Genomic DNA, 138,654 nt, shown 5'->3' on the forward strand with positions numbered 1-138,654 from the left:
GACAGGTTCATTAGCCCAGATTGAGTATATGTGGGAGAGGCAGAGGATCAAACACCCAGGGCATGCAGGGCAAGGAGGAAAGCATCTCCTGACTTCCACCTGCAGACAAGGTTAGTGCTCAGGGCCTGCCAGGACTAGGCAGGGTGGCTGAGCTCTCCAACACGTCTGTATGGGCACTGCCCAGAGGCCACTTACAGATACGACCACTGCAGAGTGCTCTTCAGGATTTCTCCCTCGGGAAAGAACTCCTGCCCTTAGCACTAGTGGCACCCAACCCACACAGGACACAGGCAAGGTTGTTGTCCAAGGTTTATTGATGATATTACAGCACAGCAGAAAGATTCAAACGGCTCCACGTGGTGTTTTGAAATTCATCCCGACTGTAGGCTGAGTGACCTGCAGGTTGGACAGGCTGCCAAAGTCCTGGAAAAACAGAACAGGTTCAGTGTGGCTATACCGGTAAGATCTATGTTGAATGTTGTATGAGCACCGCCAGGCCATGCCGGTCACCCTCCACTAGCTTGGGGTCAGGTTGGTGGGACCCCGCAGAATCCCAACAGGGGCCTTCTCCCTGCCCCAGAGCAATTAACTCACAAGGGAGCCTACCTGAGATCTGAAGGTACATGCACCCCAACACCCAGACATAAGGGTGCGGTCCTGTACCCTGTAGGATTTCTAACAGCATCCTGGCCTCTATCCAGTAATGTCTGCTCGCATTTCCCAGCTCTGACTACCAAACATGTTCAGACATTACCAAATGCCCTGAAGGTCAAAATCATTTGCTTTGAGAATCACTGCTCTAGGCCACTTTCCATGTCCTTTCCTCTCCAGGCTGGACACAAGTAGGAAACATCACTAATGCAACTGTTAAGAGCCGGCCACATACCTGGAACTTAATATCCCTCCCAGTTTATCCTCAAAAACCAGTTTCACGGTTGACAGTAATGCTGCATTGAGGACAGTGATTATTTCTGGAGAAAATGCCCCACAGCAGACTCCAGCTATACTGCAGGTCATTTTGTCCACTCCCTTTCTGAGCGTCTTAAACATTTCATGATCATAAAGAAAAAACGAAGCTGCTTCAAGTCACACTGTACTGTGTGACAGGCTACCGTCACCAAGCTGTGCAGAGCCAGAGAGGCCCCATGAAGACAGCTCAAGCATCTGGGAAGCAGAGAAAGCAGGGCTCAGGTCTCTGGAGGGGTCAGCACACACGCACGGAGTGACGACCGGGACGGACAGCACGAAGAAGGAGAGGACAGCCACAGAGGCCGGAAGCAAACAGAAGGGAGAGCGTCCTGGAAGTCACGGGGGAACAGCCACCAGCTTTGGGGACTCTCTTCCTGTGGAGGGCCATCTCCCCCTTCCGTAACCAGCTGACCCCGTTATGGAGGCAGCTGTCCAGTGGTTAGCAGTGTAGACGGAATCCCCAACCCTGCCGCTCCCTCATCTTTGAGTCACCACCACCTCCTCGGGGAGGAAAGGCAGGTAAGACGATGTGCCTCCCTGGATGGGGACGACGGAGGAGACGGAGGACGACGGCAGCTCCTCGTGTGGCTGCAAGAGGAGAAAGCTAGCGATGTCCTCCACCAGGGACAAAGCCCTCCTGCAGGAACCCGCCAGCACTTACCAAGAGTTTCAACATTTCCTTAGTGTCAGGATCCACTTCAATGATCTCCTGATCCAGGGCCGAGACCTATAAAGAACAGGGCAGGCCCCCAAAGATCAGAGGATCGTCTCTCCCTGTCCAAGACTGTTCAACCAGAGATGGAAGGGGGATGCCCAGCAGCCCCCACGGTGAGCAGCCTGCTGAAGGGCTCCAGGTCCCGGGCTGCCCTCTCCCGCTGCCCCCTGTAAGGCCCTCGCTGGCGCCCAGTCTGCAGAAGACCTCAGGCGGCGGCCAGCGGCCCGGGAGTGCTAGGCTCCGGCAAACCACGACAGGCGCAGCACCAGGGGCTCTGCGGCAAGAGCGCCGGCGGGGCCGAGCGGGGCTATCCCACGGGCAGCGGATTCTGGGGCACCCACACTGGCGGCGGGGGGACGGCGGGTAGGGGACCCCCCCAGAATGGCCGGAGGCGGACCCCGCGAGCTCACCTCGGGCACGTAGTTGTCCCTCCGTTCTCGCTCCTCCTCCTGCAGCTTGATGGAGATGCCCCTCACCGGGCCCCTCTGAATGCGCTTCATCAGGTGCGTGACGTAGCTGCGGGACACACGCCCGGCAGCCGCGTGAGCCGCGGCCGCCGCACGGACGAGGGCCGGCGCCCCGGACAGCACGCGCAAACCTCCGAGCCACACGACCGCCCGCAAGGAAGCCCGCCGCGCGCCCCTCTCCGCCGGGCCCGCCGGCTCACCCTGCGATCTTGTTGCGGAGCTTCTTGCTGGGGATGATGGCGATCTCCTCGCACACGCGCTTGTTGGTGTGGAAGTCGTTGCCCAGGCGCGTGTAGTACTTCTCGATGATGACCCGGGCCGCCTTCTTCACGGTTTTGGTGCGGACGCGGCCCTGCGGGTGGGAGAGCACAGCGTCACCCGCAAGCCAGGACAGCCCTCCGACGGCGGCGGCGGGGTCCGCGGGCTGGGGCTGAGCCCGGGACGGGAGGAGGGCCGGCCGGGCATCGCCGGAACGCGGGGCTCAGCGCGGAGACCAGCGACCCGCGGAAGCTGAGGGCTGGCGAGGCCCCGCGCCCCTCCTCGAGGGCTGGGGGCCGCGGAAAGCAGCGGATGGAGGACGATTGTAGCGGACCGGGGCCTCGGGCCAAGATACCTACCATGATGGCGGGTATAGTAAAAGAGGCAACAGGAAGCACAAGCGAGGCCTATAAAGCGCGGCCAGAAAGGCGCTTCCGGCTAACCCGGGACACTCAGAGCTGTCTCGGGTGCTCCACAGCGACCCCCGGCTCAGCGGGGCGGAAGTGCAGGCGGCCCGCAGCAATCTGGTGGGCGGGGCAAGCTCCTGGCCCGCCGCCCCGTGGGCGCGGCTGCCGCTCACTCCGTTCCTAAGGCTCTGTCCGCCCGCGTCTTCTGCTCCTTGGTTCTCCAACAGGATCGTTTTATGTTCCGTAGACTAGAAGGTGTGCAGATCTTCTGCACACGCCTGAGACGGAGGGAGGCTTTAGCGTCCCTGGGACGGCGATGCGGGAGCGTGTAAAGGTAAGGAGGTAGGGATGGTGCCCCGCCCAGGACCCTCAGCCTCAGGGACTTGCCCTTTCTAGTCTGCGAGAGGGGTGCCACTTTGAGAGGCTGATCCCGTTTCTTCCAAGTCTTTGCTCAAGCGTCACATTATCAGAGGGGCTTCTCCTCCTTTGGTCCTTTTTTAGCATCATCATCCTTTTTAAGCTGCTTGTCATGGTGACTTGTCTTTGTTTCTCCACTGAGGGTGAGCTCCAAGACGGGAAGGGCCGTTTTGCTTAGTGAGTCCCCAGGGCCCCCCATAAAGCAAGATCTCAAACGTGGATGCAGAGGACCAGGTTCGCCTGCAGCGCTCCCAACCACGGAGGCACTCCCGGTGAGCACGGTCTTCAGGCTGTTGCTGACGCTCCCATCCCCAAGCCAGGCCCTTCTGAAGCCCACCGGAGCAGACCACCCCTGGCATACCCTGCCCCCGCCCTCCAGCTCTGCTCCGGCCCCCCTTCCCAAATCTGCTGAAGCAAGTCCCAGCCCCCCTGCTGACTTCAGGAAAGGCTGGCTGGCCAGGTTGCTGGAGTTAAGGGCCACGGGGCTGAGCCTCCCTCATCCCTCAACTCACTCCTGGTCACCTTGGCTAGTGCCGTCTGACTTTGAACTGATTGGGAATGGAAGGCCGGAGAACAGGAAGCCCTCTACCTGAAAGTGGCTCTGGACAAGACGGGGACAGAGGGGAGGAAAGATGTCACTGTAGGAAAAGGAGAAAAAGCAGAGACCAAAAGGGACGATCACAGTCCTCTGAGGGAGCTGCAGGAACTGACTTTACCAACAAACTTCTGTCAAGCAGCTACCAGTCAGGCCCCGAGGGAAAGAGGAGGGCTCTCTTTCTTGGCTGGAGGACTCCCCCACGCCCTCCAACAGTGAGTTCTTGTACCTCTCACCAGAATGATGATTCGTTGTGCTAGGTTCCCTCTAACTCGGACTAAACTGGCATCCAAATGATCAGTGCAGGCGCTGGGCCCAGGCACAGCCTACCTGGAAAGATCATCAGCAGACCCGCTCACAGATCCTGGGAGCCTATGACAGAGTCCAGAGTAACAGGGCTCTCTGAAGAATACCAGCAAGTGCATTTCTCCTTCTCAGAGAGGAACTGGGTCAGCACAGGGGAGTCCAAGATGATGGAAAGCCTTCCCAGAAGGCTTGGGAGAGCTTGAGAACAAGTGGCCTGAGGAGCTGTGCCTCCAGTTTCTCCAAGCTGGGTCTGGGGCTTTGAGAAGTCTAAGCATAAGGGCTTTTTATGCTTGGATCAAAGCTACCCACCCACCAGAGAGGCGTCTCCGAGATGCATTTGACCACGGAAGTGACCAAGAAGTACTTGCAGGGGCAGGTCTCCCCATGGCCCCACCATCAACCTGGGCTGGAATCCCATCACAGAAAATCCAAAGAAACACAAATTTTTTCTCTGCAGTCTTATGACCCCGGCCCCCTGGCTCCCGCACCGCAGACACAGAGACTGAACGAGAACTCTGCTGCAACGTGTTTATTATGTGCCAAAAAAACTACACCACAGCTTACTCCACACATCTGTAGGAGAGTGCAGTCTTGCCTGCATATGCTACAATGAGGTAGAGACTTCACACACAGCTTCACGAAACCCACAGAGTAGCTGGGATATGCAACAATGCAACGGCAGCTCAGCAGGAGGGAGGGGGGTTATGACACTGGTTCTTTGGCACACAGCTTCCCAAAGAGGGGCAAGTAGGTTTTTTGTTTTGTTTTGTTTTGTTTTTTTAAAGAAGAAAGAAAAAGTCAAGTTTTCAAATTCCAGTAGCATTTCAGTGACTGCAACTGTTGCTTCATACACTTCTCAAATGAAAGAAATAAGGGAAGGGTACTTGTCCCCTCTGAGAGAAAGGGCTCCTGTGAGCCTTCATCTGCCCCCACCGAAAAGCAGCCCTTTTTTTTTTTAGCTCAGTTACAAAAGAAAAAAGTCCTGTGACTTTGTGATTAAAAACTTCTATCAACCCTCCCCCCCACGTAAGTGCAACTTAAGAAGGTGCCATAAACCATTTAAAACTATACACAGCAGCCGCTCAAATACCGCTTATCCGGTCCAGTTTCAAATCCGAAAAAAAAATTTTATTCTTGGTTGCAAATGCCTTGATTTGCAACTGTGAGAAACAGTGACCAGCAGTCCCCCAGACACAAATTTGCTATAATGTTAAAAGCTGCCAGGAAAGAAAAAAAAAATCTCTTGTTCCAAACGACTTAAAAACTGTTTTAAGGAGTGTAAAAAGGAACCGGTAAAAACCCTCGAGCGTAAAATATGAAATATGATTTTGGTTTAAATGAAGAGCAAAGTCTCCTTGTTGTTTACAGTAAAAAACACCAGCTGAACACTCAGTTTATGCCGTTCAGGTGGGGGTTAAATAAATGGAAAGGCACTGTATGGCAACTGCAAGAATGAAACCGAGACCTGCGTATCACCACCATCAGTATTGCAAGGAATGTAAAAAAGCGCTTTTAATAAATAAACCTAGATGTAGGCATCGTGTCAATACCTTCCGGACACGTAGTTCTTTTTTGCTTTTCATCGGCAAAATGAGGAACTAAAATCTGGGAAAACTACAGAGTCGCTTGGAGGGTGAGCCAGAGGTCCTTGCCCTAGCGCACCCCCTGAAAACAAAACCCGACAGAACTCATTGTGCGTTAATTAGTGCAGAAACAAAGACAGATTCAGCAAGTGCAAAGGTGACTATGATTTTCCCTTGTCCTTGGGAAGCCAGCTCCCTGGTCGCCAGGGGCAGGATGGTGCAGGCAGCTGCCTGACCTGCCAGCCTTGGGCGCCACAGGCCACCGGGCACGGCCAGCCCCTCTAGCTGGCATCTCGGTTCTTCTGGTTCCGCATCAGGGGGCTGTGGTGGCGCAGGCCCTCCATGCTGTGCCGCCAGTGCCAGCAGCTCCGGCAGAAGTACTTGAAGCACACCTGGTTGGGGGAGAAGGAGGAGAGAAGCTGCGCTGTCAGCACCAGCGGTGGGTGGGGGAGGCTGCAGGAGCTGCCCACCTGCTCTGCTAGAGAGGGAGCAGGGATTCCTGGCGGCCTCCATGCAGTTAGAAGGTATGGTCTCGGGGAACATTCTCCCCACCTTCCCCCGACCCGACAGAGGCCTGACTAACCGCAGCAAACCCACTAAGTGCCCACCTCAAGCAAACGTGCTGGGCTCCTACCATGTACAGAGATGGGGCCGGCTCCCCGCACTCCCTCCTACCACCGGGCTGCTTGTCAGGGCCCCTGCCCTGATCACCTCCTACAGAGCAGCTACATCATATGGCTGCTAATTTGGGAGAACATTCAAAGACAGCTGCTCCCGTCCCAATGCTAGGCATGCTGCACTGAGAAGAGGAAGTGGGGTGTGCACCACAGTCCCGGTCCTACCTCCAGCTAGCCGTGCCACCTCAGCCAACCCACCAGCCTTTGAACCATTACCCAAGCATGGGGTCATCTGTGAACAACAGGGACATGCAGGAGTCTGCTAGAAGAGGCTCATCAGAGAGATCCGTGTTCTGGGCTTTACCTAATAACCTGAATTTTCTCACACCCCCCCATGGAGCCTCCAGTTTAACTCTTCCCTGCCTGAGCCTCTGGCCCTCCGCAGTCAGCAACACTGCAGAAAAACCAAGCATGGCTGACCACTAGCGGCTGAATAGGCCCTCCCCAAACCTCCCTGAACCCTCGTCCCAGTATGGGACAGGCCAGCCGCATGGACACCCCTTGGAAACACTGCCCAAACACACCCAGAGCCCTCCTCCCTGCCCTCCAGGAACATTCAACAGAAAGCTCCCCACTTCTGACAATTGTGGAGAGAAACCAGGTGCAAATATCTGGAGTCTGGAGGCTCACAAGTGAAGAAGGGGTCCTCAAGGAGGGGATGACCAGTGGAGAAAGGCCCGATTCGAACTACTGTGCCCAGGGACACCTGGGTGTGATCCCAGAGCCCTGGGATCGAGTCCTGAGTGTGGCTCCTTGCTCGGTGGGGAGCCTGCTTCCCCCTCTGCCCTGCTGCTCCCCCTGCTTGTGTGTTCTCTCTCTCTCTCTCTCTGACAAATAAATAAATAAACCTTTAAAAAAAAACAAAACTACTGTGCCTGGCTCACAGGTGCTACTAACCATACCCACCCAGGTTCCTTTCATCTGCAAAGACATCATGCCACCAGCAAGGGGAAGGGCAGTGTATCAAGACTCAACAAAGTTTCCCAAGGACTTGTTTCCCTGGTCTGACCATCAGGGAACATGACTGCTGCCTCCTTCATGCTTTCGTAGACAACCCCAAGAGCACCAACCTTCTAGGGACAAACGCGGCATGACAATTTTTAATTGAGGGCAGGGACTTCCTAGACATTTCAAGTATCCTGGGGACTCACCTGATCTCGACAGAAGAAAGGACCAGGCTGAGAACTGCAGATATGACACAGAGAATCCTCTAGGTAGGGGTCAATCTGAACCTACGCAATGCGAAAACAAGAGAATGAGCACTCTTCTCGCCAGGAGGCCAGATAGGCCAGGAGAGAGGGGACGTTACTGGGGTATACACGGGAGTGCAGGAGGTCTCATTTTAAAGGGGAGAATTATGGGCAGAGTACAAACAGAGTCCATCGAGGACAGATGCGCACACACAAGGCCAGGCTGGCAGGCTCCAACACCCATCACCGCGTTCTGCACGGGTTTCTGGACACATCAGTGCCAGCAATCCATCCCCCGGCAAAAGGTGTGTTCAGAGGATACACGTCAGGTTGGAGAATGGGAAGCAAGGCTGCCCAAGCAACACCAGTCAAACCGCCAGTGAGCGGAGACCCCTCCCAAGCTGAAGAGGCTTCACGGTCCCAGCTCCCCTCCCCCGTGGAGCCTGCCACCGCCTGGCCACGCCCAACCCCGGCCTCACGTGGCCCACTCCCTGCACACCCCCAGCAGGGACCGGCTCCAGGCCCAGGCCTGCCCTGGGTAGTGAAGACCCAGAGTAAGGGTAGAGACCAGCATACTCGCCTTCTTGGTGAACTTGGTGGTTTTGATCTCCACAAAAGCAGCACTGACTGCTTTCAGGTAACTGCGTTGGTTATTGAAAGTCACACGGCCAGACCCTAAGAACAAGAGAACAAACCTACCTTCTAGCCAAATTCTCCCAAATGCTACTTGTCAACACTCAGGAAACCCTGGCTCTAGGGCTGTCAGACAGACATATATAAGACACTTATGTAATTTTATGTCTTCGAGTAGCCACACTGAAGCGAAAAGAAAGTGGTGGAATTAATTTTTATAATATAATTAATTACACCAAATATATCCCAAATATTATCATTTGAACGTGTGGCACTAGGCATATTTCAAGCATTCAGCAACCCCATTTATTAAACGGTGTAGTTCCGTGGACCGCGGGGGCACAGACCACTCAGGAACCAGGAAGGATCTGCTGACGGAGATGGGGGCAGGCAGAGACTCGTGGGGTGCACACAGATGCACAGGCAGGGTCCACACTGGGAACCAAGACGCAGAGAGAACACCCTTCCGAAGGGCCGGCAGCAGGCAAACCCCTCCTGGCCTGGAGGCCCTCCGGAGATGCAGCAGAGAAGCCAGAAGAAGACTCCTCCTGCCCAACGCTGCCTCTGCCCTGAAGCCTCTCCGGTCCCTGTTCCCAGCCTGCAGTGCAGCCCTGACGAGCACACCGAACTCCTTCCCTACCAGACTCAGGGTGGGCAGGCAGAGTAAGCACCTGGGGAGACGGGTTAGCCCTGCCTTGATCACACAGTTCAGGCCCTGCTCTACCTCCAAACCCCACCACCAAGATTATTCTGCTATGGCTGAGGAATGAACCTCCTTTCTCAGGGGGCTGACCAAACACCCAGCAGTGAGGGCCACAGACTTCCTTCCCTCAGTGAGGACAGCATAGGCCATGAGTACACTCTGCTGCCCGAGTCACCCGGCGTTGTCCTTCAACCTGATCTGGTCTCTGACCCTAGAGACAAGACCACTTTTCAAGAACTCTTAATTTGAAAAACAGGCACTTTCAGGGAGGTCCCGGCCTTTTAATGAATTGTTGTTGCTGATGCAAACTGGTTTGGCTATGAACTCTGAGCTTCCAAACAAAGTTCCGGTCTCCTTGTCACCTCCTGTGATCTCCTACCACTTTCTCCCCTTTCGTGGGCGGCGGTGGGAGAGTGGAGGGTGCAAGGAGCAGTACCGACGGCTTATCTAGAAAATGCTGCTGCGCTGCTGGTGGATGCTGACCTGCAGACCTGGGTCCGGCCTCCCTCTCCGCTCCCGTGGGAAGTTATTACAATCTCGGTCTAGCAAGGTCCCAGGGGCCACCAAGCTTTCCCACAGAAGTGGGACACTTACCAATGGGATACTTGTGCTTATCTGTGTCAATCCCAGCGTACACCACTCCACCAAATAGGTCGTTCAGGATGGCTGCCAGGGCCTCGGCATTGAGCATCCCATGCAGAGCACCGACAAACACCGTCCTGCTGGGGTCGAGTCTCTGAGACGGGCTCCGGACAAAGTTGCTGTCAGCCAAGACCCAGGGGATCACCTGCACCTGGAAACCACCCAGAGGTGTGTGAGCCCTGGCAGGGAGCCAGAGAGAGACAGGCTGTAGTGCCGCGAGGGACGTGCCCGGCAGCGGGGGTGCGGGTATACTGCCCAGTCCCAGGTACACAGGTGCTCAGCAGCCACCTCACCCCAACCACAGCTGGGTTTCACGCAGTCTATGTGTCCCAAGTGGGGAAAACAAGTGGAACAGCAGCCGCTCATCCTGGAGAGCAAGCACTGGGCTGTGGTTCCAGCAGAGGACCACTGAGCCACTGAGAGCACGACGTCCTTGGCGCAGGAAAGACTCAGAGACTGAAGGAGACGAGCTGGAAGGACAGAGGGTGGGGACGCTCAAGGCCCCACTAGGTGACGGTCACTGGCCCAATGTGTGCGCGAGCAGGCCTGTGCCAGGGGCAGTGGGAGTGACTGGAGACAGGCCAGGTGGACAGCTCACAGGGCAGCGTCACGGTACAGCAGGAGCTGTGTCCTTTGCCCCATGAGTCCCCTGAGCCTAGAACAAAATCTGGCACGGCAGGCAGAGTACCCCATGAGGAAATGCGCTGACAGATGACTGGTGTTTTTGGAAAGTTGGTTTGTGAAGATCCAACAATGACAACACCAGAAAGTCTCAAAACGGGAAGAGATCGGAGACAGAAGCTACAGCTGGGAGGACCTGAAGGTCCAGGGGACACTGGGCACAGAACAGGCCAAGACCAAGAAGATTCTTTGACAGAGGAGGCCGCACAAGTCGGACCACCTCCCTGGTGGGAGACTGAAGAGTTGGGGCTGAGGGAGTCCAGGCCGAGAAGACCCTGGGAAGAGCCACCTGACGCCAGTTACCAGGGAAAGCTCATTTCAGGGGAAGATGAAAAATCCCATGTTGCTTTTTCCACCCTCATGGGGAGAAGTATCACGTCTTGGCCTACATCCCAAGGGCCAGCAAGCTTTCCAAGCATTCTCTTACACTGGGTGCAAGAATCTAGGATTACAGGACATCCCCAAGAAGGACCCCACAGGAAGGTGGGGCTCAAGGAGGACATAGGCTGGAGAAGAGAGTGGAGCAGAGCCACAGGAGTGAGTGACTGAAGTGACAGGGAAAGAAGAGAAGAGAGTCCAGTACTGACTGCCCTGGTGGCGGGGAGGGGACACAGGAGAGGAAAGTCTGAGAGGGAGAAGAACCCGGACAGCCTCGAGTTAACACATCATAGACCAACTGCAAGGTGAAGAGGTGGGGACAAGAGATAGGGAGGGGCCAGCAGGGGCACTGAGCCAGGCCAGGGGCCTGTAGGACGGCCATGGCAGCCCCTCACCATGAAAGCAGGGGACAGGGATGATGGAGCAGGTTAACCAAGTCCTGGAGTGTAACAAGGTTGGGGAGCTGCACGAGCCCCACACAGCAAGAAACGGCAGCCCCCAAGACCAGCTTACTGTGCCACTAAGAGTGTGAATTAACATGAGGAAACAGCTATAAAGAGCCAGGCTTGTTACTTGGATTATTGTATTTTAAATCCAACGTGACCAGCTCAACAGTGTTTTTCCCCCTTCACCCTACAAATTTTAACTGACTTTACTTCCTAGAGCAGTTTCCCATCCACAGAGAAAGTGAGCTGGGAGCAGAGCACCCACATTGCCCCTGCTCCGATGCACACACAGCTCCCCCGCTCTGAACAGCCTGCCCCATGGTCAGGGAACCTGCGCCAATACGGCATCAGCCCTGAAGTCCATGCTTTACCTTAGGGCTTAATCTCGGTGCCTGCTGCACATTCTGGGAGATCTGACAAAAGTGTGATGACAGGATCCCTCCACTGGTGTGTCAGCCAGAGTGGTCCCAGGGAGCTATAAACCCCCAGTGCTCCACCTATGCCTTCCTCCCTCCCTCCTCCAGCAACCCTGGCAACTGCTCGTTTTTTTACTACAATAGCCATTGCATGTCCCATTTTATAAATGAGGAAATGAAGGTTCAGATATATTAGATATCTAGTCCAGTATCACAGAAGTGATGTTTTCTGGAACCAGTTTTTTAAAACGACAACACTGATCTGAGCACAAAACTTCTTTTGACCATTGGCCGAGAGGTTCTCCATGGATAATGTGGGCTAAGAAGTTCACCCACCACGGACTGGGAGGTCAGGAGGCACAGCCTGAGGGCAGGACTAGGGAGAAACAGCTATAGATTAGCAGTTAATTCCAAGTACAGAAAGCTGCTATTTTCTATTTCATTTTATTTGGGACAGAGATGTTGGCTGCAAAAAGGGCTGGGACATCGTCTGATCACTACAGGCAGGAGCACACACATGTCGGCCAGTAAGGCCCAGAGGTTGGTTGCTTTTCTACTATAACAGAGTATTTTGTTGTCCTTACTGTAGCACGGGAGGAATGCTCTCCCACAGTCCGTGTGGTCGCCTGCCCCATGAAATCCACTGCCTCACACGCCAAGCACCCAGCCCAGAGAGGACATCGTGCCGACTCACCTCCTTGCAGCGCATCCTTCGGCTGGACATCTTAAAATAATATTCGCTCAGACCGTCTGGGCTCAGGGGGTCATGAGAGCAAGCCTGAAGCAAGGCCCGGACGGACTTCTCTAGTTCGAAGACCAGATACACATACCCTATTTCCAATGAAAGGAGGAACAGCATTAACAACCCTGGGGTGGTTACTCCTCAGCCTTGGTTTTGTAGGAGGGGGTTTCTTACAAAAGAATTGGCCTCGTGTGTAAGATACATGTCTGTCCTACTCCCGGAATGTCTTTCTGAATAGAAGCACTTGCCAGGTCGGGTGGCTGGGCCAAGGGAGGGAGAAGCACACTGTCTCCCACCCAAGGGAGGGAAAGGACAAGGTGGGACACAGGATCTCATCATAACGATATGGCTCTTCATCCCAGAACACACAACACGTTCCAGTTAGCAGAGCCAGGCTGGCCTGGGGCAGGAAGGATGACAGGTCTGTGGCCAGTCTGCCGGGGCAAAGAAGTATTGCTTTAAAAGCCTAGTTAGAGCACTGGTTCGGTTCATCTGAACACTTTCGGTGGAGACGGGGCAGAGTGAAAATAGCACCTTTCTACAGGGAGGGGATCTCGTTTCAGACCAGTAAGGAATCAGATGCTTGGTCCTCATTCTTGCCAACTCCAAAGGGATCTCAGAATTAGGTCAGGCAACAATGTAACTGGGGAAGAAAGGCAGGCACAGGAAAGCTCTTCGGACGCCTCAGTCAGAGAGGAAAGTAGCTGCTGGGGTTCAGGTTTGGAGGGATGTGCACCAGGAAGTTGCCCACAGCAAGACGCACAGGCAGCCCCCACTACAGTGTAAGTAAGTGTGGACAGATGGGACGTGAGCTCAAGGAAGCAGAGGGCGTGTGCTGGGTTGGAGAGGAGTGCCAACAGCTGAACGTTCTGTGCCCTGGAGTGCCCAAACCATGTTACCAGCATGCAGCTGGGCCAGCCCAGCATCCCTCAGTGCAACTGCGTACTAGGGAGGGAAAAAAAAAAGCTCCTACCATGTCTGTATTACCTTTAGGCATATTACCTTTGGGAGGACACCGGGGGTGCTTGCCATCCTTACCAGGCCACTCCACACTCAGAGAGCCAAAAACACGGAAGGTGTTAACCAATCCAGCTGCAAGAAGATGGAAAAGAATGGCAGAAACTGATACCCCCCCCACCCTGGGACAGCGCAGCACAGGACCACCAGTGCTCTTCTCTCAGACTTGTCTCCCTTACAAACAACTCAGAATTGACCCTGGGTCTCCAGTGACAAGTGTAAGCACCAGACACAGAAGCAATACATGGTCTACAAAATGCACCCCTTCCCTCACTTACTGCTGATACCCTGAGCTCGGGCCCCACTTCAGCCCTGGCCTCAAGTCCAAATTTAATGTTCTTGAGACAAGGCCCACCTTCAATGCTCAAAGCAGCGGGTTTCAGAGGCGGCTCACCTTCCGTAATATCCCAAGGAACCCCTCCTAGGAACACCTTGCAAGAGTAGATGGGGTTCTTGTAGTTCCGGGGAGGAAGCTGGCCACTCCAGGTACAGGTGGCTTCATTCACAGCTTTGATGACAACAAAGAGAGAAATGGGTCAGAGGATCAACAAAGTCACTGCTCTTTCCTGGGATGAACTTATCCAGGAAGAACAAGACAGGCCACGGTCCCAGCCTGGCTGCCTGGGAGGACATCCATGAGTATTCTGAAAGGCAAGAAACCTTAAAACTCATCAAACCAGTCAGCCTGGTATGACAACTCTAAATCACTAATTCTGTTGCCACTAGAACACAGAGGAAGAGCAAAGCAGATGTGTAGGGCGAAAATGATCACAACCCAAGCGATTTTCAAACACGTGACTGATTAAGCTAACCACAAAGCTGTTTAATCTAGTCATGGCTTACAATACTAGTTTCTAATTACTCTAAAGTCAACAAAGCAATTCTGTTTACAATGTCCTATATGCTTACTGATCCAAACTGGCCTTCTCCCCGGATGTTTGAATGAAGAACATACGCTACTGTTTCCCAGTCTTCACTCTGAACTCAGTCACAGAAGTCAGGACACAGCCAGTAAAAACTGGCAGGAGCAGCCCAACAAGATGAGAATATCTCCATTGTTCCCCACCTCAGAACCATGTCCTATCACTGCCAGAGCGAGCTTCACGGCACCTGAACAGACACTGGGCCGTCCTTGATGCCAATGCTGTGAGATAATAGATTTTTTCCCCCAAACACCCCACTTCCTATTTATACCAAATGCAAGTCTGTCTAAACCCACTGTGACATTTCTCTGTCTCAAACAGCTCGTTAAGGAACCCTTCTTGCTGTACAGAGTAGAAACCATCTTCTGGTTGGCCTGTTCTGAAAACTTCTAGAGGCCTCTCTGTTCTTGGCGACCAGCTTGGCCTTTAGCCCGTCTCAGTCTGTTCCTTTCCAGATCAGTAGGGACTGGCTAGCCCTTGCCCATTTTAGTCCCTCAGCCCTAGGGCAGACAGCCAACGAAGCCAACCATCACGTCCATCCAGGACAATGACATGGAAGCTCATTCCTTAAAAGGCACAGGCCCGATGTGTTGCTACGCCAAGAACTTGGGTACCATCAGCAATATTTTGCAAACAAAAACATAAATCAATATAATGGTCTCATCCAAAAGCAAGGTAATGTCATTTCATAGGCAAACAATGGCACTAGTACAAACATGGGTTGCCAAAACCATTAAGCGAACAGGGTGGCAGAAACAGCAAGGGAGAACGAGATCAGGTCCGGCTCTGTGATGGGAAAAATGGACAAACTGAAGCCTACAGAAACAAACGGATGGACACACTGAATATTCACTCGGACTTCAACTCCAGAACCTTAGGAGAGTGGTCCGTGCATCTCCCTAAAGCTTTGGTAAACAACTTACCAAGACTCCTTAACTTCCAAGTACTGGTAATAAGATGAGAGACAGATTCCATACGTGTTTAAGAGAATGTAGTGATAAAACCTAAATGTTCCCGAGAAACCAGGACATCCCTTACCTTAGAGGCTGACCCAAGGACCACCTACCCCACAGTACATCCCTGAGGAGACCAGTCAGAAAGCCTCAGGGAAGAAAGCTCCAGCATGGGTTGTGTCTGACCCATCTCTGAATTAGAAAGAGGAGAGATAGACACAATCCTGGACATCGCTTCCAGGGTTTCTCCTGAATGCACCCACCCGTGAAAGAACCAAAGCAACACCGGTACACAGCCAGTCTCCATGGGAGAGCACAACAGAGAGGTGGGTCCAACCCCATATGGGCACAGCCTCTTTCCTCTCTGCTCGGCCTCAGAGAAGTTCTGGAGTTGGTCCCATTAGCGCTTACTCCACGGAATGGACCAGAGACAGTTCAGCAGTCTGTGAACTAAGGTCACTTACTCGGTGTGCCCAGAATGAGGCCCCAGGCATGGCCAGGGCCACACTCACCTGCTGCTTGCCGGTGCAGCCTGGCCTCTCTCTCGATGCTGAAGGGGTCTTTGGGAGCTTCCAGGAGGTCCCAGGATGGCCACACAGAAGCCCCTGGCCATCTCTTGGATGCACTGGTTGGGGACGGGCTGACGGCAGCGAGAGCAGCTTGCTCTTGGTCCATCCGGGACGCAACCCCCATCTTTAAAGGGTCTCTGGGACCACCACCCGTCAGAGACAGGAAGGGCAGGGGAGGGGAAATACGAAGACTTGACTAGGGGAGGAAAAAGGAAGATACAAGTTTTTAAAGGACAGTTTTGTTATAAAAGTAATAATCTATATAGAAATTATACCATTTAGCTCTGGTATTTTCTCTTATGCATTTTCTTCCTATGCATTTTTTATTAGTTGTCCTTATACTAAAATTTAAACAAATCCTTTTTTCCACTTTTTTTTCATATTCCCAGGCAGTCTTCACAATCATTGTTAATTAATTTATGATCATCTATTTAGGGAACAAGCTACATTTCACTAACCTATTCCCCTACTGTTTAAATTTAGATGCATTCCAAGTTTTCAGGATTATAAATACAAATTTTAAGGTATAGTTTCTTGCTTTGTGTAGCTTTTTTTGGGTCCAATTCCTAGAGGCAAAATGACAAAATGCTTTCTAGGAGGTTCTGCTTTCTGTCAGAAATGTATGAGATTGTGGGTTCCACTATAAGCTTGTGTCAGGGCTCTACATTTTACTAACTTAAGTGGGTAAAAATGATACATTATAAAAAAAAAAAACACAAACTAATTGCTCAGAATGTTTCCTAGAAATTCAAATACTGCCTGTATTTCCCTCTGCCGTGTGCTGTCTGCCCACAACCCTTCATCAAATAACCCTTGGGGTTGGGTATCTGAGAGAGTTCTTTCAACAAAATCCCCAAATATTGAAGGTAGTTACGTGGTAAATTTCCAAGACTGAGCCCCATCTGAATCAGCACAGGCAGAACCAGAAGCATCTAACCCCATTTTACAGGGGAGTCAACTACAGCCCAGACAATCAAAGGGACCTGCTTCTGGTTGCTGTTCTGGAAACATGGCCTAAATGGATAAAACCAACAGGCACTGGAACACCAATGCCAGCTTTCGTATTCTAGGACAGGCTGACAGGGGACCAGGCAGGTGCTCAAAGGTCACAGGATGGATGGGAAAGTAACTACGTCCAGCGCTACCAGTCCTGGAAGCAGAGAAGAGGGTAGGAAGAGCAGCCATCGTATGCACTAGGAGTGAGCTGGTGAGGGGGAGTGGCAGCAGAGGAAGTCGGGTGCAGAAGGCACCTGAAATTGTATTTGATTTGAGGATGATGTCTCCCTGCCATTCCCATGTATGTACTTCCCCCACCCCCATCCCTTGTCTATTCTAACCCACCCGCCAGTTCTCCTCAGCGCAGGTGCTGCTCCCGTCACACACAGCTGCGGACAAGGGGCTGAATTAACCCTGAAGCAACAGTTCACAGATTCGTCACGGCCTCACCCGGAGAGGTGACACGGGTCAGCGAGAACAGAGGAGCTCCAGTAAGTCTGATCTGGATTAAAATCCTGGCTCTGATAATTACTAACGTGTGATTTGTAAAATCTTCACTTAGAAATCGGAGAGAATACACGTCAAGGTATGTAAACATACTGTTTCCAGGCTAAAGAAAACCACCAAGCCGGTCAAGAAAGACAACAGTGCAGGACTCCCGTATCCACTTTTGAAATGAACTATTTCTCAAAACTATTTCTCCTCTTGTAGGAGGAGAGTCCACTGCTTGGGTCCTGAAATGTACCGCTCAGTGAGTGTACACGGCATCGTCTCCTCCGTGGAGGAGGAAGGTTCTCAGCACGTTCCCCGGGGCCTCCTCGGATTCCGTCATTCCGCCTCCCGCCGGCACTCTGGTAGACGCGCTTCCCACACAGGCTCACTGGCCCTGCCCCCCTCACTCCCTGACAAGCTACGTACAATCAAATCTGAGAGATGATCTGATCCAGAACTGAAGCCACTGGTGTCTGAGTCAGAGGGACTGCTAGAACGGGAGTCCAAGATGGGCCGGGTGTCCAGGCGGGATCCTCTAACTGACGGTGCTGGGAACTTGTCCACCAAGTCAGATCCAAGGGGGTCCAGAGGCAGGAAGCTCAAGGGGGGTTTCCCCAGGACGTTGCCGAGTGGGTTATGGAGCATGCTCAGTACTAGGAAGACAAAAAATAAAGACATCTCGTGACCTCTTAGTTTTCCTCCCAAACAGCAGTCCTTCCCTTTTTCCCCACAGCCGCCTGAGAAGATACACAAAGGCACCACCGCAGAAGCACGACAGACCCACGGGAGAGTGCGATGAGCAGAATGACGTCCCAACACCGGCCATGGCCCCGTCAGAGGCAGCTCCAGGACGGCTTTCTGAAGACCAGAGTTCTTGCTGCAGCAGCAGCAGACGTGCTCCCCGCCACCCAGGCTTAAGGGTCAGTGCCAGTATTTGGGAAACTGTGCTGGCAGGAACCCTGGTCACAGCTGCTATTAATGCTGGATACACACGTCTTGCTGCCGTAGGAGACCCCCTCAGCACAGCTAGGAAACCCAAACCACACTCCTTCCTTACTGCCTGCCAATGTGTTTATTCGAAGAATTCCCACCTTTCTAACAGTATCTAGCTACATTACAGAATTTCATGTCACGCCCCACAAGTCTGGTTCAACAGGAGCACACCATCTCTTCTGCAAAGCTCCCTCGTGCAAAGTTCTCGCCTGTACACTCTCTCCCCTATTCACCCCCGAATTTCAGACACCGAGGATGGGAGCAGAAGGACAGTGAGTGTAAGCCCAGTCTGGCTTAAGACAAACCAGGGCTGGAACCCTAGGTCCAACACTGCCTCTCCGTGGCTGTGTGCTCGGTGAAGCTCATGGAGTCCCCATTTTCTCAGAACATCCTGAGTGGAATATCAACTATTTCATAGCTTTGTCAGGAGGGTTCAACAATTAAGATAGCAGATGGGAAGTGCTCAGCAGAGCAGTGCCCAGCACACAATAAATACTTAACTACCAAACATCAAGAAAGAGTGAACCAAAGCAAGAAGAGGTGAGGGAGGTAAAGTGGAAGAAGGGGACACATCTTTCCACCCTCGGTCTTGAAGACATAAGGAATCCAAAGGAAAACATGTCTTTTACCCACGAGAATAAAGAATAAAAGGGCTTTGCCATGGAGCATGGTGGTATGAAGCTGAGGAAGAAGCGTTCATCTGATACTGTTTCCATCTAAAGACAGAGGAAAATGTCCACCTCAAAACGGCTGTGAGGTGAAACCAAAGTCATGTGTGTCTGTGTCTGCGTGCACGTCTGTGTGTGTGAGGGGTAAGCATGTGTGCACCACTGTGTGTGTCTATGTGTGTGTGTGGGTGGGTGGGTTGTGCGCACACACACATCTGTGTGGGTAGGTGCATGCTTCAGTGTGTATGCGCACATCTGTGTCCGTGTGCAGAGTCCGTGTGTGTGTTTATGTGCATCTGTGTCTGTATGTGCAAGTGCACGTGTGTGTGTGTGTTTGCAGAGGCTTATTAATTGGTGGCCGTGCCCAGCTCCCCACCCCAGGTCACCGAGTGACACACAGGTGGCCAGAGTTGAATGCCAGATGCGGGCTGTGCTGCATCCCAGGCGACAGGCAGAAGCCTCTTCTGAGACACAGGCCAAGTGAAAGCACACTTTCAGGGCCGCATGCACACACGCCATTCACGACAGAATGCGTGTGCCAGGGGAGACCAGCCCACTCTCCTGCAGCCCGAAAATGGAGATAAGGTGGGCGGATCTTCAACTTTCCAAGCACAGGGGATACTGTGGATGTGTGTGTGTGTGTGTGTGTGTGTGTGTGTGAGATGCTGGTAAATATATCCTGGATTCACCAGAAAACAGCCCAGTCCCAAGCAGAGGTGCCACTCTCCATTCCTACCACATGGAAGAGCATTTCAGTCCCTCCACATGGCAGCCACCACGGAATGCACTCGGCCAACCTCATTCTGCCGATCAGACACGTGGCGGGGCGTGGGGGGCGGGAACTGCACCAGCTACAGCAAGGAGTCTGTTAGTTAAAAGAAAGTTTTCTTAAAAAACAAAGTGATAGGGGCGCCTGGGTGGCTCAGTGGGTTGAGGCCTCTGCCTTCAGCTCAGGTCATGATCTCAGGGTCCTGGGATCGAGCCCCATATCGGGCTCTCTGCTCGGCAGGGAGCCTGCTTCCTCCTCTCTCTCTGCCTGCCTCTCTGCCTGCTTGTGATTTCTATCTGACAAATAAATAAATAAAATCTTTAAAAAAAAAAAAAAACACCAAAGTGATAAACTAAGGCCTTTGAAAGCCATTCCTAAGCACAGCCCATAGCTGTTTAACGTGTCTCTCAACGCTGGATTCTGACATCCACCAGAAATAACCCTTGTCAAACTTCTCAAACACTCCTGACAAGGACCTGCGTCCCTGAAGCGCAAAATCCAACCCCCCGAGCTCATGCCCTGAGAAGGCAGTGGGTTGCCAACTTACTGGAGCTCCTTCCTGGTGCTGCAAAGCCTGCCATAAAAGATTTGGGAGAACAGCAGCTCGTCCCCACCGGCCTGAACCTGGTCCCAGCGCCCCGGAGGCCACATATCCCCCACATGCTACAGAAGTAAGTGTAGGCGTTGAGTAACAAGGGAGCAACCACATCTTACACAGCTTCGAAAACCAAGTTTGGGCACACAGACTTCACGGGGACGGTACGAGGGGAGGAGCAGAGGTGGCTGACAGGACAGCCCCCTGCACCCGGGACGCAGCTGAGAGACTGTGTCTACGCTCGACGGGCCACTCTCTCCACACAGGACATACAGGGCTGTGAAGGAGGAACTGGGACAAGAGCTGCAGGGGAGGCGAAGGACGGGTCACACGGTGCAGGTGAAGGACAGACGCAGGTCAGCACAGTGGATGCAGACGCAAGCCAGCCATTTCAGTGTGCTGACAGCTGCAAGAGGGATGAAGGGGCAGACAGAAGAAACGGGAGGGGCTGGGATGGTGAACACTGAGCTTTGAGGATGGCAAGATGAAGGACAATGACCAGCCATGGGCTGACATGGAATGTGTGGAGCCTGAGAAGCTGGACAGCTCATCCAAAAGGATATTAAAGGGATCCATGGTGATAACTGGGCCTGGGGTTAAAACAAACAAGCAAACGAACCCTGAAACCCTCAAAGAAGGAAAGAACGGGGAGACTGGAAGGAACAACAAAAGGAATGGCTGAAGTAAGTGGTCGATGAGGCCCGGAAGAACGCTCTCTCTCACTTGACAAAGCAGCACTGGGGAGGAGAAGCCCCCAGCAAATGCACAAGTCGGAGGGAGCATTCCCCAGGGAAAGACAAGACAGGACTGTGTATCAATCCTAGAAAAAGGTACAGTACTGTAGGGAGCCCCAGGAGTTGTCAAGGGAAACAGCATAAAGCAGCAGAAAAAAGCTCAAGAGAAGGTGGCTGGCCCAAAGGGTTTGTGTCTGGGGACGTCAAGGACGATAAAGATGGGCTATAGTAACTGTCTTCACCCAAGGTTTCTTAAAAACATGTTATTTGGAAGAGTCAAAAAGCAAAATGGGTGCCCCTGCGACCACTCTTCTCATTCACCTCAGCTTCTGTTCACTACCATGTTGGTATTTCTGTTCTCCAGCCACAAATCCATCCACCTCAGCTAACACGCATTTTTTTTTTTTTTTTTTTTTTTACCATGCCTGCAAAGATAACTTGAGACTCTGTCAAATTCCTGTGTCAAAGCTAAGAATTATGTCTACGGCACTCCTCTCAATGTGATAATAGGCCTGTCTAAAAAGAAAATGGCATGACAACCCATGCTGGCCACTAATGAACTCACTTCCTTAAGCGTCCATGGTTCACGGTCAATCATCTGTTCTACAATTTGGACCAGGTTTAACCAAGCTCCTACCATCCACTAATAGCAACTTCCACTTCCTGCACACAGAGCATGTGCCAGATGCTCTGTCAGAAGCACTTTAGGAAAGTAATCTTCACTAAATCCGAAGCAGTGAGTACTAGTACCCCGTCTGAACAAAAGAGAACCCAAGGCTCAAAGGTCAACTGTTGGGCGAAGTAACAGCTGGTGAGTGACAGGACGGGCCCCAGCTCCTTCTGATTCTGAGCTCGATCTTTAGTAATGCACCATTCACCAGCTACCTTTTTTTGTTTAATACCCAGGACTTTACATCTTTTTGTCTTCATGTTCTCGACACCTTTTATCCAAATTCCTTTAAGACCATCAACTACTGACAAAGCTCTCGCACCTACCAAAGGTCAGTGCCTTGGGATCTAAATCATCCAGGCCTTGAAACTTCTCTAGGGCCTTGCCACTTTAGGAACTCACTAAAAATGCATCGTGGGCCCCACTCCAGACCTACTAATTCAGAACCTGCATTTTGAACAAGATCCCCAGGAGGATTGCGTGCATATTAAAGTTTGAGAAGCACTAATCTAGAAAAACCTGAGGCTTGCTCCATCAAGCTTCTCATCAGTACCCCTCACCACACCCCAAAAGCATTTCATGTCATTTCCCTTGACTTAAAGACTATAGGTTAAACACAGCTCTTACAGCATAATGGCAACTAATACCTAAACTAACAAAAGCATGGTGGCTATATAGGACATTTCCCAAAGAATCTGGTCTCTGAAAACATTAGTGGGGTGTGCAGTGGGGAGTAGGGAGGAGAGAGGGAGTTGACAATAACCGGGAGCAAAGAATACACAAGACTGATACAGACTGTGGTAACAGTTTCGGGAAAAATGTTGACTAGAGCAAGCTGAATGTCGTGAAAAATATTTGGGACAGCTGGAAGACTTTGTAAGCTCATGCTGGGCAAAAACAAAGGGAGCTAGAGCCTACTGCTTGAAGCAGACACCGGTTAAGAGACAAGGAGAAGTGCCAGGAAGGACACTACCGGGTCACATGACAAAACCGGACTACGAACAACAGCTTAATGAAAGTGTTGTAGCAACTTTGCATTGACCGGAATTGAGAACGTCTCTGTTATATAAGAACATCTCTGTTCTTAATGGGTCAGGAAGAACTTATATAGAGACAGAGAAAGAGAACACGCAAGTGATAAAGGTAAATGCCAACAACAAGAGAATCCGGATAAAAGAAATACAAGTATTCCTTGTGTAACTTTAAGACTTTAGTAAATCTGAAATTATTCCCGAAGTTTTTTTTTTTAATGACATGAAGGAAAACTAGTCAATTCCCATTGGACTTTCTCTGCCTCTTGCAAGGTAACTGGATCTAGCCCAAAAAGGAGAATCAAGCACAAGAAATAGGGCCTAGATTCCCCAGTGGGGGCGGTGTGGGGGGGTGATAATTAAGTACCTTTCAAGCCTTAGCCTATAAGAAGAAATAATCTTCTTTTAAACAAGCTTTTTTTTTTAATATTTTATTTATTTATTTGACAGACAGAGATCACAAGTAGGCAGAGAGGCAGGCAGAGAGAGAGGGAGAAGCAGGCTCCCTGCTGAGCAGAGAGCCCGATGCGGGGCTCGATCCCAGGACCCTGAGATCATGACCCGAGCCGAAGGCAGAGGCTTAACCCACTGAGCCACCCAGGCACCCCTTAAACAAGCTTTTTAAAACCTCAGGAACGTGTATGAATATTTGCAGGCACATGCGGACAAAGTTCTGCCTTCTCAACCAGCATGCCCACCCCCCAAGGGTAATTAGCTCACACCTGGCAGAGAGCAGGTGACCCGCATCTGCTCAAGAGTCCGGGAAGGCTGGAGACCTCCCTCCCTTAGAGCTGGTGTGCTCGGTCTACACCCTTTCTAGAAAAGTTATTCAGCTTAAGGACACAATATTGACATGGAGGCAACACAGAAGTAGGGAAAAAAATTTTAGTTCATCCCAGCCCATCACCAAAACAGAGGCTGACAGAAGCAGTTACTTGCCACAGCCAATCTGTGACAGTACTCCTTCCAGTGGTTTCAAATACTTTCTTCCAAGAGAAGTAAACATATACAGGTACGGGTAGAAGACAGTTACTCTACTCGAGGAAGGCAGGACAGCAAAGGCACCTCCCTGCCCTCTGCTGGGACCCTCGCAGCCACTGGTAGACACTTCCATATGCCAGTCTGGAAGAACAGAACAGAGTGCTTCACTGACCACGGTCCCAACCGCACACAAGAACAAGGGCGAGGGGCTTAAACTGATAGCTCCAGAGATGACAAGGCCATCCGGCAACCTAAGATCAGAAGGCCCCAAGATTAACACAGCTGGGTCACATCAGCCCCTCCGTGCAGTTTCTTGCAAATATTACAGTGGAAGGGGCTAAGGATGTGGAGTCTGACTAGAAGATGCAGGGAAGACAAGACAATCTTGTACGAACAGGCACAGGATCTTCCAGATGTTCTGGCATTTCCTTCAACCCACGGAAGGAGCCAGGTTTCTGGAAACCGTCACCGGTGGTCAGACGCCCTGGAGGGACCTGTCCTGTAGTCAGCTCGCACAGGGCCTGGCCAGGCAGTTCTGTCAATAACCACAGGTCAAAGGAAAAGCTTCTGGGGAAGAAGGCACCTCATTTCAAGAGATGGAACCGGACTCGCTCCCAGCTCAGGCCAGGAGACCGACCTTCCCTCGGTGCAAGGCTGCTGGGCGGCCAGCGTTGATTTTTACCAGCTGAGAATCAGGAGGGAAGGAGCCAAACAGCCGATGACTGACAGGCTCCCCTCTTTCTCACTTGACACAGGAAGCACATTTTTTGGAAAGACACGCTCTTTAAGCTACACAACTTAAATCCAGTGGAAGTGACAGGTCACTCAGGTCGCAGGCCAGGAACTTATCTCGAAGTCCACTTCCCATCACAGGCCACAGAGCTTCACCAAGGCCAGAGGTCGAGTATTAACCCAGATGGCTTGGGGGATGGAAAGTATGGGAGAATTCCATAGCCACCCTTCAGCGGGGGCCAAGGCCCTGACCTCTGTGCTCTATTCCTCAACTCCACAACTTGGGGACTGGAGAAGTCTGAGCTTCTGGTGGCCGAGTGTATGTAACTTGGGTCTTCCAAAAGTGACTAAGAAAAGCAGTGTTCGCTTTCTGGAGCAGAGGCACTCATCCCCACTCACACGCTGGAAAGAATCGGCATCAGCGACAGACAGCTCAGCTCTCAGGGAAGTCACGGGGAGGAGAGGACCTGGCAGAGGGTTCCAGCTCATTAAAGCTACCTCCGAGGGTACAGGAGACCAAATCAGCAGTAATATTTTTAGACCGATTGTTAACTTTCTCCACTTTCACCCTTCTATGCCAGTTCCTGTGGGTTTTACAGCTGAGTCACTGTTCGAATTTTCTGAAGCCTTCCCCAAGAGTACAAAGTCACCCCAAGTCTGGTGGTGGCAACAATAATGGCAGCAAGAGCTTGGCACTGGATATGGGTATCGTAAGACAGTGTCTGAGTTTGAGCTCAGCCTGGGGAGAGACCAGGCCCAAGACATCATAGTCAGATGCCTGCTATCTACTGGGAGTCGTCATGGAAAAAAAAACCAGACCAGGGGCCATTATTTCTAGCCTGAGATTTAGGGCCACATACCGAGAATACCTCTTTTCGGATCCTAACCCTTGGCTCTAGGCTGCTTGCTCAAAATCCATCTGAAGGCACAGAGTAAGGAAGCAGAAGGCAGCAGTCAGTCATTCCAGGCATAACAACAGACTATTCTTTGCCTGTAACTCCCAACGCTGTAACTCCATACCAAACCTCAACCCCACACCACACCTCAACTCAGGTGACAGTCTTCTAAGTGTCAACTCCCTCCGCTGACTGTGGAGGTGGAGGTCAGCACACATGCTCTCCTACACAACTTCTTTTTCATCCAGGAGGCACCGCACTGTTTACTGCTTCGCAGGCCCTCCCTCTTTTCTGCACCGAAAGCTCTCCCCTCAGTAGACTGCCTGACTCCATGACAGAGTTCACATCCTAGTGAACGACAAAATCTTCTGTAAATATGTGTCTCCATGCTTTAGAAGCTATGGAGGTTCAGAAATACTAATCTTTGAAGAAATTTATCCATCCAGCTGATCAAAACAAGTAGGAGGCAGAAGAATGGAAGAGACCTTGACCAATCTACAGTTCAAAAGTACCCAGGATTAACAACAAGCACAGTGGCTTGGCATTCATTATTCATTCAAAAGACCCTTATAAAAAGCCAGGAGCCAGGCACTGTGCTGCATGCTGGGGACAGAACAGTGACAAAGTGGATAAGTAAATTAGATTTGTAGAACTTGGTCAGGCCCGGGAGGACCATGTTCTATGGACGAGAAGCCCAATTCTGTCACCTCGGAAAGGCTGAATGTCACCTCAGAAAGGCTTCTTGGAAGGACAGCAGCAGCAGAAGCAAAATGCCAAGAGTGCCCCTCTCATCCCACGCTGACCCAGCCTGCACACCCAACAGGGAGCCTGCAAGTAACAGTACGAGGAACCACCATTCATAACCTGACCGGTTAGCAGTCAGGGTAGAAATCAGAGAAGGCTGACAGGTTAATAATCCCTGAGGGACTTCTAAAGGACAGGCGCCTTTAGAGATGCCTCTGGCATCCTCAGACTGAACATCTGGTCTACCTGCTGGGCTTCGGTACAAGGCACACAAGGACTCCCTGGCTTCCAGCTCCCCCCACCCAAAGTAGATTCTCAGCCATCCCCCTTCCTGCTGAGTAATACTATGCATGCAAGGGTCCCCAGGTGGGATCAGGAAGACCAACCCATCAGCTGGTGCTGCTGATGGGCGGAGACCCAGGTGGAGGGCAGTCAGAACTGTCCGCTGCACACCCTAGCCTTGAGTGGCCTCAGCAAGGGAACACAGCCCCTCTGGCCGGACGGCCCCAGGGCTGATACGGAGATACTCCAACACATGTTCTCATCCCACATATTCGAGCTCTGCTTACAGGAAGGCAGGTCTAACAGAAAGCACGAGTTTTAGAACCAAAGAGACCTGGGTAGAATTCCGGCAGCTGTGTGATTTCTGGCACTTCACAACCTCTGTGAGCCTACCTCCTCATCTTTACAACAAAAGTAATGCCTGTACCCACTTCGCAGGACTGTGGAGGCATTAAAGTTACGTGATAGACTGTGTGTGGGAAGCAGTCAGTAACTAGTGGTTTTCAGGCATTCCATCCCCCATCCTGAGCTCCTGGGGATAGCTTTCAGAGCCCTGCTCCTCCACTACAGGACTTAAGACACTGCCAAGGAAGACAAAGGAAGAGCCGGACACATGCCCTGGGGTCTAAGGGAAACACCCACTCCTAACATTAAAAGGGCTTCCTTCCCAGCAACAGGTGAGGCCTCAGGGTAGGCATAGTCTAGAGAGAGGGACCCCAAAAAGTGCCATATCCAAACCAATACTGACACAAATCTCAAAACCAGATTCCACCTCCAGTGGAACCAAGCAGGCCTTTGAGGCCAATGGAACCCATGTAACAGAAGGACCCTAGTCCCCTGAGAAAGGTCTCCATGTACCAGCCTCATGCTGAGAACCCAATGAAGGGTTGTCCCTATGCAAAAAAAAGAAACCTAGCTATCTCTCTGTACACATCTGTATCTCCTAGGGGAGAAAATGAGAGTGCCCGTCGTGCTTGATGAAAGCGATATGAAGCCACTACCATGCGGCATTTAGTACACCTTCTCACCGGTTTTCCCTGGGCAGTCATGGGGGTTTTATTCACTGACGAATAACCTAGTACGTGGCAGACAGCCAGGACTCCATGCTTGTTGAATAATGTGAGCCAAGATACTCAGTCAAGAGCCCTGCTAGCTCTACCCATGCACCCAAAACTGCTAAATACTTAACAGCAGCAGAAGATGGTTAAAGGTAAAGCCATGGGTGCCTGGGGCAAGAGATCACCAAGCAGAGCCCAAGGACTCAGCCTGGACCTTGTGCACCACACGGACAGCCAGTGCCACGCTGTCTGCAAGGGTGACTCCCGGACTGTCCAGAGCTGAAATACCTCCTCCCCCCTGAAGAAAATGAGCTAGTTGGTCTTCAGATGGGAAGGCAGTGTAGGCACTGGACTGTGGGCTGCGTGTTCCCGCATTGCTGGCAAGGGTGCCCGATCTGGCACTGCAGCTGGCTGGTGGGAGGGCTACATCCTACTCCAGGAGGCAGTACCCTCATGTGAGCTCTCCGTGAAGGGCCTGAGCTCAGAGAAAGAAGAGGGATGGCTATCACCAAAGTTCCAAAATTCAAAGACATCATGGATATTAGGGATGAGTGTGTCCTTAACCCTCAGAAAGAAAGACAGAGCCACACCAACCCTGCCCATAGCCAGATCATACCACCATGGCAGCCCTCTGGTCCCTGTGAATGCTAGGGCCACAGACTGCAGTCCCTCCTTGATCCACAGAATCATGCAGTGTTTGTCACTAACACCTGAGATGAAAGGCGGAGAAATAAATCCATCCCCACTTTGGAGACAAACAGCTGTAAGACAAGACATTCAAGTAGTATGGAAGCCAGAGAAATTTTGGCTGGGTCCAAGCTATTTTTTAATAGCCAATTTCACAGTAACTTTCAAGCCATGTTCTCCAAGACCCAAGTTGGGTCCTCCTGCACTTCTATGTGCTGTAATACCTTTCCAGAGGACCCTTGTAGCTAAGACAGACCAGAACCAAAGAAAGGCCACGCCCCGACCCGGTGTCAGTGAAAGATCATGCCTTAGTCAAACATGGAGCACACAGACGGGTGCCCACCTCCTCTGTGAGCTCTTCCGTCTTTTCCTGAGACACCGTGGGAGTGAGGACAAGGTCAGATTTAAAGGCCATGCGGGTCGACCTCAGAGGACCACATAAAAGAAGTGACCATGGCCTCTTAGCCAAGATCCCCAGGCACAGGATATCATACTTGCTTACGTGGGGGAACAGGGCACCTACCAACCTTTCTGGAAAAACCTGAGTCAGCTGAAGGCCAGTACTTCAAGAAATTCTATCTTAATCCAGAGGTAGTTACTTATGGCAAAGTTCTTTCCTATCCTCAATCAAATTAAAAAAAAAAAAAAAATCCAATCCCCTAACCCCAGTCAAATGGGATTTTGCTGAAATAACTGGCCATTAAAATGCCAACAAACACAACAGTCCCAGGCTCTGCAAAGCATTCTAAAAAAAGACCTGCGCCAAACAGGGTGGAGGCCAGAGAAATCAACAAGACAGTACCTTGCTGCCTTGACTGCCAGTTTCTGGAGCGGGGGAGGCAAGGAAAGGATGGCAGGCTCGTGAACCCCACAGGCGGCAGCAACAGCAAATGGCCGCCCCACCCCCACCACCTTTCCATCCCCCCGAAGTGTCTGCTGCCGACACTCTTTTTAATAAGACACAATTCACACAGAGCAAAATACGTGGATCTTAAGTTACCTATCCTATTTCCTCAGTTCCCAATCTTCCTGAATACTCCAAGCCTTGGGTCTGGCCAACCCTCCCCCCCGTGTACCACAAGAAGGAAATAAAGGGGCACTGGGAAGGTCTCACCAGAAGCAGCTCAAGGGGTTGCCAAGAAGCCCCTTCAATTTGTCCCCATCAAATCCTCCCAAGGCAACAAGGGGCCCTAAAGGGGAGTGGCTCTTCTCTGTCCATTTGGTTACCCTTCACACAAAGAAAAACAAAGCCTCCGCAGCTTAGAGTTACTCCACCCCACTGACCCTGCCTACCCCTAGCCAGGGTCAATGCTCTTACCCATATGTTAAGCCAATTTCAATATCCTAGTGCCACCCAGCCTCACCTGAGGTTAAAATTATTCCCCTGCCATGATTCTGGGACCACCCATCCTCATATACAGGCCCCTAGCTTTCAAAGCCACTGAGAAACAGAATCTGGACCTCCAGTGATCAGCCCCTGAGGTCCCCCTCCCCCACCTAAAAGTGTTTTGCTTCATCATCTCCAAGACAGGCCTGGGCACTAGGGGGTTAGCTGGATCTGTTCTGCATAAGACTGTCACCTTGGGGACCCTTCTCAGGGCCACCCCAGGTGCAGACTAACAACTCCAGGGAATTTATCGGGGTAAGTGGAAAAGCCATGCCTGCCTTTACGAGCCACCATCTGTCCTGCCACACTCACAGCCAGCATTTCCATCTCTTGCAAAACAGCTCCATGTTGTATGGGGGGGTGATGCAAAGGGGAAGAGAACAACTGTTGCTGTGGACATCTTCGCTCGCCACCCCATGCGTCCCCCTCCCCCAGCCAACTCATTTTCTGGCACTCACCCGAGTGTGTGCTGCTCTGGGCTGAGGCATCCGAATCCTGGGTGCTCCAGGGTCGGTCCCAGCCTGTGAGACTGAGGGACTGCAGGCCAAGGCACAAGTCATTTGCATCTGGGAGGCCCCGGGAAGAATCTTGCGCAGAGGTGGGGAAAAGCATCCTGCTTGCAACTGTTTCTTCAGAGTCCTGGAAGTCTGCTTTGGACAGGAGGACAGCAGAAACCCCAGAGTTAAGGGCTGTTTTCCCCAGTATCATCAACAATAAGTCTTATTAATAGTAGTTTTCCCAAGCCCGAGGAGCAGACATCCAGGCTGGCTGGACGCTGTGGCCGCTGCCTCTGCACTTTTGGGGGCGTTAGAGCAAGAGCAGTTGCCATACGGCCCCCTCCCCACATACACACCCCTATCCCGTCTGCATTACAGACGGGGCCAGCATGTGATCAGGCTGCTGATGCTTCCCGCTGCCAGTGACATCAGCCGGCTGAGCCGTGCAACAGAGAGCGGCATCATCCCTCACAGAATGGGGGAGGAGCAGGAGGGGACGACAGGGAGGAGACTTGCCTCCCCGGGAAAAGATAGCACAACAGCTACTTGGAACAGTCCGGGTGCAGTGCCGGTAAGTCCGGGTTCCGAGGCAGCGCCCTCCGGTCTCCAGCAATGGTGGCCAAGCGGCCCTCAGGCACGACTGAAGTCCTCTCCGCTGACAGCAAAGCCAAAGCAGCCGACTGCCTGCCTGTGTAGCTCTGCCCTCCTGCCCCTCCCTTCCCCTCCCTCTGCTCTCCACCCCCAAACCCAAAAACACTCTAGTCCTGGACTCTCTCCAGCTGCTTGCTCAAGCCCTGGTTTTGCAGCCCAATGCAAAGCTTCACAATCCTGCTAGCAAAAATCTATGTGCTCCAAGCGGCCCCCTGAGCAGCACCCTGACACAGCACTGTTTACCACGGAACAGGATCACCTTCGGAAAAACGCAGCACTCTGGGACCCTGGGGGACAGCCCCTGGTGCTCCAGGCTTGTGTGGAGCAGTTTATCCCAGAGAAAGAGGGTCAGCTGTGGCAGAGGGAGGGAACCACCGGGCTGCTCAGGTGTCCCACAGCCCACACGCCCAGGCAGGTACTGCCCTCAGCAGGACGATCCCTGACCCCAGCGTTCCCTCACCGCGCAGCAGGATGGGCCCGAGTCCAAGCAGGTCAGCCAGGTCCAGCTCCCCCACCCTCCAGCAACCACAGGGACAGACTAAAACAGGGGCGACACCGCTAAAACAGGAGAGACAGAAGGAGAAACGGTCCCAACCAGATTCTGCCTCATCAGACATCCAGTGTTCAGGAGCTCCCCCCACCCGGCTCTGCGGATACTCTTTCTCTGGCCTTCCAGGAGCACTCAGAGCTACGCCGGCCAGCTGGGAGGCTCACGGATGCCTCACTCAGGGGTGCTGCCCAGGACCCAGGCCCTACTCCTGTGACCACTCACAGCTCCAGCAACAAAGTCCAGCTCTGCCCGGAGATGGTGGAACTTCCGCCATTTTTCTCTTTGCCACCGTGCTCTCTCCCCCATCAGTCCTTTTCCATCATGACCTGTAGTCACAAGGCTTCCCCCTCAGAGAAGGTAGAGCCAAGTCCCAGCCTCGGCAGGCAGGCCGCTCCCACCTAGACCAGGTGGGAAGCTCTCCACCTCTCTTGTTCCTGTGTTCCACAAGGAGTAACCAGATACAGGAAGCCGGCCCACCTGGGACCGCCCGTGACAGGGTCCCAGGTGGGCAGAGGCAGGGGTAATGCTGTTAGCCGCAGGAGACGCCAGCCACAGCTCCCTGCACTGTACACCCTCACGTCCTGGGGCACTCAGGCATAGCCGAGAGGGGAGAAATGACCGGTCCGTGGGAGGGACTCCTCCCCTTGGTGGTTTTTTCCTTTGTCTTTTCTTGTCTTTTCTTTCCTTTTCCTTCCTCTTCCTTTCTTTCTTTTTTTTTTTTTAGAGATTTGCTGCTGTGTCATCCATCCACGTTATTCCTGTCTGCCTGTAGACACTGCTTGCTCCTGGTCTGTGTTTGTTAAAGCCCCATTCACCACTGCACCAGGCCGGTGTTGCCCTCACCCCAGAACACTCCCTCCTGCTGCTCGATGCTCACACTTTGCACAAGCTAAAAGTATACTTTAAAAATAATCTGTACGTATTAATTACAAAAATGTAAAGCTACCTTTAAAAACATCGATATTTAAATACCCAATCCCCCCTAACCCTGCTATCCATATAGTCCCTTCCACCCCACAACGAGGTCAACTGTGCCCAGAAGCCCCTATCCCCACCCCAATCTCTAAAGTGAGGGTTTTGGATTCCTGACTACCCCCATGCCCCTGGCAAAGGGAACCTGATCACCGACTATATTCTTGCTGCCCACAGTCTAGTGTGGCCCGCCAGCAGCACCAGCATCGTGGGGGCTTGTTACAAATACAGAATCTCAATGCACCCCACGGCCCAGACTCACAGAAAGGATCTACATTTTAACAAGATTCCCAGTTGACATGTATGCACGTGAAAGTTTGAGCGATACAATCTATGCCACTTCCACAACCTTCCCACTCAACCTACGCTGACAGACCCAGGCCCAAGCAGCAGTTTGAGGACATGGATGCGTAAGCGCATCTGGGCACTCCAGGATCGAAATACAACCTGACCTTCACTGCCAGCGTGCCCACTGTAGGCATCACCTCCAGCCTCATCCAGACATTCTCCATTCCATGGTTTCTTCCAGAAAAAGGTTTTCACCACCACTGCAGGATTCCTTCACTAGATCCTAAAAGTGGAGCCCATACCCATTAAATGCTTAACGCAACAGGCTGGGAAAAGTTAAATAGCTTTACATGTCTGATGGATCCTGCTTTTGCTCACGAGGTCTGCCACTGTGCGATCTTGGCCAAGTTACTGAGCCCTTCTGAGCCTCTTCTTATCTGCAACTGCAGCTCCCTTTCAGGATCGCATGAAGTGTCTGGTACGCTGCCTGACACAAAGCGTTTTATCAGTATTCTATTTTCGGTAGGGTGACTGTATAATTTATCATCCGAACCAAGGCATTTTTGAGAGAGAAAGGGGGCAAATTTTAATAACCATACCAGAACAAACATCCAATTTTAAAGTCAGTTACAGAGGGGCGCCTGGGTGGCTCAGTGGGTTAAAGCCTCTGCCTTTGGCTCAGGTCATGATCACAGGGTCCTGGGATCGAGCCCCGCATCGGGCTCTCTGCTCCGTGGGGAGCCTGCTTCCTCCTCTCCCTCTGCCTGCCTCTCTGCCTACTTGAGATCTGTCAAATAAATAAGTAAAATCTTTAAAAAAATAAAAAAAAAATAAAGTCAATTAGAGAGACGAGAAGTACAGTATCAGGTAAACAGTTAACAATACCGTAGGTGACGTATGGGGACAGACGGCACCGCTGCTTACCGTGGCGAGCAGTGAGTATCATAGAGAACTGTCCAATCACTAGGCTGTACACCAGAAACTAACACCACACTCTAGGTTAGTGCTACTTCAGTTAAAACAAACTCCTACCAGGACAGCAGGCTTAAACAGAGACGGTGGGTGAACTGGCGCGCACGATCACTCCATCTGCAGCCAGCTGTGTTCAGAAACATTTTACTCAAGAAAAAGACTTTTTTTTTTTTTTTTTTTTTTAAGTAATCCTTATACCCAGCGTGGAGCTCAAACTCATGACCCCAAGATCAAGAGTCACACTCTGTACTGACTGTACCAGCCAGGGGCCCCTCCAGAAACCTTTTAGTCCTTTCCAATGGCTGCCTGATCCCATCTCTCCAACTTCCCATTCTGCTCCACCTCTTCCCTCTGTACTGAAAGGGAGTTGGAGAAGTACACTCCCAACCACGCTAACTCTAGGGAAGAGGTCGCAAAGGCTCATTTCACTGAGCAAAAGCTTTTCTTTGCTTCTCAAACTCATGGCAGATGCTGGACAGGAACCTGCCTCTTTTTACTGGATGCTAGTCTTCATAATCTCTTGCCAAGCACCAGCTGGGCACTCTGATGTACTAAAGGCTGGTAACCAGCACAAGATGAAGTGAAAATTCTCACTCTAAGGCAACCTTTTGAACAATCTCTCTTAAATGCTTTTTCCTACAAGTTTTCTTTATCCATACCTATACAAAGCTTCTGATTTAAGTTTCTTAATTTGGTTCAAAAATTTAAAGTCCTTTCTGGCCAGTAGGGGAGAGAGACGAGAGCAGTGCCAGGTCCTCATTTGTGATACCATGAAGGCACGAGCCATCGCCCAAAGGCTGATGGTGATTGCAAAAAGCTGGCTGAGGCCCATGGGATGCCTGAGTTGGGTTCAGAGCAGATATCACAAGCTGATCCTAGGGAAAAGGAGACCTAATTTTGAGGAGGCAAGAGGGAAGAAGGTAAGCAAGGTAAACATGTTTGCATGAGTCGAGCCACGGGAGAACGGAGGCTGGAATGTCAAAATGCTGCTCAGCCAAGCAATGAGGAATGCCTGGGAACTCAAACAGGAAATAATGTGCGAAAGGGCCCAAGAGGAGCCAGACGTCAGAGCTAGGGAGGCCGGGGATGAGAGGGAGGAGGAGGAGGAGGGAGAACCGCTGGAGAGGAAGAAGATACAGCAATGGCATAAACAGACCACAAAGCTGCATGTACACCGTGGCTAGAACGTGACAATTCTGCGCACTGATGGAACTTTCGGTAAAGGAACACAGAGAAACACCAGCAGTGAACATGTGAGGTCAGCAGGCTGCCAGTAACTGCACAATCACAACAATGCAAAAGTAAGATCTGTCCCCTCTTTTCTTTTCCCTCTTTTGGCCTTAAAGCAGCACAGTTTGTTCAGCAACCACACTTGAGCTCTTTTACAAAAATCTCAACTTCATCCCCAGATTTCAGTCCCTGGAACAGGAGAGAAGGACACTGGATCGTTTGCCCCCATTAGATTCTTTCAAATGACTAACTTTATAGTCAGCCGAGTCTACTTAAGTCAATGATCTATGGTTCTTAAGGTTTTAACAAGCCTATAAAGTAGCATTTCTAAGAATGTATTTCTAAAAAGACTGAAAGACAATTTTCTCACCCAAACATCCAGAAAGCCAAAATGATGATTTTGAAAATCCATTTTGGCAACTTAAAGAGAAAGAACAAACGTGCAAGGAGTCAGACATCTCAAGATCATTTCAACTCCTCTGTTTGCTCTACGTCCCTTAACCCTCGTAAGTCAGGGAGACTGCGGGCTTCTCCAGACCAGGACTCCTCAAACTTTAAGGGGCACACGAATGACAAGGCATCTTTCTGAAACAGATGCAGTGGGTCTGGGTCAAGCCCAAAACTTGGCAGTCCTAACACACTCCCAAATGATGTCAACACTCCCGGTATGCTGGCCACACTCCGAGGAGCACAAGTTTAAAAGGGTTTTTCTGCCCCCAGATTGTCTCTTCCAGGTAACTCACCCCATTCTTACTCAATACCACTTTTTTCACGGTGTTCGCTCCACTAAACAAGTACCTTCAATGGCTCCCTGTGGCCTCTCAGATCAAAGGCAACCTTCAGGCCTCGGCTTACTTATTAACTTTCTCTTACACTATTCACCGAACATTAAAGGTTAAGCTTGAGTTAATCAGAACTCCCCGGAAGTTCACACTAGAGAGAATAATTTAATGCCAACCTGCGCGCTCGTAAGTGAAACAAGTTTAGATGAGAGAGCATACAGGACAGCTAAGACATTCAGTGAACGCTTACAAAGGACTGTAGTTATACGTCCTATCACATTACAGATTAAGGTATTAAGGTAGGAGAGACGACAACTGACTTTAGATACCCAACCATAAAAATGGGATCCTTGGCTTATTTTAGTCTTGAGTAATCTTCAATTAAAGTCCACAAATTATTTCCATGAAAATAAAAAGTGGTTTTTATAATATTTCTTAAAATGAGTATTAACAATGTTTAGATTCTAAAGTGTTATGTACCATGTTCATATACTGAAAGATTAAATATTGTTAGAAAGCGACTTCTCACCCAATTGATCCACGTGGTCAATGCGAGCCCAGCAATATACCTGGCCTTTGAGCAGTTCAGTGGGGACCGACCCTTCAACACATGGTACTGGAGCCACCACATACCCACATGGGAAAGAAATGAACTTTGACCCCCCACCTCACATCATATATGAACATTAATTCAATGTGGATCAAAGAGACCTAAAAAAGTTAAAACTAAAGCTTCTCTAAGGAAACACAGACTCTCTGTGACTTGGGGTGGGGGTATGGACAGAACCAAAGGTTTCTTACAGAGGACACAGAAAGCAATGATCATTAGAAAAAACTTCAGGGGTACCTGGGTGGCTCAGTCATTAAGCATCTGCCTTCAGCTCAGGTCATGATCTCAGGGTCCTAGGATCGAGCCCCAGGACACGGGCTCCCTGCTTGGTGGAGAGCTTCTCCCTCCCCGCCCCCCCGCCCCACCCCCTCTAGAGTTTGCTTCTTCCTCTGCCCCTCCCCCCACTCGCACTAAAAAAAATCTTTAAAAAATACTGAAGAAAAAACGTTTGATAAACTGAACTTATCAAAGTTAAAAACTTCTGTTCATCAAGACACCATTGAGAAAATAATCGGGCAAGCTACGAAATGGGAGGAAATATCCACAGATAAGATCTGATAAGTAGCTTGTATGTAAAGTGTATAAAACCTTAACTCAAAAATAAAAGAAAAAAATATTTTTCAAAAGGGCAAATATTGAAAAGGGGCAAAATATTGAAAAGGTATTTCACAAAGATATGCAACTGGTCAGCAAGCACTTGAAAAAGTACTCAACATCATTAGTCAAAGAAATGCAAACTGGACCACAAGAACTACTACACACCCACCAGATGACTGAAATGAGAAAGACTGGTTCCACATTCTGCCAGCATTCAGGGAGGCGGATCAAAACTTCCATGCATTATTATATGCGGTGCAATCGCTTTTGAAAAAGGTCTCGAATTTCTTACACAACTAAACAGAAGACGATTCTATGACCCAGCAATTCCACTCCTAGTTCTCCCAACCAAGAGGAATGAAAGTATGGGTTTACAAGCAGGTCTGTATTGAACAGCTGCAGTAGCCTTATTCCTAACCACCAAAACCTGGACACAAGTGACCATCAACAGAGGAATAAAATGTGGCACATGTATTGACGGGAGTAGGACCCAGGGGTCAAAAGGAACAAGCTGATAGATACAACATGGAGGAATCTTAATCACCGAAAGAAGCTTTCCATAAATGGAATCCTGTCTAGGTACTCTTGTCTGAAGTTCTAGGACAGGCAAAACTAGCACATGGTGAAAAGAAATCTGGTGGTTGCCTCTGCGGGAGACCAGGTGGAGAGTGAGGGAGCTTACGGGAAGTGGAAGGAGGAACCTTTGTGAGGGGATGGTAATAGGTGCATTGTGCTGGGAATGGGGCCGGCTGTGTGCGTCTGTAGGGATGCGTCTAGTGATCTATACAGGATCTGTGCATTTCACCCCATAGACATTTTACCTCAAAAAACTGTAAACGAATATTGAACATTACTTAATGACGTGCATACTGACTATTTAGGGGTGCATTATATCCATATCTGCAACTTACTTTGAAGCATCTTATGGAAGTACGATGAACTGATAAATGGTTAAAGGGATAGCTAAGTGGGTACATGGTAAAGCAAACTGACAAAATGTTGACTGCGCGCAGGATGGGGTTCACTTCATAGCTCATTCAGCTTTTCTGTATGTCAGAAAAACTTCATAATAAAATGTCGGGGGAAAATTAAGTCAGACTTTTTCTGACAAAAGGCAAGTCTGATTGAACTAATTGGTTTGACAGTAAAAACTGACTTCTTTAGATTTTATGGTTGACATTTTCCGTAAGCACAAGTTAGAATCTATAGACCAAAGGTTTTGACAGTACATACTTAAAGCAAGTGGTAAGATAAAAAGTATTTTAAGATACTTTCTTGGCAAAGATGTATTTTTAAATTTTCTACAAGATTTTATTTATTTGACAGAGAGAAAGGAGGGGGGCACAAGCAGGGGGACTGGGAGAGGGAGAAGCAGGTTCTCCGCCAAGCAGGGAGCCCGATGAGGAGTTCAAACCCATGACACTGGGATCATGACCTGAGCCAAGGCAGACACTTAAATGACTGAGCTACTCAGGCACCCCTTAAGGTAACAGGAATTTTCCCAATGTTTTTGGCAAACAAGGTCTTTAAGTTAAAGAACGATAGACACAGGAGTTATCTAAAACCCGTATAAAGTACTCTCGGTACACTTTCAAAAAACTGAGAAATTCAGTAACTGATAACTTAGGTAACAAATCTTTTCACAAATTAGATGGTTTCCAGTTCCTTCTTTGTCACAAATATGAAGGAGTGAATGGAACTGTCAGCAAGTACAAGACTAAAAATAATAACAGATGTCTGATTTTTTGCATAGAACTTGAGGAGTTCAAACAACTGAGAGACGCTGCTCTAATAACTCCTTCATTTCCCATCTATTTATTTATGTGAATAAGTTTACTCAGAGCACAGATCTATAAAAACAAAAAACAGGAATATATTTGGTGTTGAAAACCCTGAGTCATTCCAGCAATAAGTGAGTCATCCAAAATTACAAGGGTTTTGAAAATATCTCATCTATCTCATTGAGAAGCACTTCCAACAAACAATTATTAAAGAAAATTTTATGAAAATTTGTAACACTGAGATTGTCTTAATCAATTGTCCGAGCAAAGACCAGAGCAATCCAGAACACTTACAGCCATTTAGTCACAGAAAATAATTTAAAACTTCAATTTATGTACTGTTTTTTTTTTTGCAGAGAAGTACAGCCTATGATCAACAAAAGACCCGTAAGTATAAAATATCACATTAGGATAAAATTCCATAGGAGAAGTAGACTAGAGATAGGAGGAAAGGAGAAGAGGAACCGTGAAAAATATCCTACCATTAAAGAATGGGCTTATATATTTTTCAGATAGATAATAGGTATCAAATAGGTCTATTCCACGAGACACACTTTCACTTAGGACATCAAATTACATATATGCAAGAAATACATTGTATTTTTTTTAAATTGTTTTATGGTAAACTATACAAGAAATTTTACCATTCTAGCCATTTTTAAATATATAAGTCATTTTTTTAAAAAGATTTTATTTATTTGACAAGAGAGATCACAAGTAGGCAGAGAGGCAGGCAGAGAGAGAGGGAAGAAGCAGGCTCCCTGCGGAGAAGAGAGCCCGATGTGGGGCTCGATCCCAGGACCCTGAGATCATGACCTGAGCCGAAGGCAGAGGCTTTAACCCACTGAGCCACCCAGGCGCCCCTATACAATTCATTTTTTTTTTTAAAGATTTTATTTATTTATTTGACAGAGAGAGATCACAAGTAGACAGAGAGGCAGGCAGAGAGAGAGAAAGAGAGAGAGAGAGAAGCAGGCTCCCTGCGGAGCAGAGAGCCCGACGCGGGACTCGATCCCAGGACCCTGAGATCATGACCTGAGCTGAAGGCAGCGGCTTAACCCACTGAGCCACCCAGGCGCCCATCATTTTTAAATATACAATTCAAATTGCATTTTTGTGTAACCTGTCAACACTATGTATTGCCAGAAAGCTTTCATCTCAAATTGAAACTCAGTGCCTATTAAACTCTAACTCCCCACAAGCCCCATCTCCAGTCCCTGGTAACCACTTTCTGTCTCTATGAATTCACCTACTTCAGGAACCTCCAAGAAGTAGACTCAGATATTATCTGTCCTTTGTGTCCGACTTAGTTCACTCTGTAGGATCTCCCAGGTTCATTCACATTGTAGCCTGTATTAGGATGTCCTTCCTTAGGCTGAATAATATCCCACTGTATGTAGACACCTTCTGTTTACCCACTCAACTGTCAGACATTTGCATTAGTTCTACCTTTTGGCTACTGTGAATAGTACTGCTGTGAACACTGAATGTACAAAAATGGGTTCAATTCCTTCGCATATATACCTAGAAGTGGAACTGATGGCAATTCTACGTTTCAATTTTATTTTTGGGAAACCCACACTACTTTCCACTCCGGCAACACCATTTTACATTCAGCAGTGCACATGTGTTCTAAATCCCCCACATCCTCACCCCCACTCCTCTCTTGTTTTGACAATGACCATCCTAATGCGTGTGCATTGGTATCTCATTGGGGAGTATACTGGTGGTGGTTGGTTGTTTGTTTTAGATCAATGGGATGTATACAAACCCACATTTCAAGACTGCTGCTGCCCCATTCCTGAATCTCCTAGGCCATGTTTTTAAAAATCTCCCCCACACCAGGATTTTGTTTGAACTGTTTTTCTTCTTATGGCATCCAAGTGGTCCCTTTAGACAAAAGCCATCTTCCCGCAGGATTCTGCCTCACTGATCACAGTGATGGTCCACAGATGAACATGGGAGCCAACCTGGGCCAGAATAACCCATTCCTAGAACTACAGAGGCCAGTCCAGGTATGGACACAAATCACACCAAGCTAACTGGGAGCACTTTCCGAGATTTTTCTAATTAGATACAGTGGAGGAAGAACCATTTCCTAGCTTCAGGATGCTAGAGAATGTGAACATATCCCTTTCCTCAGGTAAGAGGGCAATTGTGCAAAAGGAGAAAATGAAACCCACACTTGGGGAGAGGCTGCAAAGAGACAAGATCTTGTCAAAATTGAAGGCCCTGGATTTAGCATCCTTGCTTAGTTTTCTGACCACTTCTTCCTCTCTGTGAGGTATATACCAAGAGCCTTCCAACACATCTCACGCTTTGCTAAGGCTGGTTCTAATCGGGTGTTTGATCATTTGCCAATAGGAGCGTTCTGCATAGTTCAGGCCCTGTAGCCAGAACTGACCAAACAAGTAATTACTTCCACTGGGATGAGACTCTCTGGGACAGAAGTCCTTAATGCCCCGCCACCAGATGAGGGTCAGCCACAAAGAAAAGCAGGAAAGGGTCTAAAAGACCACTTGGTTCAATCTTTTCCACTAGAGAGTGAACAAGGCCCAGAGAAGACCAAAGTGACAAAGCTACTAAGTGGCAGAGGTGGGATCCAAATCCAGGGACCAAGCTGTTCCGCCTCCCTCCGACCCTGGGGCACTTTCTTAGGCCAGGTCTGCACTCATCCATGTCCCAACTCAGGCTTGTTTCATCCATAAATTATTAGTGGATTCTCTTTTTTCCACTTAAGTAAACCCATCCCATCCTATCAAGGGTTCAATTCTTAACACTCGCTTCTCTCCCCTCTTATTATCGTCCCCCCAAGCTCCCACTTTTTCAGCGAAATGTCAAGTTCACATTCTGGTGTTTTCAAGACTCCAATGCCATGTGCATGCGGCATTTCTGAAAGCGACCACTTAACTTCCTCCCCGGAGAAAGCAAGAGAGGACTGCTGATTCAAGTCCAGCTCCACCTCGTCTATGGCTCCTGGCGGGGCAGCATCTGAAACAGAAGGTCTTGAAGACTCTGGTCCAGGGTCCTGGCCTACAGTATGCTGTCGGAGGCTGTGCCTGAGCTGTATGGAAAACTAGTGTGATCTAAACACAATCAAGTATGAGGTTCTCCTGTTCAGATTTGGGGTTTGCACAAGTTCCTTAAACAGGATGCCAAGTTGCAGACCCCTTACAGTGCCAAACCACAGCAGATCTAGAGAACATAACAGCTATTTTTAAAAGGACTGGGTGCTTTCATATACTATGGAGAGACTAATCTGGTAAGTTTCCGAAAAGTGATCTGACAAGTCCACTTAAAGCTCTGAAAGATACTTATTAGATAAAGGATTTTACTTCCAGAGATTTATTCTATATCCAAATAACCACAGATGTACCCAAAAGTTTTAACTTTAGGTACTCTCTACTAGTGTTTAAAACAGACACCTGTGTATGCAAATGATTTCCAATAATTTGAAATTCTTAACTTTTTAAACCATGAACAATTTAGTAGTCTGCTAAAGCCTATTGCTACCTTCTAAGAATAATGTTGTTAAATATGTAAAATAGTGATAATCTGGGTTTTTTTTTTTTTAAGATTTTATTTATTTGATGGGGCGCCTGGGTGGCTCAGTGGGTTAAAGCCTCTGCCTTTGGCTCGGGTTATGATCTCAGGGTCCTGGGATCGAGCCCCGCATCGGGCTCTCTGTGCAGCAGGGAGCCTGCTTCCCTCTCTCTCTTTGCCTGCCTCTCTGCCTACTTGTGATCTCTGTCGAATAAATACATAAAAATCTTTAAAAAAATAAAAAATAAAAAAATAATTTAAAAGATTTTATTTATTTGAGAGAGAACGTGCAACTGGGGGGTGGTGCAGAGAGAGAGGGAAAAGTAGACTCTCTGCTGAGCAGGGAGCCTGACACAGGACTCTATCCCAGGACCCCAGGATCATGACCTGAGCTGAAGGCAGACGTTTAATGGACTGAGTCACTGAGGTGTCCCAGTTGTTTTTTTGTGTTTTTTTTCAAACATTTTACTTACTTGAGGGGGAAACAAGGGGGTTCGGAGCAGAGGGAAAAGGACAAGCAGACTCCACACTGAGCTCAGTCCTGTCATCGAGCCAGATGCAAGGCTCGATCTAATAACCCTGAAATCATTACCTGAGCTGAAACCAAGAGTTGGACACTTAACCGACTGCCAGAGTATTAGGCCCTGCTATTTTGTGATTTGCTGCCAATGTTTACAATAGAAAGAAATGCTACATTTCAGGTAAACATTGGTGAAAATAAAGATCTATTCACCTAGATCCGAGTTCCTATATTCCCTGAATTCTATCCCCAGATCTGGGTTAAGAATTCCATATTATGTGTATTTACACAGTAAAATGCTATGTAACTTTGACAGAGACATATAAAATCAATGACTCTAAAAGATAAGAGAAAGATCCAAATCACTACGTAGTGTGTTCACAAAGCTTTCACTTTAATAAATATGTGTGTGTGTGTGTGTGTGTGTGTGTTAGAAAAATACTGGATATGCTAAAATGTTATCCCTCAGCAGTGGGACTACATAGGACTGCTTCCCCTTTGTCTGTTTTACAATGAGCATATTGAATAAGAAAAACATTGGTTATAAAACAGGGTAATGTAACTAGGACTTAATATCCCCTAAATAAACTCAAAAAAATTTCTAAAAATTTTTACAAAGAAAAACCCATATTAGAAGATTTTAAATTTGACACTAGGAGTTTAATAACAATACAAAATTAGGATTATAATTTAAATACAATAAACCACAGAATATTAAAATTAGAAGGGGCTTTGGAGCCCACTTAGTCCAGGCCCTTCACTTCACAGCAGAAACACCCTCCCTGCTGTGGATTCCGGCTTTAACCCCTGACCTCTGCACAGTTCCCTCTCCCCCCATAATTGTACTCACTTCTTCTTCAGTCAAGAAGAAATAAGAAGACCTGCATTCAGAAGCTGCCATGCACACACCACAGTGGGAGTTTTCCTCCCTGTGATCAAAACCATCAAGGCTTAGTTCTGAGGGGCAAAGCTCTGACATTCCAGCAGATGGGGATGGTACCACACAGACCAAGGATTTTAGAAATTAAACATCATATTCGCTACTTCATAAAGTGAGAAAAAGAGCAGAGTGCATGGACAGGCTCTAGAATAATCTGATAAGGTGCATTTCCTTCCACGGACTGGAGTCTCAGGATTGGTTCCCCCTCCCACTTTCTACCACAGCTCCTCTACATGGTACTCTTCTCAAGTCCAAGCTCACCCGGAGCTGGGCTGAGAAAATCAGAGCATGAGGTCGGCAGAATTGGACACAGTGAGGGACAGACACAAAGATGCCGGCATCGAGCTCCTGCTTACTCTCATCCACTCCACATCTGTGATCCCGCCCTACAACAGGCCCTGAAGACAAGAGCAAGCCCAGACCCACCTCGGGGGGCCGCCGGCTCCCCTGCAGGCCTGACCCTCGCAGTCAGATGTGTCTCACTTCCTAGAGCGCCCTGTGAGCCCTGACTGTCCACGCACACCAGTACTTCAAGAGGCCTGCTCGGTAACGTTTGTGTGATCCTTCACCTCCCTGCCCCCACCGGTGATGTAATCTAAGTCCTATAATATCTAAGTTCCTCTAATAAATCCTTAGTCCATAATGACCATTGTGGTTCTGCTTTCTGGTCAAACTCAGAGACTATCTCCTAAGAGGCCAGTGTATGGAGCAACAAAGTCATCCCCACAGTAAACAGGACAGCAAGAAATTTCACTTCGAGAGCCAAGAACATAAGCAAATTTGGACTGGCTGCCAGGCTCAAGAATCCGAAGGTGAAGCCAAGAGGATGGCTGGCACCCCCTGGCCTGCCAGTCTGTCCCACATGCTTCCGGGACTGCTGTGTCACATTCAGAACACACTAGCCACATGGGGCTACTGAGCTCTTAAAAAGTGGCTGTTCCAACTAGGGAAGTGAATTAGCATTTAAATGAAAAAACTGGCAACTTGGGTCTCTTATTAGAACACTTTCAGTATGGCTCAGCACTTAAAGATATTAATCTACATTTTCAACTTTTATTTTATAAGACTTAAATACATAAACTATTTCAGATGAAAATTTGCAGTTCAAATCAAGATAGGCTGTCAGTGTGAAACATAATGCAGATCATCAGAATAAACTGCATATACTCTTGCAATAAATTCATGTATCAAATGATGTTATAGACCTAATACTAACACAATATGTCAAGTGTATCTCAATGAAAAACTTTAAACTATATATTCACTGCATTTTGAATCATAAAACACCTCCTGATGTTTATATAAATCACATGTTGAATATTTTGGACTAAAATTATTAAAATGAAAAAGATAAGAACACATGGAAAAGGCATTAAATCCATTTTGTAAGTGTTGACACGGAAGCCCAAGCAAGGCGAAGCCAGGTGGCCGGGCGGGCTCCCCGAGGCCGACGTGACACCTCAGCACTCAGGGTGGACAGACTCTTCACGGGTCGGACAGACCCTCCACGTTACGGACAGAAAAGGCAGTATCTCAAGACAATAGACAAGCACAGGGTAGAAAGTAAAAGCTCACTCTCATTCCTGCAGCACTGTTCATCCTCACTTCTAATCTCCTCTGATTAGTGGTTTAAAATAGATTTCTCTTATATCATTTTCTATGCATTTGTGAACACCTGTACCAACACTGCTGTTATCCAACGCCAAGTTGTGCCAATGTGTTAGGTTTAAAATAAGTACTTAAGTGAGATTCTCATGTGTCAGGCACCAGCTAGTATGATGAGGGAGGAAAAACAGCTACGGCTCTTGCCTTTATAGATTTGCAAGTCAGTGACTCTAGTGCGGAGCGATCCGCAGAATCACGGCCACAGCGAGCTGCCATGGGAGTGAAGAGACATAATGAGACAACAGTACACAAAGGAGATTCTGGGTCCTGGGGCTCCTGACTGACTCAGCCAGTAGGGCATGCCGCTCCCAATGCTCCTGACCTCAAGGTTGTGAGTTTAAGCCCCAAGTTGGGTGTAAAGACTACTTAAAAATAAACGTTTAAAAAAAAAAAAGAGGTTCCTGGCCCCATGGGGGAAGGTAGGTTAGGATTTCCCTGAGGAAGTATACTTTCCAAATATCATGTCTGATTTACAACATCTTTGATTATTAGATAGTTGAAGCACCTTTTTTCCTAATAGAAGAATTAAAAACAGCCAGTAGCTATCAATTTTCAGTTCGTAACCCCTGCCTACTTTCTCTGAGGATGAGATCTAGTCAGGTAGCCTTTCCTTTACATTAATAAGCTGGTATTATTTTCTTCTTCAAGGTTAAAATAATAAAACAAAACTCTAAAAAAAATTCTGACTACATTTTCCCAAGTACTCAGTTAAGGTTTAAAAGCACTTTAAACTGTAGCACTGTTTGCAGAGACCCTTACTTTTAAATTGCCTTAAAAAAAAAAAAGGGCACATTAAATTTGTTCTCTCTCTTACTCTCTGAATTTTGGTCAGAACAAAAAGTTACATAAGTTATATTTTGTCTGAAACAGACCGACTGCTGGTAAAAAACAGGAACTCAACTGATGTGCCTAAGAATGAACACTTAGAAGTTAGCCAGTATTCCGTATTCACTGGGGAAGAATCGAAGGACAGAGGCTCAAGGTGGAGTCAAATACAAAACCGGACTCGCACACACACTCCTTCCTCCACAGGGACGGGGAGCTACACAGTGTGACTTGGGACAGTCACTATTCTGGGCCATCATTAACATCCTGAAGAGTCAAAACTGCCCGTGAGGAGCGTCTGCCCGTCTAAGCCCATTTTAACACATTCTCCTCACGGGATTTTATTCACAGGAACTAGGTAACAATGAATTAAAAAGCTACATGTTTTCTTTTAACGTCACAACAAAGGAAGGAATCACAATGGTCCTTCAGGCAGTTTGGTTTTTCCAGAGTTTCTGGTAGCGTTTGCACTCAAAGAGAAAAAGGTCAGTAGGAAATTCAACAAGAGAAAAGATAAAAGACTAACACGGTTTTAAAAAAAAAGAAAAAAAAGTTCCATTTTAAAACAAATGGGAATTCAACTAAAAAGTCTGCTTACTGAGTGAAATAAGTCAAGCAGAGACAGTCAATTATCATATGGTTTCACCTACTTTTGGAGCATAAGGAATAACACGGAGGACATGGGGAGATGGAGAGAACGGAGTTGGGGAAATCGGAGGGGGAGATGAACCATGAGTGACTGTGGACTCTGAGAAACAAACTGAGGGTTTTGGAGGGGAGGGGGTTGGGAGGTTGGAGGAGTCCGGTGGTGGGAATTGTGGAGGGCACATATTGCACGGAGCACTGTGTGTGGTGCAGAAACAATGAATTCTGGAACACTGAAAAGAAATTAAATAAATATTTTTAAAAGAAGAATGGCTGCTTCTAAAGATTGGAGTTGAAATCCCGTTTTATTCCTGTATTATTTCTAATGGCTATTGGAAGTTTCTCTAGAAGCAGTGAGAGAATTATAATGTAACTGCAATTCTAATATTGTGGTCAGAATTTGGCCTTTCTTTATGCCATGTCCATATCTGCCTAATGGTAGAATAACCAAATAAAAAATGCAAGGTACATTCTTAATTTATTCTGCACATTTTTGTTCATAGTATCAGGAAGCAAGAGATATGCTGTAAATTTCTGCCTAGAAAGATATAGATTAAAGAATTTTCCAATAAAAAAAAAAAAGTCTACTTACCAAACCAGAAAAGTTAAAGGTATAATATGCAGTGCTGAGGAGTCATTTTGATAATTTTCTTCTCTGCATAATACATAAGACAAGCATTCTCAAATTGCTGGAGGGACCATAAAAGGATAGCATTTCCATAAATCATAAGGAGCTTAAAAAATTAAAACTGCTCAACTTAGTAATTGTATTGCTAAGAATCTCTAAGTAAATACTCATAAAGGCAGAGAAATGCCCACCTATAGAGAGGTTTATCACAAAGCTATTAATGTTGAGAAGCTGAAAATAACTATTTCGCTCATTAAGAGGTAGGAACTTAGCCATTAATATTCCTGTCTCCACACATGATGGAGTAGAATGCTTAAGTAGCTGGGGAAGGAGAATCAGCTACAGAAAGCAGAATTAGAACTGCATGCAAATGTCCAGAAGCACACAGAAAGGGATGAACAGTCTTCCAAACAACCCAAGTAGACCACAGGCAGGAGGACAAATAAACTGTCGCTGAATTTTCCAAATCATCTATACCAGACATAAGTCCCAATAAAAATTCAGAAAATGGTCTTAAGAATTTAAAATCTGGGTAAGCTCTCTCACAAAGGAATTCATGATATATTGAGTTTTATTTGAGAGCGTGCACACGCACACACACATGCACGGGGCGGAGAGAGAGAGGGAGAGAGAGAATCTTAAGCAGCCTCCACGCCCAGTGCAAAGCCCGACATGGGGCTCAATCTCATGACCCTGAGATCGTAACGTGAGCTGAAATCAAAAGTCGATGCTCAACCAACTGAGCCACCCAGGCACCCTGGAACTCATGACATATTAAAAAACAAAACAAAACAGTGTTTTCAAATAAAAACGAGCTGTCTTTTAAGAAAAGAACTTGGTAAACCTTCTGGGATGCTCTTGGTCATACGTATCAAGAGTCTTTGGGGGCTTATCTCCTGTACAGATGTTAGCGGTCTAGTACTTCTAGATTCTATCCCGCGAATGAGACATGCTCAGAGGCTGTCCAACAGGGAAGTTCACTGCCACGTTCAGGGTTAAAGTCAGTAGCGTGCGCAACTTCACCTGATCTTGGCCAAAAGACCAAGAAGCAATGTGAGCAACTTCAAATAGGAAAGGAAAATATAACGCGAGAATTCTCTCCTTCCTCAAGTTCCCCACCTTGGAGGTACCTTTAGAAGATTCTTTCATGTGCACAAAGCACGTAACTGCATAGCTTTTAAAAAGTATACACAAAGAGCCAAATGTACTATTTTACATCTTTCTTCAAATCCTGTATTTTGGAGCCACTTTTTTGTGGCAGGATGGCAGTCCAGCCCATGAGCTTTTGCCACGTCTCCACTGATGGACATGCAGGTCTTTCCTAGTAGTTAGTTCTTCTTCTACAAACAGTAAGGCAATATACATCCCTCTACATTTATTTTTACTTTCTTAGGCAAATATGCTTGACAAGGGCATTATTCCTCATGATCCACTACGTTTAAAACTGATGGGTGTTGGCCAAAATTGCCCCAAGAGTAATTCCAGTCTGAATTCCCAACTATACGTGGACTATTTCTCCACTCCCTTAACAAACTTTACTTTTTATGAATCTAATCAGTACAAAATAGAACCCCAGGGGCACCTGGGTGGCTTAGTGGGTTAGGGCCTCTGCCTTTGGCTTGGGTCATGATCCCAGGGTCCTGGGATTGAGCCCCGTGTCAGGCTCTCTGCTTGGCAAGGGAGCCTGCTTCTCCCCCCTCTCTCTCTGCCTGCCTCTCCGCCTACTTGTGATCTCTGTCAAATAAATAAATAAAATCTTTAAAACAAACACAATCCCATTGTTTAAATTTGTCATTAAAATTCTCAAACTGAGTGACAAGGGTCTACTCTCTCTTTTTAACTTTTGTAAGATTTATCATTCCTTCATTGGTTAATTGCCCCTTTTCCCTCCTAATATTCATCTCGGAAAATGGATCCACCTAAGTTTGCCAGACAAATTTGATCCTACTCTCTCTTATCTGCCACAATCAGCAAGTCCTACTAAACCTAATCCTGAAATTCACACTAAATCTGTCCACTTGCCCTTGTCTCCATTGTTACCATACTAGTCTAAGCCAACACATTCCCCACCTGGACTACTGCAATCACTTCCTTTTAACTCTGCTTCACACTTAACACACTTCCCACCCCACTAAGAGCCTTTCTACCCCTCAACCATACTAACTTCGACCCATCCCACCTACTGCAGGACACTCCCATTTGCTCTGCCCTGGTTTTAGTCACTTCCTCTATATGGCTGGCTCCTCTTCATTGAGGTCCTAAGCATAAATGTCACTTCTTCAGAGAGACGATCTCCCTTACCGGGATGTGGGGAAACGATTCATGCAAGCACCAACCCCTCCCACGCTGCCATTCTCTAGCATATCCCCTCAGTTCAGGTGCTTTCGTGGAACTTAGCATAACCTGAACTGTGTGTCCCTGGTTCCCACTAGACTCCTATAGTCACATGCATACAGTTCACAGCTCTTCTCTACAGAGGCACATCTGTATTTCCAGCACTGAGAGCAGTTTATTGTATGAGGACTAAAAGAATGGTCTCTTCATGTGTGTTCTGACCATTTTTAAAAGAGGGTTTAGTCTAATTCATAAGAACACTCTGTAATTTAGTAAAGTTAAGCCTCTGTTACATACTGCAAATATTCCTTTCTCCTTAGTCACACATTCACCCACTAAAAACAAGCAATTCAGTGTTGTTGTGTTTTTAATTTCCACAGAGTTGGGCAATCACGATCACAACCAATTTTAGAATATTCCATCACTGCGAGAAGAAATGAGTACCCTTTGGCACTCAACCCCCACTTCCCTCCAACTTAACCCAGTTCAAGGAAATCTAATATTTGGGTCGCGGGTGGCTCAGTCAGTTTGGTGTCCAACTCTTGGTTTTGGCTCTTGCCACCATCTCAGGGTCATGGGACAGAGGTCTGTATCAGGCTCTGTGCTCAGCAGGGAGTCTGCTTAAGATTCTCTCTCCCCCTCTCTCCCTTTGCCCCTGCCCACAACACATTCTCTCCCTAAAATAAATATTTTTTAAAAGATTTTACGTACTTATTTGACAGAGAGAGCCACAGCAAGAGAGGGAACGGGAGAGGGAGAAACAGGCATCCAGCCAAGCAGAGAGCCCGATGTGGGGCTCAATCCCAGGACCCTGGGACCACAACCCGAGCCGAAGGTAGATGCCCAACAACTAAGCCACCCAGGTGCCCCTAAATAATTCAATCTTAAAGGAAAAAAAAAAAAAAAGGAAGCCCAATAATCCACTTTCTAGACCTACATTATTTGCTCATTCTGGGCATTTCATAGAAATGAAATGATGTATCACGTGGTCTTCAGCTTTGCTCACTTTAGCATATTGTTTTCAAAGTTCATCCATATTTTAGCATGAATTAGACCTTCATCCTTGTCTATTGCCAAATCACATTTTATTGTATGAACATATCACACCAGTTCGTTCATGTACTCATCAGTTGACAGATACCTGTTTCCATGTTTGGGATATTATGAATAGTAAGTTATAAACATTCATATGCAAGTTTTTGTGTGGATATGTTTCCATTTCTCTTAGGTCCACACCCAGGAGTGCATTTCTGAGTCATATAGTAAACTATGTTTGTCCTTCAAAACTGCTAAACTGCTTACAAATCAGCTGTAATATTTTGCAATAACAACATCCGAGGGCTCTAGTTTTTCTACAACTCTTATTACCCATTTTTTTTTTTTTAGTCACCCACTGTTCAAAGACTGGGCAATCTGAACAAAAAGGGGTAACTGCAGTGGATCGAGACCCATCAAACACAGGACATCCGTGAGCTCACAGTCCTACTGGAGAAGAATTTACTGGTCAGCTTCGGAGAATGCTGGAGACTCAGTTCAATATTATGGAAGAAAGTAAATGAAGAAAAATAATCAAGTACTTATGTAGCTTTACTAAGTGTTTCATTCTTCATGTAACCAAATACCTGATAAGTGAAGTTTACTTTTATAGAAGTCTATCTTAATAAAGGCATGAGAATTAGGGAAGCTGTCTTTGGCAACCCCAATCATTACTGCATCCCTGTGGTAACCGTCAGTGGCTGCACAGCCGGATTACAGCAATGCTCACTGTCACCTGTGAAGGACTCTCCCACCCTGAGGGCAGGCTGGAGGCTGCTGCACACCTGCTTTCAGGCAATCTCAAATGCAGAGTCCCTTTTAAAATACAAGTTACAACCAATACTGACCAAATATTTTCATAAGACCAACAGAATCATGAGGCAGCAAGCATAACATGAAATCTACACCTGAGGAAATAAAGGCTAATAAAGGCAAGAACAAGTAATTTTGAAATAAATATGCCCAGAAACTAGAAGATCCTCAGGAGATCTTAAAAGTTAAAATTTGATTATGTAAGTAAAACTGGTGAATGCTGAGTTTGGTATAATAGAGCTAAAACACTTAACTGGAAAGACAAAGTACTTTTCCAAAAATTATATTAAGCAGGAGGACAAAAAAAAAAGTTGAAAAATGAAAGAAAACTGGAAAAATTATTCACTACCATGCAACGGATGTGCGCTAAGCTCTTTACATAGGCCATCTCTTACATATTTCTTTACAGCAACCATTCACAACAGGTACCAGCACTAGAGAAGAATTAATACAAAGGTTAAGTCAAAATTGAAAACCATTCAAGTTTCACTTCCACTTATGGCTGATGAGGTTATTCAGACTAACCTTCCAGAAAATAAAATGTGCTGATTAAGACAGACATTATCTGAGAAACATCTGAGATCATAGAAGACAGAGAACTACAAGTTTGGTTCTGAAAGAAAGTAGGAACCTAGAAGAGAAAGTAAAACACCAGAGGACCCAAGTCACGGATCCTCTGACGGTATCTGTACTGCTCAGTGACACTGGGGTTTCAGTCTAAGACCTGAAGGAACAAAGGGAAAGAGGTTAAGATGGTCCTACCCAGCAGGGAGTCTAACAGGACACCCTGTCCACTAGGCTGGGACCCCCCCCCCAAATGCACCTCTCAGGGTAAAAATGAACCAGAATGAAGCCAGGGACCAAAACCTCTCATCAAAATACCAGAAATTGGAAACCAGAGCTTAACAGCAAATGAGGCACAGTACAGGACAAGAAGTGACTAGAACACAGTGCCAAAATGTCCAAAACAAAGGGGAGAGACAAAAAAAAAAAAAAAAAGAAAATACTAGAGAGAGGATGAGAGACCAAGAATCGAATGAGTCAATGTTTAATTGCAGTCACAGGGAAAGAGAAAAATGAAGCAGAGGACATACGTGAAGACATGATTGTGAATTGAGAAGGGAAAATACCTATCCATATATATAAGAAGCCTAAGAACCCACAAGCGAGAAAAATAAAAGATATCGTATGCAGACTCAAGAGTGAAACAGCAGAGAAAACACCAGGACAAGATAAAAAATCACAAGATAAAAAAGAGATTGCAAAAAAGAGCAACGGATTTCTCAATTAAAGCCTACAGATAATGAACACCCATGGAGTGGAATGACAAATGCCAACCAAGAATTTTATAACCAGTAAGGTATGTCCTTAGAAATGAAAGTGAAATAAAGACACTATTAGGGAAAAATTTTTAAAACTGATTGCCAGTAGACTCACACTGAAGAGAACACGGACGATGTTCCTCTGGCACCTGGAAAGTGAACCCACATATATTCAGAAAAGAATAAAGGAAGAATTTATGTGAGTTAAATTAAATAAATTATAGTTATTTAAATTCCTTCTAGAGTTTAAAAATGCATATACCTGTCATTAAAATGCATAGTAACAATACCACAAAAACTGTGGGGACAGGGCAATCAGAGTTCTACAAATTTCCTGCATTTTCCAGAAAGGGATGAAAAAACTAGGGTAGAACAGTGAAAGAATGTTTAATCAAAGAGCAGAGAAGGGCAGTCTGAATAAAGAATACCTGATTAACCTAAAAGACAGTCACAGAGGACATGAAGGACATGAAGGAATGCACGTAAAGCCAAAGGAGAAGATCCAATAAAGTTGACAGGTTTAAGCATAAGTATGTTAATAGATGTTTAAAAACTCCCAAACTGCAATTAAGACACTCATTGGTAGAATTATTTTAAAAAAAAATCAGAATTTCTACTAGCTGCTGCTTAACAGTCTGTTCTTAGAAATATAAAGTCAACGACAGGTCGAAATACATAGTAAAAGGCAGGCCACGCCAAAGCTAATTAAAGAAAGGCGCAACTAAACAACTATAAAAGTCGACTTTTTAAAAAGATTTTATTTTATTTATCTGAGAGAAAGAGAGGGAGAGAGCATGAGCAGGAAGGAGGGGCAGAGAGATAAACAGTCCCCCTCCCCCACCCCATCAGCTGAGCAGGAGGCCTGACACAGAGCTCCATCCCAGAACCCTGAGACCATCACTTGAGCCAAAGGCAGTCACTTAACAGACTGAGTCACCCAGGTGCCCCTCAAAGTAACTTTAAGGCAAAACTAAGATAAAAGCAGGACATTTCATAAGTATAAAGGGATCAATCCACAAGTAGGCTACAATTCTAAAATTTTATCTCTAAAAATCCATAAAGCAACACCAAAAAAATACTGTTCTTTTAGTAACTGGTCAGATAAGCAGACCAAAAATTTTAAAAATACAGAATATGTGAAATGTAAAATCAAAAAATCAGACCTTCCAGACATAAGAACAGGGCATGAACATGTCTTTCTTTACAAATGCACACTTTCTTTACACTTCCTTTAAAAATGTACAGAGAACATTTAACAAACTAGAGTATATGCTAGACCATAAAGAAAGCCTCAACATATTTCAAGACTGAAATCTTATGGAAGGTTTTCATCTTCATTCCACTATGATTATAGAATAACTCCATTACAAAAAGACAAGAAGTCCCAAATATTTTGAAGATAAATCACGCACTTCTTCAAGGGTTAACAAGACATCTTAATGGAAATCAGAAAAGATTTTAAAATAAGTGATAACTAAAAAGACATCACAAGTCCTAGAATGCACTTAAAGCCATACTTAGAAGGAAACTTATAGCCTTTGATGAACATATTGGAAATATTAAAAAAAAAAAAAAAGATCGGGATGATGTCAGGTAAATGGCCAAGTAAGTACCTCCAAAAATTCTTTCTTCTATAAAAGCAGTGAAAACATGGCAAAAACGGTTAGAATCAACTTTTTCAGAACTCTGGAAATTAAACAAAAGCTTACAGTAGTTGGGGAACATCAGCTGGAATCTGATAAAAACATTATGTTTTGTAGCCTTTTGATTTGCAATATTCCATCTTCTCCTCTCTAGTTCTGCAGTCACCCTGAAAGTAAACAGCCCACAATCACAATGAAAATCAGCAGCCTGCCAGCTGCTAAGAGGAGTAGAACAAGGTCAGAGCTCAAATCCCATCCTTAGAGACTGTCATTACTTGACCTTTCTGGTGGTTCCCTGAAGGTTCCTGTTTTCATTAAGGCTAGCTCTGCTTTACCGCCTCTGGATCTCACCCAATGTTAACAGCCTTACTCCAGGGGAAGTTTGTTCAACAATCAAAGGCAACTGTTAAGCATCTGGTGCGTCAAGTGGTAAACAATGATGTGAGCACACAGCAGACCGCCAGAACACGCTCACAAGGAAATACTAGGGAATGAGATATCTATAGCGGGATTTTAAAAGTTCAACATAGTTCTGGGCATTTAGAGGGCCACATGCATGCTAAGACCTAAGAAGGCCCTGAGAACTTGCTTCTGGTCAAGGTTAAGGCTCTGCACAAGCAGCGAAGTGAAGGCTACTACAGGGTCATAAGCTATATGGCTCAGCCTGGAAGATATGCTGAGCCCCTTACCAAAGGCTGGAGACTTACTGGTTCCAAGCATGTAAGGAAATCTCATTGCTGCCATAAGTTGACCAACAGGATAACTAAGTAGAGATTCTACAGAAGTAGTTGAGGAGAGACGCCTGGGTGGCTCAGTTGGTCAAGCAGCTGCCTTCAGCTTAGGTCATGATCCCAGTATCCTGGGATCGAGTCCCACATCGGGCTCCTTGCTTGGCAGGGAGCCTGCTTCTCCCTCTGCCTGCCACTCTGTCTGCCTGTGCTCGCTCTAGCTCCTCTCTCTCTGACAAATAAATAAATAAAATCTTAAAAAAAAAAAAAAAGTAGTTGAGGAATACTACTGAACAACAACAGAAAGAACAAGCAGCCCTGGGAAAGAAGGATAATCCGATTTCTAGACTTGTCATATTAAGTATCCACTTTTCAACAAAATGTTTACAAGATTTACAAAATCTGCAAAGAAGCAAGATAATATGGTCCATTCACAGGGGAAGAAAGGAAATCAAAAGAATTACCTGAGAAAGACTAGACATTCCAAGCACTAGAGAAAGACATTGGTCAGCGGTTTTAAATATGTTTACATAAATAAAAAGAACATCTAAGAGATTAAAATATGAGAACCATCTCTCCCCAAACAATAAAAGAGTTAATATTATAAAAAGGAACCAGCTGAAAATTCTGTGGCTGAAGGGTACAATAACAAATGAAAAATTCAGTACAGCATCTCAGGATTTAAATAGAAGAAAGAATGAGCAAACCAAGAGACTGGTACAGTAAGATTATCCAGTTTGAGGAAGAGAAAGAAAAAATAATGAAGTAAAGTGAAAGGAGTCTTGGATACCCATGGGATATAATCAAGCATACTGGTACACATACATTAAAAGTCCCAGAAGGAGAGAAAAAAGGGGAAGACAGACTAAAGAAAAATGACAAAAAACTTCCCAAAGCTAATTAAAAACATCAACCTACACCTCCAAGAAACTCAGTAATTAAGTCTAAATAGAATAAATACAAAGAAAGTCTCACTGAGACATCAGAATCGAACGGTCAAAGCCAGAAGTTACGGAGAATCCTGGAATACACAAGACAAAAGCAACTCCTCACAAACCATATACAAGGGATCCTCACTAAGATTAGGGCAGTGCTATTTCTCATCAGCAACCCCATGGAAACCAGAAAGCAAGGAGATGAAACATTCAGGGTTTCATCTGGGTTGAAAGAAATAATTCAACCAAGAATTCTATGGCCAACAAAACAATCCTTCAAAAATGGAAGAATTTAAAACATCCTCAAATTAAACAAAAACTGTGCCATCTGTCATTAGCAGACCTGCCCTGCATAAACACAGAACTCAGTCCTTCAGGCTAAAATGAAAGGATGCTGGACAGTTACTTTAATCCAGACAAAGTAACAAACACACCACAGAAATTACACAGGTAAATAAAAAAAGACTACAAATGTATCTGTTTACATTTCTTTCCTATCTTATCAAAAGATCACTGAGTAAAAGCAGTAATTATATATCTGCGTTAATGATCATACAATGTATGAAGACGTAACCTGTATGACACTATCAGTACAAAAGAGGGAGGGAATGCTGCAATACTAGAGTCAAGTTTTGTATATATTGAAATGAAATTGGTATTAATCTGAACTAGACTGTTATAAATTAAATTGCTTTTTGTAATCTCTAGGGCAACCATCAACAAACTCAAAAAATATAGTAAAAGAAGACAAGGAAATTAAAATAGTACACTAAAGAATATCCACTTGACACAAAAGAAGGCAACTAATGAAAAGAAAAAGGACATAAGAGGGTGGGAGGTTGGGGGAGCCAGGTGGTGGGTATTATGGAGGGCACGTATAGCATGGAGCACTGGGTGTGGTGCATAAACAATGAATTCTGTTATGGAAATTAATTTAAAAAGGACATAAGAAATATTGTAAAATAATAAAGTGACATATATTCTACCTTACCAGCAATTACATTATATGTAAATAATGTAAATATACTAAACTCTCCAACTTAAAAACCAGAGAGTGGCAAAATGGATTTTTAAAACCCATAATATACACCATATAAAAGATATACCTGAGATTCAAAGACCCAAAAAGGTTGAAAAAGATATAAGAAGATATACCCTGAAAACAGTAATCAAAAGAGAGATGGAGAGGCTATACTAACATCAGACAGTATAAATCTTTTTTTTTTTTAAAGATTTTATTTATTTGATAGAGATCACAAGTAGGCAGAGAGGCAGGCAGAGAGAGAAGAGGAAGCGGGTTTCCCGCTGAGCAGAGAGCCCAATGCAGGGCTCGATCCCAGGACCCTAAAACCATGACCTGAGCCAAAGGCAGAGGCTTCAACCCACTGAGCCACCCAGGCGCCCCAACAGTATAAATCTTAAAACACAAATTGTCCCTGGTGAGGCACCTGGGGGCCTCAGGTGGTTCAGTAACCACCTCTTGATTTTGGCTCAGATCATGATCTCAGAGGTTTGTGAGATCAAGCCCCATGTTGGGCACACCCAAGGCAGAGCCTGCTTAAGAGTCTCTTCCCCTTTTCTCTCTGCCCCTCCTCCCTCTAAAAAAATGTCCCTAGATACAAAGGGAGTTTTATAATGAAAAAAGATTAATCCATGAAACAGATGTAACGATTGTAAACATAGTGAACCTAGGAATAGAGTACCAAAATATATGAAGTTAAATGACAACTGATGAGATAAAACCTATTTTAACAATAGTTGGAAACAAATACTTCACTTTCGAACAAGAAGACAGAAGATCAACAAAACAGAAGACTTGAACACTATAAGCCAACAAGAACTAAAGATATCTATATAACACTCTGTCCAACAAACACAGAATACACAATCCTTTTTTTTTAAGATTTTATTTATTTATTTGTCAGAGAGAGTGAGCACAGGCAGACAGAGTGGCAGGCAGAAGCAGAGGAGAAGCAGGCTCCCTGTTGAACAAGGAGCCTGATGTGGGACTCGATCGGATGCTGGGATCATGACCTGTGCTGAAGGCAGCTACTCAACCAACTGAGCCACCCAGGCATCCCCAGAATACACAATCTTGAGTGCATACTGTATATTCTACAAGCCAGACCATATGTAATGCCACAAAATACGTCTAAATAAATTTGAAAAGAATGAAAACAAACTGTGTTCTCTGACCATGACGCAATTAGCAATTAATACAGAAGGAAAACTGGAAAATTCACAAATATGTGGAAATGAAGCAACATAATCAATGGATCAAAGAAGAAATCACACAAGAATCCGAAAATACCTTGCAATGAATGAAAGTATCACATACTAAAAGCTATAGCATGTAGTGAAGGCAGTACTTGGAAGGCAAGTTACAGCTGTATTAAAAAAAGACAACCTTAGGGGTGCCTGGGTGGCTCAGTGGGTTAAGCCTCTGCCTTTGGCTTGGGTCGTGATCTCAGGGTCCTGGGATAGGGCCCCACATCGGGCTCTCTGCACAGCGGGGAGCCTGCTTCCCCCTTCTCTCCGCCTGCCTCTCTGCCTACTTGTGATCTGTTGAATAAATAAATAAAAAAGACAACCTTAAATCAATAACCCAAGCATTCTGCCTTAAGGAACCAGAATAAAAGTAAAAACAAAAAGTAGGAAAAGTAAAAAAAAGATTAAAGGAGAAATAAATGAAATGAAGACTAGAAAAACTATAAAGAAAATTCAACAATGGGGCCCCAGAGTGGTACAGTTGGTTGAGCATCCAGCTCTTAGTTTCAGCTCAGGTCATGGTCTTAGGGTTCTGGGATCCAGCCCCACATGGGGCTCCCTGCTCAGTGGGGAGCTTGCTTGGGATTCTCTTTCCCTCTCTGCCCCTCCTGCTTGTGCTTTCTTTCAAATAAATAAATCTTAAAAAAAAAAAAAAATCAATACCCAAAGCTGGTTCTTTGAAAACATCTGCAAAACTAACAGATCTTGAGCCAGACTGACCATGAAAAAGATCAAACACTCAAATTACTAAAATCAGAAATCAAAGTGTGGGCATCACTACTACCAACCTTACAGAAATAAAAAGGGGAAAACTGTATGCCTACCAGTTAGAAAACTTAAGAGAAGTGAATAAATTCCTACAAAAACAAACTGCCAAAACGGACACAAAAAGAAACAATCTGAGTAGACCTATAATGAGGAAAGAACCTGAACTACTGATCAAAAACTTCCCACAAAGAAAGTCCATGACCATACGGCTTCATTGGTGAACTCTACCAAAGGCTTAAAAAAAGAAATTATACCAATTCGTTGGAAAGTCTTACCAAAAAAATGCCCAAGAGACAACACCTTAAAACTCAGTAATAAGGCCAATACTGCCCTGATACCAAAAGCAAACAAAGACATCACAAGAAAATCATATTGACCTTATCAATATAAATAAAAATCCTCAACAAATTACTAGCAAACCAAATGCAACAGTGTATGAAAAGAATTGTACACACCATGACCAAGTGAGACTTTTTCCAAGAATGCAAGGTTGGTTTAACATAAAACTCAAATCAGTGAAATATACCATATTAAAAACAAAAATTACATGATTATCTTGACACAAAAATTATTTGACAAAATTGAACATCTTTTCATGATCAAAATAAAATTCATTAAACTACCAACAGAAGGGAATAACCTCAACCTGATGAAGAGCTTCTACAAAACTCCATAGCTAACATCATACTTAATGGTCAAAGACTGAACGCTTCCCTATAAGGCTGGAATAAGACAAGAATGTCTACTCCTGTCACTTTTATTCAAAACTGTACAAAGGTTCTAGCCAGGGAAACTAGGCAGGAAAAAGAAATAGAAAACATCAGATTGAAAAGAAAAAGTTTAATGTTATTCAAAGACAACATGATCTTGGACATAAAAAAAAATCCTAAGGAATCCAAACACAAAACAATTAGGGCTAAAGGATTTCAGTCAAGTGGCAGGGTACAAGATCAACAAACAAAAGTCAATGATATTTTTATATACTAGCAATGAATAATCTGAAAATGAAATTAACAATTTACAACAGAATTAAAAAAGAATAAACATATTTACAAATACAGGGAAAGACTTGTACAAAGAAAACTATAAAACATTCTTGAAAGAAACTAACAGACACCTCGTGTTCATGGATTGAAAGACTTAATATTAAGATGTCGATACCTTCTAAACTGATCTACAGATTCAAAGGCCCAACTGTCTTCCTTGCATAAACTGACAAGCCAATCTTAAAATGCAGATGGAATTGCAAGTAACCATGAATACCCAGTACAATTTGAGTCGGAAGACTCACCCTCCTTGATTTCAAAGCTTACTACACAAAGCTACAAAATGAAGACTGTGTGATACGGGCTAAAGGATGGACACAGATCAATGGAACAGAACTGAGAGTTCAGAAATAAATCCTTACATTTATGATCAACTGATTCTCTCTAAGGATGCTAAAGCCCATTCAAGGAGGATAGAATACTCTTTTCATCAAATAGTTCTTGGACAAGTGAGTATCTACATGCCAAAAAATGAATTTAAACCAATTCTTCACACCATAGGCAAAAATCAACTCAAAATGAAACTTTTCGGGGTGCCTGGGTGGCTCAGTGGGTTAAAGCCTCTGCCTTCAGCTCAGGTCATGATCCCAGGGTCCTGGGATCCAGCCCCGCATCGGGCTCTCTGCTCAGCGGGAAGCCTGCTTCCTCCTCTCTCTCTGCCTGCTTCTCTGTGATTCCATATGTCAAATAAATAAATAAAATCTTAAAAAAAAAAAGAATCTTTTCATTCTAAATGTAATAACTGAAGCAAGAAAACCCTGTGCTAGAGGGAAGACACTATCAAGAAAGCTAAAAGACAACTCACAGAATGTACAAAATATCTGCAAACCATATTTGATAAGGATCGAACATGTAGAATACATAAAGAACTCTTTTAAGTTCAACAGTAAAAAAAAAATTATCTAATTTTTAAATGAACAAAAAGGATTTAAAGAGATATTTGTCCAAAGAAAATATACATGGTTAAATAGATTATCATTACAGAAATTAAAACCATAATGAAATACCACTTTACCACCCACAAGTTTGGCTATAGTATAAAAAATTAAAAGTACTGATAAGAATATGGGAAAAAAAATCACCCTCAGGACGACTGGGTGGCTCAGTGGGTTGGGCCTCTGCCTTCGGCTCAGGTCATGATCTCAGGGTCCTGGAATCGAGGCCCTCATCAGGCTCTCTGCTCAGTGGGGAGCCTGCTTCCCCCCATCTCTCTGTCTGCCTCTCTGACTACTTGTGATTTCTCTCCCTGTCAAATAAATAAATAAAATCTTAAAAAAAAATCACCCTCATACATTGCTGGTGGCAATGTAAAATGGTTGCAGCTGCTTTGGAAAACAGTTAAGCAATTTCTCAAAAAGTTAAACACTGAGATACCATATGATCCAAAAATTAATTCCTAGGTATATAACTTCCATAGTAAATATTCTTAAGAGTATTATTCATAATAGCCAAAAAAATGTAAACAAGCCAAATATCCACCAGCTGATGAATGGATAAAGAAAACATGACATATCTATATAATGGAATATTACTCAGCCAGAAAAAGGAGTTATGTACTGATTCATGGTAAATACAGATGCATGTTGAAAATACTATGCCAAGTGAGGAAAGCCAAACATAAACATAAACGACTGCATATTACATCATTCCATTTACATGAAATATCTAAGGTAGGCAAAAATCCATGGGACCAAAAGACTAGTAACTGCCAGAGGACGGGGAAATAGTAAAGGAGAGTCATGACTAAGGGTTGTTTTCTTTTTGGGAAATGAAAAGATTCTAGAATTAGTGGTGATGATTTCACAATTTTATGAATATACTGAAACCACTAAATTACTAAAGTTTTAAATATGGACATATTATATACAAACTTTATCTCCAAAAATACTACCAAAACACTTCTATTTTGAGAAGTTAGAAAAAGAACTGTAAATTAAACTAAAACTATCAGGAAGAAAAAAAAATGATGACATAAAAGCAAAGTATTAGAGAGTGGGGTGGAATAATCAAAGTCACAAGTTCATCTTTTTAAAAAAATTAATAAACCTGAAAAAGAAACAAGAAGCACAAATTACCAATGTCAAGAAATGTCAAGAATTCTATCATCAACAAAATGAAAAGGAAAACTACTAAGTGGGAGAAAATATTTAAAAATCATGTATCTGTAAGGAGTTAATATCCAAAATATGTAAGAACTCATATAACTCAACAGCAAAAAACTAAATAATCCAATTAAAACAGGCAGAGGAGGGGTGCCTGGGTGGCTCAGTGGATTAAGCCTCTGCCTTCAGCTCAGGTCATGAACTCAGGGTCGTGGGATCGAGTCCCGCATTGGGCTCTCTGCTTGGAGGGGAGCCTGCTTCCTCCTCCCTCTCTGCCTGCCTCTCTGCCTACTTGTGATCTCTGTCAAATAAATAAATAAAAAATCTTAAAACAAACAAACAAACAAACAAAAAGACGGCCAACAGATCATGAAAAGATACTCAACTACTACGAAGTCATTGAGAAAACACAAATCAAAAACCACAATCAGATTATCTAACCCCATTCTAACCCCACAGCAGTTAGAATGGCTATTATAAAAACAAAAACAAAAAAAAACCCCAAGATGTAACAATAACTAATGAGGATGTGAAGAAAAGGGAACACTTGTACTGTTGGTGGGAATGCAAACTCATATAGTCACTATGGAAAATGGTATGAAAGTTCCTCAAAAAATTAAAAACAGAAATACCATATGACCCAGCAATTCCACTTATGGATATTTATCTGAAGAAAAGGAAAACTAACTCAAAACTAACTCAAAAAGATATATGCAGTCCGATGTTCACTACAGCACTATTTACAATAGCCAAGAAATGGAAACAATCTAAGTGTCCATCAAAGAAGGGATAAAGAAAAGAGGCTACACAAATGTAACAGAGTATCATTAAGCCATATCTGAAATCTTGCTATTTTGCAATAACCTGGATGGAATGTGAGGGCATTATGCCAAGTAAATCAGACAGAGAAAGACAAATACGTGTGATCTCACTTTTATATGAAATCTATGAAACAAAAACAAAAACAAAATAAATTCAGAGAACAGAGCAGTGGTTGCCAGTGGCAGCAGGAGGGGTTAAATGGAGGAAGGGAGTCCAAAGGTACCAACTTCCAGGTATAAAATAAATAAGTCATGGGGATATAATATACAGCATGGGGACGACATTAATACTATACTGCATATTTGAAAGTTGCTGAGTAAATCTTAAAAATTCTCTTCACTAGAAAAAAATTTGTTATGTATGGTAATGGAGATTAACTAGACTTAAATGATCTAGTGTACATTTTGCAGTATGTTCAAACACAAAACCAAACCATTATGTTGTATGCCTGAAATTAGTATGCTGTACATCAACTGCATCTCAATAAAAAAAGAAAAAATACCGATAATTCTAAAACAGTAAAAGGCTACTATACATAAATTTATGCCAATGAATTTCAATTTTTCAATGGAATTGGGAGAAATTCTTAGAAAAATTCAGAAGAAGAAACAAAGTATGAATAATTCTGTCTCTATTAAAGAAAACTGAATCCATAATTTCGACCCTTTCCTCAAAAAACAATACAAACACTCCAGGCTCAGGTGGATTAACCACTAAATTATGCCAAAATTTAAGCAAGCACGCTATAAATTTTATACAAGCTCTTCCAAAGAAAAGGAAAAAAAAAATTCCCAGTTTGTTTCAAAAGGCTAGCATAACCTTGTTACCAAGGATATTTTAAGGAAAGAAAACTACAACCTAATCTGTTACCTGCATGGATACAAAAATCATAAAGGAAACATTTGCAAACCAAATTCAGCAATATACTAAATAAAATATATTATGACCAAATTGGGTTTATTCTGGGAATGTCAAGTTGGTTTTATTTTGGTATTCTTTCCTGAATGTTCTCATGTTTGTATAATAAGTGAAAAAAGTCAAATAAATACCAATGAAAACTAAATTTAAGACTCATTCATGGGGGCATCTGGGTGGCTCAGTGGGTTAAGCATCTGCCTTTGGCTCAGGTCATGATTTCAGGGTCCTGGGATCAAGCCCAACATCAGACTCTCTGCTCAGCGGGGAGCCTGCTTCCCCTTCTCTCTCTGCCTGCCTATCTGCCTACTTGTGATCTGTCAAATAAATAAAATCTTCAAAAAAAAAAAAAAAAAGACCCATTCATGATTTAAAACACACACATTCCACCAACTCTGAAAAGAAATTTCCTTAATCAGATAAAAGAAAATCTCCAAAATTTCAGCTAAAACAATTAATGAAATGCTAAAGATTTCCATTCCTGTAACCCCTTCCACAAAACTAGCAATAACACACATAGGCTTATTATTATCATTTCTATTCAATGCTCTTTTGTGTAATCTAAACCACTGAAGTAAGTTACTGGGGAAAAAAAGTAGAAGGACTGGAAAGAAAGAACAAAACATTCATAATTTGCAGACAACTGTGTATGTAGAAAATCCACATGACTCTAAAACTACCAGTATTTTTAAGTAAATTCAGCAAGGCCACTGAATACATTATCAATATACAAAAAGCTATTCTTTCTAGGTGCTAGCAAACAATTAAGTAAAAAATTTATAATTGTTTGATAGTGTCTAAAAAAAAAAAAAATCAACCAAGACAGCTCCTCAAAGAGAACACAAAAAATACCATTTCCTCAAAAAAGATTTCTTAAATAAACATCATTAAAATGCTGGCAGTAAAGAAAAAGCTCAATAAATTGGAACTATCTTAAAATGAAAAAAGAAGAGCTCATGTTCATCTTAAAAAGAAGAGCTCATGTTCATCAAAAGACAACACTAGAAGACTAAAAAGCCAGTAGGTTGGAGATATTAGCAGTGCATAGATCTGACAAAGGACTCCACTCCACAATAAAGAATGCCCTACAAGTCTGATTCTCCCAACTGAAAAAAGGCACAAAAACCCACACAAACTTGTTGCAGAATATTCAAAATTACCAATAAAGACCTAAAAATGCTGAACTGCAGTGAAATCAGAAAAATACAAAAGTTAAAACAAAAGTTAAAAGGTATTACACTGCATAAGAACAGCTCCATGGAAGAGTGACATGTCAACAGTTGGTTAGGGTGTGAGGCCTCTGACGCAGATATATTTTCTGCTGGTGGGGAAATAAACTGGTACAACCTCTTTGGGAAAGGCTAAGGATTGCGTATTGATTTTGAAGATACTCATTCCTAGATGTTAGAGAATTTGTGTACCAGGACTCACTCACAAGAATGTTCATGACACCACTGTTTAACAGCCAAAAACTAGCAAGAGCCCAAAAGTTAAACATTAGAATCAATAAGTTATGAAATATTTTATAATGCTAACTATATCCATCAATTTTAACTATAGTTGCATGCAACACAGATCAGTTTCAAAAACAAAGCAGTCATAAAAGAATACAGTATGGAATAAAGTTCAAAATGTGAATACTTTTTAGGGATATATGCATGGGGATGAAATACTAGAGAAAAACCACAGGAAGACGATGGTTCTATCTGAAGATGGAGATACGATTAAAGAAATATGGGGAACTTCCAGAGCACTGATGAGGTTCTATTTTTTAAAAAAGTTATTTATTTTAGAGAGAGATAGAAAGCACTCAAGCAAGCAAGGGAAGAGGCAGAGGGAGAGTCCTCAAGAAGAACAGACTTCTGGGTGCCTGGGTGGCTCAGTGGGTTAAGCCTCTGCCTTTGGCTCAAGTCATGATCCCAGGGTCCTGGAATCGAGACACACATCAAGCTCCCTGCTCAGCAGGGAGCCTGCTTCTCCCTCTGTATGTTATCTGTCAAATAAATACATAAAATCTTTTAAAAAAAAAGAAAAAAGAAAAAAGAGGGGTGCCTAGGTGGCTCAATGGATTAAGTCTCTGCCTTCAGCTCAGGTCAAGATCTCAGGGTCCTGGGTTGGAGCCCTGCATCAGGCTCCCTGCGCAGGGAGCCTGCTTCCCCCTCTCTCCCTGCCTGCCTCTCTGCCTACTTGTGATCTCTCTCTCTCTCCATCAAATAAATAAATAACATCTTAAAAAAAAAAAAGAAAGAATGAAAAAAAAAAGAGAATCTTAAAAGCAGCAGGGAGAAGCCAATCACCATATTCAAGGATGCTCAGTAAGACAGTCAACAGAGTCTCATCAAAAATTTTTGAGGCCAGAAAACTATGGGCCCATATGTTCAAAGTACTAAAAAGAAAAAAAAAATACTAAAAATCCTATACCCACAAACGCTGTCCTTCAAATGTGAGGAAGAAATTAAGACCTACAAACAAAAGCTGAGAAAGTTCGTGATCATTAGGTAGACCTGCAAACAGGCTCCAGGATGTTCTGCATAATGAAATGAAAGGACACTCAACTGTAACCTGGAGATACATGGAGAAATGAACATCTCCACAAGAGTAATCACGTGGGCAATTACAAAAGCAGGTGTCATTGCAATGGAATACTACTCAGCCATAAAAAAGAATGAAATCTTGTCATTTGCAATGACATGGATGGAACTAGAGGATATAATGCTTAGCAAAAGAAGTCAGAGAAAGACAAATGCTCTATGATTCCACTCATATGTGGAATTTAAGAAACAATGAAAACAAAAACCAACAAGAAAACAGACATTTCAACACAGAATATACTGTGGTTGCCCAATGGGAGGTAGGTGGGAAAATGGAATAGATAAAAGTGGATGAAATAATGGACATTGGGAAGGGTATGTGCTATGGTGAGCACTATGAATTGTGTAAGACTGATGAATCACAGACCTGTACTCCTGAAACAAATAATACATTATGTTACTTTTTTAAAAAGTAAAAAAAATGGATTAACATCACACTTATCATGAGCTCTGAGTAATGTATGGAAGTGTTAAATTACTATATTGTACACCTGAAACTACTATAATACTGTAAGTTAACGATACTGAAATTTTTAAAAAGCAGGTATCATTGTAATAATGGTTTATAACTTGTTTCCATGTGCTTTCAAAGACTACTGCATTTAAAGAAACAGAATAATTACTGTGAAAATTAGTATGACTATAACTTTGGTTTGTAATTTGATATCTTGTTTTCTACATTAAGATTAATCTTGTCACAACAACTGAAAGGGGTGAGTAGAGACTTGTAAAAGAGCAAAGGTTTTGTATGTTATTGAAATTAAGCTAGTATAAATCCAAATTAGAGTGTTATAAATTTATGATATCAAATGTAACCATGGCATAGTAACCACAAAGAAAAAACTGTAGGATACACAAAAAGGAAAAAGGAAAGGGATTCAAAGGCCTCACTAAAAAAAAAAAAAAAAAAAAAAATCAACATAAAAGAAGACATTAATATAAGAAATGAGAAGCAAAAAAAAGTTATAAGACATAGAGAAAACAACACAATGACAGAAGTACCTCCTTATAAGTAGTTAAATGTAAATGGATTAAACTCTCCAATCAAAAGAGATTAGAAGTGCCTGGGTGGCTCAGTCAGCTAGGTGTCCAACTCTTGATCTCAGCTCAGGTCTTGATAGTAGGGTTGTGAGTTCAAGGCCTGTGCTGGGCTTCACATTGGACATGGAGCCTACTTAAAAGAGAGAGAGAGAGAGAGAGAGAGAGGCTGGCAGAATGGATAAAAACACATGACCCACCCACATGATGTCTACAAAAGACTCAAGACACAAAGACACAAAGACAGGTTGAAAGTGAACGGACAGAAAGATGTATTCTATGCAAATAAAAACCAAAAGAGAGCAGAGTAGATATACTAACACCAGACAAATAGATTTAAACCAAAAAAGGTTACAAGAGACTAAGAAGAATGTTCAATTTAAGGTTCAATACATCAAAATACAAAAATTATGAATATTTACATACTTAGTGACAGACCCATCCAAATGTATGAAGCAAATACAGACAGAATTGAGGAGGAAAACGTCTACAAGAGTTCAACACTTCAATATCCCATCCACAATAATGGATAGAAAAACTAAAAAGGAGATATTTAAAGAAGGAACTACAAGACTTAACACAATCAACCAGCCAGATCTGACATACACAGAACATTCTTTTTTTTTTTTTTTAAAGAATTTATTTTTTTATTTGACAGACAGAGGTCACAAGTAGGCAGAGAGGCAGGCAGAGAGAGAGGGAGGAGGAAGCAGGCTCCCTGCTGAGCAGAGAGCCTGATGTGGGGCTCAATCCCAGGACCCTGGGATCATGACCTGAGCCGAAGGCAGAGGCTTTAACCCACTGAGCCACCCAGGCGCCCCTACACAGAACATTCTACCCAACAACAATGAATACACATTCTCCTCAGGCACACATAGGACATTTTCTTGGATAGACTGTATGTTAGACCACAAATCAAGCCTCGATAGATTAAAAAAGATATATATCATATAAAGTATCTTCTCTGACTACCACAGATGGAGCTAGAAGTCAATAATAAAAGTAAAACTGGAAAATCCACAAAACTGTAGAAATCAAACATTTTTTTAAACAACATATTTTAAACAACCAATGGACCAAAGTAGAAAGAAAGCACAAAGGAAGATAGGAAATAGAGACAAATGAAAATGAAAGAACAATATACCCAAACTGTAGAACACAACAAAAGTGGTGGTAAGAAGGAAATTTATGGCTATAAATGCTTTCATCAAAACACAAATCTCAAATCAACAACCTAACTTTACAAGGTAATAAGCTAAAAGAGCAACAAACTAAGCCCAAAGCTAGAAGGGAAATAAGAGCAGAGATAAACAACATAAGAGACCAAAAAAAAAAAAAAAAAAAAAAAAAAACCAATAAAACCAGAAGTTGGTTCTTTGAAAAGATCAACAAAATGGACAAATCTTTGGTAAATGAACTATAAGAGAGAAGATCCAATTATTAAAATCAATGACAAATGTGGGGAAAGTACTACCTACCCTACAGAAACAAAAAGGATTGTGAAACAGTACTATGAACTATACATCAAAAAAATTGAAAAATCTAGATGAAACAGGTGAATTCCTAGAAACACAAAACTTACCAAGACTAAATCACAAAGAAATAGACAATCTGAATAAACAACTAAAAATCTTCCAATAAAGAAAAGCCCTGGACCTGATGGCTTCACGGGTGGACTCTATCAGACATTTAAAGAAGAGCTAACACCAACCCTTCTCAAACTTTCCCCAAAAACTAAAGAGCAGGGAACAATTCTCAACTCATTCTATGAAAGCAGCATAATCCTGATACCAAAGACACTACAAGCAAACTGCAGACCAACGTCCTTTATGAACATTGATCAAAAAATAAAAACTGAACAAAAACATTCAACAAAATAATAGCAAACACAACTCCACATTGCACTGAAAGGATTACACACTGTGGCCAAACAGCATTTGTTCCTGAAATGTAAGAATGGCTCAATGTACAAAAAATCTATATGCCACATCAACAAAATGAAAGAAAGAAAAAAAAAAAAAACCCCACATGACCACATGACGATTTCACTTGATGTGGAGAAGTATCTGACAACATACTTTCATGATAAAAATCACTCAGCAAAATAGAAATAAAAGGAAATATACCTTCACATAATAAAAGCTTTATATAAAAAAAAACATAGCAAACATAATACTCAATGGTGGGACACTAAAAGCTTTTCCTTTAAGATAAGGAAAAGAAAAGTAAGAATGCCCTCTTTCACCACTTTGATTCAACATAATGGAAGTTCTAGCAAGAATAGTCAAGGAAAAGAAATAAAAGGCATCCAAATTGGAAAAGAAAAAGTACAATTATCTCTGTTTGTAAATGATAGGATTATATGTTGAAACCCCAAAGAGTCCACAAAAAACTTCCCTTAGAATAAATAAATTCAGCTAAGTATCAGGATACAAAGTCAACATAAAATAATCAGTTGCACAATGAACACTCTAAAAAGATATTACAAAAACTATTCCATCTAGAAAAGCATCAGAAAGAATACTTAGGAACTAACTGAACCAAAGAAATGAAAGACTTGTGCAATGAAAACTAAGAAAATAAGAAAACAAAGTAAGTTAAAGACAACATAAATAAATGGTAATACATCTCATGTACATTACATGGATTGGAGGACTTAATACTGTTAAAATGTCAATACAACCCAAAGCAAACTGCAGATTCAGTGCAATACATATCAAAATCCCAATGACAGTGTTGCAGAAATAGAAAAACCCAACACCAAAAGCAAAGGCAACAAATGCTAAAATACACACATGGGAATACATTACCAAAAACATTTTAACTATCAACAAGATGAAAAAGTTACCTACCAAATGGGAGAATATTTGAAAATCATGTCTGATAAGGGATTAATATCCAAAATACATAAAGAAAAACCCATCCTAAAATTCATATGCAATCTCAAGTGACCCTGAATAACCAAAGCATCTTGAAGGAAAAAAAAAAAAAAAAGAACAAAGCTGGTAGACTCACACTTCCTGATTTCAAAACCCAATCTAAAGCTATAGTAACCTAAACAGTGGGGTATTGGCATAAAGACAGATATATGAACTAATGAAGCCGGATAGAAACCCCAGAAATAAATTCTTTGTACACAATCAAATGCCAAGACTATTCAGTGGGGAAAGGGCAGTCTTTTCAATAAATGGTGCTGGGAAACTGGACACACACATGCAAATATAGTTGGATATTTAACTAAAACCATAGAGAAAAATTAACTAAAAAATGGATCAAGGACCTAAATGTAAGACCTTAGAAGAAAACACAGGACAAAAGCTTCATGACACTGGGTTTGACAATGTTTTCTTGGCTACAGCACCAAAGGCACAAGTAACAAACAAAGAAAATAGGCAAATCAGATTTTTAAAAAATTTTTAAGTTTTGTATATCAAAAGGCACTCTCCAGAGAAAAAAGGCATCCCACAGAACAGGAGAAAGTATTCATAAATCACATATCAGATGAGGGATTAACATCTAGAATTTACAGAGAACTCCTAAAATTCAGCAATATTCACAAAAAACAATCTGATTCAAAAATGTACAAAGGAATTTGAGTAGATGTTTCTCCAAAGAAGATACACAACTAGGCCATAAGCACATGAAAAGGTGCTCAACATCTCAAATCACGAGGGAAATGGAAATCAAAACTAAGATAACACTCCATGCCCATTAGGATAGCACTATAAAAAAAAACAAGTGTTTGTGAGGTTGTGGAGGAACTGGAACACTTGTGCACTCTTGGTGGGAATGTAAATGGTACAGCTACTGTGGAAAACAATACAGTGATTCCTCAAAAAATTAAAAACAGAACTACCATGTGATCCAGCAATTACCTCTCTTGGTATATACCTGAAAGAACTGAGAGCACAAACATGAAGAGATTTGTACACTCGTGTTTATGGCACTGCTAAAACGTGGAAGCAACCAAGTCTCCAATCATCCAATCAATGTATGAATGGATAAGAAATATGGGATATGTATGATAACAGATTATTATTCAGACTTAAAAAGGAAGGAAATTCTGACAAATGCTACAACATGGATGAACCTTGAGGACATAATGCAAAAGGGAGGGACATACGCCAGTCCCAAATGACAAATACTGTATGGTTCCACTGAGGTACTTAGAATAGTCAAAATCATGAAGACCTAAGGCGTAATGGCGGGTGCCAGGGGGTGGCCGGGAGGTAAGAATAAGGAGTAACTGTTCAACATGTACAGAGTTTCAGCTTTACAGGAAGAAGAATTATAGGGATGAATGGTGGTAATGGTTGCTCAACAATGTACATGTATTTAATGTCACTGAACTGTGCAATTAAAAATGGTTAAGATGGGGGCGCCTAAGTGGCTCAGTGGGTTAAGCCTCTGCCTTCGGCTCTGGTCATGATCTCAGGGTCCTGGGATCAAGCCCCGCATCGAGCCCTGCATTGGGCTCCCTGCCCAGTGGGAAGCCTGCTTCTCCCTCTCCCACTCCCCTGCTTGTGTTCCCTCTCTCGCTGTGTCTGTCAAATAAATAAAACCTTTTAAAAAAAAAAGTTAAGATGGGAAATTTATTTTACCACAACAAAAAAGAAAAATCTAGACTTTAATCAATATAGAATGTGGGGAGAGTAGAACTAATTTGAACATAAAATTAGGGCCTCTTTCAGCTTCAGTACCCAGTTTGTGAGAATATATACATCAAGCAATTGTATAAGGACACCCGCCCTATTGCACAGTACTCAGCAGGGAACCCATGCGTGTTTAACACCTGGTCCTTGACGGTCTAAACCAGAAACCAGGAATCCAACTTTTCAACATCATGACCCTAAAGCATGTTCTCTCACAACTGCTCTCTCTATATACCCAGACTGTCACCATCAGTACCACCACATGGTGTGTAAGTGCCATTACGGGCATTAGTCTACAAATTCAACATGCTTATTCAAGCCCCCCCCAATCCTAGAGCAGGGTACAGCTATTGCTCCCATGCTACAGTTCAGCAAACATAATCTCAGAGGGATAGCCAAGATCAGAGCAAGTGAGCACTCGGCCCGGGTCTGTTCTCAAGTGCATCTGCAGCCAGGGCTTGCACCTTCATGCAGGTTTATTATGAAACAGGCAAACTGAGTACACTTCTTCAAAACCACACCTTATCTTCCCTGTTTTGAGACTGCGTACGTTTACATTTAGAACACCACACAGTGGGGTCAATGAACAATTTGAAATAGCCAAGAATGATCTCGTTACATCTAACAGAGGCAAGGGAATGTGAGAAGTTCTCAGAGGTGAGAACTGAACCACACTTCAGAAAGAGAAGGATTTTTCTAGGCAGAGAATATTCAATTTTTGAATATTCTCTGAGAATATTCCATTTTCTAGGCAGAGAATATTCCGCTTAACAGTTCAGCTATGTAGCCGAACAGCATTTCCTGCATGACTTCATCTAAGCCAGTGATTTTCAATTATATACAATGGAATCTCAAGAAACAGCCCAGGATAAAGGAAAAGAACCCGGAAGCTGAGGTCTAGAGATCTTTCCTGGGTGATGCCAGATCATAAATGCTACCTGTATTCTTTAACTGTAGAAAATATTTCACAATATAGACAAAAACAAAATTAAGTAGGCTTTACACCTAAGACTGACCGAAATTTTGGATTATGACAACAATTAGGGTCTACAAAGATGTAGGAAAAAACTCTCATGAAATCCTGGCAGGACTGTAAACTGATTAATTCACTTTGAGAAAGAATTCAGCAACATAACGGTTTGAAGACAGTATATACCCAATCACTCTGCAATTCACTTCTAGGTGCACAGGCTCAGGAAGTGCTTGTTACATGCACAGGAGATAGATAATACAAGGATGTTCACCAAAACACTGTTTACAATAGCAAAAATCATTTACCAATAGAGGATCAGATAAATATTGTATTCATGTAAAATATTACTATTATACAGTGATTAAAATACACTGATCTGACTTAAAAGTATCAATACGAAGACCCTGTAAATATAATACATGGAAAAAGGCAATACAGGCATATCTTGTTTTACTGCATTTTACAGATACTGCATTTTTTATAAATTGAAGATTTATGGCAACCCCATCTAGCAAGTCTATCAGTGTCATTTTTCCAACAGCATTTGCTCACTTCTTGTCTGAGTCACGTGGTGGTAATTCTTACAATATTTCAAACCTTTTCATTATTATTGTATTTGTTATGATGATCTGTGATCTTTTATGTTACTACTGTATTTGCTTTGGGGTGCCACAAACCATGCCCACACAAGACTGCAAACTTAATTGCTAAATGTTATGTGTGTGCTGATTGTTCCACCAACTAGCTATTCCCCTTTGGTTCCCCCCTCTCCTTGGGCCTCCCCATTCCCTGAGATACAATATTGAAATTAGGCCAGTTAATAACCTGACAATGACCTTTAAGTATTGAAATGCTAAAGTGAAAGGAAGAGCCGCACATCTCTCGCTTTAAATCAAAAGCTAGAAATGATTAGGCTCCGTGAGAGAAAGGTGTGTTTAAAGGCTAGATAAGCCAAAAGCTGGGCTGCCTGCCCCAAACAGACAAGTTGTGAATGCAAAGGAGTAGTTCTGGAAGGACCTTACAAGTGCTACTCCAGTGAACACACGAATGATGAGGAAATGAACCCGCCTTACTGCTGGTAAGGACAAAGTCTCAGTGATCTGGACGGAAGATCTGACAGCCACAACATTCCCTTAAGCCAAAGCCTAAACCGGAGCAAGGCCCTCACGCTCTTCAACTCTGGGAAGGCAGAGAGAGAGGACGAAGCTGCAGAAGGCAAGTCTGAACCTAGCAGGGTTGGTTCGTGAGGTTTAAGGACGGACCCGGTCCCGGTACATCAAACTGCAAGGTCAAGCAGCAAGGGCTGATGGAGAAGCTGCAGCGAGTTCTCCAGAAGATCTAGCGGAGATCATTCATGAAGGCGGCTCCACAGTCCTACACCACGGATCTGCAGTGTGGACGAATCAGCCTTCTCGCAGAGGAAGATGCCATCTAGGACTTTCACAGCTAGAGAGGGAAGGGCAGGGCCTGGCTTCAAAGCTTCAAACGACTGGCTGGCCGTCTTGTCAGGGGCTCATGCAGCTGCTGACTTTAAGCTGAAGCCTGTGCTCGCTGAAAATCCTAGCGACCTGCAGAATTACACTAAACCCACTCTGCCTGTGCTCTACCCACAGATGACAAAGCCCAGACAGTACATATGTTTACAACATGGTGTAATAAATATTTCAAGCTGGCTGTTGAGGCCTACTGCTCAGAAGATTCCCGTCAAAACATTACTGCTCACTGACCATGCACCTGATCCCCCACGAGCTCTGACAGAGCTGTACAAGGAGACTGCTGTGGTTTGCACACCTGCTGATATGCATCCATTCTGCAGCCCATGCATCTAGAAGTAGTTTCAAGTCTTACTATTTACAAAACACATTTTGTAAGACTAGGGCTGCCATAGACAGTAATTCCTCTGGTGCATCTGGACAGAGTAAACTGAAAACCCTCTGGAAAGGATTCACCATTCTGGATGCCTTAAGAACATTCGATTCATGGGAAGAATTCAGAATATCAACATGAAGAGGACTCTGGAAGAAGCGGATTCCAAACCTCACTGATGACTCTGAGGGGGTCATGATTCCCATGGAGAAGTCACTGCAGATGTGGTAGAAACAGCAAGAGAACTAGAACTAGAAGTGGAGCCTGAAGATGGGACTGAACTGCTGTGATTTTGTGACCAAACTTTAATGACGAGGAGTTGCGTCTTGTGGATGAGCAAAGATGCTTGAGTTGGGATTGACTCCCAGTGAAGAGGCTGTGAAGATTGTTGCAAAGACAACAAAGGATTGAGAATATTACATATACTTAGTTGTTATAAGGCGGAGGCAGGGTTTGAGAGAAAGGACTCCCCATTTTTTCCACTGTAAATATTTATATTTTTATATTAATTTTATGTCTCAAAATTGAGAATCTGTGTATGTATGTATTAGTATTTGATCTTAATTTCATGTTATATTACAAAGATTTTTACATAACTGAACACGTAGAAAGCCATTATTCTCAAAAGGTATTATTCTAATAACTACATAATACTCCATCATGTAAATATACAAAAATATATTTTCCTCTTAGGAGACACTTGGGTTTTTTTGTTTTTCTTTTTTTCTTCCCCAAATCTTCACCACCATAATAATGTTCTAAGTATCCTTCTACATAAATCCTTATTTGTCTTCATTATTACTCCTTAGGAGACATTCTCAGATATGGACATAGTGAGTCAAAGAACAGGATGATTTTTAAAGCAAAAAAGTGATCTTTGAGGCTGAGTTGTAAAGAAGCTGCAGGGGCAAACCCAGGAGCAATGCCAGGAACGTTTCCCAAGCACAAAGGAAAACGAGGAGTCAACACTCATTTTCTCCATCATGGGAAGGCAGCCCGCTCAGAGGTGTGGCTTCCATTTTGTCCTCCACCTTTTTGCTGGAGAAATGGGAAATCAGAGTTCAGAGGACAAATATTTCTTTCATATCACTGGCCACCGACCTCTGACAACTCTCACAAGAACACCCAGGGTCTTTGCATAGCCCACAATACCTGCCCACTCTGGCCCTCCCACCCCCTTCCCTACTCTTCCTTCAGTGCTTCAAACATGCCAAGCTCCTTCAAGAGCCTTAGTCCAACCTTTTCTGTCTGGAATGTTTTCCTCACACTCTTTACGTGACCCAGCACTTTCTCTCCCTTTAGGACTCTGTTTTAAACACACCTCCTCAGAGAGTTCCTACCTAGGTCACTCAAAATGTTATTACTTCATAGCACTTACTAAAACTGGCAATTATTTTACTTATTTCTCTGCTTAGTTTGTTTCTTCCTTCTGTCTCCCAACCATGATGGGAGAGGAGGTTCTGAGGATGCCATATCAAGTCAGGAATCCTTGGAGCCTAACAACAGTGATTGGCACGAAGTAGGCATTCCCTATTTGTGTTGAATTTCTGATGAATTTGGCCAATTGTGGCAGTGGGACCAAGTGTATAGTAAGAGATGTGGACTCTCAAGCCAGATTTTGCAGGGATGGACCTGAACTACAGGTCCAAGGTTGAGCTGATCATTACTTGATGTTCTGGCTGAATGAGGTCTCTCAAAGATGTCCATGTCTTCATCCCTGGAACCTGTGAATGTCTCAGAATGAAATAATGATGTCTTCTTCGCCCAACAGCCAAACAAGCCATCCCAAGGCCAGGGCAGCAAGATCCAGGTGCAAAGGCCAGGGCTCTATGGAGTAAGCCCCGGGTACAGCTGAAATCTGACCTGCAGTATCACAGCATCTTCTGGAGCCCAAGACCAGCCCAGACACAGAAGTCAAAGCTGGGTACACACCTGCCAACACCTGAAGATGCTGTCTGTGGGAGCCCAGCGTGAGGAAGTGCCCTAAGGCTAAACAACGTGTACTCTGACAGCAGACTTTGGTGTGCCTCTGAAATTAGCCCCTTACTGACTAGCTAGGTAGCCCTGCACAAGTCCTCTAACCCAGAGGAGATTTGGTTTTCTCATCTGTAACATGGCATTGACTCCAATTCACCAACAGTGGTAAAATACTATCAGGCCCCATCGGCTGCTACGGAGAACTCATTCCTGAAAGGGTCGAATGATGCAGCAAACGTCATTGTTGACTTATTTTAACAAACTGCCACAGCCACCCCACCTTCAGCAACCACCACCCTCAAAAGTCAGCAGCCAGCGACGTCAATACAAGACCCTCCACCAGTGAAAAAACTAGGACTTGCTGAAAGTTTCTATGATGGTTAATATTTTTTAGCAATAAAGTATTTTTCAATTACAGTATATACCATTTTTCAGACATAATGCTATTGCACACTTAACAGACTACAGTATGATGTAAGCATAACTTCCATATGTGCTGGGAAACCAAAAAATTCCTTTGGCTCGCTTCATTGAAAAATCCACCTTGCTGCAGTGGTCTGGGACCCAAACCACAATTTCCCTGAGGTGTGCCTAAGTTCCCAGCATGTCTGAGGTAACTCAGTGAGATTTAAGCCATTGTTGGTTGTCATTCATACTGGAATAAAATTCATACAATTTTCTCAAAGAAAAACAGAACATGTATGTTGAATCAAGCAGATTTTCTGAGTTTTTAACTTGGCATAAGCTAAAGGACAATAAGGGTCATTAGCACATGACATATACCAACCAACAGAAAATAATAAACATGTACTTTCTTGGAAGTTTGAGGAGACAAGACCAACCAGCATTCTTAGTTCCCACCGTGTCCTTCTCCCATTTGTCCTCCAGTTAGAACAATTTAATAGAAAAAAATAAAAAATAAATTTTACAGTTACCACAAGTCAGTCTTGTCATGAAATCTCTCCTTCAGACATTTAGCTACTTCATGTTCACATACACCTGCATCTTTATGGGAATTATTTCCACTGTCAAGTTAGTATGTAAATCAAAGGATATATGACAAAAAAACCGGCGATTACCAGTACTTTTTCTGCAAACCCCACTACTGCCAAATTTCTTCAAGGCACATTTAAAAAATTAAAAACATGTTCATTTTCAATTAAACTAATTCAAACAAGAAACATTCCTTCAACATTCTTACAACATGCTGCAACGTCCACAGAAGATTATGAAACGACACCTTTTAGGACTTCCAAGCCTCCTTGTGAAGTGCCGTCTTCGGGTATGCTACTGTCTCCCCTCCACTAGCCCACGGGATAGCCCACATTTCATCAGAACTAAATGCTTGTTGACCTGCTTTCACAGTTAAAAGCAATTAAAATATTCAAGAGATGCACTGTCCACCACAGCAGCCACTAGTCACATGGCTACCAAGCACCGGAAACATAGCTAGTTCCAACAGAGCCACACTGAAAATGTGAAAGACACTAAGAAGAGAATGTGGTATCTCACTAATAATTTTTCTATTAACTAGCTATTAGCATATTTTATATGTTAGTTCAGATAAAATGTTAATATCCCTCTTAAAAAAAACCTTCTTAAATGTGACTACCAGAAGACCTGTAATTAGATCCACAACTCACATTATAATCCTCTACATAGGTAGTCCTGCTACATTTGACCTACCCTTTTTTATCCAGTCTTTTTATGTGTCATAAAAGAGATCTGTGCATCATAAATCAAAGGCAGTCTTCATCCAGAGGGGAACCCAATCCACAAAGTAAGCTACAAAAAGGGGCCAGTATTACCATTCAAGGTCATTCTTCATAGGCTTCACAAGAAAGCTGCTGAGAAACAGGTTTACATACATACATAGTGCATGTATGAAAACATACACCAGAGGTTTCAAATCTAAGTCACCTGGTAAATGATCATGAATTCCTCGGTTTATGGGTGTAGTGCAGACTCTATTGAAATCCAGAGAATTATCCAATATGGCATTTATCCTTCGAAAGATATTGGCATTGCTACAAGTGGAGAGCGCGGGTGCTTCCTGGTTGTCCCAGCAATCTTTTATCCGCCCAGCTTCTTCTTCCTAGATGCAGGAAAAAGATATTTAGGTTTTCATCCTAGACAAAAAAAAAAAAAGACACTTAGTTTTTTTCTATACTCCTTTATGGTAAATAACCCCCCCTTTCTCCCAAGCCAACAGTGAGTTAGATAAAGTAACAAGGACTTGAATTTTTTGCGTATATATTAAAACACTTAATGAATCCTATAATGAGCAAGGTTTCCTGAGAGGACTGTAAGAGGGAAAAAGAAAAACACAGAAAAATACAAGATACTGCCCCCAAGAACCTTCTAATCTAATGAGACTTGTATAGGAATTAGTATGGTGTGGCAGCAGCAACTGTAGAACCAGAAAATTCTGGAGGAAGATCTATGTAACAGAATATTATCTTGAAATTTAAAAAATGAGGGGCACCTGGGTGGCTCAGTTGTTAAGCGTCTGCCTTCTGCTCAGGTCATGGTCCCAGGATCCTGGGATCAAGTCCCACATCCCAGCTCCCTGCTCAGCCTGAAACCTGCTTCTCCCTCTCCCACTCCCCTTGCTTGTATTCCCTCTCTCATGGTCTCTGTCAAATAAAATTAAAAAAAAAACTTTAAAAAAGAAATCTAAAAAATGAAGCACCTGGGCACCTGAGTGGCTGACTGAGTGGCTCAGTCAGTTGAGCATCTGACCTGGTTTCGGCTCAGGTCGTGATCTCATCAGGGTCCCGGGATCCAGCCCTGCATCAGGCTCCCTGTGATTGTCTCCCTCTCCCTCAGCCCCTCCTCACTGTGTGTTTTCTCTCTTAAATACGTATCTCTTTTTTTAAAAAATGAAGCACTAATATGTGCTTCCCGTGGATAAACCTCAAGCACTTGATGCTAAGTGAAAGAAGCCAGTCACAAAAGACCACCTATTATAAGCCCATTTATAGGAAATGTCCAAAACAGACAAATCTAATCTAGAGGAGTTGCCTTCATCTAGGTGAAGAGAGAAGAAGGTTTGGAAATGGTGGCTAACGGGTTCAAGGTTCCTTTCTGAGATACTGAAAACATTCTAAAATTAGATTATGGTGATGATCACAAAACTGTAACTATACTAAAAAAAAAAAAATCACTGAATTTTACAGTAATGTGGATTATAGCTCTACATAGCTGTTTAAAAAGTTTGGTTCTGCCCTTTATTATCAGTTGCTTAACCTCTTTGTCTCAGTTTCCCCATTTGTAAAACAGGAAGAGTACCTACCACTTTTTTTTTTCCTACCACCCTTTTGACAAGATGTAATAAAGCACTTAACATGGCCTGGCATACGGTGGCTGCTATTTCCACACCTAAAGGCACAGGAGAAGACATGGTAAAAGCACCAAGAGCAATACAAGCACCACCCAAAGGAATTGTTCCAGTGGTACAACTGAACATAGTCATTAGAAGTACAGAACTCGTTTAAGACCCTGAACTTGCAATGCAGATAGACAATCCAACACCCCCTGCCGCAATCAGAGCGATTCTCTTGGTATTATTCTCTAGCTCAGTAGACAACACCAGCATCCACCAGGTGTCCCAGACAGAAATCTGGGACCATTCTTCACTCTCTCACTCAGGATATCCGAAGCCTGACATAGTTAGCAAGGACACACTGGCTGACAGAGTCATTTCTAAGGGAAGTCTGACTCATCTGCTCCACAATTCCCAATAACCTCGAGGAAAAGAAACAAAACTCACACCAAGTAAGACAACTAGCACCTAGAATCTTAGCGCTGGTCACTTCAAAACCAAACTTTTAAAAAGCTGGGTGTCTCTATGTTTAGCCTATTAAAATTCAGGTACGCATGAGAATAACCAGAAGTACCTAAGAGTTTTATCAACTTTGCAGGATGGCCTTCAAGAGTCAAACTTGAGTCCCACAGCATTCTCGATCTCTTTAAAAGACTGGTATCCTCTGCAAGCTGTCAGGAGGAACAGAACACACAGCCCTGCAAGGTTGTTTTCCCATGCCCTCCAGAAAGCCACACACATAGGGCCCCTTTCACAACTGTAGATTTCGAAGATGATTCTCAGCCTCACTAAGGCAACATCACAAAGGGTAAGATGCAAGCATTTACCATCAATCTGCAGGTCTTAGGGCTACAAACTTCACTCATTTGCTGCCTCATCAACATTAACCAACTGCCTGCTATGTACAGTGAGCAACCAAAGTGTAGGCAGATTAGACACACTCAACCAAAAGATTTCTGAAGTCTAGAAGGGGAACGAAGATCTGATCATGCTGTCAACAGCCACCACACAAGCTACAGTTTGCTGTGGTCAAACACTGTCCTCTCAGCCAAGAGCCCTTGGAGCTCACTGCTCAGCCAAGGGTGTGCCTGCAAGTAAAGGTAGGAGGAAAGTCTGAAGCACAAAGAGGACAGAGGGGCATTATCGAAAGTTGTCCAGTGTGGCAAACCATGGGTATACAAGAGCGAGAACTGGAAAGAAGGCCTCATGCTAGGTTAAGGAGTTAGAATTATCTCCTACATTAGACGTTTCCAAATTTTAAAAGGCCCCTCTTAATACACAAATACTAATCTGATTTTAATTCACCAGTACAGATGTGCTATTGATCTGTGGATTCCCAGATCCTGGCAAGGAGGTAAACATTGTATTTGCATCTCAGGAGACCTTGAGCAACCATGAAAGAGAACATGAGGAACCAGTGAGGGAAGTGCCACAGTTGTCTGGGGAAGACACGGACCCAGAGGCCCTCTGGGAGAAACCCACTTCCCCAGGAGAAGGGCGAAGTCTAAGAATCTTACAATCTCAAGCAGCCTGAAAAAACCCAGTTTAGAAATGCACTTGGCCAAAGCTACCCCACTCCAAATCCCATTTGGAACATATACCGTAACTTCAAACCCCAGGCAAATGCCATCTGGAGTGCCTCCCTACCCCCCTTCCGCTCAGGTACACCAAAAGGAAATGGAGTGTTTGATTAGTATCCCAAACTGCTTGATCACATCAGTAAGCACCAATGGTTTGCCTTAAAAAAACCAATTTGGAAGGGGGGTGGCCAGGAAGAGCAAAGCTAGCAACGTCAGAGGGGAAGCAGACCTACCACTCTCCTTAGGGGCACAACAGGAATAAAAGGCATACTATGGCTTCATGTGGCTTTTATATTTATATGAACACATATAACATGCTTGGCACAGGACCTGGCACATGGTTACACACTGAACAGAGAATGCTGGTTGTCAGCAGTATCATCACTATTACTCCACGGTGTCAGAGGCCAGCACAAGGATCCCTGAAGAAGAGACTATTTGCTATTGAAAGGAAAAAATGTACTGAGGACAAAGCCAACTATTCTTTTGAAGACTGCAGGCCCTTCCATGCTTAATTTTCTTAATCCTTTTACTTAGAAATTTTAATTAAAAGGACTAAAGACAGGATACAAATTGAACTGCCTAAAACATGTACCTAACAACACAATTTAGTGATCCTTCAAACTCTCCAGCTAAAAGAATTCAGTTTCTCATTTTCAAAACACAGACCTTTCATCCACACCTATTACTTTGTATACTCTATCTTAACTGATGCGTAGGTCTGAGCTCATACCAATGTTTTACCATAAAGAAAAAGTCCCCCCTCCCTTGTTACAACACTGTTGTCTGATACTTTTCATGGTTATTTTTGGCATATTTTGCCTCAAAGTGAGATCATTTGCAGGGTTGGTTTTTTTTTTAAACCTTTATTTGGTCTTTCACAATGGACAGGAAAGGAGGCTTTAAGAGGATCAGAGACTTGGAATGCAAATGATAATGCTATTGAGAACCACGGATCAAAAGAGCAAATTACTTGGCGATGCTAGTAATTCTTACTGTCACTGGCTAAAAATGGTGTTGAGACAAAACTAGCTGTACCTCCTTATTGTCAGAAAGAACAGTTCATGAGGAATCTCTGCTAATACAAGCTATTTTATAGCAGGTCTCAATGTTCTCCTCAACAGGTAAAAGTTGGCATTCCCATCATGACACACTGGTCTCCTACAGCAATAATTCTCAGCTGGGAGGGGGAAGGAGACAAGTCAGAAAAAAGCATTCCCCTTTTCCACAAGGGAAGAGTCTTCCCCAAAACTGAATCACTGTTTCACAAAGCAGAATGAACACAGGCTTTGGAGTAGAAATACTAACACTTAAGTATCTTTTAGGAGCCTTGGTAGCCTCGGGTATAAAACGGAGTACCATCTACTTCGCAGACTTTGTAGTAATGAGGAATCCATAAAGTACATGGCTAGGCTCATCCCAGTCAAGTTCACCAAGAAGCCCATTCACTTGGTTAGCACTTCTTTTTTTTTTTTTTTTTTTTTTAAGATTTATTTATTTATTTACTTGACAGACATCACAAATAGAGAGGCAGAGAGAGCAAGAGCGAGAGTGAGAGCGAGAGCGAGAGAGGAGGAAGCAGGCTCCCTGCTGAGCAGAGAGCCCGATGCGGGGCTTGATCCCAGGACCATGGGATCATGACCTGAGCCAAAGCCAGAGGCTTTAACCCACTGAGCTGCCCAGGTGCCCCTCAGTTGGTTAGCACTTCTAACTGGAGGTTTTTCTGCACGTGTGGTTTGAAACTATCACTCATAACGCTTTAAAAATCTGAACCCATACCACCTCTCTAGGTTTTCTACTTAAAGATTAAGATGCCAAATTTCATACTTATTTGTATGCTAGAATTGCTTAATTCGAAAACCTTGGCCTTGCCTTTGGAGACCATATAACCCAGCATCAACATGGTGATGGCATGGCCATTCTTTAGGTCTGTGGATACTTAATGGTCATAAATAAATGCCAACGCTACAACCTCTACATTGATTATAACTCATTTTGCCATTAATAAAAAACACAGTACCTATATCAGAGACCCTGTCAAGACTATTCCTGCTAATCATTTACCATGGCTTCATGGAAAAGCCAGTTGAGAGACTTATGGGGAATACTGTCTGAATGACACACAGTTTATTCTTCCAGATGGAAGTTTTAACCTGGGGTCCATGGACTGGAAAATACTAAGCCTCCAGCAAAATGATGTTCACATTAAAAAATTTTTGTGAGGATAAGATATTCTAATTAGAGAGGTTTTTTTAGGGGCGCCTGGGTGGCTCAGTGGGTTAAGCCTCTGCCTTCGGCTCAGGTCATGGTCCCAGGGTCCTGGGATCGAGCCCCACATTGGGCTCTCTGCTCAGTGGGGAGCCTGCTTCCTCCTCTCTCTCTGCCTGCCTCTCTGCCTACTTGTGATTCTGTCAAATAAATATATAAAACCTTTAAAAAAATAAATAAAATTTTAAAAAAAAGAGGTTTTTTTAGATGAAAGCATTAATCTTGAACATTTTAGATTTTTTAAATTAAAACACGCCAATAGAAGGGCATCTGGCTGTCTCAATCAGTTAAGCATTTGCCTCTTGATCTTGGGGTTGTGAGTTCAAGTCCCACCCTGGGTGTAGAGATTACAAAAAGGAAAAAAAAAAAAAAAAGACATGACATATCAACAGAAAACAATAAACTTAGATGCCCCCAAAAGAACTGGTTCAGAGATTTACTTTGGCAATTTGCCTTTATTTTTACAGGAATAAAGCTGAGCAAAACCTCTATAGCATTTATACTCATGACTTTGGAAATACTATTTAACTACAATTTTTTTTTTTTTTTTTTTTTTTTTTGACAGAGAGAGAGATCATAGGTAGGCAGAGAGGCAGGCAGAGAGAGAGGAGAAAGCAGGCTCCCCGCTGAGCAGAGAGCCCAATGTGGGGCTCGATCCCAGGATCCTGAGATCATGACCTGAGCCGAAGGCAGAGGTTTAACCCACTGAGTCACCCAGGCGCCCCTTAACTACAACTTTGAACAGACCTTATATGAATACCCACTTAGAAAATTATTATTCAGACAAAACACTAAGAAATGCTACAGTTTCACCTGAGGAATGGATATGTTTTCTTTAGGGAAAAATGTAAATTATCTAGCCAAATTCCCATGTGTGCTTTGTCACCTGGTCATTGAAAGTCAGTTTCTGCTTGAACTTTACTGACTCTACAGTTAAGAAATGCTTCCCTATGGGGTGCCTGGGTGGCTTAGTGGGTTAAGCCTTTGCCTTCAGCTCAGGTCTTCATTCTGCACAGCAGGGAGCCTGCTCCACACCCCCCCACCCCACCGCCTGCCTCTCTGCCTACTTGTGATCTCTGTCAAGTAAATAAATACAATCTTTAAAATAAATAAATTATTTTATTTATTTATTTATTTATTTTTAAATGCTTCTCTAGATTTTTCTCCTTGACTCTTACTTGACCATTCTTTTTTTTTTTTTTAATATTTTATTTATTTATTTGACAGAGAGAGACAAGTGAGAGAGGGAACACAAGCACAGGGAGTGGGAGAGTGGGAAGCAGGCTCCCCGCTGAGCAGAGAGCCCGATGCGGGGCCCGATCCCAGGACCCCGGGACCACGACCCGAGCCGAAGGCAGAGGCCTTAACCCACTGAGCCACCCAGGCGCCCCTACTCGACCATTCTTAACTGAACTTCCACCTCTGGTCTTCTGTGCAACACTGTAAGAACTTAAAATTTATTGGGTTGGTTTATACAAAACTGTCAACATTCTACCTTTTGCAACCAACAAAATGGCAGTTTCACACAGTTCAATCTAATATTTCATAAATATTAAAAACCTGTTAGGTTAGATGTTGAGATTACAGGTAAATAAAACATAATCCTTGGCCTACGGAGATTTAGTGAAGCAGGAGAAAGAAATCTAGTTAGGTAAGTGGAGGTTCAGTACAAAATGCTATATATACAAGAGAAGTAAATAAGGTATCTGGAATGGCCTGACAATTTGGGACTTTTAAGCTAGAGAATGAAAAATCAGCATTTCTCTAAGCGTAGGAAAGGACAGAGAACACAGAGTGGGTACAGAACACAGTAAACTCAAGAAAAGGAAGTGGCAGAACAGGGCTGGGCAGGGAGGGTCACCAGGAACAAAGGAGAAATGGCTGCAGGTCCTTACGTGGAGAAAGACAAAGTGAATCCATCACCAGATACAAGACTCAAGACAGCACTCCTTTCTTTGCCTTCATGATCTGACCTTCCGCTTTCTTCTCCACTGCTTCCTTCCCATCAGTCTGTAAGTATGCCCAAGGCTCTCTCATCCTAAAAACACCAACACACCTTGTTGACTTAAAACCCCTCCCAAGCCACTGCCTTCTTTCTCTTGCTCTACTACCACCCTTCTAGAAAATACGCTATACTTACTTTTTAACTTTCTGCTTGTCCTCTTAACCCACAATATCCAGCTAGTATGACCCCCTCCCACACATACACACACACACACACAAACACTACAGAACTGCTGCTAAATTAATTAGTTCATAATTGCCAAACCCAACCAATATTTCAGGTTTATCTTACTTGGTATCTTTGGAGATCTGATCCTTAACCATTCTCCACTCGCTGAATTCAGGAACCCCCTTCTCACTGATTGCTCTTTTCTGGTCAGTTTTCAGTTTCTACAGGACACAGCCAATGCAACACACACCCACACCCACACATACACTCACTCTCTCTCTCTCTCTGGAAAACGAAATACTACAATTTCCAAGACAGGTTTATGAGAACATTAAGGGATATTTAATACCATGACTGCTCAAGAATATCCAGAACACATGGTCACTGCAACCGCAGCTCTTGTCCCACTTACCTGTCAAACTGTTAGCTAGATGGGCTGTTAGCTCTGTGTTTGATAAACGCTAAGGTCTTGATCTAAGCAGGACCTTGATCTAAGCAGCACTCAGCATACCTGCAGATTGGCAGGGACTCAACACAGACAGCCCAGGAGAGGCAGACCCACATCACGCCACTTTCACAGGTATGTTCTACCACCTCGATCCAACCCCCACCACCAGCAGTGACTCCTTTCTTCAATGTTAAGATCAAAATCAATATTCAGTCACCAAGTCCATCTCTTCTGTCAGATCTGACCTTCCGCTTTCTTCTCTAAGCAACTCACAGTCATTTTAGGAACTGGGGTTTTAAACCCCTTGGACCAGAGACAATTCACATGAACAATAAACAAAGAACTCATAAACAACATAACCTGGTGATTGCAGACCCAGAGGTTATAATTACATTTACGGACTGTATTTGCATCATATGCCAGGAGCCATTCTGGAGACAGGATAAATAAAATAATCCGTGCACCCAAGGAGTGAGTCTAATGGGAACACAAGCACGTAAACAAGCATGTGCTGTATGGTAAGTCCAACAATAAATATATAGAGAAATAACAAGAGTAGTAGGAACGTGAGAAGATAAAAAGGTTTTACCAAACAGTTATAGGAGTGGGGAGGGCATTCTAGGTAAAAAGAACAACATGTACAAAAGGCAAGGAGTTATGAAACAGGGATGCTTTCAGGCAACTAGAAGTACACTAATGCTAGAATTTTAAGTGCAAGGGACACCATCCTATGACCCAGCATTGCACTCAGGCTCGTTAATGCAAGGGAAAAAATGGACTGTAAAAAGGCACGTACAAGAACAGTCACAGCAGTTTTAGTGATACTCAAACTCTGAAGAGAAACAAAAACTAATGCCCATTGTGTTAGTGGTCCCCAAGACCCCCCTCACTAGGTTTGATGATTCACTAGAAGAATCACAGGACGCAGCATACAGTTGTACTAAGCACATTCGGCTAACATTTATCACAACCAGAAGATATGGAGGAAAACCAGCAAAGGGAAAAGGTCTATGGGACAAAGTGTGGGAGAAATCAGGTAAAACTTTTTTTTAAGATTTTATTTATTAGAGAGAGAGAGAGAGAGAGCATAAGAGGGGGGAAGGTCAGAGGGAGAAGCAGACTCCCCACTGAGCAGGGAGCCCAATGCAGGACTCGATCCTCAGACTCCAGGATCATGACCTGAGCTGAAGGCAGTCACTCAACCAAGTGAGCCACCCAGGCACCCCCAGGTACAAACTTTCCAGGGTCCTCTTCCAAGGGATTCACACAACATAAGCTTAACTGCTTAGCTCCCCCAGCAGTAAGCTGGGACGACACACAGGAGTTTTTGCCAATCAGGGAAGCTTGCTGGAGACTTAGCTCCCTGGGTTTTTATTGAGGGGTGGTCACACAGACAGCCTCTGCCTGGAATATGCCCAAATTCCAGACCCCAGGAAGCAAGCAGGTGTTCAGCATCCATCACACTGTTTGCACAGTTTAGGTGTAGTAAGTCACTACTGGTTCTGGGACAACAGCAATAAACTTGGACTCCATGGCAACTTGTAGAAATCTCAGATACTAAATTAAGTGGGGGGAAAAGGTCAGACTCAGGAGGGTACATGCTACAGAATTTCATTTTAAGTTCAAAAATAGGCAAAACCAATTGAGGACAACACAAGTCAGAGTAAGAGTTAATCCTGGTGGGGGGGGGGGCGGGGGGCAGGGCACAGAGATACCAAGCTGGAAAGCACACAAGGGAACCTTAATGAGTACTGTAAATGTTCGGTATCTTCATTAGTGAGGCCATTACTTCAGTGTATAAAAATAATACAAACATGTAAAATAGAATACGTTATACACTTAAAATTAGTGCCTTTTACTATACCATACAGACGTTCTCAATTTTTAAATATTTTTTAAAGATTTATTTATTTATTTGAAAGAGAGCAAGCAAACGCATGAGCAGGGAGGGGGCGGAAGCTGACTCCCAAGGAGCAGTGAGCCTGATGCGGGACTCGATTCCATAACCCTGAGATCATAATCTGAGCCAAAGGTAGACGCTTAACCCACTGAGCCACCCAGGCACCCCTCTCTCTCAATTTTAAAAAAGATCAGAGGAGACCAGTAGGGATTAAACTCGGCCATTAAACTGAAGCCAGATCATGATGGGCTTTGTGTGCTACCACCAGGGGTCCTGACCTTCACTGTGCAGTGGTAGTTCTCCAAGGGAGGACTTGTGGACCCACAGAGGTCCCAAGACCCTTCCAAAGGTCGACAAAGCCGAAACTACTTTCATAATTCTAAGATACCAATTTCTTTTCTCACTAAGCCGACATTTGCAATGATGGTACAAAAATAACTGGAGTGGGTAAAACTGGCATCTTAGCAGGAATCGAGGCAAGGTAATGCCAATAAACTGTAGTAAGCAGTTACGGTACTCTCCGTGCTCTTCAATCCCAGAAACAGCCAGGTTCTCTGACCAAGGTCCTTGAGAAAGCATTAAAAATGTATTTATTAAGTCTTGACCCTTGAGTACGGGCCTTCAATATTCTGTGAGACAAATGGGAAGCAAGCATGAAGCCCAGTTGCTGCATATTGAAGTATAATAGTTGTTTCAAGGCCACGGATTTATGTGACTGAGTTTCAGAAAGAATTATTTTTGTTTATTTTTTTTAATGAAACCTCTTTTTTACTTGAAAGAGCTGACCTACTATGGTTATCAAACTTTGGGTATTTGGCAAACATTCTCTTGAAAACAAAGCAAGCTAGACACTTCAAATAAAATACTAACGGTCTGTACTTGTTGCCAATGATTAAAGTTTGAGCTTTGAAGGAAAAAACAGAACTCTGGGAAATTTTCACCTACACCCTTCCTCAATACTTTAAGACTTCTCTGTGAAACTGGTGGTGGTATTAACTAGCGTGTCAGTATAGTGTGTATATGTGTATATGTGTATACGTAATACATTTACTATGCAATATTGCATAACAGCGAACCAGTATTTGTGAAACGACTGAAGTATAGTGTTACAAAATCAGGCATGGGTGAATGAGCTAGCCAAAGTACAGGAGGATCAATATGCTTTAATGTAACAGAGTTAAAAACAGTATACCCATCTGGCTTCAGATTCCATGTTGCAACTGACCCTGAGGAAGTTAAAACTTGCAGAGTTTTGGTGTAGTATCAAAGAGGAATACCCACAATGAAATGAAAAGGCTACCCAAAGAGTCCTCCCCTTTCCAACTACATATCTGTGTGAGGCCAAATTTTCTTCATATATTTCAACCAAAACAACATATGGCAACAAATTAAATATAGAAACAGACTGGAAAAGCCAGCTATCTTCTAATAAATCTGATATTGAAGAGATTTGCAAAAATGTAAAAGAATGCTCACTCTTCCCATTTTTCTTTGTTTTCAAAAATCTAATTGTGTTAATATGTAATGGATTTGTAACTTTAAGATTAATTTATTTTTCCAGTTTTAATTTCTAACGGGCAAGTATCAATAGATACGATCCACATACACAAAAGCTCTTAAGGTCCTCAGTAACGGAGTGCTGAGAGGAAAATGTCTGAGAACCTCTACCTTTATGGGACAGGTGATCAAACTGGCACTTTTTGAAGATCTTACAGGAACATCCAGGCAGAAATCCAACCATCCTGAAAGACTGAAGAAATGTTTCTAAGGGCATAGTGAACTTGGGGAAAAGACTCTCAGAAATGCACGCGTGAGAAGGGAGAGGAGCTCTGATGTCCCATCTCAAGGCTTTAAGAGATGAGCAAATATGCTTAGAGAAATTGAAAATCTTGTTCAAAAATCAACCAGTTAACAGAGCACAAGGACTCAAATCAGGATATCAGACTCCACATCTCCTCTTCCTCCACTTCAAGACAGCATGAGAAATGGAGAGGAGGAGAGGAGACCGAGCAGGCCAGGGAACTGCTCTGTGGCAACTCTGAAGCTGTATGGGAGGCTCTCACAAGGGCAGGGAAAAACTGTTCTGTTTCATGTGAAACGTACGGAAGCCTTGGCAATGAGAGACCTCCCCAAACTCAGGGTAACATGTGCAGGAAAAGTGGCATGATGGGAGAACAGACATAACCTCCTGACCAGCAGCACTAAATTCAGCTTTGTGAAGTCCAAAATCCAAGGCAAGTTTGAGTTTCATCTGAAAACTCCTAAACTAACAGGCGCCTGTGTGGCTCAGTCAGTTGAGAATCCAACTCTTGATCTCAGCTCAGGTCCTGATCTCACCATCATGAGTTCGAGACCCATGTTGGGCAAAGAAACGAAAACAGAACCTCCTGGACTTAAGCAGGACCTCAGTAGTCATTCCTGGAGGTCAGGGACACAGAGGGATGAGCTTGGGAGACGCACCCATCCAAGGACCAAGGGTCAGAAGGATAGGTCTGGGGAACAACAGAATGACTAGTGGGATAGAGCTCCACACAGTAATGGGTGTGAATAGGCAGGAACTAAGGAAGAAGGGAGAAGGAGCAGACTGAAAACACTCCTCCAAGGGAGACCTGACCTAGCAGCAGCGGTGGAAAGCAGCAGCAATGAAAGGATGCAGGGGCCAAGAGAGACACACAGACCACATCAACACTTTATAGTTACAGAAATTGCAAAGAGGTTTCCAAAGAAAAGCTAGAAATATGCATTCATCTAGCTTCCAGAATTCTGTACTGGGGCCTCCAGCAACTGAAAAAATTAAAAAAAATGAAAACCAAACACCCCAAACACAATTCTTTCCCCCAAGAGAACACTAGAGTCTAGTTGGAAAAAAATAGACTAATTGGGTGGAGGGGATAGAATTAGATTAGCCTCAGGAGATGAGTAGAGAGAAGAAATTGGTTCTGTTTTTAAACCTGCTGGATTTAATATGCCTCCAACAGATAGAACTCCTTCAGTAGGCCAATCAGACCGACGGGTTCTGAAAACAAGCAGGGCAACCTAAAACTTGATCCCAGAGAGAGGGGCTAGTGCAGCAGGAATACACAGGCCCCTCTGTACCAGAGGAATGAAGAGCCAACAGAATGAACCACAGAGAATGTGGCATTCGGGGCGGGGGAAGCCTGTAAGTGCCAGAACAAGAAAGACCTATCAGACAGGAGAAGGAGGGAGCTATAGAGTCTCACAAGACAGGTGGATATTTTAAGTAGAAGGAAATAATCAGAGACCAACAGAGCAAAGGACGAGGTGCATGAATTCTAGAAATACCAGTCTGGAAATCAAGAGACCTGTGTTCCAGTGCTGGCTCTATCATCCACTCGCTGTATTAACTTAAAACAATCACTTCTCATGCTAAGCTTAGTCCTCTTGTCTGAGAAAATAGACATTAGAATCTGTGTTTGTTGTCAACTCTGAGTTATATCTGGGAGACAGGTCTCTAATATCTTCTGAGCTTCACAACAATTCCAAAATTCAGCTTAAAAAAAAAGTCTCAAGAGAAAGGACAGACTCAGGAGACAGATGGCATCAGAGCCAGAACGCAGAGTACAGGTGTAAGAGATTAAGTGTTCTGTCAAAAGACAAAAAACCCAACCAGCTCTTCAAGGTAACTGCTTTCCTCCAACAGAGAGCTACTCCCATACTTTTATCCAGGAAGACTCTGGGCCAAGATGCTAAACCTGTCAGGGTGGTACCTATATCTGCACATAATACTGACCAAGAGTAAAGAAACCAGTAACACTACTATATATAGCTAAGTTACTCCCAGAATCAACAGCTAGGTGCAACTGTGACCCATTTTTCGAACACAAACCTGTCCTCTGAGGATTCTACATTACCTCAAGGCAAGTCATCACAAATTGCCTTAACAATCAAGAGAGTGTTAACTCACAGTAATCTAAAGGGTGCTCTAACGATACATGAATCCTAAAAACAAAGTGGAAATCAAAGGTTATCCATGCCTCAGTGTTCTTCTGCACTCCTGCACACAAAGCTCAACCCCATTTAGTCAGGAATTTTCTCCCCAGGCCTGTGTTATTTAAAAACAATCATATTACACATTAAAGCAGCAAAATAATTCCTGACAGGAGACTTTTTTGAATCCCAATAACAAAACTCTGTGAAAATTATGCTTATAATCCAAATTTAACACTGAAGTTTAGATACTGACTTTATGGAAAGTCAGATGATTTTCCCATGAAAAATGCAAAATATCACATACATGATGTACCTTTTCGTTCCATCCTTTTAGCCGGTTTACTATATTTGAGATATGTCTTGTTTTGGGGTTCCTATCTTACACATAAAAACTTCTAGCACTTGGAATCTACTCTTACAGAAGGGGATGAGCTCTCATGAGCAGGTGTGACCAAAAGAGGCAGCAGCAAAGGCAGGAAAGAAAACAATGAGCATTTCTAAAGCAGTAATGTGGGGAGCCAATGAGCAGGGTCAGCGGTGTCCAAAAGACTTAAGAAGAGTGAAAGGGTGCAATCAATGCTTCTTGGCTTTAAACCAAACAACAGATAGAAGCAAAAAGTCTTGTAACCTCTCCTCTTTTCCAAACTCTGGGTCTAACCCCCTTCCTTCTGGCAAGTTCTCCCCAGAGTGAGTACAGATTAGATACTGCCTAGGAAAAGCAGATTTGCAGGACAGGATGGAATTAGCACAGCTCTTCCATAGGAAAGAAAATAATTTATAATTTGATCCTGTGATTCTTTGACTGACTCCAACACTAGCTACCGAAGACAACAGTCTACACATTAGTATCCAGGTTTGGTGTGCATTCCTGTCCCAAACTTTAAGCAATTTCCGTTTTAAACAAACACATTATTTTAGGGAATGGTCATTTAGTCAAGGTACCTGAAACCAACAAATAAGAAAGTCTACACAGGTACTGCCTACCACAAAAACATTAAAATAACAGCAGAGAGCTACTTCAGTCACCTCCCCCTTCCTCCCTACCCCCAAATTCACAAACACTTAACTCATAGCTGAGTGCCTGAACTAAAAACATTTGCTAGAGAAGCAGTTGGAAACCAGGTAACATTCTAAAGTTTCCATCTTTCCAAAAACTTCCCAGACCAGAGATTTAAAAAAAAAAAAAAAAAAAAGTTATCTGGTATTGGAGTCTGCATTTTTGCAGAAAAATCCCTTCGGCAAAGGCTCTGAATATGGTCTTTACTGCTTTATGCTTTAAATCTTTCAGGAATAAAACACAGAAATAAAGGTACATATCCCTTTACATCTGCAAGTGCGGCTGTGTACACTGCTGTGAGTTCAAGTTTCTTTCACCCAGAATGAAAACCCAGTCTCTCATTCCTAACACAGGGCTATTTTATGTCCTGGAAGCTTATTCCAGAAGATCTTAGCGCATACTGCTAAAACCCTTATTAATTCTTCCTGGAAATCTAAGAGGTATGATTATGGGAATTTTAGCTAAGAGAGAAAAGGTGAGATTTAATAAGCCACATTCCACTTTTGGAGGTCTTAAAAACAATTACATAATTTCAAATTTGCCTAATCTCAGAGAAGAAGAAATTTATTGAAATTTTAACTGTCCTGAAAAAGGAAAGTCTTTTGTGCAGAGGGTTGGGAGGGTCACCCCCACAGTGGGAGGAGCCTGATTTCTCCAGACCTCTGGCGCTCTCAGGATCAGCTAACTGCTCTGACACACATCACAGAATGATAGACACAGCACATTCCTCCTGACACTGCTGCACTAATGCTCAGAAGACCCACAGTGACTTCCACAACAACCAGAGATTCCCTCCAACACAGGTTTACTGTGCCTGTAAACGGAGCGGGCCACAAAGCACTGCATTTTTTTTTCCCCTTCTTAAATTTTATTTATTTTCATGGAGAGAGATCACAAGTAGGCAGGGAGGCAGGCAGAGAGAGAGGGGGAAGCAGGATCCCTGCCGAGCAGAGAGCCCGACGTGGGGCCAATCCCAGGACCCTGAGAACATGACCTGAGCCCAAGGCAGAGGCTTTAACCCACTGAGCCACCCAGGTGCCCCAACCACTGCATTTCTTATACAATGTACACCAACAATAACTCCTTGACCCCTATGACTTACCAGAATGCACACAGTATCACACTTTGAGCTATGGCACCAGAAAGACCTAGGTTCATACTTGGGTTTTATCCCTTGACATCCCTGTAACTTGATTTCTGAGCCTGACCTCCTCATTTGCAAAACAGGGGGAAAATCTCAAAAGAAGATTTTTAAGACTGAGATCCCAAACTAGCCCTCAGCTTGACTCTCGTCTTCAGAGACATGTTACCTTTGATCCTTACACTGTTCACAATTTTTTTTTTTTTTGGAAGATTTTATTTGACAGATCACAAGTAGGCAGAGAGGCAGGCAGAGAGAAGGGGGAAGCAGGCTCCCGGCCCAGCAGAGAGCCTGATGCGGGGCTCGATCCCAGGACCCGGAGATCATGACCTGAGCAGAAAGCAGAGGCTTAACCCACTGAGCCACTCAGGCGCCCCTATTCACAATTTTTTAAGTGTTACATTTGTAACAGAGACTAGTAGCTTAACTAGGAAAAAAAGTCAAAGATCCATCAACTCTGGGCCCACATTTTTGTGTGACAACAACCAGCTCCTGGCTGTTCCCTTCACACACAAACTTTACAGCTCAGTAGGCACTACTCTTCTCTCTCTGCTTCCCTCATTTATGTAACCTCAGGCCCCTGCAGGGATCTGAGCACACAACCAGTTTTAAAGATTAAAAACAAAATAAACACCTTGATGACTCATGAATATACTCAGTAAGGCAGCTAGTATCACGAGCTTACTTGCTAGCAAGTTTGGTGGGAAGCCTGGAGTCTTCCTAGTTTCACCATCTTCCTCTGCTTTCTGCCTCAAGATCACTGCCATGAAAGGTGGACCCGGGTAGAATACCCACCCCCGCATCAGGTGCTTATGGCCCAACCCCAACTGCAAATGTTTCCGTGCTCCTTGACCCCACGCACCAGCTCTGGCGGTGCAGACAAGCCTTGGGGGGCGGGGGTGGGGGAGGCAAACATTTTTGTATTACCAAGACGGACTTACATATAGGGTGCCCAACCTCCAAATTCTAGTCCTACAGACTGAGCACGCATGGCCAGGCCTCTCAAGTTTCAGTCCAGTCACTGTGACGAACACCAAACTCTACAGCAACGTGTTCTGGGAACACAGTGCCACTCAAAGCCAGCTCCACCAGGAACCACGGAAGACCAGGGGTGAGCCCCTCAGCATTAGTATCGCGAGGGGCTCCCCCCACCCAGCCCAGAGCTCCCCTGAGGTCCAGAAGCGGAACTTCCTTCCCTCCTCTCCTACCTACGACAAAAAAACCAACCAAGCAGCCAAACAATCACCAGCCTGAGGTCTCCGAGGTTTTGTGCTGCCTCTTTGGACTTACTCTTATTTTTAACCCAGCGCGCATCCCCAAGCTCAAACTGAGCCTTAGGATGCAAATGCTCCCCAGCCACACTTCCAGTCTGCACGCTGTCACCTGGGGTTGGGGGAGGGGCGCAGATGAGAGGCAGACCGCACACCTGTGCCTCCCAGAGAGCCAAACGGCCCGCCTGCCCCTCGCCCCCCGACAGATGACGCAGAGCAGTTTACTCAGGTGCCAGAACAGGGAGTGAGGCGGCGGAGCGGTAGCCAGGGAGACCAGAAGCAGTTGCCAGAGAAATGCAGCGCTGAGCACCGAGGCTTGGGGGGGGGGGGTGCTGCGCGTGGGGGAGGGGAGTCCCCGCCCCCCGCTGCGCTTCCAGAAGCGCCCCCTGGCTTCCCAGCGCTGTCACGGAGGCTGCGGCACTTCGCAGTGCTCCGGGAAGGCACGTGCAGAGGGCCGAGGCCTGCAAGGTGCACTCGGCTGACCGCCTGCGCCAGGGCTGCCTCGGCCTCCCGGGGGCCACGGGGCAGCACTGGGCCCCCTCATGGAGCCTCTGGCCGGGCCCGGGCACCCCGCGAACAGGCTACTAAGTCAGAAGCGACTAAATGACACACAAGACCCGCTCCAAGAAGCCGCCCAGGGAGCGAGGCAAGTGACACACCTAAAGGTGAGTGACCTGTCCTTGGTCCGGGTCCCCACCACCCCAGTGGGGCTCAGGGCTGGCCAGGCCTTCCTGGCCCGCTACCCCCGCAGCTGCAGCTCCACCAAACCTGAGGCCGGGGCGGAGTCCGCACCCCTTCGTCCCAAGTTGGTGCACCCGGCCAGGAGCTAGACTGACCAGAGAAGGGCAAAACCAGGACCGCATGCACACGTCCTCTCGCCAGGCCGCCGGGTCAGGAAGGCTGAAGCAGGTGCGGCCTACGCTCCCTCCTCGGCAGCGCAGCCTCCACGTCTGCACGTCCGCCGGCCAGGGCCCGCAGGACCCACCTCAGAGCCGCCGCCTCAGGCCTCCCCCGCGCGAAGTCCCGGTGCACGTGCCGGGCCACCCACCCGCGAGCGACCCCACCTAGCTGACCCCGCCCCCAGAACGCGGCTCCCGCACAGTCGAACGTGTGAAGCCACGTGACCCACGGGGCTGAAGAAACCGGACCGCACGAGGGGCCTGATCCCTCCGCCTTAAAGGAGCCGCGCCCGCTGCCGTCGTGGCGCCCTCCAGGCAGCATAGGCCTGGCGCGGGGGAGTCACAGCCGCCCGTAGCCCCGCCCCACCCGGGCCGCCCACCCCCGCCGCCCCCTGGGTACGAACGAGGCTCGCTGGGGGCGCTGCGAAGCGCGTGAGCTCCCTGCGCCGGCGGCTTCGGGTCTCACGTGCGACGGCTGCGGGAGATGGAAGTGTTCCCGGCGCCGAGGCGCCCCTCCGTCCGGTGGGCTCCCGTCTGGACATACACTCGAGGCCACCGGGAGTCCGCAGCGCAGCCTGGAGGCCCCACCGGTCGCCCCCGGAGGGCCGCGGCGCCTTTAAGCCCAAAGGCCCTGAGTCACGAGGAGGCTCCCTGCCCCCTCGCCACACGCCCCTCCACGAGGCCCCACGCCCGCGGGCACGTGACCCGCGCCCCGCCCGGGACTCGCGCTCACGGGGTGGGGGAAGCGGGGAGGAGTGGGCCGCCGAGCCGGCCGAGGCTGCGCGCGGACCGTTAGCTGCCGCGGCCGGGACCGCGCCCCGCCCAGCCCCGCCCCGGCGGGCGGCAGGCGGCGGCGGGCGGCTCTTACCAGCGGGAACGCCATGGGGCCGGCGTGGCCCTGCGGGACAGACGGGCCGGCCGGCGGGCGGCGGGCCGGCGCGCCGAGGGACGCGCAGACACGTGGGCACTATTTTTGCAGCGAGCCGCGCACAGCGCCGCGCCCTGGGCCGCTTATAAAGCCCCCGCGGAGCCGCCACCACCACCACCCCCCCCCCGCCGGCCGGATGCGAAGCACCTGTGTCGGCCCCGCCCGGGCCCCCGCCCCCGCCGCCCCGCCCCTCCCGGCAGGCCCGGCCGAGGGCTCAGCCGCCCACCCGGAGCCAGGCTCCTGGACGGGGGCGGCCGCTGCCAGCGCCCGGGAACCCAGAGGCCCACGCCCGAGCGCGCCACTCACCCAGTGACCCTGCTCAAGTCACTTACCTCCTCGCGGCCTCACTCTCCGCACCCCGTACGCATAGGGCACGACTTTCAAGACCCTGCGACGCGGCGGCGGCGAGGTGCTTTGTCAGCAGAGCCCCGTGTCCCTGCTCCTGTTCTTCCAAGGACCCCTCCAGGGCGGGGTCAGCCGCCCTGGCCAGTGCCCTAGCCTTTGCCTCTGCCCCCAGGACTCTTAGATCTGCTGCTCCGTGTGCTGGAATGGCCCGTGTGCTGGAAAGGGGGACGTGTTGGGGTTTCCCAAAGTTCCGAAGACACCAGGGGTCCTCTGTGGACCGTAGTTTCCTAGGGAAACCGCTTCCGACGCTCCTGCCCTACTGTAATAGGAAGCTTCAGGGAGAGGGGACAAGGGACAGGGCGGGGATCACGGGACAAGAGACACCACTGTGGTCCTGGCTGTTGTCAGGAAAGGCGACCTGGGGTGGCTGGCTCAGGAGCGGACCGGAAGCCCCAGGCAAGCGCAGAGGCGGAGAGGGCATTCCCGGCGGGAGACCAAGCAAAGGCGGCGAGGGAGGATTGAACAGAGCGGCTCAATCCGACCAGGAAGAGGATAATGCTGATACCACGGGAGGGAAGCCTGGGCCCAGTCTGTGAAGGGCCTTTATTTTGCAGACAGCAGGGAACTATTAAGAATTGTCAACAGGAGAATGGCCGTATCAGGTCTCGTAAAATGTTACTGGACACTTAGTAGAGGCTGGGAAGAAATAAGGGACTGGAGCGAGGAGAGGGACCAGCGTTTGTAGGGCATTACTAAGTGATGTACATGGGTTAGCTCATCATTATAACACTAGTTATAAAGCATTTATTATGCACAAGGCTTCTCCTGGCCATTGGGAAAACAGGACTGCTGCCTTTCCTGCAGGCTGGTGAGGCTGGCCTGGATCTAATGGCCAGGGCCGGGGTGGGCAGGTAACTTCAGGTTTCTGTGGAAGGAGAGGAAGTCAGTGGGCTTATCTACTGTTTCAGGAGGATTAAGGGGAGAAGGTGGCCAGGATAAGAACAGATGGGAGTACAAGTCCACAGGAAGACTCAGAGTGACAATGAAGTTGGCTGGTCTCCATTCAGAAGAATGTCCTCATGTAGGGAGCTTCCTTGTGTTGCCCGGGTCATGGGCAGAGAGGGTGATGCTGCAGGGGCAGGTCAAGAGGGGGTCCTGGCACCCCCTACCCATCAACTATTCTGACCTCTTTCTGCCTAGCCATCTGCCCTCCTCCTCACGCTGGGCCATTCCAGCCACCCAGAAAACCATACCTCGTGGTTCAGCTTCACTGGGACCCTCCTTCAGGGGTTCCTTCCTGGGGCCCTTCCTTTTTGGGGAACAGTCCATCCCCCCAAGGCTTACTCTGGCCCACAGAATAGTACAGCTGCTCCGAAGTGGTGTATCTTGCTTGTCTTCTTGGGGGTGCAACCTGGACACCTGTAGCCCAGAAACCACCTGAGGGTGAAAGCACAGAGAAGGCCCAGGCGCACGGAAAGGGCCAGTGGCGGATAGACGCCATGCCAAAATAAGGTCCCAGCCTAGCCAGATCTTTCAAGACAACCTTGGTTGTCTTGGGTTTTTTTCAAGGTGAAATCTTCTTAATTTTACATTTGGTCACTAATTCGAATTTTAAGAGCAAAGCCCCGTATATCCAGGGGCCCCATGCAGCCCTTTTGCTGCAAACTTGTATACATCCTTCCTTCTTGACCCAAAGCTGAGCAAGATAAGAATCTGAAACCTGGAATAGTGCCCAAGGGAGTAGGTATCTGGGAACTCTTTCATATTTTAAAACTCCTAACCGTAAGAAAATGAAGGTGTCTTTCAGGTGACTTGGAACAGAAGTTACTGCTGCCTAAAATCCCTCTTCCTACACTTGCTGGCACAGTGGTAACAGCTGACCTTCACTGAGCACTTACTACATGCATGGTAGAGTTTAAGTGTTTTACCTGTGTTTGATGAGAAAACTGAAGCTCAAATGAAAAGAGTGAAGTACCTAGCCCAAGGACTCCCAGCTAGAAATGGAGGAGCGGGAGCTCAAACCCAGACAGTCTTCTGGCTTCAGAGCCTTGACCAGATAAGAACAAAACTTCCAGCACCCTTATGTGTGCAGTTCTTTCTGACTGACCCCAGAGCTCAATGCAGATGGTGAAGGATGGAGTGGCTGAGTCAAAATGCGGTCATGGCCTCAGGTGTAGCCATGCCCCTTTGCTCCTTGCCCTCACTTGGCCATGCCTGCAGGTAGAACAGGAAGAACAGTACTTCTGACTAGAAGGTGTCCACAGTCCACAGGGTATGGTGTGGAAAGCAGCAGAGGTGGAGATATTAAATGACTCGGTCAAGTCCTGACAGCTGGTCACTGGCAGAAGTAGTGGGAACAAATAGGCAGCATTATCCATTCTCAGAGTCAACAAACAGCCTTTGAGCCCAGCTATGCCTGGCACCGTCTCTGCAGTCAAGCTCCAGATTTGCAATACAGGTTTAAATGCAACGGTAATTCCCTGGACTAAGTTTTAAATGCATGTACGAGGAGGACAGGAGGAACCATGTAGTCGTGTATGTGTTCAGGTGTTCAGTACTTCTACAGCAAGCAGCTGAAAAAAGAAAAGACAGTGTGGGGAGGAAATAATTTTCCTGGTTGAAAAAAATCAGAAGAGGGATTGACTTAAGAACTCAAGACCACAAGGTAAAGTAGGCACACAGTGCCTCCTAGACTTTTCCTAAGCTCTGTGAAGAAGAAACCATGTTCTTTTGTTTTTTTGTCTTTTAAAGTGGGATTAAAAGTGTGAATCAGATCCACCTTGCATCATACACAAATGTAAATTTAAAGTGGGTTGAAGGTATAGATGTGAAAGGCACTACTTGGAAAAGTTTCAGAAGAAAATATTAGAATATTTTGTTACCTCAGAGTGTGGGTGAATTTTGTAAATCAGAAACAAAAAGCACAGGACATAAAGGAAGATTGATAAATTTGGCCACATTGAAATTTAAAACTTTGATTTAACAAAAGATCTTTAAAACTTGAAAAAAAACAAGTCATAAACTGGAAGAAGATATTTGCAATGTGAGATATAGAAAGGACTGGTTTCCAGAATACATAAGAATTTCTATAATCCATGAGGAAAAGAGACAACCCTATAGAAAAATGGGCAAAAGATGGGAACAGGCAATTGACAGAAGCAGAAAAAACCAAATGACCAACAAACATAGCATTAGATGTGTACCCTCAGCAATAATTGGGAAATGCAAATAAAACCACAGGAGAGACAATTCACAACTCTCACACAGACAAAATGGAAGTCTCACTTTCCCAGTAGCAGGATCACTGCCACTGAGGGCATAAATTATCTCCCCCATTCTAGTTGTTTTTTTATTTTACTTTTATTTTCTACATGTTTTAAATTGGGGGAAAATACATATAATATGGAATGCACAAATCTTAAATGTTCAGCTCAATAATTTTTTACCTACATATATACCCAGGCAACTGTCACCTATATCAAGGTATAGAATCCTTCCAGAACCCCACAGGATTCCATCATGCTTCTTCCCACTTCATACTTCCCTCCTTGAGGTAACTATTATTCTTACTCATTTCCTGACCTCCATTCTGCCTGTTGTAGAACTTCACATAAACATCTGGCTTCTTCCATTCAATATGGACCCACACATGTTGTTGCCTGTGGCAACAGTTCAGCCTTCTTCTTGTTAAGCCGTATTCCATTATGCGGATGTACCGAATTTGCTTCTCCATCCTCCTGTTGATTGGTATTGGAATTGTTTCCAGTCTGGGGACTCTTGTGAGCCAAGGTACCATGAAATTCTTGATGTGAATTGCAGCTGCTCTGCCAATGCCGTTTAAGTTGCACATGTTTATACTCTGTGACCCAGCAATTCTAATCTTAGGGTAATATGTTAGAGAAACTTTTGCATATGTTAAAGGAGGCCTGAATAAAAATGCTAATAGCTGTACTATTCACAATTGCAAAAATAAAATAGCAACCTAAAATATCCACCAGCAGGAGAGTGCATCAATAAATTGTGGTAGAGTCATAAAATGGAATACTATGTACAAGTAAAAGTAAATGAAATAAAGCCAGACCACATCAACATAGATGACTCAGAAATAATATGGAGTGAAAAAAGCAGGAGGCAGGAGAAGACACACTTTATGATCCCATTTATATAAAATTTTATGTAAATTTAAAATTTATATAAAATTTTAAAACGTGCAGTACACTGCTATCACAAAGTATATATATATTATATATCATTTAGGGGCATATCCATATGTAGTATAAGTACAGAAAAAAATGCACATCGATCAACAGAAAATTCTGAATAGTGGTTTACTTCAGGTGAGGCAGGAAGAGCTTGTGAAATGAGTACAAAGGGTATTGCCTAAATCAGTAAGTGCTTTGGTCCTTAAGCCTGGGAATCAGGACAATAGCCGTGGTTATGTTATATTCTTTATCACAGTTTTTTAAAGAAATAAGGGACGGAGATCATTAAAGGCAGTGGTGTGCCGGCAGATGCCTGACAATAAGCTGTGGGAAGGGAAGTCATCTGCAGTAACCACCTAGTTCTGCGGCGTGAATATTCCCACCACAGCTGATTTCCAGCCACCAGTGCGACACCACCTGGCTCAGAATTCCTGGAGGCATGGCGGTCGGGGCTCTGAGCCAGCACAAGACCGCTCCAGCACACCGCGCGCACTGAGTGTGGGAGCCAAGTGCTTGCAAAGCCAGAGCCTGGGAGCCAGGCTCCGCTCTGAGGACTTTCCCCCGCTGTGGGTCTGGGGTGGATGGTATTCATTTGTGGCTGTAAAGCTAACAGCTCGAAACAATGACACGTATCACCTCGCACAATCTCTGCAAGTCAGTAATCCTGAATGACTTTGCTGGGTGGCTCCAGCCTGGGATCCCTCCTGAGGCTGCAGCTGAGCTGGGGGCCAGAACTGCAGTCATTGGAAGCTTTGCCTGGAGCTGCAAGTCTGCTTCTTAGTTCACTCAGGTGGCCCCTGGCAAAGCCTCAGTTCTTTTGTCACATGGACCCCTCCATAGGACTGCCGGCTTCAGCTCAAGACATGCCACCCAGCCCTCTCGAGAGCAAATGACCAGATGGAGAAAGAAAAAGACTGGGGTGGAAGTACAGTGACTTTTATAACATCTCAGAAAGGAGATACTGTCACTTCTGCAATATCCCACTGTTCACACCCATCAAGCCTGATGAGAGGCCCAGGGCCGCAGATGGGAAGCAGCAGGGATCTCCATGTACGGTCCTGGAGGTCAGTTGCCACATTGATCACAATGGAAGCTGAGGGCTGATTGTCCCGAGATGCTGGAGAAAGGGTTAGAGATAGCCAGAGTCTCAGGAAGAGGAGCAACGGGAGAACTCAGGAGGCCATGGCCTGTTTCCAGCAAAGGAAAAAGACATGATTCGGAATTTACTTGAAAGAATGCAGCTACCGTTGTCAGAATCCTGAGGCCTCCATCTTGCCTCATCCTAGAGGTATCCCCTCTCCCAACCTCACCTCTCCTTGCCTTCCCTCCGCAGGTGCAGATGCTGGCTTCTGATACATAAAAGCCTACATCGAGGTCACCTTGCCCAGGTCCTCAAGAGTTCCTTCTTCTGCAGAGCTGCTCCCTCACATTCTCCCTCAGTTAAAACAAGGCAATCCTGCTAATTTCCACGCACCCCGCCCTGCTACAGGGGTTGCTGGTGCCCTAGTGGCCCCAGAGACCAGCACATGCCACCGTGCCGCCATTGCCAGACATGAGTCCGTCCCGGCTGCCTGGGATCCCACTTCCAGCTGGAGTTGGATGTCAGATAGCTTCAAAGCTCCATGATCTCTGAGTGAAATAAAACACTGCACAAGGGGCAGGGGGTGTCATCACACTCCGCTTCTTGTTTACATGGGTGGTTCATTCTATGAAAACTTGGGGAACTGCATACTTGTCATTTGTACAATTTTCAATATGAATATTATACTTAATTTTTAAATAGTATTTTTAAAGTCTTTTTTAAAAAGTATTTTACTTATTTATCTAAGAGAGAGAGAGAAAGCAAGAGACAGAACACAAGCAGAAGGGCAGAGGGAGTAGCAGGCTCCCTGCTGGACAGGGAGCCCGATGCGGGACTCGATCCCAGGATCCTGGGATCATGACCTGAGCGGAAGGCAGAAGCTTAACCAACTGAGCCAGACACAGACCCGGGTGTCTGGGGTCTTCCCAGAAGATAAGACAAGCATTCTGTCTGAGCTCTTGCCAACCTCTGTTCTCTAGGTACCACGGGGAAGCCGAGGAGTGTTTACGTTCAAGCGGCATCTCGGAGAGGAAGATCTGAAAAGTGGCTACAGCTAGAGGACTCTTGGCACCAGGATAAGAAGTGGCGAGATGTTCAGGGAGTATGGGCACCCCCAGCATTGCTCACCCTCCTCAGGACGGTTCCAGGCCCAGCTGTGAGGCCTCAGTGATACCACAGCATCCTCCGCAGTAATGGGGCAGTAAGGATAGGAGCTCCTAATGGCCAGGGTCCAACAGTGCAGCCCTAAGTTCTTTCTTGATAGATGAGTGGGATGGGGGTTGGGGGAGATAAAGGGCTCAGACCACTTTCTAGTAGAAAATCCAAGACACTGTGCCCTGCTTTTACCCCCTCGTTCTCCATAGCCCACCCTGGGCTTCACCCTTCCAGGTACTCTCGTTCACTGTCCTTCTCTTGACCCTGGGAGACAGGACTGAGCAGGCAGTTAGAGAAGGAAGACCCAGACCACCGCCTTGAGGACCCCAGTCCATGAGCACCCTGCCCCAGCTCTCCCGCACACACCCGACTCTGCCGCCGGTTGTAGGCTGATGGAGTGAGACAGGATCTCCGGGGCTGGGCAGGCCTTCTGTGGTTCATAGCCTTGTCCCGGGGGCCAGTGGTCCTAGCTTTATCACCACAGTGCCTAAGACACGTCGGCTACTCAGTCACTGAGGAGGAAGAAAGGATCCAGGCAGGCCTCCCCCCACCCCCACCAAGCCCTGGCATGTTGAGCTAGAGTAGAGACGGGGGTGACTGAGCAGGCCATGAACTTGGGTCAGCAAGTCTCAGGCAAGCAGGTGGTGGTGAGGATCCTGGCTGTCCAGAGGCCAGGCCCTCTTGTGGGTCAGCGTTTTCCTGATTTCCCTTCCTTGCCCAGTCAGACCAGGGATGCCCTGTCACACTGAGTTATACATGCAACCCCTTTGATCTGCAGGCTATGCTAGGAGGTGACCCCAAAATGCTCAGAAGGTTCCGAACTAGCATAGGGCTTGTCCCATGCTGGGCGGGGGTCCCAGCAGGGCACAGCCTCGTGGTGGCTTCCTTGATGTCACTAGATAGGGATATCTGTATCCTCTGCAGATAGGTCTGTCCCCCGGCCCTGGCGGCTAGCCAGTTGCTGCAGCCTGGCCAGAACCTGAAGCCTTTGCCCGGGGCGCAACTTTGAAGCCATGCTGGGCTGGGCTCCAGTTCCCAGGCCCTCTCTGCGTTCACTGTGCTCTGACCTGTAGAGACCCATGGTCAGGCTCGGACCACACTCAGACCTCCTGGGTCTGCCATAATGCTCTGCCCTGGGGGCGCATTCTGCCTGCCTTCAACGCCCCCCCTCCTCCTCCCCACAGCTGTCCCTGCACACTGGCAGAACAGAACGCTAAGAGCGCTTCCTAGGCTGCGCTGCGGTCTGGTCCGGGGCCCTCCAGGAATCCCCAGCCCTGGGCCGGCTTCCTGCTAAGGGGGCAGCGTGAAATCCAGGAAGCCTGAGCCCAGGCCCCTGAGGCCCTGGGGACAAAGCAGCACCACAGGTACAAAGACGTGGGTCAGTGACAAAATATAGGGTAGGACACAGGTTGGAAAGAAGGGTGTTCTGGGGGAGACCGACGTCCCCCAGCCCCCACGGGTCTGGGCAGCTCCCCGCATTGTGTGCTGGGCGGGCCCTTCTCACCCTGGCAGAGGCACACTCAGTCCCAGTGGCTCAGGGAAGGTGTGGCCAGGGACCTAGGCTCTTGGGAGACCTGGGCTGGGCCAAGGACTGGGGCAGCCACTCCCTTCCCCTGGCAAAGGTTTGCTCTCCCTAGACCATCCCCTCAGCCCAGACCCGGCCCCTTCCCCCTCCTGGCTTGGAGGCTGCTGCATCTGCCCGCTCCAGCTGCACTGCCTGCCCGCCGGGGCTCCTCCCTCTCCTGGCCAGCTGCCCAGGCACACCTCGCTCTCCTCCTCCCTGCCTCTCCCCTGACACCAGCACAAGAACCATTTTCTCATGAAGGTCTGAGACTGCTAAGCCCACAGCCTGGGGCATGCTCTGGAGAAAGCAGCCCGGGGCCGGGACCAACATTCTAGCACGCCGAGTCTCACTCAGGGTTGGATCCCAGGGCCCTTCCTGAGAGGCTGTGGGAATCTGGGCTGCGAGCTCCTTGAGGGAGGTTGGGGGAGATGCCTGACGCACTTCTGGTTCCAACAGACTCCATTCTGGGGCCTTTGTTGCAAAGTACAGGTCGGCAAAGAATTCTCGATGGTCCCCGTTCAGTGCCTTGGGAACCGCGCTCACCTTCTTACGCTGCGGGCGCTGCTGATTCGAGACAGGAGAGCAGGCTGACCTCTCCGTCTGCCCTTGACTGGCCGATCAGTCCCATCGCCAAACCTGCAGTGACACCGTGATTCCAGGGAGACCGTGGGGCTCCAGCTGCTGTCTAGCACCACGGAACCCAGTGCGTCCCCAGAGACGGAGGCAGGGGTGTCCCCTGGCCGTGCCTTTGTCCTCCTTCCCCGAGAGGAGGCCACATCTGCTGCACCTGTCTCTCTCTCCTACACCCTGTCTCTCCCCTGCAGAGACCTGTCAGAGACGCCTCAGGGGCAAGGCGGCGGGGAGGGAGGACCAAGGGTCTAGAGCCTCAGTCACGGAGGACGGGGGGCTGAGGCGTCTCCTCTCAAACCATCGTTTGAGTGTGTTTTCCTTGTAACCCTGGCAGTCAACGTGTTCTGGGGGGAAAGCCTTCCAAAGTCAAAACCAGGGTTTGGATAACACTGCGCCAGCCCCTTTGGGGCAGGGATAGGTCACAATACAAATTGGCGCAGTAAAGCCCCTGAGAAGGCCTGTGGGAAATAAACTTGTTTCGTTTAAATCCATTATTCCTAGGGCGCCTGGGTGGCTCAGTGGGTTGAGCCGCTGCCTTCGGCTCAGGTCATGATCCCAGGGTCCTGGGATCGAGCCCCGCATCGGACTCTGCTCAGCAGGGAGCCTGCTTCCCTCTCTCTCTGCCTGCCTCTCTGCCTACTTGTGATCTCTGTCAAATAAATAAATAAAATCTTTAAATCCATTGTTCCTAAACTTGATCATAGACTCTCATTTTTTTGTTTTTTGGTAGAACACATGCTACGGTGTTACATTTTACATGTTTTGGAAGCACTGCTCACGCAGCCCTGTTCCTCACAGAGAAAGGCATCAAGGAGCCCTTGATACTCACGCCACGTCCGGAAGCCTCATCCCAGCTGCAGAGGCCGTCCGTCTTCACTGCTCAAGTGTGTCCACGGAGCAACCTCAGTCCCCGGGGCTCCGTGAGAAAGGGGCGCTCTCCTGCAGACGCCAACTGGAATTTGTGGGGTGATCGGACGCAGGGCTGTTTGGGAACACTGCTGTACCTCTCCTGCTCCCGCCCCTCCATGACGGCTGGTTGGGTCAGCTCCCCAGCCGGGCAGGGGCCCCACTGCCGACACAGTCCGAACCCTACGCCAATGTTGGGGAGTCCCCCACGTTAGCGGTCTTTCCCAAGGGCCCATGAGGGAAAGCCATGGGGACTGACAGTGACCAGAGAGGCCTCGCTTCTGCAGAGCCTGCTAGCAAGGACAAGGAGATCTTCCAGCTTTGTCCCCCATCCATGCCTGGAGGTCTCTTCCACACATATGCCTGGAGACTCAGGGAGGGTCACCCTGGAGTCTGGCCAGAGTCACCTATGGGAGTGAGTCCCAACCTTCCCTAGAAAGTCAGCGATGATCATTCCCAAGAGTCATGCAGCCACTCAGAGCAGCTCGCCCCCATCCCCCTCAGAGCCCAGAAGGAGGGAAAGCTGAGGCAGCATATAGGGAGAAGCCTTTTTATTGGGATTCTGCTACACACACAGTTGCAGAAAGCTGGGAAGACAAGGACGCAGTCAGGGGCTCCCCCTGCACAGAGCATGTGGAACCCGTGGGGAGGGGCATTATGGGGGGGGCGTTATGGGGGGGAGGGGCTGGGAATGACCAGAGGGCAACAGCTCCACCACCCCCAGCCTTGATGCTATCTGGCATGAGGAATCTGCTAGGAGAGAGAGAAGAAGAAAAGAGAGAGAGAGAACGAGGGATGGGGGCTAGCAGTCCAGGTGCCACGAGGGAGAGACGAGCAGGGCTGAGAGCTCCTGGCCCACGGGCATCACTGGGTCAGAGCCTGCACCACGTCCTTCACCAGCATGGTGCCGATCACCATCTTCTCGCTGTTGACGGTCAGCTGCGCAGCCCCCGAGGGCCGGGCGTCCAGGGTCAGCAGGACCAGGCTCCCGCTGGTCAGCGTCCTGCCTGCAAATCTGGGGTGAGGGCAGAGGCGGGGGCTCAGCCTCGTGGCCTGGGGCCCTCCTGCAGAGCAGGCCTGCCCAGAGCCCATCTCGTCCCCTCTGCTGGTGGCCGCTACCTGTACTCGTCAGAGGTCCCACAAGGGACACGACCCAGGTTGGCAACGGTAGTCACTTTCTGCACCACGACGTGGTCACTGCGACAGCTGTCTGGCAGCGTGAGCTTCTCTGTGATCTCGCTCATACCTGTCAGCTTTCCTGGGGGGGGGGCAAAGGTCACGGTGAGGGCAGAGGCCATGCTGGGTCCAGAGGCTGGCACCTGGGTCTGTCCAAGCACCCTCAACTGAGTTCCCCACAGGCTGGACAGGTCTCAGGCTAAAAGCGGGTCTGAATCCCTCAGACTCAAGGAGGGGCTACTTCTGTCCTGGACCGCACCCCGCTTCGGGAAGCCAGCCTCCCCCCCGCCCCGAGCTCTAGCCATGCTGCTGACCAAAGACGGATCTGGCCCTTCCCCACCATCAGACTTCTGGACTACCCGCCCCTTGGGAGGAAGAGCCCGTGGACCTGGTGGCCAGTCAGCTCGAAGCAGTGTCCTCCACCTCAGCCCCCACACGCTCTGGTCTTTCCTGGCTGGCCCTCCAACCCAAGTTCAGGTCCCTCCCAGCTCCAGAAAGCTGAGTCCCCACAAACAGATCGCTGGTGGCTGTTACACTCTCAGTCAAGGCACAGGTCCTCAGTGGACAGGCCAGAGTACAGTGGTCACGTGAGGCTCTGAGATGGACTTCTCATGTCACCTGCAGCACAAGCTCCGGACCCCTGGGCGTTCATAGCACCCCACAACCCCTCACTCTGCAGGCCAGAGCTCTCCTCTCCACTCACACACTCAGTGAGTATGTGACCTCCACACACGGCCAGCTGTGTGACCTCCTGCCCGCTTCCCTGCAGCCCCTCTGTCTTCCCTCTGCTGCTTCCCCCATTCTTCTCCTTTTGAGAACGGCCCTCCCTTTCCTGCTGTCCCCATCCCCTTCCTTCTGGAGTGATGACATTTCCATGATTCTGTACCTTTACTCTCCCTGTGGCCAAGTGTCCAAGTCCTTAAAAAGTCCTCTCTGTCATTCTATTGCTGTGTATCCCTCCCCATTTATGGCCAACTTCCTCCCAAGAGGGCTCCATTGCCTCAAGCCCTGGTCTCCTCCCACCCACTGCAGTTGGCCTCTGTCCCCTCTTTGCAATGACCTGCTCTCAGATGGGGGCAGCAGCCGCCTATCGTGTGGAGCAGAAGGTCTTGGGTCATCCTGGTCTTGGGTCATCCTGTAGCCACACCACCCCGGGACAGTCTTCTGTCCTCTCTCCTCCCCGGGGTCTCCTTCTGCCTCTTGCTCTGTTCCTTCTCTTATCCCTCCCCTCTTTCCCCTGAAGAATGCAGGTTTTCCTCAAGGACGCTCCCTGTCCTCACCTTCCCACCCACCTCTCTGCCGGGGACATGTGGCTCATTCACAGCTCCAGCTCTCACCTCGGCTCCTGACTCCAGCTGAGAGGTGTTTCCGGGGCACAGACCCACACCTGTGGTCGCTTACCAAAGGGCCAGCTCCGGAACATGCCCCGCGCAACTCACCATCAGCCCATCTGGAACCAACCACACTCCTCCCTCCTCCCCTGCCGAGCCCATTCCTCCTCCTTTGGCATCAGGGGTTGGGCAAATTTCAGTTGGCAAGCCAAATCCAGCCCACGGCCCACTGCGTATTTTATATTTTTTAAGTGTCGGGGGGGGGGCACAAAAAAAAATCAAAAGCTTAATATTTCATGACATATGAAAATTATGTGAAATTCAAATTTCAGTGTCCATAAATAGAATTGTATTGGAACATAGCCACACTCATTCATTTACGCGTTATCTGTGGCTGTTCTGTGTTAACAGCAGAGTTGAGTCATTGAGCAGAGATCACGTGGCCCACAAAGCCTAGAACATTTGCTTTCTGGCCCATCACGGGAAAAGGCTGCCGAATCCTGACCTAGGCAAGGGCACTGCCATTCTCCCTGCCCACCCTGCCATCTGCGTACACCTCCCTCTTCTCCTTCTCAGGGCAGCAAACAGCCCTCAGCTGCCCCCTGCCCAGCACCACTCCCTGCCCCAGCCCTGCAATGCCTTTGCCAGGGCGCTCATCCCAGTCCTCAACCTCTCTCACCAGATCTAGTGCAACAGCCTTATACACGGTGACAGGATTTAGGCCAAGGTCACACACTGAGGGAGTGGCGGGGTCAGAATACCAAGCCAGGGCTCACAAAGCCCCATGCTTCTCCCCAAGCTGTCCTGCCTCTTTGCCTGCTGCAGGCTCTCCCGGGGCGGTCCTAGCTGCTGGTGCTGCCGGATTCCCCTTGCTAAAGCCAAGGTCCCTTGGTCCATTCCTCAGGGACCTGGTCCCTTCCTCAGACACCTTCGGGGACCCTCCATGGCTAGGAAAATGAGGTCTACAGTCCTAATCTCCCTCACAGTGCTGGTGGACCTGGACTTTGGCGATCCCTTCCAGCTCCCAAATTCTGGGACTGAAATCCTGTAGCACAGCAACCCAGGCATCCAGAAAGTAGAGTAGACCTTTCCTTTTCAGTTTTGTTCTGACTACCCCTCTGTGCTATGGACTGCTGAGCCCCAAACCAAACTCTCCTCTCTTCCTGGTAACTTTCCCTGACACATACTCATGATATTTCCCCCAAGCTGGAATGCAGGCCTAGAATTTTCTGCCTGGCTGAGCCCTCCAAAGCCTCACTGATGTGCCCCACCCTCCGTGAAGCCTCTGCTCTGAGGCTCTGCCTGAAGCTGGGGAGGCTCCTCCAGCACGAGGCACTGTGGATGACTGAGCCCCTCCCCGTCCACCCCAGGGAGCACTCACCCTGTTCCTTCTTGAACTCATTCTCGCTCATGAACACAGGAGCCATCAGCTCCCCGACAGGCGGCTGAATGGAGACATAGAACTGCCGGGTTTGGGTACTGCGAAGGTGGGAGGAGACAGAGGGAGAGGAAATGAGGTTGGAGTCCTGCCCCTCACCTCCCACTTTGCCCGAAGGCAGCAAGAGAGCCAGAGAGAAGATCTGAGGGCCTGGGATGGCTTCCAGACCCGGAAGCGCATGACATATCCCTGCAGTTCTGCTCCCTCCCCTCCCCATCCTCCGCCCTGCCCCACCATGAGTTAGATACTCACCACAGCTGGAAGTTGGCCGCCTGGGTTGAATCACAAAAATTAATGCCCATTACAGCAGTAGCAGATTCTCCAGGTGCCAGGGACTCTGCGGGTACGAGGAAGGGAAAGGGAGAGGGGGGACACCATCACCTAATAGGTCTGGAACCCATCACTGCCAGAGCTGACCACCCCACCATGCACTCCTGACCTTCTGGGTCCCTGGGAGATGGTTCCTGGTTTTCTCCTTAAATCTAAACACTCTCCCACCCCCTTCCCCCATTTAAGTCAGTCCTGAAATCACCAAGGCCTCAAGCACCTTCTGCCCTGATGCAGACTTGCTTGTTTCCTAGTCATCTTGCCTACCAGGGCGTGATCATATCAGATGCCCTCTCTGAGCCCTCACAGCCTGGCCCGGCACGGAGGGCACCAGCAGCCACAGAAAGACTGACTCTGACCAGGAGCCTCCTTCTCCACCATGTCCAAGGCCCTCCGTACCGATTTCAGGGAACTCCTGGATGCTGAGGCCGGCAGGCAGTTTGGGGGTGCCCACGTGCAGGCCCTTGATGGGGGTTTCAGAGCTGTTGGAGAAGTGGATGTGCACAGACACCATGTGGGGGTCCCCCGAGAAAGGCTGGCGGCTGAAGGTGTAGTCCACAGCCAGCCCCTCGCCAGCTACACGGTGTAGCAGCTCCTGCCTCCCAGCACCTGACGCTGGACTCAGCAGCTGGAGGGGAGGAGGGCCAGTGTGGAAGTGAACAAGGAGAGGGCCTGTCCCCACGTTGCCCTCACCTAGGGTCATCGAGCAGTGGAGACTCAAGGCTATCCCCTACATCTCACCCCCACACACAAATCCACACTTTAGGATGCACCACAGATGTGCCCCTGCCCCAGAGTCCCTCCCCCATCCCACTCACCGAGGGCACCAGTGGGGAGTCTGTGAGTGTCAGGCCCTCCAGGTCAGTAGCCAGACTGGTGGACACAATCGTAGGGGGAGATACAGGCTGGACACTGGGCGGGGTGACTGTGGGAGGAGATGAGGAAGGCTATGAGGGAGAGGCAATGTGGAACTGGCTTGTGTTGAGTAGAGAGCACAGAGCTCAGGAGGCACACAATTCAGCACCACGGACAGCGACACTCAGGGCCGACTCGGCTCCCGGTGGTTTTCGCTCCTGGATTCCAACCCCACACCTGGGGAGGTTGTCCTGCTGCCCTCTCAAACCCAGGAGTGTGTTCTGTCTCCTTCTCTTACCCTGGAGATCTGAGGAACCTAATCCAGAGCTCCCATCGACCTTCTTAAGCCACCCTCCCGAGGTCTCCTTCCCCTGCTATTTCTACTACCCAAACTCACAGTCCTCTAAGTCAAGCAGGGAGATCTCCTTGGCCACCGGGGCACTTTTGCCACTGGGAGGCTGAAAGAGAAAAACAGGATGCAGATGCGGGAAGAAAGAACCTGGCCTGTTGTGGCTTGGATAGGTGATACCAGGGTCTGTTCTAGATGGCATGGAGATGACTGGGCCTGGCCCAGGACATGGGAAAGGCTCTGGCCCAGGAGCCCACTGCCCCCCTCTGGGCCCAAGGCTCTCACTGTTTTTTTCCGCCAAGAGGCAGGTTCCACCTGCTCCTCCTCTGTCTCTGACGTCCTCTCAGACTCGGAGGAGCTACTGCTGGAGTCACTGCCCTCATCTGAAGATGAACCATCTCCTTGTCCCTCAGCCACCTTCTTCCTCCTCTTGGTCTTCCTCTTCCCACCTTCCTCCTCACTCTGTTCACTGGAGGGGGGGTGGGCAAATAGGGCTCAGGCCCAGCCTGGACACCTCTCCTTGCCTCCCAGAAGAGCAGGAGAAGCCCAGGAAAGTGGGAGGGAGGTGAGGGGAGTCAAGCCAGTGGAGGCCACATGTGGGTTCCTGTGCCTGGGCCCCTGGCCCCAGACTGCTTCTCCACATTGCCCCTGTGAGGGGGCAGGCCCAGCACAGAGACCCCTGCAGCCAGCCACAGCAGCCATCATGGGAGTGGACTGGAGGTCTGCAGGCCCCACCAGATCAGGAGGAAGCTCGGGGGCTCTTAGGAGAGTGGCTAAGGCTGAGCATTCCCCCTGGGAATGTTTTCCAGAGGAGACCCCCTGAACCCCACCAGCCACCTGGCTGGCTCCCCTCTTACCTCTCACTGCTCCTCCCTTTCTCCTCCTCCTGGTCTTCACTATCAGACTCGCTGCTGGACTCCCCGGAGCCACTCTCGCCGCTGCTCTTGCTGTCCGAGGCGCTCTCGGACTCGGGGTCTGCGGAGGAGCCGGCTCAGGGCCCCTCCCTGTATGCAGACCCCCCTGGGTCCAGCTTCCCTGCTGAATCATGGTGGGATCCCAGGGCACCTGCACCCCCCGAGGTTCCCCTGGCCCCAGACGTCACCTGGACCAGGACACAGATGAACTCGAAAGCGACATGCCACCCCCTGGGCCCACCCACAGACATATGGGTCCAGGCATGCAGCTGCACAAACCCCTGCACATGTGAAACCATGTGGATCACACACGTGGCCAGGGGCACAGTACCCCAGCTCTGCTGATCTCCTTACCGCTGTCTGCAGACTCTGTGGGGCCTGACTCCCCCTCAGAATCCGAGTAGAAGGGCTTCTCCTTCTCCTTCCTCTTTTCTCGATTTGAGCACTTGGTCCATTCAGGTACCTGGAAATGGGGGTGGGGCGAGAGGAGCATTGAATCATGGTTGGGGCAGAGGAAGGAAAGCGCGAGGTTTCTACCCCGCACCATGCCCTCCTTGGTCCAGTCTCCAAGAGAGAAAGATGGGGAGGGGAGGGGATGCTGCTGACACAGGAAGAACTGTGAACCGAGAAGTAGGGTACAGCACACCAGGGGAAGGGGAGGGGCTGCACGGGGTGGGGGGAGAGAGCACGGCACACGGGCAGGGGGACCTCCATGTATTCGCCCAACAGGCCCACGTGGGTCTCGATAAGGGAGAGATCTTCTTCCTGCATGTGGGGAGGGTGTCAGGAGGGCCAGGCCAGCACAGCCGGGCGCTCTGCTACCTGCGCTGCCCCCTGCCCCTCAAACACACAGTTCGGCCTTCACCCCCACTGACCTCCACATTTCGCACAGATGGGTCTGGAGCTTCCTCTGGCCAGTCTGGGAGCTCCTGGTAGCCTGTGGCCTTGGCATTGAGCAGGTGGGACAGTGAGCCCAGCTGGAAGTGGTCCCGGTCTGGGGGCAGGGTTAGAGGTGAGGGCAGGAGGAGGTATTAGGAAACGCCCTGGGGGAATTATCTCCCAGGTGGGGTGGACAGCTGGATCCCCCCAGCTAGGCAGGTGTAAGCAGTGGCTGTGTCCTGTTAGGGACTTCCAGCCAGAAGTTAGGACCTCGTGCCAGGAGATAAGGGTGTCTGGCCTGACTAGAGCACAGGCTGAGGGATGGGGCTGGTGGGATTGTGGAGGAGGGCGGAGGGGGGGCGGGAGGGGACTCCAGGCCCAGAGATGCTGCTGGCCCATCTGCTTGATTCTGTCTGGGGGGAGGCAGACACGTGAGTTGGGGCTTCTCTTCTGGGGCAATGGGGTCTGTGTGCCTCAGCACAGCCAGGCTTGGGCAGAGGCCTGGTTGGTATGAGGATAGCAACCGTGAGGAAGGGGCAGGCCAGGCTGGGTCAAGGGGGAGGAAGAAGACAAGCCTGGTCAGGCTCTGGACCCCATGGGGAGGGTGTGCAGTCAGAATGGGAGTGGGAAGGAGTCCGGGCCAGAGGCCCAGCCTGTGGTATCTGGAGGGTAATGCAGAGAGGGGGTGCTGTCGGGAAGGAGAGAGGAACCTCCTCTTTCCTGAGAGATTTTAAAATCTGTCCCCTCCTGGGGATGGGGGTCCGGCAATTCTCCAGAAGTCCTGATGTCTGGCTAAGACTGGAAACTCAGGGGCACGGGCCGGGTCTGGGGTCCTGACCAATTCCTCCCCCTCCCCCAGGAGATCACCCTTGATTTCAGCTCCCACCTTTGAAGGATGACTCCAAGACGGGGGCTGGTTTGGGCGCCAGAAAGAGCTTCTTGGCGTGGCGGCTGAGAGCCCCCCCCTGCTCTGACGGGACGATCAGCTGCCGTGTGAAGCGCGCTCGGTCACGGATGTCATAGTTCTGGTCGTACTTGGCCAGACTCAGCACGTACTGGGTCAGCAGCTTGGTCTGGGGGACGAGAGTGGGGACACAGGGGTGGGCGGGCCCTGCAGCAGGTTCCGCAGGCCAACACCTGCCGCCCGCTCGCACCTCCCCCACTCGCTGCTCTACCGTTCTGTGCTTCCCCTCAAGCCCCTGGCCCTACTCCTGACCCCAGCTCCGACAACTGCTGTGCCCCGCAGAAGAGGTCGCCCTTTTATAATCTCTTCCTTCTGGGCCGTGGGCTCCATTATTCCTCAGTCTGGGGGTCCCCCGTCCCAGACCCAGCTCCTGCCACGCCTACTCCAGCCCAGGCCAGCCTCTTTACTATGGGGTACCAGGGTGAATGCGGGGGGCACAGGGGGATCCCCTTGGCAGGGGCTGTCCTCATGTCCTGTTGACCCACACAGTACATTCTGAGCAGCCCAGAGTCGCAGAGGCTGTGAGATCCCACAGAAGGTTCTGATGAGATGAGAGCAAACTGGGGCTGCAGAAGGCCTATGGGGTTCGTGGAGGCAGCCGCATCCCAGGACCCCAGATCTTGATTTCTGCCTTGATCCTGGCCTTCTCGGCCCTGCGTTTACAGCATGACAGGCAGCCGACGTCCTTCAGGGAGGCCTCCCAGCACCGTGTGCTGTGTAAGGCGCTTCACACGCTCTCATGAAACATCCCAGTCCTTCTGAGAGGCAGGGGCTATGCCCCCTCTTCCAGAGGAGCAGCAGAGTCAGAAGCGACTCCTTTCAGGTTAAGGAGTCAGTCAGGCTGCTTCTAGGCCCGGGCTCACCAGAGCCAGCCATCCACCGGCTTCCCTGCACCACCTCCCTGCTGCCATGAGGCTGCTGCCCCCACCCGGGTCTCCACCGCTTACGAGCAAGACAAAACCACCAAGTACACAGATCTTGTGCCCCCACAGCCAGAGTGCCCGGGCAGCAGGAAGCAGCGGAGGGAGTCTAGAACCCAGTCGGGTCTTCCTGACGTTGACGGGCATCCAGCCGAGGACATGGCTAACTCAGGTGACACAGAGGGAGTGTCAGAAAGATGTCCATGAGGGGTAGAGCCCCCAGCTGCTGGCCGAGAATCAGAGCCACTGCTGTGGCAAAGCTAGAGAGCCACTGTGACTCTCTTGTACCTACGACACAGCCCATAGGGACGTCGGTGGCCTCACCTTCCACTCAGTCCCTTCTAGCAGTACAGCACCTACAACACTGTTCCCATACAGGTAAGTACTCTCAGCGCCAGACGCCCCAGCACACCTTGCAGTGGCCCTCATCACAGACCTTCCCTGCCCTGGGCCAGACATCGTCTGACCAGTCACGGCCGGTCAATGCCCTTATCAACACGGTCCACTCTCAAGACGCTGCTGATTCCCTTTAAAGACATCCCAGCTGGCCGACCAGACTCTCTCCCTCCCCAAGTCCTTGCCTAGCTCCGGAAAGAAGTGGAAAGAAGTGTTAAGGGTGGGGCGCCTGGGTGGCTCAGTGGGTTAAAGCCTCTGCCTTCAGCTCGGGTCATGATCCCAGGGTCCTGGGATCGAGCCCCGCATCGGGCTCTCTGCTGGGTGGGGAGCCTGCCTCCCCCTCTCTCTCTGCCTGCCTCTCTAACTACTTTGATCTCTGTCTGTCAAATAAATAAATAAAATCTTAAAAAAAAAAAAAAAAAAAAGAAGTGTTATGGGTTTGGATCCCTCTGTCCACAGCCTTAACTGCACATCAACAACCAACACAGGAAGGGCCTGGTTCACTCCCCGCTTGTCACTGCAGGATTTGCTTAGAAATTCACTACCCTTCCCCACCCCAAGGACCCACCAGAAATCCTAGCATCCAGTCGGCACCACCAAGACCCTCCCCTCGCTCAGCCAGGATGTGCAGGATTCACGGGCAGCTCAAGAGGCCCAGGAGACCTGCTTCAGTGCATCAAGAATGGAACGAGGTTCCCACAGACCAGCAGGCTCCAGCTTCCGGGGGAAGACTTTTAAGTGGGGAACATGGACCCCTTTTTGAGAACCAATGTCAACGCACCCGCTACCTTGGAACCACCTGTTAAATCATACTGGGACACTGGTTCTTCAAAATACGAAAGCAAAATATATCCTGACCTCACATATAAAAACAAGCTCTAGATGGCTGTGGCACACAGATTGTAAGGTCCTCCTGCACAGTCCCTGCCTCCTGCTGCTCATGCCTTCACGTAATCGTCTTGCCGTGAGTGTGGGCAAGACCTGAAACTCGCTTCTGACCAGCAGGCTAAGGCAAAGGTCATGGGGGTAAAACATAATTCTGTGATTAAGTTTCATTATCTAAACCTTGCTCTGGAGACTTTTTTTCCTGGTGACCTGGAAGAAATAAGCAACCGTGTAGGGAGACCCCCTTGGCAAGGAACTGAGGGTGGTCTCTCGAACAGAGGGCAGTCTCCAGCTAACAGCCAGAAAGAAGCTGAGGCCTCGGTCCCACCATCCCAAGGCACTGCATCTAAGCACCAACCAGGCCAACCTAGAAGAGAACCCTTCCCTGAAGAGCGCCGGACGGGAGCCCAGCCCTCAGTGGCATCTCGGGGCAGCCTTGCACACGACCCAGTGAAGCTGTGCCTTGATTCCCGACCCGCAGAACTGTGAGAAAATACCCACACTGTCTTAAGCCCCTGGGTTTATGGTAACTTGTGACACATCAAGAGAAAACTACTACGATGGATCGGAAAATACAAAAATCTAAATCTAGAGAAGATACAGGTGGGATTTTTAATTGATCTGTGAACAGGGAAACAATTTTCTAAATATGAAGGCACTGGAAGGAAACAGAAATGAAAGTTAGGATACTGAACGAGACAGGAATGTGTAACTTTTGGATGACTACATATAGGCACCAGAAATGTTTTTTTAAGAGCTAAAGAAATAGAAGATCAAAAGGGATCTTTTCTAAGTGGCAGACCTATGGCTAACTTATATTTTTAATTACTATTTTTCTGGGTTTTCCAAATGGGTTATAAATAATCATGCATGACCTTTATGATACATTAAAAAAAAAGTTACTTTTTTTTTTTTTTTTAATTCTGCAGAACTCTATCAAAATTTTCCATCCACGGTAGAGGCCAGATTCTGGCTCCCACCACGCTCCTAGCAGACCCTCCTCCCACACATCTCAGCCGGCATATCAAAAGCAAACTCACTGCTGAAAGTTGCCCCAGGTGTCAGACCCCAGGTGCTGTAAGGACCACCTACAGTGGGCCGAGGCCCGCAGCCCTCTGTCAGTACCTCTATTATCAGAGCTTTCGTGGCCTCTGGCCCGGAGCCTGATTACCTGCTGAGGCTTACGAGGCACAGCTATGTCCAGCCCCTTGGCCTGGGCCAGGACCCGGCATGTGCTAGAGACCGGTAAGTGGGGAGTGGCTGGGATTGCTGTGGCCCATGGCAGGCCCAGAATGTCACCCATGGTACTGGGAGGGGGAAGCATCACCACCGTTTTGTACAAACATCCATATGCACACCCACACCTCCTCCTTCCCCGTATGCCAAAGATTCTCTTTCCTCCAGCACTCTGAGAATAGGCTGGGAAGAAAAGAAGTGGAAAACGGGAGGACCGGAGAGAGGAGAAAAGCTCTCTTTACTGAATCAAAGAACCGTCCTAAAGGGCCTGTGCCTGGGACCCATGTTCAGGTGAAGGGCTCTTGGAGGTCCGCGTCCATTTGCCTGAACAGCCTATGCCGGCTGCCGTGACGGGGCCCGCCCCCGGTGTCCTGTCCGGGAGACGGCTTCAGCTGGCCACACCCACACTCTGCGCCAACCCTGCTACAGTTCTTCCTGCCCTGTGTCTCCTGCTGTTTCCCCTACTTGGCCGGGAGCATTTGGAGGCCAGTAAACATGTCTCATCCACTGTCATGCTCGAGGACACCCCCGCAGTGCCAGGCACTGTGAGCACTTGAGAAATCTATGTTAAAGAAGGAATGAGCAAATGCACCGTAGCTAACAGTGACAGCTTGGGGCACTGCCATGGGGACACAACAGCCTTCAGGAACATGCCGACATCACCCATCACCATCTGGGGGCTCAGGGGTTCTGCTCGGTCCTCAGCCCGTCTGGGTGACTTCCCATCCATGGGGCTTCATCTTTTCAAACGGCCCTCCTGCCTGTTCCTTCCTCCCCTCTGAACAAAGGAGGCAAACAAATATTCACTCAGGGAGTGCGCTGTCTAGTTTCGCTTTCCAGCCTGCTTCTCCCTCGACACCGACAGTCACAGACCCCATCCCCTGTTGCTTCCACGCATGACTGCTGCCTGTTCCAAAACCTGACCAGTGTCCCAGCCCCTGATGTCCCTGCCTCCCCAGCTTAGTCCCTGGGGCCCACCAAAGCCACCAAGGATCAAAGGAGCCACTGAAGACATGAGTGCCACTGCCTGGAGACTCGATGGGACGGCAAAGAGGCCACCTGCAGGCGGGTGGGGATGTCACCATCGCCAGGGTACAGCCATGCTGCTGACCCAAGCCACCTGCTCAGACACTCAGCTCTACAGGTCACCCAGCTTATTTTAGGAAGGACAGAAAGTAACCATTTTGGGTTCTGTGGGCCATATGGGCTCTCACAACTAGTCAACTCTGCTGTTGTTGCACAAAATTATCCATATGTGATAAACAAATGAATGAACATGGCTGTGTCCCAATAAAACTTTATTTACAAACACAGGCAACGGGCTGGATTTGGCCCCCTACCTCACTTAACTGAGAGGGCCAGTGAGTGTGGGAACTGCCGTAGTGCTCAGACTCTCTGACACCTTGAGAACTCTGCACGTAACACTTTATTCTTAGGAGAATCTCCTCGGACCATCTCACGGCTTGCTGGACATTTACCAGGCTTTTACTATCCTGATATCCCCGCCTAGCTGAGCCATGCCCTTGGCTATGGTACCTCCCATAACCTTTAACCTTGAGAACCACAAAAGACACCAGTACCATCCCAGACCAAGCAGAGACTTACCCTCACATCCCTGGCATAGACTGGCCAAACACCGCTATGCTTTGGGAAGACGGACAGACCCCATCTCCTAGGATACACATTATCCCACCAGTGCCCGCCATCACCGGCCCCTCCCTCAGGCCCACTCCTCTGTGGTTCTTTCTGGCCCTACTGTTCCCAAGGCAGCAGGAAGGAACGCTCGCACAGGCAGACTGGACGTCACAGCCCCACAGGGGAGCCTCTTCAAACCCATCCACCATCCTTCCTGGCCCTTGAGCCCTCGGAGTAGCTATGGACCCTGGGGGGACACTAGACACTTGCCCTGAACTCTGTCTTCAAACAGAAAGAGATGCTGGAGTTCCCGGCTGCCTGGCGAGGGTCCGCAGCTTCCCGCCTGGGCCGTTTCTGGGGCTCAGTATGTGTCCGGGGGTTACCTCTCCCTGCTCACCTGCTTGGAGTTGGTCAGGTAGAGCTTGGCTGCCAGATTGATGACCTGCAGCTTGACAATGTCCTCCTCCGCCGTGAAGGACTTGGCCATTTTCCTCAGGACGTCAGGTGCGATCTTGGGGACATGCTCGCAGTACTCGCCAATGAGCCACAGGATGCTGGCTCGGGCCATGGGCACCTGCGGGTGTGCGGGAGCAGTCAGGACCCGGGTACGTGTGGATGTGCGGGTGGGCACGTGGCCAGCCAAGCAAATGCCATGCCTCCCATCTGTGCTGGCCAATGAACAGCGGGGTCCTCGGGAAACGGGCCAGGGGGCTCAAGGGATGCCTTATTCGAAAGTTCCAACTTCACAGGACAAAGAGAAAAACACGAGGCCCGTCCACCGGCCAGAGCTTCAGAGAAAATGTGAGCCGTGGTACAGGACGTGGAGCTTAGCAACGGACCCGCAGGGGGGAGAGCGAGGCTTGGGCAACCTGTGAGGGTCACCTGGTCCCCCTCTTTCCACCTGTGGTCCTTTCGGAGCCTGGATGGAAGGTATGGAAGCTGATTTCACGAAGGCTATAGTGTTTAATTACCGGGCTTTAAAATCACGGAGGGAGCTTGGATGGGAGGGCAAGTGGGGGCATGCCCTCACCTGGATGTTGTCAGTGAGCTTGGCCAGGTGTTTGATGATCTCGCCATGCTGTGCCGGCTGCATCTGCAGCAGCTTCTTGATGACAACCACGGACTCTGCCACCACCAGCTCTGCCAGCCGGGAAGTGAGTGTGTGGGCCCCGGGTGGTGAGGCGGCCACGCGCGGGGGAGTGCATGCGCCTGTCCCACTCGCTCCCAGACCCTCAGCCCTCTTCAACGGCTCCCTGCACTCCTCCAGTGGCTCTCAGAGATGCGGCCACACTTAGACGCTGAGGTGGATGGACAGATGAACATGCATCATGCCCGGACAGACAGGCCTGTCAGATGCCCTCCGCTCATCAAAGGAGGACACGCAGACCAACACTGACCATCACGATTAGATAGCAGCTGCACCAGGCCATTGAGGCAGGTGTCACGGACTCGGCCGATGTTAGTGGCACAGCGCCCGATGGCCTGGATCGTGGCCGCTACGAAGTCCTTGTCCATGCTGCGGATGTAGGTCTGTGGGACACCACAACAGAGTGACCCCTGCTGGCCATGACCCCCTTCCCCATGATTCTGCAGGCCTGAGAGTGGCCTTCCAGGAAGGCTGTCACCCCTCATTCAATGATTTGTCACGCCAGAGACAAAATTCTGGGAGAGGGAGTGACCCTCTTACCCATCCCACAGTGATTCCCGGGCCCACAGCCAGCAGAAGACACTGGGAGGGGGTCTAAGACAACCGTTTCTCTACTTCTGGCTCTGAAGAGAAGAGCAGCCCATCAGGACGATTGTCACTGAGCACAAGGAGCTTCCGGGCAACTCTCCATGGTCCCTCCCCTGGGAGCTGGGCCTGGCCCATACCTGGAATTCCCGAAGGACAGTAGGGATGTTGGTCTCATTGGCCAGGTTGGTCAACACCTCCAGCTGCGGGGAGGCAAAAAAATGGGCGGGGCAGCCAGTGGGCTTTGTGTATTTCCATAACCCCTGGTCCCAAACACACTTCCCAGGCCAGGAAACAATCCTACAGGCAGCCCTGCATCATCCTTAAACTGATGAAGGAAATGACAGATTGTGAAACTTGTCCAAAATGCAGAAAGACCAGTTTGCTCCCTAAATGGATTCCCTGAGTTCACGGATAGACAGCATGAGCATGTCACCCTCCACCTCCACTGAAAACTGAAAACAAAGCATCCTATTGCTTTTAGGATAAAGCATCCTAAAATGGTCTATAAAATCCTACCATGGGCTATAAAACTCCACAAGCCAACCGCTGTCTACCTCTGTCCTCACACTGCTCTCCCCCTTACCCTCCATGCCCCAGTCATACTGGCTTTTTGTCAGACCTCTTCCTGCCTCAGGGCCTTTGCATATACTGTTTCCTCCCCTGTAAAGCAGTTCCTGCCATTCCTGTCCCTGCATTCGCCTAGACAATTCACGTTCATTTCTCAGGCCTCACCTCAAGCCTCACCTCCTGGAGGAAAGCTTCCTTGGCACCAGACTAGACCAGGGCCTCCTCTGTGCTGACAGCCCTCCGCACTTCTCTTTCTGACCATATTTCTCAAATGGATTTTTACATTTGTTTTGCAATTAGCTGCTCAGTGTCTCCTCTCATTCCACTAGACTGTAAGCTCCAAAGGGCAAAGTGTCTGATGAGTCTGCCATCCCTCGTACCCCGAGATCTAGCTGTGACTGACACGTAGTAGATGTTCAGAGTTGGGATTAACTGCCGCTGAATGAAATTACTCAGTAAGGAGGAGGCAGAGCGGGAATGGAATGTGGGTAGGGGCTCCTGACACCACTTCTGTGGGTGTATGTTTGCGTGAACGCCTGATGGGGGTAGGTGTGTGGGGAAAGGAACACGGTGGGTGGAAGACAGGAGACCACAGTGGGGGTAAAGGAGGAACTCTGGAGTCAGCAGAACCGACTCTGCTCTAGGGAGCTTGGGCCTACATTTTTATAAACCAGAGACAATGTCTGCTTCTTTAGTTTATTATGAAAATCAGGTTACTTTACATGTGAAAAGCGGCAGAGGTTTAACAGGTAATAGGCCAAGGCTCTCTCAGCAGCCCAGCTTCCAGAGCAAACACTTCTGACTCAGCAGCCCTGGGCCCAGCCCCAGAACCAGGCAGGCACCACGGTGGCCACTGCGGATGTCCCGGTTTGTGGGTGGGGACGGGATGGAGGTGGAAAGCGGGCCTCACTCACCTTCAGGATCTTGATCTGGGTCGGGTCTGTGGATCTGATGTAGAAGCTCTTCAGGTAGGGCTCGAACATACCCTGGCGCAAGAGAGGAGGCCCCAGGGCTCTCCTTCACAGCCCAGCCTCATTCCCAGAGCTCCCCAAGCTCTCCCAACCCGAGCCACAGAATCCCTCCTGCCCTCCCCCCACCACCGCACTGTCCTCCCACACCCCTCTCAGACGTGACCGTGTCTTTCTTCTCTGGGTTTTCCTCCCTCAGCGGCTCTCAGGATCCAGGCCCTGCTCCTTGTCCTGTGCTTGGGGTCTGCCCTTTCCCACCCTCCCCCCAGCTAAGGCATCCCCGTCCTGCCATCCGGGGGCCACCCGCACCCATAGGCGCCGCTCCCCTGACCACCACGCAGGACATGCTTACCCGGCGCTTGATGGACATCGTGGCCACGTTCTGGAGCACCACGTACTGCACCTCACTACGGGGGTTACAGGTCAGAGGTACCCCGGGCCCTCCGCCCAGGCGAGGGACAGAGAGCCAAGGGTAGGGAGGTGGGCCAAATAGGAGGGAGGGGAGGGCGCCAGTCAGGGGTGGGCACTAACGGGGTCAGTATGGTGCGGGGGGGGGGGGGCCGCGTAGGGGGTAAGAGTGGGGCACGACGTGTGCACCCAGGGTCACGTCACCCAGGGTCGGAGAAAAGCTGGGAGGGCCTGCCTACCCCTCCCGAAATGGGCAGTGTGGGTGGATGTAGGTCAGCCCGCGGGGGGTGGGGGCTGCCCACCCCAGCCACCCCTCCCCGCGCCAGTGGGGCAGGCAGTCCGTGCGGGGGGGGGGGGGGGAGGGGGGGTGGGGGGGGGGAAGGCGGGGCAGGCAATGGTGGGGGGCGCACCTGTGGCTGCGCAGCAGACGCACCAGCGCCTTGGCGATGACGCCCACCTCCGCCTTGGGCGCCAGGTGGAAGTAGAGCTGTGCCACCGCCATGACCACCGCGGCGCTGCGGCTCTGCAGCAGCGGCTTCGTGTTGCGCAGCAGCAGCCGGTGGTCGGGGTCCATGACGTAGGGCTTTCGGGCGGGCACTGTTGAGGTGGTCGCCTCCTCCGAGCCCGGGCCCTTTGCCTCATCCTCTTCTGAGCCGTAGAAGGCTTTCTCGGGGTTCTCCTCCAGCAGAGATTCCTAGGCGGAGGTGGGGGGTGTGGCGGGTGGGGGGCAGTGGGCGCCTCCCGGCCGCCCACCTCCTCCCGGCCGCCCACCTCCTCCCGGCCGCCCTCCCCACCGCGCTGCTGGGGGCGGGGCCCGCTCACGTTCTGCGTGGGGCTCAGGAACTGCGTGCGCGCGTAGCGGGTGAGCATGCTGATGATGACCACCTGGCCCCACTCCTCCACGTCGATGAGCAGGTTGCAGAGTTTCCGGTAGTTCTTGTGAATCAGGTCGATGCGCTCCGGGCAGACCTCCTCGAAGGCCATCACCACGCTGCCCGCCACCAGCTGGGGAACAGACGGGGCAAGAGAGCGTGAACAGGAAGGGCAGAGGGCCCCTGGGCCCCTCCTTTCCACCACCCATCCGTGTGTGCTCGTGTACACACCGTGGTCTTGTCGGCCAGAAGCTTCTCAATGACCTCGATCAGCTGGTCCTTCTGGTCAGAATCCAAACTGAAGGAGAAACGGTTGTGAGGGAATTGCCCCTCTGCCCTCCCCAGCCTTCCCAGTATCTGCTCACACTGTGCTCACCACCCCCACCCCAACCTTATTGGTAGACGTGTGAGCTGCCACCAACACTGCCCTCCATCTCTATCAGTTCCCCAAACCGTCTCAAACCATCCGAAGCACAAGAGAAGAAGGGCAATTTGCAAGACTTGGGAGAGCCCAGGGGTGGGTTGGGGGCTTGGGGCCACCCCCTGAGGAGTGAAGGGCTAGGTTGGGGGCGTACCTGTAGAGTTTAGGGATGGCGTGAGCAGCTGTCTTCCGTACATAGGGTGACATGTCTGAGGCAGCTTCCTTGATGGCCAGCATCATGATGGGCACGATGATGGGCACCCGGATGCTAGAGAGGACGCGGAGGGCACTGGCGCGAATCAGCTGGTTGGGGTCCTAGGAGCAGAGGTGGAGGCAGAGCCCTGAGAGAGCACAGTGGCCTGATCGGAAAGGCCGTGTCAGTGGAACTCACTGTCCCTAGCTACCAGCAGTTCCTGCCTCCCTGAAGGAAGTGCCGGTCCTGGGGACCCGGGGGGAGAGGGGGTGGGGACCACTTGAGGGAACTGACTCTCATCCCCGCTGCAGAAATCTGACACGGGAACAGTTGTGGCAGTGCGTTGCTTCATTTTTCGGGAAGAGGGAAAATCTTCCAGGATACCTAGAGTTCCTGAAACACTTCCTGGTCCTTGGGTGGGATTTGGGGTGGGGGAGGTCTTTGTATTTATGCCAGAGGTGACTGCCTGCAAATTCAAACTGGCCTCTGCGGAGTTCATCATTAATACTCCTTCCCCCCAGCAATCTCCCAGAAGTTGCTCTTCTTCCTCTTCCTTCAGTGTTTAGAACAGACGGGCACAGGAGCCTCTTCTTTGCTCCTGTCACCTCCAGGGCACACGGGAGCACAGCCTTAGACATGGTACATTGCAGTCATGCGAGAGCAATAGCAGCTGCGCTGGCTGTAAATTGCTGTGAATTTTAGAGAATGGTGGACAATGGGAGAGGTGCCAAAACACAGACAGGCGCCTTCTTGATGCTCTAAAACGGAGGAAGAGAAGATTCACAAAATGACAGGACATGATGATGGTAATCCCTGTCAAAATTCTAGCAGCGATTTTTAAACACATGGTTTAGAAGCCTTATTTAAAAAGCAGGAGTCTGGGGGCACCTGGGTGGCTCAGTGGGTTAAAGCCTCTGCCTTCGGCTCAGGTGATGATGATCCCAGAGTCCTGGGATCGAGCCCTACATCCGGCTCTCTGCTCAGCAGGGAGCCTACTTCCCCCCTCTCTGTCTACCTGCCTCTCTGCCTACTTGTCATCTTGTCATCTCTGTCAAATAAATAAATAAAAATCTTTAAAAAATGTATACCTTTAAAATAAACAAACAAACAAATAAAAAGCAGGAGTCTGGGGGCACCAGGGTGGCTCAGTGGGTTAAAGCCTCTGCCTTCAGCTCAGGTCATGATCCCAGGGTTCTGGGATTGAGCCCCCATTGGGCTCTCTGCTCAGTGGGGAGCCTGCTTCCCCCTCTCTCTCTGCTTCCCTCTCTGCCTGCTTGTGATCTCTGTCTAATAAATAAAATCCTAAAAAAAATAATAATAAAAAGCAGGAGTCTGTATTTTCACAGAGTCAAATCATATCCGATCTCCTGTTTTTTCCCTTGTATTTGGAAATGATTATGGATTCACAGGAAGTTACTAAAAAAAGGATTTTCCTTTTTGATAGGGTAATGAGGCTGGTAGATTTTAACACAGTGGATCTTGATTTCAGCAAGCATTGGTGGGCGTCTTGTAGCCCCTGGCTGGCCATTTTTGATGCAGGCCTTTTGTTTCACTTCATATGTAAGCATTTGAAGAGCAGGACTCATGTCTGCTTTGTCTCTGTATCTCCACAGCCCTTTGCACATGAAGGGTGTTAAGAAATTTTTCTGCTATTGAATAAGACCATTTCTAACCAGGTAAGAAAATGCCAGCTGACTGTATAGTTAGGTGGATCCACATCTTGGTCAAGCATTGTACTTGGGGAAGGTTTATGAGCAGATTGGCGTCTGCCTGGAAACATGATACACAATGGGACTGAGTCTGCTGAGCAAACCCCAGATGTGGGCTGCTAAGGAAGCAAACACAGTCTCAGCCTGGATTGATCAAAAGAAGGGAGAATCCTTGCTGGAAATGAACGGTTCTAATCACCGCTTCTGATTGTTCTAATTGTATAATGGTCCTAATCACCTTGTTTCAACGCTAGAGGAATGAGCAATTGTACTGAACTCACTGGAAATGGACAGTCATGTGTTTATGGCGTCTGCGCTGACCTTTGAACCCAACACACACACACACACACACACACACACACACGCCTGAGGCAGCTCTCCTACGGGGTGAACTTTGCTGTTTTCCTCTGGGTAGAGCTCCTTTGTTTTCAACAAACCCTTCAGTCCTCCTCACCGAATTCCAGAGTCATTGTTCTCCACAGAAACCCAGACTAGGAGCCCCCGCTGGTGCCAAGGCTGTGACCAGCAAAGGCGAGGAACCTGGTCAGCCGGCCCCTCACAGAGTCGGCCTTAAGGAGGGGACTTCTGTCTGGTTGTGGCCACAATTCCTTTATACCAAGGGGCAGGGAGCCCAGGGCTCTCCATGTTCAGGGGCTCGGTGGTTCCTGTTCCTGGCCCCCATCATCACAGGCTCTTCACGGGAGGAGCGACACGGCCTCTGGGCACCCACCCCACGTCTCCCGGCCCTTGGGAGCTGGCCTCCCCCGCTGAGGGTCCCGCTGGTCCTCTGCTCTGCCGCGGACCCTCCCCACTCCAGGCAGGTGGGGCCCCAGGCTGCCCCCCCGACACACACACCGGCCTCTCCCGGGGCCGCTCCTCCGGCACAGGGGGGCAAAGCGACCCCTCTGACCTTGAGGCCGCGCTGGAAGGTGGAGATGGACAGCAAGGCCAGGTCCTGCTGCTCCTCGGCGTAGCGCACCAGATACACGTACACGAGCTTCTTCACCTGGAGAGGGCGGTTTCTCAACGCGATGGTGCCCCCCCACCCCCGCCCCAGGAGATGTCGCCACCCTCGGGCTGCGGTCCCGGGGACCAATTCTTCCCGTGGGGGGAGAGCATCCCCGGTGTGCCCAGGTCCTCCGCTCGGACCCACGCAAACAGCGTCTTCTCCTGAACCGAGCGCGCTCTGAGCAAGCCAGGCCCGGGGGACTGGACTGTCCTCCTCACCCCAACCAGCGGGAGCGTGGGGACCCCTCCCGGGAGGCGCTCACCTCTATGTTCTTGCAGGCCACGTTCTTCACCACGGCGGGGAACAGGTCTGAGGCGTTCTTTCCCCGGGCGATCATCTGGGGCGTGGGGCCAAGGGAGGGGGAGGAAAAGCAGGGAGGCCCACGCTTACCACGGAAGGTCCGCAGGGAGCCGAGGGGAGCTGCTCTCTGATCCCTGCCCCCAACCCCGAGGACACCTTCCTCACTCACAGCCACGATCCTCTTCATGGCCTCCAGCTTGAGGGAATCCTTGTTGGTGTCCAGCATCTCCTTCAGGTCGTCATGCCTGGCGGGTGTGGGAGGCACAGGAGGTCAGCAGGGGGCACCCGTCCGGAGCCAGGCAGGAAGAAGGGACCTGGGCAGGGGACCTGGGGTCGGGAGAAACGGGGGCCAGCCCATGGTACGGGCTGATATGGGTCCCCCACCAAAGAGATGTTGAAGTCCTAACCCCGAGGACCCCAGAAGGTGACCCTCTTTGGAAACGGTTGCCACAGTTGTAATGAGGAGGAAGTCACACGGGAGTATGGCCGACGCAGTGTTTCTGGTGTTCTTCTAAGAAGGTGGCCATGTGGACAGAGAGACACAAGGGATGCCAGGTGAAGGCAGAGAATTGGGGTGATCCATCTCCACGTCAAGGAATACCAGGGATTGCCAGGAAACCACCAGAAGCCAGGAAGGGGCAAGGATCCCTCTGCAGGTTTCAGAGGGAGCGTGGCCCTGCAGACCTGCCTTCTGGCCTGCCAGCCTCTGACTGTGAGACAACACACTTGTTGTTCTGGATGACGCACTCTGGGGCTCTGTGTTACGGCATCCCTAGGAAACCCCTACCGGCGGGGACCCAGAGCTGGAAGAGCAAAGGTCTGGGGCACCAAAAGTAGGGGCCCCACCCAGAAAATGGTCAGCTGGAGAGAAGGGAAAGCTCTGGAGCTCGTGGGAAGGAGTCAGTGTCCAAACAGGGACAGAATGTTCTTGCCCCAGCCCAGGTGTGTTCCCAGGTCCGGACTCCATAGACTGACCTAACTCCCAGGAATGGACGGGTCCCTAACTCCAGAAATCTCTTGAGATGCCCTCAGAACAAAAGCCAGAGCTGTCACTTAACATTCAACGGGGATTCCAGGCAGTTATAAAACTGTCCTGGGAGAAATAAATGAAGATTTGAATAAATGACCCCGCCACACGGCTGAAAGGAAGAGAGGTCGTCCTCAGGCCAATACATAAATTCCATGCACTGTCCAGTGAAATTTCAATGAAGGCATTTTGTCAAACTTCCTGACATGGCAGCAAAATTTGCCTGGAGCTTCAAAGAATAATTTGGGGAAGAAGAGAACAATGGAGCAATGACAGGCAGCTCACCCTCCGGGAGCTGCAAACACAAAACAGGGCAATGACAAAAACTCCATGGTACCAGTCTAAAAACAAAGTCAAAGGTCCTAGGGGACAATTTCATCAATGGGTCTGAATTGGTACATTAGGAACAACCCACCAGTGGAAGGAAGAACCTTTCCTTCCCGCACATACACGCTGCTGGGACAGCTGCTGTGCAGCAAAACATTGAGCTAGTCCACGCATCTCAGGCCAAAAGAAACCCCACATCTGTGATTAGTTGTGAAATGATTCTTTTATATATATATATATATATATATATGTATATATATATATATATATATATATTTAAGATTGTTATTTATTTATTTGACAGAGATCACAAGTAGGCAGAGGCAGGCAGAGAGAGAGAGAGGAAGAAGCAGGCTTCCCGTGGAACAGAGAGCCCGATGTGGGGCTCGATCCCAGGACCCTGGGATCATGACCTGAGCCGAAGGCAGAGGCTTTAACCCACTGAGCCACCCAGGTGCCACGTGAAATGATTCTTAAACATAGAAGTGGAAGAGGAAATTTTTCTTTTCAAGGTCATAAAGTTATCAGTAACCAGATGGCTAAGGTTTAATTTTTTTTTTTAACTTTGGTATATGAAACTACATTAAAGAAAAAGAAAATAGGGCAACTGTATTCGTTTGCTAGGGCCGCCGTGACAAAGCATCACCCACCAGGTGGCTTAAACAACCTAAATTGATTTTCTCACAATTTTAGAGGCTAGAAGTCTGAGATGGTGTCAGCGGGCATGGTTTCTTCTGAGTCCTCTCCCCTTGGCTGGTGGATGGCTGTCTTCCTATATCTGCACAGGGCCTCCCCACCCCTGCGTGTCCCTGTGTCCAAATTTCCTCTTCTTATAAGGACACCAGTCAGACTGGATTAGAGGCCTAAAGACCTCATTTGAACATAATCACCTCTTTAAAGACCCCTTCTCCAAATACAGTCATATTCTGAGGTCTGGGGGTTAGGATTTCAACACAGGAATTTGAAGGGGACACAATCCAGTCTACAATAGCAACAGAAAGGAAACTATTGGGGATGTGGCAAATTAAAATTTAATATTCAAAATGAAGTACTGATATCAATTTAAGGTCTACATCCAGCATTCACTGTCACGGCTGCTGCAAGCATAGCCACCCTCCACTTGCCCTCCCAAGTAGACATAGCCCTGAGCTGTAGCTCCCCATTCCATGAGTAGAGTACAGTCTGATATTCCTTGGCCAGGTACCCTTGTGCAGTGAACAACCTGCCCAACCATGCTCAGTGGAGCACTGGGCTAGGGGCTGGTGGTCAAAGACGTGAACAGAGAACTACGAATATACTCATGGGAAAAAATGTGTCTGTACACAGCTGATACAGCTGTGGGACAACTGATGTGCTCATGTGTCACCAAAACAGTTCCAAAATGTGGTGAGCAGCTGTGTGTGGGGTCCTGCACAGTTCTCTCATCTCCCAGACGATACTCTGATAACCCATAGCTTGCGACCCAGGCTAGAAAGGAATCATCAACGGTAGAAATTAAAAAGCAGTGAAACATTTAGAAACAACAGAAAATCAGAAGTCGGGGGGAGCAGTGAGAGCAAGGAAAAGCAGGACGACGGTCGCAGGCAGGCACGTGCGATGCTGCTGCAGGGAGATGAGTAGCGACGGAGGCTCAGAGGAAGAGAAGACGGGACGGCCGCCGCGTGCTCCGGCTGCATCCTGCAGGGACGCCTGCGCGCCTCCACACACGCAGAAGGACGGAAGTGGGGCTAAGAGATGGGTGTTCCAAGGCTTTTAGGAAGTGTCTTTTCTGAACAGATTTTCTGAAGGAAAGCGAAGTAGAAAGATGAAGCTTTCCAGAACACACAGGACTTGCTAGCTTCACATGAAGGCAAAAGATGTGCAGCCCCAGCCATGTTGATCTAAAATTCGCTCACATGGGGGACGCCCCCCAAATCAGAGGGTCCTCTCACTCCCCCAAACACAGACCTGAAGGTCAGTTCCCAAGGGGCAGAGCTCAGAGAAAGAGGGACAGACCATGCAGCCGGGCCTGGACAGCGCTGCAGCTGCGGCTCGTGGGAGGGGAAGGAGAGCCGGGCCCCACCGTCCCCAGGGGACAAACGCCCACCACTGAACTGCCAGGTCCTTCCTCACATACACCTCACGGTCAACTCACACCTCACCAACACCTACACACCCAACACACCCCCCGTCAGCGCCATCCACGCACGTACCGCAGACACTCCCATATGTCCCCCACACCTCCCTCCACAGACGTGCCCACACCCCCCCGACACACCTGCACCCCCAGACACACATCCCAAAGGTATCCCCACACTCCTATACCTACACCTCATAGATATATCCACACACCCCCAGACACACCTGTACCCCAGACACACGCAATTCATACGCAAACCCACACACGCCACAAAAGCCTTCTGCAGACACACACCCACAGCCCCAGAGAAACCCAGTCACAGACCCACACACCTCCCATTTAGACTCCTCCCACAAAAACACTCTCCACGTGTAAGTCCACATATCCGCCAACACACGCTTCCCCTATCCATCCCTAGACACCCACAAACACAGACACACCCCACAAGACCTCTCCGTTCTCCCCCACACCCTCATCTGGACACGCACAACCCACACAACGCAGCCCCCCCATGCCTCCTCCGCCACACACCACGTACACAGACGCCCTTGGACAGAGCTGTCACTCCGGTCTCATTCCCCAGTGTCCAGCGGACTCCTGGTTGGGATTCTGGAGGATGAATTGAGGCTTCTAGGATCAAATACACACAGACTCATGGATCCTCCGGCCTCCTTCTGAGGGGTCAGCCTGGGGCAACCTCCCTGGGAGCAGCCGGAGTTTGCCGGGTGCTCTTTAGCTCTGGGTGTTCTCTAAAGCAGACTGCCTCACGCCCGGGTGTCCTCACGACTCCCAGAAATGCCACAGGCCCCTGTCAAATGCCCCAGGGCACTGCTGCAGTGCCCATACCGCCCCACCCTCCCGGCCTAGTGCCTGCACCCCAGGCCCTGAAGGCTCCGGGCCAGGCCCAGGGGAACTGAGGGAGCAGAGGGACTGGGGGTAGACAGTGCACAGAGCAGGACCCCCAAATGCCCACTAACAGACAGCAGCTCCCTCCTAGGATGGGCCCACTTCGGGCCCCACGTCTTCATAACACCAGCTCGTGTGCCCAAGAGGGAGAGGAAGCGAGGGATACACAGCGAGGCTCTGAAGCCTGGAAACTCCAGCCTCCCATGGTCAGATCCCCTTACATCGTCTTCACTCTGACCTGTCCCCTGGCCTGGCCTGAGGAACTCTCCAGGGGCCAGGCAAGGGGCAGAACCTGGCACTGAGGCCAGCCGTGCTCACCCCCCCTTGATACACACCCTCCTCCCTCTCACCACCCGAACCCCAATCTACCAGGTGGGCCTTAGCCTGTCTCAGAACCTCCCCTGGAGTCCACCTGAGCCAGGACGGGGCGGGGCGGGGGGGCAGGTCAAGGTGGGATCACAACATTATCCCCCTCCCGAGAGCTGCCGGAGTTAAGTTCAGCCCCTTCATGCCCTCAGCCCCCACACTGTGCCCCTGACACCTCCCCCTGCCCTCAGGACCCTAAATCCCAGCGGGGTCCTCCTCCTGAGGAGCTGGGATGTGGAAGAGCCCGAGCCAACAGCAGCGGCTGCCCACCGCTTCCTTCCCAGCGTCGGGAGAGGGTCCCCAGGAGTCCCTGTACCTCAGCGGCTGGCTCTGGCTCTGGCTCTGGCCAGGCTCTGCGCAGGGTCCCTCCAGGGGCGCTTCCGGGGCTGTGTCTTCCTCGGGGGCCTGCAGCCACCGCAGCTCCTCGGGCTGCAAGGCCTGGTACCAGGGTGGGGGCCCGCCTTCGGGGCCCAGCACGGGGCTGGCGGCCTCCTGGTCAGCCCCACAGGCCCCTCTGCCCCCCGGCCTCCCCGCGGCCCCCGGGAGCTGCAGGAACCGCTGCATTGGGCACCGCCAGGTCCTGTTCTGAGATGAGACTGAGCTGACCCGGGAGCCAGGGATGCCTGTCGCTGTCCTAGACGGCCCGCCCCCGAAACTCGGAAACCAGACACGGGCAGGGAAGGAGGCTCTGGTTTCCTTTTCACTGCTCAGAGACAGGACTCAAGAGGGGGAGGAAGGTAGGGAGTGGGGACTAAGACACCCCAATCTCTGGCCAGGGGGCAAGCGGGACAGGGGAGAGCTGATCCAGACAGAGGGGAGGGACGCCCTCCTCACCTCCACTCTCCAGCCACATCTGGACCTCGGCCTCCCCAGAACTGCTCTTGCTCAGAAATCCTGAGCACCTCCTGCCCACTCTGACCCAAACCCAGAGCCAGGTCCTCGATTCCTTCCTTCCTATTGGCCTTCTCTGATCTCTACTTCCTCCCTCCCCGGCCCAAGGGGTTCTGCCCCCTGGCTCCAGCGGCTCTCTCACTCACACCCCTGGCCCTCCTGTCCGTGCTGCCCCTACCCTGCCAGGAGTAGCTGGCTTTATTTGCTGCATTTCAGACACCCTTGATGTGCCTCAAATCCCCGCCCACAGCCTTGCTCTCTTGCTCTCAGAGCTTCGGCACCTGCTTCTCACAGAAAATGAAAGGCCTCAGACAAAATCCCCAACACCTGCCCCGCTTCTCCTTCTGCCCTCCTTCCCTTGGGCAGCAATCCTCCTCAAAGCCAGTTCCGTCCTCCCCCACCCCCCAGCTCTGTGTGCCTCTCCTCCCACCACCCAGGGGTCCCCGAGCCTTTGGTTCCCTTCAGCCTCTCCCACACTACCAGCTCCTCCCAACAGCAGTTAGACTTGCTCTCCCATCCTGATAATAAATAAAAAAATAACAGCACAAATAAAATAAACAAACCTTCTTGAACTACTGATCTCCTCAGGCAACTTTTTTTCTCTCCCCTTCACAAACTTCCAGAAAGCAAATTTCTCATTTGCTGTGTATTGTATGTGTATTGTATTCACCTCTTATTTGCCCCTCTACTCACTTGCACTGGTTTTAGACACTGATAAGAATTTAGGGCTGAGGGGCCATGACGTCTGGAACTTACATGGTTCAGCCAAAACTATTGAAGGCCAGAGGGTTATACAAACCAATTATGGCAGAATGTCAACAGTGGTTGGATGGAGCTGGAGGATATTCTGGTACTCCTTGTATCACGCACTCAATTTTTCTGTTTGTTTAACATTGTTCATATAGAATGTTGGGGAAAAATTATCTAGCTTCCCCTCTTCGGACTTGGCCAGACTCGTACCCCAGGATAGGAGGTGGGGAGCAGTGCGGGGTTAACCTGCTCTTTGTCAAACCAACAGTCATGATTTCTTTCCCTTGTTTGTGTTGACCTTGCTGGTGGCCTCCTCCATCTTGAAAGCACATTCGGTTTTCCTCCTGTCTTTGGTTTACTTTTCCTCAATCACCTTCAAACACTTTCCCCTGCAATCTGGTCGTCCCTAACGTCTGCATCTTCCCAGTTCGTCTCTGCACTTTCTGCACGCATTTCATCAACTCTCCCTGAGTTATCTTAACTTCCTTCTGTGGCTTTGATTAATGCATATATGTTAATAACCTTTCCTGCAATCCCAGCTACCTAATAGGCTTGAATATATCCCTCAGAGCTTACAATCTGTCTGTCAAAAGCTGGGCTCAACATTATTTTCACCAACTTGCTTGTAACGTCTTTATTTCCAATAACACTGTACGGTGCTACCATCTATCCAGTTACAAGAAATAGTAACCTGAGTATTATCCTTATCTTCTCCCCCCATTTAAGCATCAGGTCTGTGACTTCTACTGCCTCAGAGGTCCTCAAATCCTCTGCCCCTCCCACAGTCTAGACCACCCTCCTGTCCCCCTCCTTTGTCTCCTACTCAAACCAGCATACCCCCAATGTCTTCTCCACAATCCAGCCGAGAATCCTTCTAAAACGCCAATCTGAGATCACCTGCTCTTGGTGAGCACTTGGCATCCTCCCACCCTCATTTCTGGTCACTCCAGGGGCTTGCACACGATTCGGGCCATACTGCATTAGCACCTACAAAACGTGTGACCTGGCTTCCCACCTCCCTACAGGATCTTTCCTCTGCCTGGAACATCCCTCTCTCTCCCCGCCCTCTGTCCTCCAGGGACAGGGACCAGCTTCTAGCATCCCTCCGACGCTCCTACAATACGGATTCTTCCCCTGTGCTCTCCTCTAGAGCCGCCAGAGGACGAGGACCGAGGGCTGTCTCAGGATCACGCCTGTATTCACAGGGACTAGGAGGAGAATGGACACAGCAGCCCCTTACAAATGCTTATTTCAGGATTTACAAACAAACGAAAGAACCAACGAGTGAGCCGAAGGTGGGGGGTTGGTGGTAGAAGGGTGGGAAGTCCAGGTGGGGCTGAACTCTAGGGTCAAGGTGGGAAGCAGGAGTGTGTGAGCACCGGCCAGATGGGAGGAGATGGGGGCGCGAGCGTGGAGCCAGAATGAGGGAAATGGATTTGTAGGAGGGGCCAGGCCTGCGAGGTTCCGAGGGCCCCAGAGCAGCCCTTCCCAGCCAGGCCCCAGGCTCAAGCTCAGGGACGCTGACCCCTCCCCCGCGACCTGCTGGAGCCGGCTCGCCCCGCGCGAAATCGCCGGGGAACCTGTAGTGCAAACCCACAGACCGCAGGCACGCCCGGGCGGGAGGGCCGGCCCCTCCGCCGCCGGCCTGCAGCCCCTCCTGGGGTCCCGGCTGGGCCGTGGCGCGGGGCGCCGGCGCGGGGGAAGGGGGCTCCGGGGCCCCGCCGCCGCGGGCGGGGGCAGGGCGGGCTTCCGGTCGGCGCGGCCGGGGCGCTGTCCATGGTGCCGGCGCGCCGCGGGCTCCCTCACCGCTTGTAGTCGGAGGAGAAGATGCCGCCGCTCGCCGGGTCGTGGCCGTACTCGGGCTCCCCGGGGCCGGCGGAGCCGCCCTTGTCTTCGCCGTAGGCGGGGGCGGCCGACATGGGGCGGCCGGGCAGAGCGCTTCGCCGGGGCGGAGGCTGGGGCCGAGGAAGCGAGCGCAGGCGGGGCTCCGCAGAGGCCGCAATCTGCGCGAGCGGAGGCAGCGCGCGGATTTATCAATCAGCGCCGCGCCGTGAGGCTCTTAAAGGCACCGGCGCGTGCGGAGCGGAGGGCGTGTCCACGGAGGGGGCGGGGCCGTGCCGCAGGGTCTGGGCCCGTCCCCACTCTCGGAAATCCCCGCCCCCTCCCCTTCCCGGGAAAGGAGACTCCTGTCCTTTAGACGGATTCGAGGCACCTCCGCGTCCTGAGGAGGGACAGCCTTCCCGGAGAGGCAGAGCGCCTTCCCTCACCCTCCCGACCACAGGGTCTCGGTGGAAGGTCCCGACCACCCGGCTCCGCTCATTCCAGACCCAGCCACATATGCTCCCCCGGGCAGTGGAAGGAAAGCCGGGGACTGAAGAGGAGGCTGTGTCCCAGTGCTGGGGGTCCTAGAGCGGGAAGGAGGCACAGCACCCAGAGACCCGCTTCGGAGACCAAGGACGCACCTTCTCCCAGCTACATATTTCCTAGAAAATCTGGGTCCCTCGGATGGTGTCTTGGTTTCTCACCAGGAAGCCAGGGGACTTCCTGGACGTGACAGAATTTAAGGAGGTTTTGTCCGTGGGAGGAGCCTACAGCCGGCTGCAGGCAGAGAAATGGAGACTGAATAGAAGGGACAGTGAACCCTGAACTCATCTTTGCAAAATAGTTTAATGACCATTTCTGAAGCCCCAATGCACAGTCAGGAGGGCCTAAGGTCACAACTATTCCACACTCAAGTTCAGGTCCACCGACATCTTGGAAGGAAGGGAGAGAGGGAAGAAGCTGGGTTAAGGTCTGGTTGACAGCCAGGGCTCCTGGATCATGTGAGGCCTCCAGCTCAGCTGCCAAGGCCCAAAGTACCCCCAAGGAAAGATGGCCTGGATCTAGAGAGAAAGTAGTGACCAGGTTTTGGGAAAGGGGTGAGATCCAGTTGGGCCCGAGTTTGGGCCATCGGATTGGATGACTGAGGTCTCTTGGCTGGGTTTGGAGGAGGAGGAGGAGGAGGAGGAGGAGGAGGAGGAGGAGGAGGAGG

General features: G+C 48.1%; 4 protein-coding genes across 11 annotated transcripts in view; all 4 read right to left on the reverse strand.

Moving 5' to 3' along the window:
• Positions 1 to 295: 295 nt before the first annotated feature.
• On the reverse strand, positions 296 to 2,873 carry RPS17 (ribosomal protein S17). Its single transcript, XM_032836911.1, has 5 exons — positions 2,769 to 2,873; positions 2,352 to 2,503; positions 2,095 to 2,200; positions 1,631 to 1,696; positions 296 to 423 (listed from the first exon to the last, which is right to left on the reverse strand). Exons 1-5 carry the CDS (start codon positions 2,769 to 2,771, stop codon positions 343 to 345), a joined length of 408 nt encoding a protein of 135 aa, XP_032692802.1. The 5' UTR covers positions 2,772 to 2,873; the 3' UTR covers positions 296 to 342.
• A 1,775-nt stretch (positions 2,874 to 4,648) lies between these two features.
• CPEB1 (cytoplasmic polyadenylation element binding protein 1) lies at positions 4,649 to 97,598 on the reverse strand. Of its 8 annotated transcripts, none has more exons than XM_032836832.1 (12): positions 97,344 to 97,598; positions 78,847 to 79,021; positions 29,861 to 30,049; positions 17,602 to 17,828; positions 15,631 to 15,883; positions 13,637 to 13,750; positions 13,213 to 13,317; positions 12,178 to 12,314; positions 9,515 to 9,713; positions 8,165 to 8,259; positions 7,546 to 7,626; positions 4,649 to 6,109 (listed from the first exon to the last, which is right to left on the reverse strand). In XM_032836832.1, exons 1-12 carry the CDS (start codon positions 97,479 to 97,481, stop codon positions 5,999 to 6,001), a joined length of 1,824 nt encoding a protein of 607 aa, XP_032692723.1. In that variant the 5' UTR covers positions 97,482 to 97,598; the 3' UTR covers positions 4,649 to 5,998. The 8 variants fall into 8 exon arrangements, with proteins under 8 accessions (XP_032692723.1, XP_032692724.1, XP_032692729.1 ...); XM_032836833.1 differs by having other exon boundaries at positions 13,228 to 13,317; positions 97,344 to 97,597; XM_032836838.1 differs by lacking the exons at positions 78,847 to 79,021; positions 97,344 to 97,598 and adding an exon at positions 35,306 to 35,394.
• Positions 97,599 to 108,546: 10,948 nt separating this feature from the next.
• On the reverse strand, positions 108,547 to 137,684 carry AP3B2 (adaptor related protein complex 3 subunit beta 2). Its single transcript, XM_032836883.1, has 26 exons — positions 137,430 to 137,684; positions 129,407 to 129,482; positions 129,200 to 129,274; positions 128,839 to 128,934; positions 126,181 to 126,341; positions 125,837 to 125,903; positions 125,556 to 125,738; positions 125,144 to 125,427; positions 124,678 to 124,732; positions 124,272 to 124,343; positions 122,928 to 122,990; positions 122,453 to 122,585; positions 122,086 to 122,195; positions 121,453 to 121,629; positions 115,906 to 116,092; positions 115,016 to 115,134; positions 114,495 to 114,603; positions 114,084 to 114,201; positions 113,512 to 113,695; positions 113,275 to 113,335; positions 112,841 to 112,947; positions 112,422 to 112,650; positions 111,948 to 112,032; positions 111,639 to 111,736; positions 108,870 to 109,008; positions 108,547 to 108,765 (listed from the first exon to the last, which is right to left on the reverse strand). Exons 1-26 carry the CDS (start codon positions 137,540 to 137,542, stop codon positions 108,615 to 108,617), a joined length of 3,252 nt encoding a protein of 1,083 aa, XP_032692774.1. The 5' UTR covers positions 137,543 to 137,684; the 3' UTR covers positions 108,547 to 108,614.
• LOC116854755 overlaps positions 137,661 to 138,654 on the reverse strand; it is a 5,062-nt gene continuing 4,068 nt past the window's right edge. Inside the window, exons 4-5 of the mRNA XM_032836901.1 lie at positions 137,891 to 138,028; positions 137,661 to 137,681 (exon numbers count right to left, since the gene is read on the reverse strand). Coding sequence (XP_032692792.1) covers positions 137,661 to 137,681; positions 137,891 to 138,028 — 159 coding nt within the window. The remainder of the gene's footprint in view (positions 137,682 to 137,890; positions 138,029 to 138,654) is intronic.

This window comes from Lontra canadensis, unplaced genomic scaffold (assembly GCF_010015895.1).
Source record: "Lontra canadensis isolate GAN:19392208 unplaced genomic scaffold, GSC_riverotter_1.0 scaffold94, whole genome shotgun sequence".
Classification (NCBI taxonomy): Eukaryota; Metazoa; Chordata; class Mammalia; order Carnivora; family Mustelidae; genus Lontra; species Lontra canadensis.

Excerpts from the sequence above, each read along its gene's own strand:
- CPEB1 (XM_032836832.1), bottom strand. The coding sequence starts at position 97,481 with ATGTCCAGACGGGAGCCCACCGGACGGAGGGGCGCCTCGGCGCCGGGA. Across the intron at positions 12,315-13,212 it reads CAAAGGTAATATGCCTAAAG|GGTATGTGTATCTGGTCTTC; the intron begins GTAATACAGACA and ends CATTGGAAATAG. Across the intron at positions 8,260-9,514 it reads TAAGCACAAGTATCCCATTG|GGTCTGGCCGTGTGACTTTC; the intron begins GTAAGTGTCCCA and ends TCTTGTTCTTAG.
- RPS17 (XM_032836911.1), bottom strand. Across the intron at positions 1,697-2,094 it reads GGGACAACTACGTGCCCGAG|GTCTCGGCCCTGGATCAGGA; the intron begins GTGAGCTCGCGG and ends TGTTCTTTATAG. Across the intron at positions 424-1,630 it reads AGGAAATGTTGAAACTCTTG|GACTTTGGCAGCCTGTCCAA; the intron begins GTAAGTGCTGGC and ends CTGTTTTTCCAG.
- AP3B2 (XM_032836883.1), bottom strand. The coding sequence starts at position 137,542 with ATGTCGGCCGCCCCCGCCTACGGCGAAGACAAGGGCGGCTCCGCCGGC. Across the intron at positions 129,275-129,406 it reads CCATGAAGAGGATCGTGGCT|ATGATCGCCCGGGGAAAGAA; the intron begins GTGAGTGAGGAA and ends CCCACGCCCCAG. Across the intron at positions 122,586-122,927 it reads CTGTCCTTCGGGAATTCCAG|ACCTACATCCGCAGCATGGA; the intron begins GTATGGGCCAGG and ends GGTGTCCCACAG.